We start from the raw sequence: 144,179 nt of genomic DNA, 5'->3' as shown, positions 1-144,179 counted from the left end.
GTTTCAATTACTTACTTCCCCAGAGGCGTGTGTTTCTGCACTCGGAGTTCTGATTGGTTAATTAAGTAAAATGATATCCTCATTTCTAAGTTAAGTGAGGCAACTATAGACATCCACCAAGTCCTCCTAAAACGCAGGTTTTCGTGGCATCTTTACAGTTCTCTAAACTTCAGTTACTATCAGGCCACATATCTCCCCACTGCTGAGAATTTATTTTCCACATGTGAGTGGCTTTCAGTGTTTGAGACTGACTCGGGGATTCCAGTCATTCTCAGAGCATAGGAATTAAGATCAAAAGACAAGCTAATGATAAATTATAGGATGTGGTCAAAGAAAAAAGTTAATTCACAGAGTCTGCCCTTCGGAGATTAGACTATCCACAGACTGTGTAGTTAGAGCCTGCACAAACATGGTTTCAATCAGTGATGGAAATAGGTGGGTGGGGGAATGTGCAGGAATTATTCCTAGGACTTTCCAGCACTACCAGGGGGAACCCACTTGAGAAAATCCAAGTGATTGAACAGTAATCCAGTAAATGGTTTTCATTCCCAGCAGTGGTTTTGGGAAACCAGCTGGAGCCAATATCTTCGTTCAAGGCCCGTGGTCTGCCCCACTGAACATTTCCACCCGTGGTGGCTCAGTGTGATGCCCGAGTCCCTGCTGAGACCATCCCAGCCTGTTTAACACTGGTTCTGTCACTGCCATGTAGGGACACTGGATTAGTAATCGTCACAATATCTTAGTGACTGGGGCTGGGTCTGGGGATGGTCTGTACTTTTGTATGTGATGTGACTTTCTGGTGGTGGGAAGAACAGAGAAGTGAACAGCCATCTTTGGCGATTACTAGATCCTGGCTGGAGGATTTCCAGGCGTGGTCTGATGTGTAGGGAAATCTCTGTCCTGGACAGGGTAGGAGGAACTCCCACTCTACTGGTGGCTGACAGAATGGCGGCCTCTCATCATTGCCACCCTCCTGGTGATCAGCCACATTATTGGAAGAGGAGTCAATGAACTCTGGTTGGATTTTATTTCAAGAGTGTTTCCCCAGCACATGCTGGCTAGACTCACAGGGTGGGTCACGGTCTGCGGCTGCAGCGCCATCTTTTGTGCTGTACTTCACTGGGTGAAGGAATGGACCTCCCGTCTCACCTTTCCTACCTGGATCTGAATCTGTGTCGAAAGCAACAGCAACAAAGCCTTGCTGGTACCACCCAGGCAGCCACCTTCTCTCATGAACACTCAGTGGTTTTTCTGGGCCCCTCTAACTAGACCCAGGAGGACTGCAATCTGCTTTCCATCCTCTGCAGGGTGTAGCCCTTTAATCCTTGCTCTCTGGAACCTTCCACTCTCCTACCACACTCTCAACCTTGTTTTTAAGGAAAGAAGTCAGGAGAAAGAGGTGGGATGGCTCACATCCTCCCAGGGCCTTATGGAGCGTGAGTCCCATTCACTGTCCATGTCAGTGGTGCCTAAACTGTGCGGGGGAAGCTGAGCTATGGCCTTACCTTGCTCAGTGAAGCAACAGCCTGTTCTCTGTGTTAACAGCCTGTGTGTCTTGTTTCCTGGATCGCGGGAATGGAAAAGTGCATCCCCGTCATGGACTTGATTGCGTTTGTCCAGCCATGAGAAACATTCCCATCTGCTCCCAGAATCCCTTATTAGTGCAAAATCCCCAAATGGACTGCTCCTTCCTCTCTTCAAAAACATTATTTTTTTATTTACTTAATTAAATTTTATTGAGGTAACATAGGTTCATAACATTATATAAATTTCAATTGTACATCATTGTATTTCTACTTCTGTGTAGACTACACCGTGTTCACTGCTGAAAGCCTAATTGCCATCGGTCACCGAACACATGTGTCCTTTTACCCCATTCAGCCGCCCATTCCCCCTTGCCCTCTGGTAACCACCAGTCTGCTCTCTGTGTCTATGTGTGTGTCTGTTGTTTTTGATTTTTGAGAGCAGAAAATGTAGAGGGCGGGGTGTGGTGCTCTGACAAAGGGGAACAAACACAGTCTGATTTCTGCTTGCGATGTGCGGAGTGCAACTGAAAGGGACCTGTAATCACTTGGGAATCAAGTCTGCTCTGTCTCTTGGCTCCCTGGACCTTTTCATCATCTGGACACTAGATAAAATACACATGTTCTGAGCTAGAAACAGAGCGCCAGACCATTTTCCTCTTGGCTGCCCCTCAAATGCCTGAATGCCAGACAAACTCATTTCAGCATTTTGGTTCAGCCATAATTCACGGAAGTGTCCCAATCTGGATTGAATGACTTTCTTCCCTGCTATGTCTCTGAAGTCAGCCCCTTGTTCTCTGTGTGGTTTGGCTGCTGCGTCTGTGACCGTCTCTGAGCTGTTCTTCCTTTCAGTCGCACGTGCTACACTATCTCAGTGGACAGCAGCCATGACACCCTTCCTCTGAGACCCAGCAGGAGCCTTTTCTCCCACCCCAGATCTCTCTCTCTCCAGCCCTTAGAAGACTCCTCCTGAGCAGACCTCCTTTCAGCTGCCATGGCTTCTGCACTGAAATGACCTTTTCACAAATCCTTGCCTCAAAATTAAACAGAGAGAATCTCTTGTTTTCTTGAGCATCTTTGCATAGAATGTGAGTAAGATGAGGATGAGGATTTGTTTTTAACCATCTCAGACAAGGAGAGGACCCCGAAAGTTTGTAATTACCTTGCAACGAAGCCCCGATTTGAAGGACAGAGATTGGAAGGGTCTTGGTATCTAAAATACAAGGACCCTGAAAAAGGAGGTACCTTAGATGCTTTGACCATGACAGCTTTTCCCATGGGGTTGGTCCAGGATTATACCAAGGTTTGGTCACATTTCTAATAGTCTGAGTACTATAACAGCTCACTAAGTTTTGGCTGATAATTTGGATACCCCACTGATTTAAATACTTGCATAAATTTTTAAGGACTTGCCCAGAGTCTCAAAACTTAAATTATTGCAATGATCTGCAGGAGAAGCTGGTTCACACAGAAGGGCTGATATTTTGTTAGGTGCCAACCCTTCCATGTGATAATATGAGATGAGAGCTAAAATGTAAGGAACTCTCAAAGAAGCTCAGATTGGCTTCATTTATACTGAAGAGTAATTAACTGTTTCCAGAGCATTTCTTGGCAGCTAGTTTTGTTAGGAGAGAAGGTAGAAAGAAAGGCCAAGGGACTCTGAACATGAACTTGAAGTAGTTTGCTTCAGCATTTTGCTTACTGTAGCTGGTGTGCTATTGGTAGAATCTAGCCTTGCGTCCAGGTTAGTAGAGAATAAATCTGGATGAGAAATTAGAATGAATCTTCCCCAACAGAGGTGGAGATTTGCATTTACAAAAGGATTCGGACCTGAATCTTAACAAAATGACAATTAAGCAGGAGGGGAAATTCCTACTGATGGGAGAGGCGTATGTGTGTAGATGGGACTCCCTCGCCAGAGGATCCAGCCTTTGATTAAAGCCTGTTGATGTGGAACTGCCTCATTCAGTCGTCTTCTTTAGCGCTGTCTCCTGTACGATAGCTGTGCTAACACGTGACCTAGGGACATCGTGCTCTCAGGAGGAGAGAACCCTGCTAATCGGAGCTTCTCAGCAACATCCTCTCCAGGAAGCCTCCTCTGCTCACTACAGCTGAAAGCCATGTTTCCTCTCTGACCTGTGGGAGGATTCCCACCATCCATTTGGTCTTTAATATTTCTTGTTTTATAAAATGAGGACACACCCTCTGTGAGACTGTAAACTCCTTGAAGCAAGTTTCATGTTATCATTTATTGCATTTTCCATGGCAACTGTTTATAGAACTTGTACATGGGAGCGGCACACTAAAGTTTTTGAAGATAATGGATTAGAAGCATACATGCAAACAGAAAGTACAGAAGTGTCAAAGCATCTATGTGTAGATTGTCCAAGTAGCTGTAGGAGGCCTAGAACATTTTAGACATTTATTTAGCATTCAACCCACTCCTTAATTTTGTCCCGTGCATGAAGATTGAGTGTGTTTTAAATGTGAAAGAGATTTTAGATGCCGTCTTCTCTATGCTCCGCTTTCTACCAACAAGGAGAGACTCCAAGAGGCAAAGTGACTGGTTTGAAGCAGATAAACTTTGTCTACATAAAAAATACAAAGAAATAATTTTAATTTATACAAAGAAATGTATCTCCCATTTTTCTGCAAATGCATGATACTGTCAATTTGTTTTTCATTTTTCTGGGTTTTATTACAAGAAGAATAAAGGTAAATAGTTCTCCACCAGAAAAACCATGATGACGATTGTAACGGACAGCTTCAGGATCAGGGAGACAACTGGGAGAGGCAGGGACTGCGGAGAAATGGAGAGCAGCCGCCTACTGTCTCCAGTCAAACACTTGGGAAAGGTAGAGTCAGTAACAGATCCTCCAAGTCTTCAAGAGAAACAAAAACCCCAGTTTTTATTTGAAATTTCCCAATATGTAAATTTAGTTCAAATTTTAAAAGTACTGTGTACTTCAAATAAAATATGAATCTGTCCCACGTGAGGTCAAAGTGGGGGACAGACATATGAAGGGCTGCTGGAGAGGAGTCAAGGATCAAACCACAGAGGACCTTTGAGACCATGGAATATAATCTAATGGCAGCAGACACTTTCAGAGTTTCTAAAGGTGGGACAGGGCCAGCCTGGGGCCGTAGTGGGTAAGTTCACATGCTCTGCTTCAGCGTTCCAGGATTCAGGGGTTCAGATCCCAAGTGTGGACTTAGACTGCTCATCAAGCCACCCTGCAGCATTGTCCCACAAACAAAACAGAGGAAGCCTGGAACAATTGCTAACTCAGGGCCAATCTTCCTCAACAAAAACATAAATAAATAAAAACAAAAAAGTAAAAAATAAAACTGGAACAGAAAAGCTCATATTTGTGTTTTGACATGATTCTTTTGTTCCCACAGGGCTCTGACAACTTTTAAATGGCGTAGCTCAGGGTTATCAGCAAGCCTGCACTTTGCAGGGGAAGTGTCAACTCCAAGGGCTCTCGAAGGTAGAAGGAAGCCATATCCTGGAGCTCAGGCGCTATTTATAAACCTGGCCTGTGCATTGGCATGTAATCAACAAACTCTGGTTTTGAGGGTCATTTCTGTGGGTGTTACCACAGTCTCTCTTTTCTTACTATGTTTGCAATCACCTACAAGGGCACCACAGATGAGTCAGCATGTGGGCTCCTAAACCTTTGGTTTTAAACACGTACAATACATATCATAATGTCATTGTCAATATTGTCATAGTTTTGCTTCTCTTTTTCCCTTGCAAAGTAATCCCAAGAGAAAATGTGATTAATTAAGTTGTATCCAAGAATTTTTCTCAGAAAAATACAAAATGTTTGCGAAGTGCAAGAGTCAGATAGGTAATATGAGTAGATGGTTGAGCTGGGGGGCTGCACCCCCGGAGTTCCTAATTCAGTAGGTCCTGGGGGGAGAGAGCTGGGAATTTGTAGTTTTGACAAGTTCCTGGGTGATGCTCATGCTGCTGGTCCAGAGAACACACGTTGAGAACCACTGATCCATCTTCTGCGTACTGACAGTCTGGATTACTGTGGAATTCCCTAAATGATTCCTGAGTGATGCAGGTGGTGCCAAATTGGTGTCCCATAAACCTTCCTTAGAGTAGTAGTCGCTCTATTAGTTGAGAGATTAATTGAGACTTAGCACCCACGTTCCCCCGAGGGCATATGCTGGCATCCCACCTGGGATTGCTGAGGCCTGCAGACAAAGGCAGGGCTTCCTTCTCTCTCTCCCTCCTCTCTCCACTCAGGCCTGACATCACACGGAAGCCTAGGTGTGGGCTTTGAGCAGCTCGGTCCTGGGGTGCCCCTGGCCTCTCCTAACCTTACTGTTTCCATAGCTAGAGCCAGCCCGAACCTGGGGAGAGGCATCTCAGTCCCAGGTCTGGAGGAAGTGGGGTGGGGAAGGCGTCCTGGAGAGTGTGCTGCTTGCAGTCTTCCATCTCCTTCCCTCCTGAAAGTCTGTCATTTGCATCTGCTGGAGACAGAATGGGGTTAAAGCCAACAACATAAGACAGAAGGGCACCACATTCATGGAATCTCAGGCCCTCAGGTTCTGGTCACCACACCCAGTACCACTGGAGGGAACCATCCTGTTGGCCCCTGCAGAGCGTGGAGTCCCTGCCCTGACAGACATGCCCATCTGGCTGTCCTTCAAGACAGATCCCTGCACCGCTGCGGATAAGGAGGGAACTGTGCGTCCAGCCCGGACTTTTAGCTGATGGAGCTAATGCCAACTGGGAAAGTCCTGGCACCACCCTTGCTCTGGCTCCTGAGCTAGAAGATTTTTCAAGGGATAACTGGGATGTGGCTAATTAAAAAACACAAACAAAACAAAGACCTCCCTTTAAGAAAAACTGCATAAGAGCTTTCTGAAGTTTTTAAACAAGGAAGCTACCCAGTGCTCTGCTGAAAGGGAATGAGGCATGTTTATTTGTGTTTGTTAATTTCCTGGTAAATTCAGTTGAAAGGGGATTGAAAGTATGTCATCCTTTTGTCCTTAGAGAAAGAGATGGCAGACTGGTTTGGGGGGAGATTATTTCTCTCTCTCGAGGCGATCTGGAACTCTCAATGATGAGGACATTTAAAACCATCCAGAAACTTGGGGTGGGCGGGGACGAAGCAGCTGGTGTGATACAGCTCTGTTTCTGTCAGGAAGGGGCCGCCCTCCTTACTTGAGCGCCTTATTTTAAGAAAGTACAAGCACGTGATTGAGCTTGAAACCACCTCCCTCCACCTCTACCCTGAGGAAATCACAGGGGACATACCGTGTTTTCCTAAGAACATGATTCTTTCTAAAGATCGAAAGATAGGGAAAAGAGTCATGCTTAAGTGGAGGAAGTGAATTACTTCATCGCTTGCCCTCCCATCCTCCTCAAGAATAATTGCTAAGGAACTTGAAGAAAAGTACCATTTCAAGTGGCATGGATTTCCACCAACACCAACAAATCTTCCCCAGTGGAGGAGAACAGATGTCTTGCTCTGGCTCCTTGGGATGATGAAAGGTTTCTTTAAAGACAGTTCAAGCCATCTGGGCCCCTAGTCATCTAATTTGTGGATTTTGGAGACACTCAGACAAGCTAATCTCTACAGGGGAAGCACTTCTCTCCCCATTCACCCATGCTCTTGGCCTTTTCGTAAGCAGTGAACCATTCCAGGTCCAGTGGGGCTCATGACAAGGAAGAAGGTGCCAGAATCCAGTGCTAAAGAGCTGGGCAGGGGTGATGTTCTCAGCATTCTCACAGAATATTCCAGAAGACCCAGGATGTGTGTATGTGTGTGTGTGTGTGTTTGTGTGTGTGATGTGAACTAGAACAGAAGAGATGGCAAGGCAGGGTTAGCTGGTCCTCTGTGCTGATGGGTGGTTTGGTCCCCCTAAAGCCATCACAAGGGCACTCGATGTAATTTCTTGGTACTTTAATATTGTAACAGAATGAAATCTGGCAAAAAGTCTTTTTTGCCTGAATTCCTTGAAACAGATCACATAAAATATTTGAGGATGTGTCATAACAGAAGTAACTTTTTTTTTTGAGGAAGATCAGCCCTGAGCTAACTACTGCTAATCTTCCTCTTTTGGCGGAGGAAGACTGGCCCCAAGCTAGCATCCATGCCCATCTTCCTGTATTTTATATGTGGGACGCCTACCACAGCATGACTTTTGCCAAGCAGTGCCATGTCCACACCCGGGATCTGGGCCGGCAAACCCCGGGCCACCAAGAAGGGGAACGCGGGAACTTAACCGCTGTGCCACCCAGCCGGCCCCAGAACAGAGGTAACTTTTAAATGCTTTTAATTAGTTCACTGACTCGAACTCCTTCAGGACCCTGTTGGGGAATTAGCTTGGGCAGTGAGGACCATGGCGTTGCGGAGCACCACATGTTAAATGGCCGGGGCAAAGGGGCACTTGCTTCCTCCAGTTCAGTCCTCCTTAAGGAGCTAAACCCAAGGGTTTATGAAAATGCAAAAGGGAAATTAGAAGAGGAAGAGAGGGCTTTTAAATTTTGATTTCCTGTAAAACAACTTCAGAGTTGTTATTTTTTTACTTTTATTATGGAAGAATTTAAATATATAGAAAATAAACATTTATACAAGACATGGCAGTAGCCCCCTTCATATTCATCACTGAGCATCAACAATTATCAATATGTGGCCAATCTTATTTCATCTATATCCCCACAGATTTACTTCCTTCCCATATTGTTTTGAGGCAAACCTATAAGTTAAATGTTAACATTCTTCTCCCAGTAAATACTCCTTTAGGGATAATCTTTATTCTAGCAGGACAAGAAATATCCAAAAGCTTAAGAATAGGAAGAAACTTGGAAAGATCACTTTCCTGGTTATTGTCTGTCTCCCCTTACCCCTTACCCCGCCCCAGATCCATTTCCACCATTCTCTGTCCTGCTGGGTCCTGGCAGTGTGCCCACTTGGGGCCGCATCCCCAAGCTCACTTCCCTCCCTTGTAAGTGATGTTTCCCATTGGCCTGTAGTTAGTTTCAGACAAGGGGAAACACCTGCAGGAGGTCTGAGACTGGGAGGAGAGAGAGACTGGGGTGTTTATTCCTCCAGGAGCCACCACTCTTCTCCCTCCTTCCATGGTTCTGGACGGGCTGTGTCCCCATAGGTCCAGTTTCTGTCAGGTGTCCCCTCTTCCACGATTGAGGCTTGTGCTTCAGGCCTGGGGTGTTAAAGCTGCCCCACTGCTGCCTGTCCCTGAGCGCTTCACCATCCCTTGACTCTGACCTCCTGAGTCACTGTAAGAAGTCATGCACCCTGCACCTAACTCAGACTTGCCATAAAGCAGGTACTTAAGACTGTCTTGAATGGACCTGATCCCACCCAAGAAAATACTTAAGGAAAATAGTTTGCTGCCCTTTCATGAACAAATACGTCAACATTCCCATCTTTTCAAGTAGTTTCTTTCTCCCCATCTTCTCAACCCTGTTCCAGGAAAATGCAGATGAGAAAGAAAAGAAGTCACGTAATTCATTGCCACAATATGATGCCCTTTCTGGGACATATTTCTAAATAATGGACATCAAGGAAGAGAAATGGGGGGGGGGAGGGGAAATGGAGCACTCAGGCAGATGAGAAGAAATTGTCTATAAGCCATGCAAAGAATTCCCTTTCAGCTCACAGCACACGGAAGGCCACTGCAGTCTGATGTGGCCAGGTGGTCCCAGGAGGCCTTTCGTGTCTTCTCTCTACATGGTAGGCAGGATGGAAAGACTCACTGGAGCTGCCCTAAGAGGGTCACCTGAACTGAGCTGTCTAAACCTATAATGTTTGCCTGAGGCCAAATTCTGGCTGTGTGTATATGTGTGTGCATGTCTGGCCTCTGGGATGTGTGGTATTTATTTCCTCTTCCTCTCCCATCCTGGGCCAATTTGCCTTCTCTGGGTTAATTGCACGTCTTTGTCATTATTCTGGAAATTAGGCCATCCTGGCTGTCTCAGACAGAGCCCCCTCAGCTCTGAGTTGTCCCGGGATTGTTTTCCTCAGGGGCACGGAGGCAAACATCTTCAGAGGCATCTTGCTTCCTTAGACTTTCCAGTTGCGCTCTCTTATAGGATTGACAAATTCAGGTCTTTCCTGCTGTCTTAGAAACTGTGCCACTGTCACCTTGAAAAAGCAAATGGTACAACATGTACCGTGCGTGGCTCACAAGACCACCAGATCACCTTTGGGTCCCTGTCCCTTGTTCCTGGTGCTGGTGGCTGCCTGATGGTATGTGTACCTGAGAGGACCCCATCTGATGTCCCCTATGTAGCAGTGAACTCAGCAACCATAGCTCAACCAGCATCCTCTCTGCATGGGGTCGTTCTCACAAGGTCACTGGCCCCAGGATGGAGAGTGAAACTATAGTGGGGAGCTGGGGAGACAGGATCAAGGCCCCTGCTGTTGTCTGTGGCTGTGATAGTACCCAGCCCATGGGACTGCAGCTGAAGCGGGCGCTTAGATCAGGCTCCTCTGGGGAGGATTAAATTCGGTTCTCGTTTCTGGAGAAGTTGCACGTGTGAGCCCGGCATTGTCACTTTGACTAATGAGTGTTAAAAGAGAGATCAGAACCCTGGCTGATTTCCTGTGAAAAGCCCTTCAGGAAAAAGATTACACAGCACCCAGAGCTGACTGTACCGTCGTTTAGTCGCACCCAAGTCCCCAGGGCCTGCGAGCTCGCGCCAAGCTTCACTAATGCCTGTCGATGCCTTTGTTCGTGGAATCACCGTGATGGCGGTGATCCTCGCTCCTCCTTCCAGCTCTGAGCATTAAGCAAGTCTTGGCTTTGCTCCTGCCACTTACTTACTCTCCTCTGGCTCTTGGTCTCAGACTTGTCCAGTCTGTTCTTCCCTATTTACTTATGGTTTGGTTTGGGGGTCAGGATACTGGCTACAAAGGTTTAAAATCTGGAAAATAATTTGGGAAAGTAACACACCAAAGGTTACCTCTTGGTTGGTTGAATGAAACTCTTGTCCCCCTAATGCAGTAGGCAATGGTAGCATCACTAATGGTGGGTGACCAAGTGTTTCGTGTCCCTGATGTGGCATAACAGGAACTGTGCCACATCTCCTCTGACGGATTTAGCCAGGAAAGGATTGAAGCTAATCTTTCGGATCTGATTTCCAGTGTGCAGGGAGTGTGGGGATGTGAGAACAAGGTTAAAGACACATAATCTGAGGAAGGAACAAGGCAAATAAATCCAGAGGATGGACCACAACTAGCCTGCTCTCTGCAAGGACTCAATGATGTGCATAAGAGAAGAGATCTGGATTAAAACTTAACGAACATAACAACTCGATATAACGCATGGTCCTGGATTGGATGCTGGTTTAGATATACTAGCAACAACACACATTTTGGGGACAATGGTGGGATTTTAAAAGTATTAGATTAGGAGAAAATTTATTGACATGGACAGATGACTGATTATATCAGTATATATTCATATAACATATATATATGCGCAGAGGGAAAGTGTGGAAAGATATACACATAGATGTTAACTGTGGTAAACTTGGGGGATAAGAATATGATGTTTTAATTTTCCTTTTATTCCTTGCTGACATTTTGTAATTTTTTCCAGCTTTATTGAGATCTAATTAACACATAACATTGTGTAAGTTTAATGTGTACATTATGATTTGATACACATACAGATTGTAAAATGATCTAATTTTTTAGTGTTGAAAAGATATTGCTTTTGTAATCACAAAGGGTTGTTAATGAAAAAATAAAACAACAAGAAATACCTTTCCAGGCAGCAATAATGAAAAGGGACAGGGGGCCAGGTCAGCCCAGCTGCTCCTGAGCTGACACACAAGGCGGGCGAGCACCTCCCCTCCCTCCCAGCCTGGGACTCATCAGGAAGACCCCAGTGGGGACCATGAGTCTACAGCCACGCAGCCACATTTGTTTCATTCTTTTTTTCTTTTCATGGTGGTAACAATGATTTATAATATTATATAAATTTCAAGTGGACATCATTATATTTTGATTTCTGTGTGGATTACATGTTCACCACCCAAAGACTAATTATAATGCATCACCACACACCTGTTTCACACACTCTTTTGCCGTTCTCCCTGCCCCCTTTCCCTCTGGTAACCACCAATCCAATCTGTTTCTTTGTGTTTGTTTGTTGTTGTTTTTAATCTTCTACGTATGAGTGAGATCATGTGGTATTTGACTTTCTCCCTCTGACTTATTTAACTTAGCATAATTCCCTCAAGGTCCATCCATATTGTCATGAATGGCCAGATTTCATCATTTCTTATGGCTGAATAATATTCCATTGTGTCTATATACCACATCTTCTTTATCCATTTGTCCCTTGATAGGCACCTAGGTTGCTTCCAAGTCTTTGCTATTGTTGATAGTCCTGCAATGAACATAGGGGTGCATGTATCTTTATGCGTTTGTGTTTTCAAGTTCTTTGGGAAAATACCCAGCAGTGGGATAGCTGGATCATATGGTAGATCTATTCTTAATTTTCTGAGGATACTCCATACTGTTTTCCATAGTGGCTGCATCACTTTGCACTCCCATCAGCAGTGTATGAGGGTTCCCTTCTCTCTACACCCTCTCCAACACTTGATGTTTTCTGTCCTGTTCATTATGGCCATTCTGACAGGAGTGAGGTGATACCTCATTGTAGTTTTGATTTGCATTTCCCTTTTAGTTAATGATGTTGAACATCTTTTCATGCACCTGTTGGCCATTTGTATATCTTCTATGGAGAAATATCTATTCAAATTTTTTACCCATTTTTGAATTGGGTTGTTAGTTTTTTGTCGTTGGGCTGTATGAGTTCTTTTTATATTTTGGATATTAACCCCTTATCAGATATATGGTTTGCAAATATCTTCTCCTGATTGTTAGGTTGTCTTTTAGTTTTATTGATGATGGTTTCCTTTGCTGTGCAGAAGCTTTTTAGTTTGATGAAGTCCCAGTTGTTTATTTTTTCTATTGTTTCCCTTGCCCAGTCAGACATGTTTCTTGAAAATATGTCACTAAGATTGATGTCGAAGAGCCTATTGCCTATGTTTTCTTCTACAAGTTTCATGGTATCAGGTCTTACATTCAAGTTTTTAACCCGTTTTGAGTTAATTTTTGCGTATAGTATAAGATAATGGTCTATTTTCATTCTTTTGCTTGTGGCTGTCCAGTTTTCCCAGCACTGTTTACTGAAGAGACTTTCCTCTCTCCATTGTATGTTCTTGGCTCCCTTGTTGAAAAATAACCATCCAAAGATGTGTGGTTTTATTTCTGGGTTCTCAATTCTGTTTCATTGATCTGTGTGTCTGTTTTTGTGCCAGTGCCATGCTGTTTTGGTTACAATAGCTTTGTAGTATATTTTGAAATCAGGGAGTGTGACGCCTCCAGCTTTCTTCTTTTTTCTCGGGATTCCTTTGGCTATTTTGGGTCTTTTGTTGTTCCATATAAATTTTAGGATTCTTTGTTCTATTTCTGTGAAAAATGTCATTGGAACTTTGTTAGGGATTGCATTGAATCTATAAATTGCTTTAGGACGTATGGACATTTTAACTGTGTTAATTCTTCCAATCCAAGAGCACGGAATATCTTTCCATTTCTTTGTGTCTTCTTCAATTTCTTTCAACAATGTTTTGTAGTTTCCGGTGTACAGATCTTTCACCTCTTTGGTTAAGTTTATTCCTAGGTATTTTATTCTTTTTGTTGCAATTGTAAATGGGAATGTATTCTTAATTTCTCTTTCTGCTACTTCATTGTTAGAGTATAGAAATGCAACTGACTTTTGTATTTTGCTTCTGTATCCTGTAACTTTACCATATTCATTTATTGTTTCCAAAAGTTTTTTAGTGGATTCTTTAGGGTTTTCTATATACAAAATCATGTCCTCTGCAAGTAATGACAGTTTCACTACTTCCTTTACAATTTGCATCCCATTTATTTCTGTTTCTTGCCTGACTGCTCTGGCTAGGACTTCCAATGCTATGTTAAATAAGAGTGGTGAAAGTGGGCATCCTTATCTGGTTCCTGTCCTTAGAGGGATAGCTTTCAGTTTTTCTCCATTGAGAATGATATTAGCTGTGATTTTGTCATACATAGCCTTTGTTATGTTGAGGTACTTTCCTTCTATACTCATTTTATTCAGGGTTTGTGTCATAAATGGATGTTGGATCTTGTCAAATGCTTTCTCTGCATCTATTGAAATGATCATGTGAGTTTTATTCTTCATTATGTTAATGTGGTGTATCACGTTGATTGGTTTGCAGATGTTGAACCATCCCTGCACCCCTGGAATAAATCCTACTTGATCATGTTGTGTGATCTTTTTAATGTATTGTTGTATTCGATATGCTAGTATTTTTTTTTTTATTAATGTTATGATAGATTACAACCTTGTGAGATTTCAGTTGTACATTTTTGTTAGTCATGTTGTGGGTACACCACTTCCCCCTCCGTACCCTCTCCCCACCACCCCTTTTCCCTGGTAACCACCGATCAGATCTCCTTCTCAATATACTAATTTCCACCTATGAGTGGAGTCATATAGAGTTCGTCTTTCTCTGACTGACTTATTTCGCTTAACATAATGCCCTCGAGGTCCATCCACGTTGTTGTGAATGGGCCAATTTCGTCTTTTTTTATGGCTGAGTAGTATTCCATTGTGTATATATACCACATCTTCTTTATCCAATCATCAGTTTCTGGGCATGTAGGCTGGTTCCACGTCTTGGCTGTTGTAAATAATGCTGCGATGAACATAGGGGTGCAACGGACTCTTGAGATATCTGATATCAGGTTCTTAGGATAGATACCCAGTAATGGGATGGCTGGGTCATAGGGTATTTCTATTTTTAACTTTTTGAGAAATCTCCATACTGTTTTCCATAGTGGCTGTACCAGTTTGCATTCCCACCAACAGTGTATGAGGGTTCCTCTTTCTCCACAACCTCTCCAACATTTGTCGTTCTTGGTTTTGGATGTTTTTGCCAATCTAACGGGGGTAAGGTGATATCTTAGTGTAGTTTTGATTTGCGTTTCCCTGATGATTAGCGATGATGAACATCTTTTCATGTGTCTATTGGCCATATTCATATCTTCTTTTGAGAAATGTCTGTTCATGTCCTCTGCCCATTTTTTGATCGGGTTGTTTGTTTTTTTGTTGTTAAGCAGTGTGAGTTCTTTGTATATTATGGAGATTAACCCTTTGTCGGATAAGTGGCTTGTAAATATTTTTTCCCAATTAGTGAGCTGTTTTTTTGTTTCAATCCTGTTTTCCCTTGCCTTGAAGAAGCTCTTTAGTCTGATGAAGTCCCATTTGTTTATTCTTTCTATTGTTTCCCTCAACTGAGGAGTTACAGTGTCCGAAAAGATTCTTTTGAAACTGATGTCAAAGAGTGTACTGCCTATATTCTCTTCCAAAAGACTTATTGTCTCAGGCCTAATCTTTAGGTCTTTGATCCATTTTGAGTTTATTTTGGTGTGTGGTGAAAAAGAATGGTCAATTTTCAATCTTTTGCATGTGGCTGTCCAGTTTTCCCAGCACCATTTGTTGAAGAGACTTTCTTTTCTCCATTGTAGGCCCTCTGCTCCTTTGTCGAAGATTAGCTGTCCATAGATGTGTGGTTTTATCTCTGGGCTTTCAATTCTGTTCCATTGATCTGTTGACCTGGTTTTGTACCAGTACCATGCTGTTTTGATCACTGTAGCTTTGTAGTATGTTTTGAAATCAGGGATTGTGATTCCGCCGGCTTTGTTTTTCTTGCTCAGGATTGCTTTAGCAATTCACAGTCTTTTGTTCCCCCATATGAATTTTAGGATTGTTTGTTCAATTTCTGTGAAGAATGTTCTTGGGATTCTGATTGGGATAGCATTGAATCTGTATATTGCTTTAGGTAGTATGGACATTTTAACTACGTTTATTCTTCCAATCCATGTGCAAGGAATGTTTTTCCATCTCTTTATGTCATCGCCTATTTCTTTCAAGAAAGTCTTGTAGTTTTCATTGTATAGATCCTTCACTTCCTTGGTTAAGTTTATCCCAAGGTATTTTATTCTTTTCGTTGCGATTGTGAATGGGATGGAGTTCTTGAGTTCTTTTTCTGTTAGTTTATTGTTAGTGTATAGAAATGCTACTGATTTATGCACGTTAATTTTATACCCTGCTACTTTGCTGTAGTTGTTGATTATTTCTAATAGTTTTTCTGTGGATTCTTTGGGGTTTTCTATGTATAAGATCATGTCGTCTGCAAACAACGAGAGTTTTACTTCTTCGTTACCTATTTGGATTCCTTTTATTTCTTTTTCCTGCCGAATTGCTCTGGCCAGCACCTCCAGTACTATGTTGAATAGGAGTGGTGAAAGTGGGCACCCTTGTCTTGTTCCTGTCCTCAGAGGGATGGCTTTCAGCTGTTGTCCATTGAGTATGATGTTGGCTGTGGGTCTATCATATATGGCCTTTATTATGTTGAGGTACTTTCCTTCTATACCCATTTTACTGAGGGTTTTTTATCGTAAATGGGTGTTGGATCTTGTCGAATGCTTTCTCTGCATCTATTGAGATGATCATGTGGTTTTTGTTTTTCATTTTGTTGATGTAGTGTATCACGTTGATTGACTTGCGGATGTTGAACCATCCCTGTGTCCCTGCTATAAATCCCACTTGATCATGGTGTATAATCTTTTTGATGTATTGCTGTAATTGGTTTGCCAAAATTTTTGTTGAGGATTTTTGCATCTATGTTCATCAGTGATATCGGCCTGTAGTTCTCCTTCTTTGTGTTGTCCTTGTCAGGTTTGGGGATCAGAGTGATGTTGGCTTCATAGAATGTGTTAGGGAGTTCTCCATCTTTCTCAATTTTCTGGAACAGTTTGAGGAGAATAGGTATTAAGTCTTCTTTGAATGTTTGGTAGAATTCTCCAGAGAAGCCGTCTGGTCCTGGACTCTTGTTTTTGGGGAGGTTTTTGATTACCGTTTCTATTTCCTTACTTGTGATTGGTCTATTCAGATTCTCCATTTCTTCCTGATTCAGTTTGGGGAGATTGTAGGAGTCTAGGAATTTGTCCATTTCTTCCAGGTTGTTCAATTTGTTGGCATATAGTTTTTCATAGTATTCTCTTATGATCTCTTGTATTTCATTGGTATCTGTTGTGATTTCTCCTCTGTCATTCCTGATTTTATTAATTTGCGATTTCTCTCTTCTTTTCTTGGTGAGTCTGGCTAGGGGTTTGTCAATTTTGCTAATTCTTTCGAAGAACCAACTCTTTGTTTCATTGATCCTTTCTATCGTCTTTTTTGTTTCAATATCATTTATTTCTGCTCTTATTTTTATTATTTCCCTCCTTCTACTGACTCTGGGCTTTGTTCTTCTTTTTCTAGTTCTGTTAGGTGTCGTTTGAGGTTGCTTACATGAGCTTTTTCTTGTTTAGTGAGGTGAGCCTGTATTGCGATGAATTTCCCTCTTAGGACTGCTTTTGCTGCATCCCAAATGATTTGGTATGTCGTGTTCTCATTTTCATTTGTCTCCAGATAATATCTGATTTCTTCTTTAATTTCTTCAATGATCCATTGTTTGTTGAGAAGCGTGTTGTTTAGTCTCCACATTTTTGCACCTTTCTCTGCTTTTTTCTTGTAGTTGATTTCTAGTTTAATAGCGTTATGATCAGAAAAGATGCTTGATATAATTTCAACTCTCTTGTATTTATTGATGTTTGCTTTGGTTCCCAAAATATGGTCAATCCTTGAGAATGTTCCATGTGCACTTGAGAAGAATGTGTAACCTGCTGTTTTTGGATGAAGTGTTCTATATATATCTATTAAGTCCATCTGGTCTAATTTTTCATTTAATTCTATTATTTCCTTGTTGATTTTCTGTCTGGATGTTCTGTCCATTGGTGTTAATGGTGTGTTGAGGTCCCCTACTATTATTGTATTGTTGTTGATGTCTTCTTTTAGTTCTATTAAGAGTTGCTTTACAAATTTTGGTGCTCCTGTGTTGGGTGCGTATATATTTATAAGTGTTATGTCTTCTTGGTGGAGAGTCCCTTTTATCATTATATACTGTCCCTCTTTATCTTTCTTTATCTGTTTTGCTTTGAAATCTACCTTGTCTGATATTAGTATAGCGACACCTGCTTTCTTTTGTTCATTATTAGCTTGGAGTATTGTTCTCCATCCCTTCACTCTGAGTCTGTGTTTGTCTTTGGGGCTGAGGTGTGTTTCCTGGAGGCAGCATATTGTTGGATCTTGTTCTTTGATCCATCCTGCCACTCTGTGTCTTTTGATTGGGGAGTTCAATCCATTTACATTTAGAGTGATTATTGAGATGTGGGGGCCTACCACTACCATTTTGTGTCTTGTTTTCCGGTTTTCTTCAGTTTCCTTTGTTTCTCGTCCCATGGTTTAATCTGTTCTGATGTAGAGCTGCTACTCTCTGTTGTTGTCCTTCTACTTATCTCCTCTGCTCTTGGTTTTGTAGCCCCTTTCCTTTTTTGGATTTTTCAGGAATGAGGGTTTTCCTGAGGATTTCCTGAAGAGGAGGTTTTGTGGCAATGAACTCCCTTAATTTTTGTTTATCTGGGAAAGTTTTTATTTCTCCATCGTATTTGAAGAATATTTTCGCTGGGTAGAGAATTCTCGGCTGTAGATTTTTGTCCTTCAGATTTTTGAATATATCATTCCACTCTCTTCTAGCCTGTAAAGTTTCTGCTGAGAAATCTGCTGATAGCCTGATGGGGGTTCCTTTGTAGGTTAGTTTCTTTTGCCTGGCTGTCCTTAATATTTTCTCCTTGTCGTTGACTTTTGCTAGCTTCACTACTATATGCCGTGGAGTTGGTCTTCTTGCATTGATAAAGTTTGGAGATCTATTGGCTTCTGTCACCTGAAGATCCATCTCCCTCACCAGATTTGGGAAGTTCTGAGCCATTATTTCTTTGAATAGGTTTTCTGCCCCTTTCTCCTTCTCTTCTCCCTCTGGTATACCTATAATCCTTACGTTGCATCTCCTAATTGTGTCTGATAATTCTCGGAGAGTTTCTTCATTTCTTTTAAGTCTTGCTTCTCTCTCCTCCTCTGCCTGCAACAATTCTATATTGCCATCTTCCAAATTGCTAATTCTTTCCTCCATATTATCGGCCCTACTGTTCAGAGCATCTAGATTTTTCTTAATCTCCTCTATTGTGTTCTTCATTTCCAATATTTCTGTTTGGTTCTTCTTTATCGTATCAAACTCTTTTGTGACATAGCTCCCGAACTCGTTGAGTTGACGGTCAGAATTCTCTCTTAACTCATTGAGAATCTTAATGATGGCTGTTTTGAAGTCATCATCATTTAGGTTATATATATATATCTCATTTTCTTTGGGATTGTTTTCTGTGTATTTGTTACTTTCTTTCTGTTCTGGAGATTTAATGTATTTTTTCATATTGCTTGATGTTGTTGATTTGTGCCTCCACATGGAGATAGAGTTTAGTTGCTCCTTTCACTTGTTTCAGCTGCTGCGGTGGGGGGAGCAGCTGTTTATACTTCACCAACCAGGAACCCTGTCCGTAGTTGCTAACTGGGCCTGGGCCCCTCTTCGTAGCCACAGTGGCCCTTTGGATTCCCTCCTCTGCCGTGGGGGCCGTCACAGGGGGGCTTCAGGCTGCAGGTGCCTACTGTTGCAGCCCACCTAGATGTGCTCTCTCCTTGGGGTCTGCAACGGTGTTATGGGCTTTTCCAGCGGCCAGGGGTGGGATCACTTATATTTGTTGCTCCGTTGCTGTCGGCACCCACCGAATCTCACTTGTCCTCTATGGGTCGCAGGAGAGCTATTGGCATCTTCTACAGTCTGTGGTTAGTACACCTAGCTATGCTGCTTTTGCCCTGGGGTCTTCCAGCCTTGTGGCTGGCGGCTGGGTGCCTTCTACTGGTGCTGTGCAGAGGCTTTCCCTAAGGCTGCTGTGAGCCTGTAGGGTTTCCCCCTAGGCTACGAAGCTGGGTCTCTGGAACTCTTTCCAGCCCCAGTCCTCTCCGAGATCTCCGGCAATCCCTAGTCTCACGGGGCGGGCAACGGCAGCTGGGGGTCACCCCGCCCTCTGGGCTTCTCTCCGGGCCTCTCCCGGGAGCCCTGAATGCTGGGAGTGGCCCCTCTGCTAATGGCAGACAGAGAGTTTTGTCTGCTGCCTGGCAGAACTCCGGCGCTTCCCCTCTGGGTCGCAGAACCGGCCTTTGAAAGTTCCCCCCGCCCCGGTCCTCTCCGAGATCTCTGGCAATCTCTAGCCCCACGGGGCGGGCAACGGCAGCTGGGGGTCGCCCCACCCTCTGGGCTTCTCTCCGGGCCTCTCCCGGGAGCCCTGAATGCTGGGCGTGGCCCCTCTGCTAATGGCAGACAGAGAGTTTTGTCTGCTGCCTGGCGGAACTCTGGCGCTTCCCCTCCGGGTCGCAGAACCGGCCTTTGAAAGTTCCCCCAGCCCTGGTCCTCTCCGAGATCTCCGGCAATCCCTAGTCCCACGGGGCGGGCAACGGCAGCTGGGAGACCTCCGTACCCTCCGTGACTCTCTCTGGGACCCTCCGGGCGCCCCGAGCACCAGGCTGGGTCTCCCCGCCAATGGCGGGGAGAGACTCTCCCCGCGGGCTCAGGTGTGCAACTCCAAAGTTTCCCTCTGCGTTTAGGAGTAATTGCGGGGGGTTTAGGTAGGGTTCTGGTCACCTGTTTCCACCATCGCTCCTCTGTTGTGTTCTCGCTCCTGCCCTAGATGTGTGTGGATCCTCTGGGGGCGTCCGTTGGAAGAAAGCCGCTTGCGGGTACTAGGCTGCCTGTTGGGGTCGGAGAGTTTTCACCTATTTCCACATCCTCCCGGAGGAAAGTCTGTCCGGTTCCGATGTATAGTCGCGTGGGTGTCTCAGACGTCCTGAGATGCTGTCTGGATATCCTTTGTCAAGCGATAAGTGTCCAAATAATTGTAGACTCGAAGGGCGAGAGACAAAGAGGACTACTCACGGCGCCATCTTGGATCTTCTTCTCGATATGCTAGTATTTTGTTGAGGATTTTTGCATCAATGTTCATCACTGATATTAGCCTGTAGTTTTCTTTTTTTGTATTGTCCTTGTCTGGTTTTGGTATCAGGGTAATGTTGGCTTCATAGAATGAACTAGGAAGCTCTCCCTCCTCTTCAATTTTTTGGAAGAGTTTGAGAAGGATAGGTATTAAGTCTTGTTTGAATGTTTGGTAGAATTCTCTACAGAAGCAATCTGGTCTTTGACTTTTATTTCTTGGAAGGTTTTTAATTACTGTTTCAATCTCCTTACTAGTGATTAGTCTATTAAAATTATCTCTTTCTTCTTGATTATGTTTTTGAAGGTTGTATGATTCTAAGAATTTATACATTTCTTCTAGATTTTTCAATTTGTTGGTGTATAGCTTTTTGTAATATTCTCTTATAATTTGCATTTCTGAGGTGTCTGTTGTAATTTCTCTTCTTTCATTTCTGATTTTATTTATTTTAGCCTTCTCTCTTTTTTTTCTTGGTGAGTCTAGCTAAAGGTTTGTCAATTTTGTTTATCTTTTCAAAGAATCAGCTCTTGGTTTCATTGAATTTTTCTGCTGTTTTCTCAGTCTGTATTTCATTTATTTCTGCTCTGATTTTTATTATTTCCTTTCTTCTACTCATTTTGAGTTTTGTTTATTATTCTTTTTCTTGTTCCTTTAGGTGAACTTTTTGATTGTTTCTTTGAGATTTTTCTTGTTTGTTGACGTAGGCCTGTATTGCTCTAAACTTCCCTCTTGGAACCGCTTTTGCTGTATGCCATACATTTTGGCATGTCATTTTTCATTTTCATTTGTCTCCAGGTATTTTTTGATTTCTCCTTTGACTTCTTCATTGAATCAATAATTATCCAGTAGCATTTTGTTTAATCTCCATATATTTGTGGCTTTTCTAATTTTCTTCCCGTAGTTGATTTATAGTTTCATACTGTTGTGGTCAGAAAAGACACTTGGTATTATTTCAATCTTCTTAAATGTATTGAGACTTATTTTGTGGCCTAATATTTGATCAATCCTGGAGAATGCTCCATCCACATTTGAAAAGAATGTGTATTCTGTGGGTTTTGGATAGAATGTTCTGTATATATCTACTTGGTCCATCTGGTTTAATGTGTCATTTAAGCCTCATCTTTTCTTATTGATCTTTTGTTAGGACAATCTATCCATTGGTGTAAGTGGAATGTTAAAGTCCCCTACTATTATTGTGTTACTGTCTATTTTTCCTTTTATGTCTGTTAGTAATTACTTTATATATTTAGGTGCTCCAATGTTGGGTGCATAGATATTTACAAGTGTTGTATCCTCTAGTTGGATTATTCTTTTTATCATTTTGTAGTGTGATTCTTTGTCTCTTGTTACAGTTTTTGTTTTAAAGTCTGTTTTGTCTGATATAAGAATTGCTACTTCAGCTTTCTTTTCTTTTTTTCTTTTGAGGAAGATTAGCCCTGATCTAACTTCTGCCAATCCTCCGCTTTTTGCTGAGGAAGAACAGCCCTGAGCTAACATCTGTGATCATCTTCCTCTACTTTGTATGTGGGATGCCTACCACAGCATGGCATGCCAAGCTGTGCAATGTCCGCACCCAGGATCTGAACCAGCGAACCCCAGTCCACTGAGTTGGAACATGCACACTTAACCGCTGTGTCACTGGGCCAACCCCTTCAGCTTTCTTTTCATTGTCATTTGCATGGAGTATTTTTTTTATAGCCCTTCACTTTCAGTTTGTCACTGTCTTTAGGTCTTAAGTGTATCTCTTGTAGGCAGCATATATATGGGTCTTGTTTTTTTATCCAGTTGGTCTCCCTATGCCTTTGGATTGGAGCATTTAGTCCATTGATATTTAAAGTACCTATTGATAAGTATGGGCTTATTGCCATTTTGTTACTTTTTTCCCTAGGTGTGTTAGTAGTTCTTCTCTGTTCCTTTCTTGTCTTGCTCTCTTCCCCTGTGGTTTGATGGTTTTCTTTAGTATTACGTTTCGAAATCCTTTCTCTTAATTTTTTGTATATTAATTCTAGATTTTTGGTTTTTGATTACCATGAGGTTCATGTATAACAACCTATGTATATAGCAATCTATATTAAGTTGATGATCTGTTTAGTTTCACTTCTTGCTAAAAGCTCTTTTCTTTCATTCCCCTCATCCCACATTTTACGTTTTTGATATGATACCTAACGCCTTTTGTGTGTGTGTGCGTATCCATTACTCTCTTATCTTGGAAATAGATAATTTTAGTAATTTTGTCTTTTGACCTTCCTGTTATCTTCATAGGGGGTTGATCCACTACCTTTAATATGTTTTTGGCTTTATCAGTGATTTTATTGCTTTTGGGGGGGGATGATGTTCCTATTCCTATTTGTGCTCTTCTCTTTCCCACTTAAATAAGTTCCTTTAGCATTTCTTATAAAACTGGTTTCTTCGTGATAAATGCCTTTAATATTTGCTTGTTTAGGAAACTCTTTATCTCTCCTTCCACTCTGAATGACAACCTTGCCAGGTAGAGCTTTCTTTGCTGTAGGTCTTTTCCTTTCAGCACTTTAAATATATCATGCCGCTTTGTTCTCACCTGTAAGGTTTCTTCTGAGAAGTCGGCTGATAGCTTTACGGGGTTTCCTTTGTATGTTACTTGTTGCCTTTCTCTTACAGCTTTTAGCATTTTCTCTTCATCTTTAATTCTTGACATTTTACTGATAATGTGTTTTGGTGTGGGCCTCTTCCGATTTATCTTGTTTGATGATCTCTGTGCTTCCTGTAACTGGATATCTGTTTCCTTCCTTAGGTTAGGAAAGTTTTCAACTATTATTTCTTCAAATAGATTCTCTGCCCCTTTTTCCCTGTCTTCTCCTTCTTGGACACCTATAATACAAATGTCAGTGTGGTTGATGTCCTAGAGGTACTTTAGAGTGTCCTTGTTCTTTTTCTTTTCTCTGTTCAGCTTGGGTGATTTCCTCTAGTCATTTGTCAAGCTTGCTTATCCATTCTTCTCTATCATCTACTCTGCTACTGAGTCCCAATAGTGAATTTTTTATTTCCAATATTGTATTCTTCATTTCTGATTTGGTTCTTATTTGTTGAAGTCCTCACTGAGTTCATTATTCTTCTCCCAAGAGCAGTGAGCATCCTTAAGACTTTTTGTTTGAACTCTTTGTCAAGTAGGTTGCTCATCTCCATTTCATTTAGTTCTTTCTCTGGGATTTTGTCCTGTTTCCTCACTTGGAACATATCCTATTGCCTGCTCATTTTGCCTCTTTCTCTGTGCTTATATCTATGTATTAGGTAGGTCAGCTACATCTTCTGATCTTGAAGAGGTGGCCTATGTAAGAGATGCTTATGAGGCCCAGCAGCATGCATCCTTCTTATCACCAGTTCCAAATGTCCCAGGGCTGTGCTGTGTGTGGGCTACTTGTGTCCTTCTACTTTGACAGGGTTGCTCTTGCTACAGGTTCCCAGGGAGGCTAGGCTGTCCCCCTGGCTGGCTGGTGCAATGCTCAGCTCTGTGCGGCTGCTATGGACCCTTCAGTCACTTTCTCTGGCGTGGGAAGCCCCAGCACAGTTGGTTTCAAGATCTAACAGTACATTCCTGCTGCAGTGTTTTTGTTAAGTTATAGGCTCCCAGTGTGGCTGGTTGCTATGCTCAGGGGCTTACAATTGCTGTGGGCCTCCAGCCTGTAAGGCTGTTTTAAGCTGTCTCAGGATTATAGTTGTGTTGGACCCTGGTATGAGAGTACTCAATTATTTCAGGCTTTGGGAGATGGGGCTGATCCCTTATGTGGCTATTTGAGAAGAACAAGTCTGCTACAGCTGACGAGCCCCACAGCCCACAGGGCCACACACACCATCAACACACTCCTGTCCCATGTGTATGCCCTGCCCCCTTCAAGCAGACCTAGTGGCCCCATTCCAGAGTCCCCATACACTCCATCACTCCCCACACACTCCACCTGTTCCTCGTGCATACCCTGCCCCCCAGAGGTTCCAGGCACCACATCTATATGGGCCTACAATTTGCCTGAGGGCTTGCTGTTGTGTGAGGCCAGTCCCTAAGGCAGGCTGTCTGCCTGCTGATGTGGATCAAATCAGTGCTCTATTGAGTGGGACAGACCACCAGATAACAGGCCAGGAGCTGATCACCAATGGTGTCTGCTAACATCTATGTCAGCGTGCCTGTACTAGGTCACAATAATGACTGGAACCAATGTCTTAGTCCCTGGAGAGGTCTCACCTCTCACGGAGAGGCAACCAGAGGCTATCAGGTGAGTCTCTTTTCAAGAAAGGACTGTACGCCTTTCTTTATGGTGATTTTAGCTTGCTTTCTGAAACAGGTGGATTTTTGTGTGGGCCCTTGCAGAGCTGATTTTTTTCCAATTATGTCCAATGGCTTTTCTGGGTTTATTCCCCATTGTTGCTAATACCCAGCAATCCAGATATTATGAGACTCATTGCTGTTGTGCTGAGTCCAAAGGAAGCATATAGTAGTAACACTACTCCATTCTGGTCCCCTACTACTCCAGAGAAGGCAGTGTATCTTGGAATTGCTCCCAGCTGGCCGTGAAGCACTGCAGCTCATGAAGGTGGCTTTTTTTAATCTCCAGAATGAAATTTCCACCTCTTCTACCTCAATCAGGACTGTCCCTTGCCATGAGGGTTCTTTTGCTCCAGGTTTTAGTTCTTTCTCAGGGGTAATTGTTCCAAGAGTAGTTGTAGATTGGTTGTGTGCATGGGAGGAGGTGAGGTCAGAGTCTGCCTACATTGTCATCTTCATCTTCACACCAACACCCACGTGTTTCATGTTGAGGTGCAAGTGAAAGATTTAAAATTGGTCACAATATAATTGAACTTGCGGAGTGACTTCCTACTGATGATGACTTTTGAGGGGAGGGAACTGTTGGGATGGAGGCACAGGGCATGCTTCTGGGACGAGCAGATGTGGAAACAGTAGAACTGTCATGGAAGAAACTGACGTTTACCTCTTGTGAGGTCGTTCAGCATCATGTGCTGGGGCATTCTCTGACAACTCAGTACTGACCTTCAGGATCGTCCGACTCAGCATGGTGATAGCACTTAACACCGTGAACTCCTTTTCACCACCGTGCTAAAATAGTAAGATGTCAAATGTGTTAGCTTGAACCATATGATTTTTGTAGGTCGAATATGGTCAAATGGCAGCAATTAGACTCAACCTAATAAGTGGTCTTTCCCTTAGAGGGGTTAGACATGAGTTGGGAGACAGAACAGTAACTCATCAATAGATGTAAAATGATTAAGACCTGCAATTAAGAAGCCTTTATTTTGAAGTCAATAATGCACAAGTTAGGAATTCCTTAAGATTTTTCGTGACTGACTACATGGCAGTGAATCTGTTCCTCTAGATGAACCACGTGGTCCAATTTATAAGCTATAGGGGAAATCGACCTACTGACTATATGCAACTCAGTTTCATCCCAGAATATTATTATCTGCCTTAACCACCCACCTTATTGCTGAGGGTTGATGCTGGAGGCTTTCCAGAAAAAATTCTACCATCAAGTGACCAAGATCTACACTCATGGTCGATATTTGGCAGAACATGCTGAAGCTCTGAAGGCTAGTCCTGGAGAAGAGTGAACGGTGGAGCTGCTGCAGCATCTCGGACGAACAGGCAACTTCCCGAAGTGGCTGCTTTGCAGCACACGGGGCTCACTGGGATATGTGAGCTCTGGTTGTGTCTCCTTTAAAATCAGTCACCTTACGTGACAGTCACACCTTGTGAAATGGCCCTCAGGGTCTCCAAAGTCCCGGGAGAGGTATGTTGTTCTTGTGCCTGAGTCTTATTCAGTCTCTTATCCAAGCTGAGCAGCTGTGACCTGCCAGGTTCTTTTCCAGGTTTTGTAGAGACTTCTCCTGGATCATCTGTTATGGTTTTTATTTTTTATTTCTGGGCTTTACTTTTAGTAATCACAGTCCTTTTCAGGCAGTTTTTGTCCTAACTACTACTGAATCTCTCATGCAGAGCCAGCAGAGCTGCTGGAGTCACACGGCACGGTACTGGACTGGTATTTCTCTCCTAGTTAGTGGGTTTACTATTCAATAGGGTAGGGGAAAATCATGACTTTCTGGACAGTGAATAAAACATCAAAATTAGTCCAAATTATCCTGAAAGTCAGATAGCAAAAGTTCGGGTCTCAGTTCTGAACTGATTCTCCGTGTTACCCTGGGCAAGTTCATTAACTCCTGGCAATACTAATTTCTTCTTCGGGAAAATGAGGGCATGAAAGTAGCTGATCTCCCATTACCATTGACCCTAAAACAATATATGTCCATGGAAAACCCTTTATATCATTAGGCAATTATTTAGATTACTCTATAATCCTTAAACATTCACTGTTGTAGAGAGTGAAAGAGAGAAGATAGCTCAGAAACACTTAGGTTGGTAGGAAAATCGAGGTTTTAAAATGTTGATCATAATTGAGTTATATAGAAATAATTTAGATTTCACCTTTTTTAAAGATATTTTTATTTTTATAAGAAAAAATTGTAATAAGAGGGTTCAGGGGATTCTGGAGTGTTGCTCCCCAAAGTTTCTCAATTCCTTTATACATTTGAAATTGGGATTCATGCAAACAGAAGTAGTCATTTGTGTTGGAATAAGTTTGTGATCACCTTGCAGTTGCTTTTTGTGTGTGAAGATTGAGGAGGTGCCCATTTCCCTGTCTTGAATAAAAGACAGAGAGCTTTAGGCAGAGAAATGGCATCTGCAGAACTTTGGGCACTAACTGAGGTTTAGGGTTGATGTTGGTTGGAATGTTTCAGTTGGTCTTGGGCATCAGACGTCATCAGCACCCCAGCCTGATTTGCTCCAGCATGAGGTTTGGGCTTGAGCATCCTTGCTGGGGACCTCCTGCACCTTTGTGGCCAGTTTGGGCTTCAGCATTGTGCATTGTCTCTAGGTGCACAGGCCACCCTAGGCTGAGTCTTGGCGGAGACGCAATATGTGGCAGGCATTTCCAGGCTTCAGGAGTCCAAGCACAGTTCTGTGGGTTCTGTTCATTATTTATAGAGTCTTCTATTGATCATCAAATGTTTCTGTTGCACCCCAGCCGCAAAGGAGAGTCAGTAATCCTCTCATTCTTTCAGAGCGCTCTCCTGCAGAGGGGCTGGCAGAAATGGGAAAGGTTAAGTGCTGGGAATGTCCGATCTTGGTTCTGCTCCTAAATCAATTCTTGCCTCAGGTAAGGCCCAGGTTCTTCCTGGGTCTGCAGATTAAACTGTTCGTCCTTGGGAAGATCGACTCACCCCTCTGTCCTCAACTGACTGCTACAGCATTTTACCTGGGTTACCACATGTCTGTCACCGCTTATCACTGCATCCGGATGTGGTAGGTACTATTTTTATCCTCATTTTATAGATTTCCTGAAGTTCAGAGACATTAAGTAATTAATCCAAGGTCACTCAGGTGATACATGGTAGAACTGAGACCCAAACTAAGTAACTTGACTTCCCCGGTAACCCCTCTGCCCTGTGTCTGTGAAATGAAGTAAAAACACCTCCTCTACTGCACACAAAGCAGATGCAAGATCAAAGGAGAAGATAATGCAACTGGAAGAATTGATAATGAAAAAGATCCTACTCAGATGTTGGTTGACATTCTTTTTTTTTTTTTTTTATTAATGTTATGATAGATTACAACCTTGTGAGATTTCAGTTGTACATTTTTGTTAGTCATGTTGTGGGTACACCACTTCCCCCTCTGTGCCCTCCCCCCACCCCCCCTTTTCCCTGGTAACCACCGATCAGATCTCCATATCAATATACTAAATTCCACCTATGAGTGGAGTGGTTGACATTCTTTTAAATTACCATTGTGGCTATCATTATGCATGCTGTTGAGATTATTGCCAGTGGCAGGCCAAAATTTTCTATTTCCTAAATGGAAGAGAAGAGCAACTTCTTGGAGAGACATATCCAGATTGATTTAAGGGTTATTTTCAGTTGTTAATTAATGATGCTCTCTAATCTTCTCATTTTCCCATTTTCTGCACAGTTTCAAATGCAGCTGATCCTAATTAGAGATCCTATTTGTGCATATATATGGAATTTGTGAATTCCATATATAAATGAAAAGGTGGCTTTGGACCACTGGGGGACAACAACTAGATCAGGGTGATAAAGTTTTGAGACTTTGGTGTGTAGTTAGTTAAATTTAATTTAAATTAAAGGGAGAAGAAAAGGTGTTCAGTGATTCTCTCTGAGGGATAAAGAGGACTTCATTTTGTGTCCAGTGTCGTGAGATTTGAGTCACTTGGAATGACTGGGTCTCCCGAAGGCATATCCTCATCTGTATCTCACAATGTAAGTGCAGTATTTTAATCATGAAAATAAGGAATGCCTGGGATAAAACCCAGCCAAACAAAAAACAACGTATCCTTCTTTTGTCAAAGCCAATATTGGGTTTTACAGAAGTATACTTTAATAAAACCTAGCTGTAACATATAAGGGACCATGTGGGATGCAAATATGTAATCCTCTGGCCTAGGTTTTGCATACTCACCACCCATTTCCATGCATGGAGCTCACAAATTGTTCCTTCAACAAGGTAAATCCAGAAAGAGACACGGGTTTGACTGGCAGGTCTTTGGAGGCCTGCTGAAACGCCGTAGAATCAATGGCACAGACATGGGGATCTATCTGTAAGCATCTCACTAGGGATTCTGAAAAAGTATCCTGTGGCTTCAGGGGTGCTGGCCTTGCTGCCCCAGCACAGGAATGCTGTGCTGGAAACCACTGTGATTTCCTCTGTGACGTATAAATCCCTGACATTCACCACTTGGTGTTCACAGTTGGGACACATGACCCATAGGTTCAATATTTACATTTTTGTTCCCTGTGTTTTATAGGTAAATGATGGCCATACATAGTTGAATTTTATTCGCTGTCTACCTGTATTGTATATTCGGAGATAAGTAAGGACTAGAATTGGAAAAATCACACATTGAATTCCTCCCCCAGTATGTACACATACACACAACACACACACACAGCTTTAATAGGTTTGAAATAACTTACAAAATTTAAATTCAGATAACTTCAAGGATGTATTGAAGGAGAAAACAAGTCACAAAAAGAAAGGTTGAATGGGCTGGTGAAAGGGAGAATGGGTGAATTCAGCTAATTTCTCGTGGATGGTGTTGGTGCTGGTGGTAGACAACTTGGATATGGTTCAGTGTATAACAATTTGGCTTTTTAAACTACCTTCTTATTCTTGAACCTTTTGCCTCTCTAAGTCCTGCCTAGCTAGTGTGTCTGAGGATGGGAAAGGAAGCAGTCAATCTAGTGGACCACAGCCATGGATCACTTAACGACGGGGATATGTTCTGAGAAATGTGTCGTTAGGTGATTTTGTTGTCATGAGAATGTCATAGAGTGTACTTACACAAACCTAGATGGTACAGCTTACTACACACCTCAGCCATATGGTACTAATATTATGGAGCTAACACTGTACATATGGTCCATCGTTGACTGAAATGTTGTGCAGTGCATGACTGTAATTGTATGCACTGTATTTTCATATGACTGCCAGTGTGGTAATTTGTTTACACCAGCGTCACCACAAACACGTGAGTAATGTGTTGCACCATGATGTTATGACAGCTATGATGTCACTAGGTGATAGGAAGTTTTCAGCTGCATTAAAATCTTATGGGATCACCATTGTATATGAGGTTTGTTGTCGACCTAAACGTGGTTATGCAGCTCACGACTGTACGTTACACTGGTAGGCAGGGCAATTTCAGATTATGGACACTCCCATTTTCCTGGCCTATATTGAAGAACATCATGAAATACATTGTACTGTAAGAATTTGTTGCATTTGTTTTAAATTACATTACATCATGGATGTCCTCTTTATGAAGACTCAGGATAAATTAATTTGTTCTTAGCATCAGGAACAGTTGTGTTTCTCCTGGGCAATTAAGAAAATAAACTTTATGACAATGAGAATTGTGTCCTTAAATTTTTACTGTAGCATTAACCACTAGAATGCTTGAAGCAAAATTTGCGACTTATTCATAGCAAATGTATGACTTTGTGGTATATATTTTTGTGTTAAATTTATTTCTGACTCTGTATGTTTCCATCTTTTGTTTTCTCATTTATGTTAGTAGTAGGGATTAGATTTGGCTATGAGGAGTGGAAAACCCAAAATACCAGTGGCTTAAATAAGATAGAGGCTTCATTTTCTCTCAGGTAAAATTCTAGGTAGGTGGTCCCAGCTTGGGATGGCAGCTCCATGGCCATCAGGAACCCAGACTTCTAATGTGCTGTTCTGCCATCCTCAACACACAGCTTTCAACTCATGGTACAAGATGGCTGCTTGAGCTCTCCCCATCATGTCTGTATCCAGTCAGCAGGAAGGAGAATGGGAGAAAAGAGGGACACACTCAAGCCTCCCTTTGAAAATTACTTCTTAGAAGTTGCACACACAACTTCCATTTACATCCCATTGACCAGGCCTTAGTCACATGTCTATACCTAGCTATAAGCATGGCTCAGAAATGTGGGTAGCTATGTATTTTAGCTAAAAATGAGGAGTCTTAATACTGTAGAGGAAGAGGAGATGGGCCATTGAAAAACAAGTAGCAGGCTGTGGTACATCTATTTGTAATTTTGCTTATTTCATGAATCTTTGTGAACTATTTTAAATTCTGTCCATACTGGGGGAGGGGCTATTATAAGTAAATGAAGGAATAAATAAGTTTATATTCTTCGAAGGAGGATGGCTCTTGTTATTGTTTCTGTCTAACACGAGTCCAAATCTCAGAACGGGCTCTGAGGCCACGGAGGCCTTAACCGTTCCCACCTTGGGATGCTCAGAGGTGGTCCTGCTGAGCTCGAGCTCTGCATCTCTGAAGCCTGAGGAGCAACATACACTCACCGGGGTGGAGGCTGTGTGGGCGGATCCACTTTCCTTGATTTGAAGTGAATTTTCTATCAATGCAACATCTTAACACTGCTTCTCTCTGCCAATCAGTTGGGGATTACATAAATTTTTGATAAAAAGGGGAAAATCATTATTATTCAATGAAGGCAATTTGCTTGGTAGACAAATCTCTCTCAAAGAATGCAGCTCTTGAGGTGCCACAGGATGGAAGGATGTGACTAAAAGACCCAGAATAGTGAGAAGGCTGGGAGGTACTGGCTAAAACGGTTTGTCAGGAGACTTTATAGTTCTATAGCTCCACTAGAGCTGTACTTTCAAACTTCAGTTTGCCCAGGACCTTAGGGAGGTGGTTAAAACTGCAGTGACCTGGGCTCCACCCCCCAGATTTTGCTTCCCTAGCTCAGGGAACAGCATTTTGACAGATACTGGACTAGAGGATGCTGATTGCCCAAAGATAAACATTTCAAAATGGAGTTAAACTTTCTTTCGAAAAAGAACATGAACAAGTCATTTCAAAAAACCTACAGAGTTTGCTTTAAATACTTAATTTTCCAGGTTTCGGAGTGTCCAACACTCTCTTTTGTGGAGCAGGACCTCTGACCAATAGCGCACAGCTGCCTTCCTGCCTAAATGTTAACGATTTGAGGAGGCCTTTTAGCTCTCTGGCAGCTCAGAGCACCTGACCCACCAGGCACCAGGGGCCTGGAAAAACCACCCTTAGGTCCCCGCTCACCATGACAACCAGCTCACACTGTCCCCATCTGTCAGTGTGCAGGCTGGCCCCTCTACAGGGTCACCTGTGTCATAGCGACAGGAGAAGCTGTGGTTGTCTTCCATGTTCCAAGTGCCTGGAAACAGGGTTCAGTCCCAGGCCCCGACTTCTCTCTCTGCGTTTTTCTGGGTGGGAAGCTGTTTGGACCCTGGGAGTTGGGGCCTGAGAGAAAGAGGATGAGCGGGGGCTCCTGGGACATGAGTGATGTTGGTGGCACATGTGTGTCAGTTGGAGCTGTCAGCTGGACCAGCAGGAAATAAGAAGCACGGATCTGAGGGGAGGGGAGTGAATCCCAGTCACAAAGACAGCTTGATATTTAGGCCTGGAGGGGAGTTACAAGTTCTTCACTCTACAGAAATATCAAGACAGGAAAATCCATCCTCCTTCATCTTTGAGGGTTTATGGGGGTTATGGTAAAATGAGGATTAGAAGGAGAGAGAGCTGGTAGCCTTCAATTTTTCCCAAAATTTTACTATGAAAAATTTTTCAAATATACCTGAAAGAAACACACTGCTTAGATTCTACTGTCAACATTTTATTTTATCTACTTTATCACATGCTGTCCATCTGTGTGTCCCTCTGTCCCTCCACCAATACGTCTCATTTTTTTGGATAGCTTTGGTTTTAATATTCTTATTGTTATTTCCCTCTTTCTTTCCTTCCAATTCTGGTGTTTATTACCCTCCTTTTATTTGTCCTCAGCCAATCATAGCCATCATCTTTAATGATTACAACAAAGAATGTAGTGATGATAACAATGAGAGTAGCTAACGTTTAGAACACACATTATCTCACAGGCACAGTGCTGGCCACTGTTGTGATGGTACCATCTCGTTACTTGTCAAAAGGAGAAGGAGGCATGATTATCCCTCTTCTGATGAGAAGGAAACAGAGGCTCAGAGACAAGCGGCTAAACTGGAGTTCAAGTCTGGTCTCATCTGACATTTCGCCTCCGCAGGCCAGTTTCAGGGGAATGACAGCCCAGAAATTCCCTTTCAAACTGGCTTAGTGAAAAATTCACTAAGATTGTCTCAAACCCATTATGAAAATCATTGAGAACATCACTTTCTGCATGTGGAGAAGTCTTTACTTCAGAGGGTAATGGAGAGGCTATTCCTTGAAGTGTCATTATCTTTAACCCTCTGGGTACCTGCATTTCTTTGCACAAGAGTGAAGTAGGCAGTATTCTCCTTCTCTTCATCATAATTGGTGAAATTTATGGGCCAAACATTCCACATTCATCCTCTTTGTTTTGTAACCCCTTTCCTTCTTTTGATTTTTCAGGTATGAGGGTCTTCTTGAGCATTTCTTTTAGGGGAGGTCTGATGGCAATGAACTCCCCTAACTTTTGTTTATCTAGGAAAGTTTTTATTTCTACATCATATTTGAAGGTTATTTTTGCTGGATAGAATATTCTTGGCTGCAAGTTTTTGTCCTTGAGAGTTTTGAATATATCATTTCACCTCTTCTAGCCTGTAAGGTATCTGCTGAGAAATATGCTGACATCCTCATGGGGTTCCTTTGTAGGTTACTTTCTTCTGCCTTGCTGCCTTTAGTATTTTCTCTTTGTCATTGACTTTTGCAAGCTTCACTACTATATGCCTTGGGGTTGGTCTTTTTACATTGATAAAGTTTGGAGATCTATTAGCTTCTATCACATGGAGTTTCATCTCTCTCCCCAGGCTTGGGAAGTTCTCAGCCATTATTTCTTTGAACAGGCTTTCTGCCCCCTTCTGCTTCTCTTCTCCCTCTGGGGTACCTATAATCCTTATGTTGCATTTCCTAATTGAGTCAGATATTTTTTGGAGAATTTCTTCACTTCTTTTTAGTCTTAGTTCTCTCTCCTCCTCTATCTGCAGCATTTCTACATTCCTATCCACCAAATTCCTAGTTCTATCTTCTATATTATTGAGCCTACTGTTCAGAGAGTCCAGATTTTTCTTAATCTCCTCTATTGTGTTCTTCATCTCCTACATTTCTGATTGGTTCTTCTTTGTAGTATCAAGCTCTTTTGTGACATAGCTCCTGAACTCTTTTGAGTTGTCTGTCTGTATTCTCTTTTAACTCATTGAGTTTTTTAATGATGGCTATCTTGAATTGATTGTCATTTAGGTTATAGATTTCAGTGTCTTTGGGAATTTTTTCTGGGTACTTGTCACTTTCCTTCTGTTCTGGAGATTTAATATATTTTGAATACTGCTTGATGGTGTGGATTTGTGCCTCTGCACAGACATAGAGTTTAGTTACTGATTCCACTTGCTTCTACTGGAGTGTGGGTGGAGCAGCTGTATTATCTGCACTGACCAGGATCCCTGTCAGCTGTTGCTGACTGGACCTGGGACCCTCCTCGTGGTCACAGTGGCCCTGTGGGGTCTCTCATCAGCTGTGGGGACAATTGCAAGGAGGCCTCAGGTTGCTGGTGCCTACTGTCACAGACCACCTAGACGCTCTCCATCCTTAGGGTCTGCAGTGGTGTTATGGGCTTTCACAGTGGCCAGGAGCCTGTTCACCTAGACTCACAGTTCTGCCACTGTCAGGGCCCACAAGATCTCACTTGTCCACTATGGGCCACAGCAGAGCTATGTGTATCCACTGCAGTCTGTGGTTAGCTCACCCAGCTGTGCTCCTTCTGCCCCAGGGCCTTCCAGCCTTGTGATTGCCAGGCAGGGCCTCTCAGCTAAGGCTGAGTAGAGGCTTTCCCTGCGGCTACTGTGGGACTGTGGATTTTCCCCCTGGACCATGGAGCAGGCTCACTGGTGCTCCAACCTGCCACCGCCTAGTCACTGGCTCTCCCTTGCCCCCTCTGGGCCCCAGCAGGATTTTGTGTGTTAGAGGCGGCTGGGGGGTTGCTGCACCGGGTAGAGCTCCACCTGCCCCGGGGCATCCCCGCATTCTGAATGCTGGGTGGGGCCTCTCCTCTAAGCCTGAGTAGAGGCATTCCCTGTGGCTGCTGTGTGACCATGGATTTTCCCCCTGGACCACCGTGCAGGCTTGCTGGGACTCCAACCTACCACTACCCCACTCCCACGGTCCCTCTGGGTCTTGCTTGTCCCCTCTGGGGCACAGCAGGACTTTGTGTGTCAGAGGCAGCTGGCAGGTTGTTGCAACTCTTGGGTTCCACTGCCCCAGGGTCTCCCAGCATTCTGAATGCTGGGTGGGGACTCTCCACTAAGGCCAAGTAGAGGCTTTCCCTGTGGATGCTGTGAGACTGTGGATTTTCCCACTGGGCTAAGGAGCAATTATGGGGGGCTTAAGTAGGGCTGTAGTCACCTGTTTCCACCGTTGCTAAACTGATGCATGCACATGCCCACCCTTGGTGCCGTGGTGATGCTATGAGCGTGTGAGCTGGTAGAAAGTCACTTGCAGGTACTAGGCTGTCCAGGGGTGGGAGAGTTTTCACCTATCTCCACCTCCTCCCAGAGGGCAGCCCATCCACCTTCCAATGTATAGCAGCATGGGTCTCTCAGGCATCCTGAGATGCTGTGTGGATATGATTTGTTGACCGATGAATGTCCAATTAGTTGTAGTTCGAAGGGGGAGAGACAAACAAAACTGCTCACTCCGCCATGTTGCTGACATCACTGCCCTTCAGTAGCTTTTAAGAAAACTTTCTTGAGGGTCCAGCTGCAGCCTCTGGGACCACATTGTGCTTGTCTGAGGATTTTGGACTGTATTGTTATGAAAACAAGTCAGACTGTGACAGGAGGACTTTCCTGAATCCCCCAAAACATACTGTTTCATTCTGTTTAGTTCTATTTGGTTTAAGTAGATGCAGAAACCCTCACTTTATGGATACTGTGTTTTCCACAGCTAGACATAGATGAATGGATGATCAAAGAGAGCAAATTACTTTCAATTGTTTGAGATGTCCCTCTCAGAAAGGGCAGGTTGAATTTTGATGGGTGAACTCTGATGAAAATTAGGATCTCTGCTACTAGACACAAGTGCTTTTAAGAACTGGACAACCTTTCCTGTAAATGGGATTAAATTTATTGTAGCTCCTAAGCAACAAAGTTCCCAGCGGACAGATGCTTCTATACCTTGCAAGTCTGTTATGATCAGAGCTCACCTTGCATGCGCATCATGCTTTCCTATGCTGCTTTCAAATTAAAAAGAGATTTTTTATATTTCTTGTATTTTTTAAATTCATATTCCTGCTCTATAGCGCCATGGGGTCAAATGCTAATGTAACTCTTAATTTATTGGAGACTTAGAAAAGCCAAGTGATTTTCTCAGAACATAGCATGAGGAAGGGCCCTTTTGCAGCATCTGGGAGCAAGCCTATCAATGTGCTAGTCAACCAAGAGCGGTGTCATGGTGCTCCAGCTTCCCTGGTGTTCCCTTTGAGGTTCCAGTGTCACTGATCTTCAGGTTTGTGGCCTGAAGCCAATGAATGATCTTGAAAATCCCTGTGAAGAACAATATGTAAGTGAAGAGACTTGGCTAGATGATGAGGGAGAGAAAGGGGGATAAGTAGCAGCCCCCATGAGGGCACCATGCCTTCTTCACGTTCCAGTTTACATTTCCAAAGGTCAAAATATTCTGAAACACCCAAACAATGGCAGCAAATAGAAGCTTCTTTCAAAGGCAAACATTCTGCAAAAACTAACACTCTCTAAAAGTCCTTCAAGAGTAGAATGGATTCATAAATGGTGATTTCTTCATACAATGGGATAATACTCAGCAATATAAACAGAACGACCTACTGGATAAAACTTAAACACTTTGTACTGAGTGAGAAGATAGTGAGACAAAAGAGCACGTGTGACTCCATTTCTATAAAGTTTTCTCCGAACCATTTATCTGAACTGATCTCTGGGGGAAAGAAAGTCAATCAGGCTTACGTGGGAGGATGGGGGTGAGATAGCCTGGGAAGGGCGCAGGGGACTTCCTAAAATGATGGGAATGTGCTGCATCTTGGTTGGGGTGATGGTGACATAGGTGTATACATTTGTCAAAACTGATCAAGCTGTATACTTAAAATCTGTGCATTTACTGTGTATAAATTTTACCTCAATGAAGAGTACACATTACAGCCTTTCTCTGTGAGGCGTTCTAAGTGCTCTGCATGATTTAACTTATTTAATTCTCACAGAAATATAGGAGAGGAGATATGTTTATTTGCATTTTACAAATGGGGAGACTGAGGCACAGAGAGGTTACCTAAATATCTAAGGTGATGGAGCTGGTGTTTAGGGCGAGAATTTGAACATTAACAGTTCAGCTCCAGAGCTGGACTCTTAGCTGCTGAGTTATACTTCCACACATGCCAGAAGTAGCCACCAGCTTGTGGTTTCCTGTTTCCTGTTAAGAGCTTTCCCAAATGTTATGAGACAATTGCCCATATAAGCATAAAATTCTGGTTATTTAAAATACACCTATTTATGTCGGATGTGGGATGCTTTTAAAGATTCTATTTAGCTTTGATATAGACAACACTACTAAACTGCAGGCTGGCTTCATAGACGATCAGGAAGGCCAGTCTCCTGAACTGTGTTTGCTGATCACTGTATAACACAGTTAATGTTATAGACAAGCAAAATCACATGGCTGAGGTTGCCAAGAAATGGAAGGAGGAAGTGATTGAGACATTGGGCTGGACAAAAGACTCATCCACTCCAGCTTGATAGTTGTAGCTTACTGTGTTGTTTATAAGATGTACAGAAAAATTAGTAGTGACACCAAAGTGTTAACAGTGGCCAACTACGGGGAATGAGATTGACGAGCAAGGAAGTTTCCAAATTCTCAATTATTTGCTTGCATATTATTTGCAATTTTTATTATGTGTATGCATTTTAGATGAGAGTTTTAAAAAGTTTTTAACAGTGCACTAAGTAACTGTTCCTGCTTGTGTGAAGGTTGGCCAGATTGCAATATTCACTCATTCATTCACGGAGTAATCATTTACTGAATGTCCACCAGATGCCAGATCCTAGGTACTGGAGACAGATAGCAGTTAGTAGTCTAGTGGTGAGACAGACATATGGACAATTACGGAAGGAGGCAGGCACTCTGCAGTTGAAGGGATTCCGATTAGACCCAGGGACTCTGCCCCAGCTCTGCTGTTAGCCATGGGTTTGGTGGCTCTACATGACTGGGTGTTGAGAGGAGCTGAAGCATTTCTGAATGACCTAGGTTTCTGCCATCCTTTTATTTCATGAGTATTCCAGAAGCATGCCCAGAGCACGGAAGATGTAAGGCTGATTCTCCATGTTGACATAGCTTGTAAGTCATCAGTTTTTTTCCTTATCCTAGTTTCTCATTGTGAAGCAGTTGGTTATCACCTAAAATCAGTCACTGTCTTCGCATTTTGCAAAAGGCATAATGTGTAAGAGGGCTTTGTGCAGACTCTGTTTACTTTCTAGAGTCTCTTGAAATGAAATTGCCAAGTAGCCCACCAACAACCAGGATTGAAAGCAGTCCCCCTACATCCAGGGGGCAGTCACACTGCATTTGTAATGTAAATGAAAGGATAATTATTATCATAAGCTCCTGCTGTCTTTAGAGCCGGAAGAAGAATGGGTAAATGTGTACTTTTCTTCCTGCTCTAGCATAAAACAAGGTTTGTTTTTTTTTTAACTTTTATTTTTTTAATTAAGTAACAGTGGCAAAAAGTAGCTTCTCTCAGGACCATATGGGTCATTAGCTCCTCTTGGTGCCCCGTACCAGGTGTTTCTTCCTTAAGTCCTGCGCTCCTGCCTGTTTGAACGTGCGTGGTTGCCTCCCTTCCCCTGCTCTGGTGCACTCGGGTAGTTTACCCCTTCCCGGCACACTGTCCTGCAGCACCTTCCTCATGAGCGTGCCTGATTCTGAATTACTCCGTATTTGTATGTCGCCCTCACTGCACGTGTTAAGCTCTTCACAGTGGCCTACCAGCCTAGTTAGACTACAGAAATAGAGGAGCAATTAGTTGGAGGCATTTGCAAAATGAATGCATGTTAGTGATGTGTGTAGTTACAGAGACCTTCTCACAGAGATCTAACTGTGTGGATGTGCTGATTTGACCAATAGAAAAAAAATCAAAGAAAATTCTCCACATCCCATGACTCAAGTCTATTCTTGGCTGAGACTTAGAGTCCCTACAGGGTCAGAGAATTTGTGTATAACTATGGTTTCTGGATTTGGGAGAGAAACGCCACTTCTGCCTCCTTCTCCTTTTGCAAACCAGTGGAGAACAACAAGGAGAACAGAGGCAGTAAAGAAACTTCCTTCTTCATTGAAATTTGGAAAACATTGCATCTAGACCCATAATACTATGTTTGAAAAAGGGTTTTCAGATTAGTGGAAACTGTACCAGTGTGAATATAGACACAGAGAGAAGGCTGGGGGCTTCAAATGTCATGGGCAGACTAGACACATTACAGAATTCTTCAAAATAGATGTCACAACCTTGCCTTTAAACAAGGTCGGGGTGCATAGATGGACAGCAACCTGCTGTCAGCCCTGACGACCTCAGACAACAACCAAGCAAACACACAGGAAACACACACACACTCCATCTTTGCCATCCTAGGAGATGATGGCACATGGGTGGAGGATGAACTTGGGGGAGGAAACAGCCCTCCACCTTCTATGTCTGCTAGAGAAGAGTGAAGACATCACCACCACCAAAAACCTCTATCAGGTGGTTTCACTGGGAAGAGGGAAACTTCTAGCCAGCCCAGAGCCACTCACAACATTCACAGGGGATTGAGAAGGTTCTGGAGGCCACAAGCCCAACGTGTTCACCAGCTCACTCACTTGGTCCTTACCCTTACTATCTTTTCATATATGGCTCAGGAATAGTAACACCATCCTCGGCTCAAGGATGGACAAAACTAAAAAAAGAAATCAGCATGGGACTTAGGTGATCATTTTGCATTAAAAATATCAGACATACACACAGAGGTACGTGAATAAAACACATCAGAAAGGTTATACCAGGAAGCAGATGAAAATTAAGACAACATATTTTTCTAAGAAGCAATCTGACAACATGTATTAATATGAAATATCTACACAGACATCAATTCACCTAGGAAATCATGCTGTAGAATTTCACCGCCCAATATGGTAGCCACTAATACTTGAAATATGGATCTATTTCATATATGGAACTAAGGACCCCAAATTTTAACCTAAAAGTGATACTCATTTTAGTTGGAAATGGAAGTTTCCAGTGGAAAACTTTTAAGTATGTTTGGAACAACTGGGATATGTAAATTTATTTTTCGACTGTAAATTTTATGAAATCTAAATAAAAATCAAGTATTGCCAATGAAAAGTTAGTCTCAACACATGCTTTGTATAAAATATGTTAGGTTTTATAGACTTAATAAATAGAATGTAAAATATCTTATTGAAATGATATCTTGGATATATTGAGTTAAATATACTGTTAAAATTAACTCTACCAGTTTCTTTGTACTTTTTAATGAGGCTACTAGAAAATTTTAAATTGCATGCGACTTGCAACATATTTTGATCAGACAGCACTGCTAAATAAAATCAAAGCAGCAGTATGTACAGTAAATGGACAAACTGTTCAAAGTAGCCAAAAAACAAAAACAAACTGGAAACAAAGTGGATCCTTGTGCACAAAGGACCGGCTCACACATATACATACACCACATGGGCTGTTATGAAGACTTTGAAAAGAAGAAAGTTTTGCCAGCAGACTTGACTATCCACACAGTATTATTATAGAAGAAAAGTAAACTGCACAGAAATGTGAGTAATCCCAGGACAGATGGTGCCCTCCAACTGAACGATGGTTCGAATTGTGATTTTTTGGCTTTATGATGGTGTGAAACTGATAGGCATTCAGTAGAAACCGTACTTTGAATCTTAATCTTTTCCCAGGCAAGTGATACTCTATGTGGTACGACACTCTCTTGTGATGCTGGGCAGCTGCAGCTCCCAGTCAGCCCTGCGATCACGAGGATAAACCACCGATACACATACAACCGTTCTGTGTGCATAAACCACTCTGTCTCACTTTCAGTACAGTATTCAACAAATTACACGAGATATTCAATACTTTATTATAAAATAGGCCTTGTGCTAGGTGATTTTTCCTAACTGTAGGCTAACGTAATTGTTCTGAGCATGTTTAAGGTAGGCTAGGCTGTTATAATGTTCTGTAGGTTAGGAGCATTAAATGCATTTTTGACATGATATTTGAAACTTACAAGGGGTTTATCAGGATGTAACACCATTGTGAATTGGGGTAGATCTGTATTGTAAAACTACCATCCCAATCCACAATAGATCGACATGTGTGTAAAATACCACCTGAACACCAAAAAGTAAAGAAAAAAAGTGCAATGACTTTAAAAAACATCAAGTTATTTAACCTGGGTTACCTGTGTGGTGGGCCAGAGGCAGGAGAGAGGAAGAGGGAAGCAAGTAGAAGGACAATAAAATGTCTATCTCCCTCCATCCCCAGCTTGTATATTGTCTCATTTATGTAGAATTGCACACGCGCACACACACACACACACACACACTCTCTAGGAGGAAGGGAAGGATAGAGCTAGAACTATATATAACGACTTATAGGAATTCCAAAGTGTAATGCCAAGTGAAAAAAAGTTGAAGGTGGTACATAAAGAGGCTCATTCTATTTGTGTAGAAACAACAAATTCCTCATATTCTTACATAAGTTTGGAGAAAGATGCACCTGCTAATTAATAATAATAATCTAGGGGTGTGTGGTACTAGAAAGAACTGAGGTGAACAGGGTAGGGAGAAAGGTGTGTGTGTAAAACATTGTTACTTTTTATTAAAAAGGGACATTACTTTTTGATGAAAAAGAAGAAAATAGTAAAAAAAAAAAGGGGGGGGCAGTAATTAAGTTTTCCTTGGGAAAAAAAAAGAAACAAAGAGCTCAGAGCAGAGCTACAAACATCCAAGGAACAGTAATGGCAACAGACAGAATTTGAAAATTAATTGGCCAGAGAGGCCCACTAGAAACAGCAAAGAGATTTTCTCAGAAAGAGAGTTTTAGGAATAAAACAGAGTAGAAAAAAGCAAAGAGTTAAAATGAGAAAAAAAGAGTTAGAAAAATAACAATGATAAAAGACAAAGGAGATCCAATATGTGAATAACTGGCATCCCTGACACACTCTGCCACAGGCTTTAATGAAGGCTGACGCCAGAGCACTGAGAACAGAGGGAAAGACAGGTAAATATATTTTCCTAAAACAAAGTCTAAATACTGAAAGAACACATTGAGTTCCAAGAAAACTTTGATACAAATGATCAATAAGTAGAAATATCCTAGTACAATGTACTTCCGAGATTTAGCTAAATCTTTGGGCCTTAGCTTCCTCCTTCACTACCACCACCACCATCACAAAACAGAAATCAACTATTTACACATGGATTTAAAAAAATTACTGTTGTGCATGAACAAAAGTGAAAAATATAAATAAATTACTTAAGAGTTTCCAAAACCTTTCTCACATGCATTCTTTTGTGTGAATCACCTTTTAACCCAGTCATTACTGTATGTGTTTTCTCACAAAATATGCTCTTTATGCTTTTAAGGGCATTGATGATGAGCATTAAAGGGCATCCCACCATTGTTTCTGGAACTTTCTTCCAAAACACACTAAGTCTCATAACCCGTTAAGGTTCTTCTTTGATACCCATTAAGCAAGTTGATGCTGATGCTCTTCTGGAGGTAGCAATGGAAAGTTTTCTTCTTCAAGTGGTCCTTACATGGCTTCTTGACTAATGAGTAGCACCATTTTCCAGTCTTGTCACCAGGAACGTAACCAAATTCCCGCATGAATAGGCTTACAGTTATGCTGTATACCAGGTTGACTTCTCAAAGGCAGACATGGATATTATGTACGCATGTGGAATGTCATATTATTTCTTCAAAATATTCTCTATCCCTCCCCACGACAGTATAAATCATCTGTGGACGTTGACTCACGCTTGTCACATGACTATCCTTGGGTAATGTAATGTAGTGGAAGTGAAGGGTGTCACTTCCTAGCAGAAGTTTTAAGAACCATAAGGTGGTCCTCATTTTTCTTTTCCCTCTCCCATAAGACCAACATGCCCCACATAGGGGCTGCTCCTTTAGCCTGGGTCTTGGAAATGAAGACAACATGGAATATGGCCAAAATTAGGCTTCAATAAACACATACTATGAATAAAAAATAAACTTGTAAACCACCAAGATTTTTGAATCATTTGTTACTGCAGCATAGTTCAGCTTAAGGTGACTGGTATAACCTAAGCAAACGGCATTTAAAACCTAGCTTTGGAATGGTCTAGGCGCTCTCCTGAAGGACTCCTGATTTCTGTGGGACTTCCTCAGGGCAGGTGATGAGTGGGTGATATGTGACTGGTCCTCCTCCACCTGAGATTAACGTTAAGGCTATTTCAGCTCAGCCAGGGTGAAAGCAGAGACCTCACCTGAGATGTTCTTAAAGTGGGTCACTCTGGATTACTCAGAGACTCACACTGAGTATGGCAGAGTCACAGCCCAGTTGTTGTCAGCTGTCATTTGTACCTGCATTCTGGTTAAATGTCCTGAAATTCTAAGGTCAGAAGACACTTGCGGGACTGGAGACAACACCTCACTTTGGGACACTATAGTAGTTCTCAAGCGGGGACAGGGCTGAGGAGGGGAGGAAGATGCTCTAGATCTGAAGGGTGCACTCCTGTGTTTCTTCTTTCCAGTTAAAGCTGACTCCATGATGGAAGTACCAATCTGTGGACAATAGCATTTATTTTTCTCCCAGAAGCAGAAAGTTCAGCATCTGTACTTAGAGTTCTGTTGGAGAAGTGGCTGAGCTCAGAGTTCGTCAGGGATCCAAGTGCAGTTCAGTGTTGATGGCTTCAACAATTCACAGCAGTTCTTCAAAGAAGACAGGCTGTGGTTCCCTCCTGGGATGACCTCCCCGGGACCCACGGCAACAGTGCTGGTAGAAAGTAGAATGAAACAGTTAGCTGAGCCTTAGAAGATGGAAACAGTAGATGAGCAGAAGATGACATATTAAAAATAGCATAGGACAGGGAGCTGACTTCCCCCCTCACATTCTGGCTAGCGTGGGTTAAGGACAGAGGCCCTAGTGAAATAGTTTTGACTCTCAAACCCTCTTGGCCTCAAGGACTCTCCCTATATACTCCAGAATAAACAAATAAAGCTAGAACTAATCCTTATAAAACCCTTGCATGTTAAGAAGGGCAGATGGGCTAGGGGTATTGATTTTGCAAATAGAAACTGTACAGGGAGGGGGTGGCCAGCATGCGGCACTGGCAGCCCCTCATCCACCATGACCCATCACCATCACTGTGTTGTCAGGACAGCCTGAATTGCTTGATCCCCTTGAAAGGGAGGCAGCACCTAGTAACTAGTACTAGAGTACTACAGTACTAGTTAAGGGAATGGGCTCTGTGAGCAAAAAGACCCAGATTTTCTTGGGTCTTTCGGTCTTGACTGTGCTTGAGCTCATTTTGCTTGGGTCAGTGACATAGCCTCCCCAAGCCCTGATCTTATATAATGCTTAAAAAAGCAACAGTACCTAACTTACACTGTATCTGCAAGGTGTGAGCGAGCTAATTCACACCAAGTGCCCAACACACAGTGGGGTCCTGTGAAATGCTTGAGTGATACTAGATGGCTATGGGTCCTAGTCTCAGCTGAGAAACGTCAAAATGAAAGGTGGTTAGATTGCCACAGAGGTTCTCATATTTAAATAAAGTAAGAGTTATGAAGTTTAAAAATAAGTAGAAGGGGTCTTTAGGTCTAATTTTTAAATTAATGATGGATACAAAGAAGTTATGATCAAGAATATAATACCTGCTCAGTAGGCTCTGGCAACACGACACCACATCAGTTGTGTTTTGAGATAAGCCAGAGGCAAAGGTGTTCTCGAAAATGTGATGGCAGGTGATGTCTACAGGAGTGCTGGAGAGGATGCCTAGAAGTGGAACAGAGTGCCATGGATTTTATTAATTCACGAGGTCACTGAAGTCTCTTTCTGTTCTTAGCCACGCCACCATGCTCCACACATTTCACTTCATGACATGCTTAACACGGCTCTGCCTCTCAGCTCTCTGCACGGCATATGCTGCATGTGCAGGTTAGAGGCACCGCCCCCCTGAGAGCTGTGGGCACAGGGACACAGGACACAAAGAACAGAAGAAGTACCTGCGATGCAGGCGGTCATGAAGCAGGCGATGGTCCCTGCAATCAGAGCTCTCACTGCCCCTGCGGCGATGTCACGCTTCCTGGAAGGAGCCATGGATGCTGGAAACATGGAAGCAGATATGAGGTTAATGTTGAGGCTTATTGATTAGAATTCCAAATTCCCCACCTCTGAGAACTATTCTGGGACTAGATTCTCAGAGCAGCTGACTTTTCTTTTTTTAAACTTAGCTCAGAAATTCATGATTCAAGAGGTTAGTGATGAGTTTCATGTCCAGAGAAGTCCTCTGGTGTGGGAGGAAAAGAAGATTGTCCACACTGAAAGGCCCAGAGGCTTCCATTCTCCACAGAAGAAACAAGTCCTAAGTTTCATCCAAAGGGTGCACACAGCATATTGAGGGCACAGCAAGGCAAATGCAACACAAGGGAGGATCCCAAACATCTGCAACTCATCTGCCATCCACATCTGTGCCTATGGCAGGCATCACTCACTAATCACAGCGTTTTCCCTCTTAACTTCCATTGGACTTCAGAATCCTTCTCCACGTGGCTGTTATAAGTCTACTGGAATTGGCATGTGAAGTGAAAGCTATGTGTCATCCCTGGCTGGAGAAGCACCTGTGCATTTGGGCAAATTCTTCCCGATGTTAGCTTGGGTCTACACAGGGAACTACATTGCAGAGCAGGGATAACAAATAGACCCCAAAGGATTTACTGTTCTTGCAGGACTTTCTTTTCCTGACATGAATATTGGTACAGAGGAACATGGAGATCTGAAGCATGTTCACATCACATTTGTTGTTGAAGAATATTCTTTTTACTTACTGAGAGTGCTGATTGCTAATCCTAGGGAACTGACACTGCCAAAGCCACAGAGAGCGTAAGTGGCAATTGTCTCAGAACGAATCTGTAAATAAACATAAACACACAGATGAATACATGGTATGACCAGCTTAGTAAATCTGACATCCTAACCTGTTTTTCTATTCTGATGACAGAATCAATAGGGAAAAATAAGTGCTAAGTGCATGGTGTCAAAGACCTGTTGCTTCCTAGACCCTTTTTTCTGTTTTCCCTTGAATTTAGATGGAGAGGGAGGGGCTGTGTGGATTCAGAGACTCTATAAAGGACTTGGAATTGGTAATCTTGGCCTTTACAAATGCTACTTTCTGCTCAATGACAATTTTTAATCTTCAATGTGACCTGGACACCTGCTACAATGTGCCAGGCACAGGACCAGCTGCTGAAGACACAAAATTGGCCCCAGAAAATATTCATATTTATTTCACAAAGGACTTATTCAAAATGCAAGAAGAACTGTTGTAACTCAATAATAAGAAAAGTGCCTAATAAACAAATAAAAAGATTTCACAAAGGACACGCAAATAGCCATTAAGCACGTGAGTAGATATCTGTTCAATAATATTAGTCACCAGGGAAATGCAGGTTAAAACAATGAGATCCCACTACACATCCAATAAAATGGCTGAAAACATGGACAATACTAAGTGTTGGTGAGGATGTGGAGCAACTGGAACTCTCATACATTGTTGGTGAGAATGTAACCTGACAGCCTGTTTGCAAAATACATACATACTTGACAGTTTCTTATCAAGTCAACATCCACTGCATGCATGACCCAGCAGTCCCACTCCTAATGAATTTTCCCAGGAGAAATAAAGACCTATGCCCACAAGAAGACTGTACATGAATATTTATTCCCAACAGTCCCAAGCTGGAAACAACCCAAATGTTCTTCAACAGACAAATGGATAAACAAATTGTGGATAACCATAAAATAGAATACTACTCTGCAATAAAAAGGAAAAGAACTAATACATGCAACAACATGAATGCTAAGTGAGTCCATTCATAGGAAATTCTAGAAGAAGCAAAGGTAATCTATCGTGAAAGAAAGATCAGTGGCCGCCTGGGACTGGGTTGGGGTAGGGGTAGGGGCTGTTGACAACAACTGGCCCTGAGGAAGATTTTCTAGGTGAGATGGAAATGTTCTACATCTTGATTGTGGTCGTGGTTACACAGGTGACACATTCGTCAAAACTCACATGTACATCAAAAATGGGCTGTTTTCTATGTAAATTATACTTCAGTAAAAATGATGTAATGTAAAAGGAATGCTATCAGTAGAAAGGATTCTACAGCTATCACAGGAGTCCCTTCCATCTGGCTGTGCTTGCCTTTCTTTGCTCCTCAGCTCTGAGCAGCCCATAGGAACATGAGGTACCCCTTGGAAGTAGGAAAACAGACTGTCCTCTCACAGGGCCTCGAGAGGATGGAAGGTGAATTCGTCCAAATGTGAGCACGGCCCTCCGTCTCTATTCTGAAGGCAAGAGGTGCTGCTCAGGCCAGATGGTTCTTTCTCAGGGTGAAGGACTGACTCCAGAGGCTTGGAAGAGCCAGGGCACTTCACTATTCACCGGAGGCACAGCCAATCTGGCAAAGGCACCCTCACAACTGAGGCAATAAGTATTTTCCCCCAAATCCTGAAAAATCTATGATTTGGCTCAAAAGATAAACCAGGCCAATGCTACATGCAAAACTGGTGGTGTCTTTTTTTTCTTTCATTAACTGGATTTTTTAAAGCTGTCATTCAAGACTCAAGTGGTCATAGTAAGTTTTTGTTGGTAAGGGCCCTCGTATTTTCATGGTTTCTGAGAACTCCTTTGTTGATGTTTTCAATCAGCATGCATATAGCAGGCAGGGAAAAAAAAAATCTTTCAAGCATCTGAGCAGTCCACTGTTTCTGGAAAAGCTCATCCTCGTCCCCTGCTCTGTCTAGTGCTTTTCATTTAGTTCAATTGGCTTCAAAAACAGGCAACTTTTTAGGGGACCATCGGGAGGGAGAGGGCATGAAGTGCTTGAGAGTCCTCTTTCTCCTTTCTGGGGATCTGCGGAGGGGGGCACACAGATGGGGCCACGTAGGGTTTTATAAGAAGAGGAAAAGGAGGCTGGGATGATTCCACTTTGTCTTTGCCCATAAACGTGCAAGACTACGTGATGGAAAGAACTGCACTAGGAGATTAATAGTACATCCTACAGCTCTCCTGCACATGAGCAAAGATGCCATATGTACAGGGACAGTCATTGTAGCACTACTTCCAATAGAAAAAAATTAATGAGTGTTCATCAACATGAGACTGGCTAAAATAAATTATGGCGTGCTTGTACATAGAATACGATGTCTCAGGCACTGATACGGAAAGGCATTTGAGCTATGTTGTTAAGAGTAAACAGCAAGGCTAAGAATAGTGAGCATAATATGGCACAGGGAGAAGAGCTAAGTGCCAGAGAAATAGGGAGGATGACTCACTTTTCTCTCTATACGTTTTTGTACATTTTGATTTCTGTGCCATGAAATATATTACATATAAACAAATGAGCAAACATGCAACGTATTATCTTAACTCTAAGAGAGAAAGAGAAAATTGGAGTAATAAAGTGTGACATATACAATCTGACCCTTACATCAGATGGAGTCAGCATTGAGCATAATTTAATGGATAACACGGGGTTTTTGCCTCATGGATCCAGATCTTAGACTTCAGTCATGTGGTACCTTTTCCAGGAGACTACGGGGACACCCCCACCAAATCTTGGTTGATAAACAGAAATTGCAGGGACTCATCTCCATTTTGTTGATTAGAAATAAAAATGTGGACAAACAAAATGCTTTTCTATTGTAAGCCATCAATGACAGAAGCCATTGAGCTCATATTCCTAAATGTCCTCTGTGCACCTGCCCCTGGTCGGGCTCACCCCCAACCCAAATCAGCTCTTGGCCTGTCTCTCTCCTCTTACTAACCTGCTCACAAATCTGCTCAGCATTGCCAGACCTGTGAGCCTGCTTTGCTTGTTAACAAAACTACTTTCTCCTGGCAACCAGCAGTTGGGAATGAAAAACATTTCACTTAATTGAACCTACAGTTTACTTTTGGCAGGGAAGCAATCTGCTTTGTGGTGGCATCCAGACAATGAGGACATTCGGCCAAACCCCGTTGTGTGGTCAGCTGAAGAATGAACACTTGAGAAAAAGGAGACCTACAGAGCCACTGTGCACATCAGATGCATGGGGCAAATGCCCTGATTAGAACATACAAATCAGCACTGTCCTTGGGTATGCTGTTATTTTGTGTAACACGTGGGAGTAAATGTGCATGTTTGGTTTTTGGGAGGCTGGAGAGAGGGGGCTGTTCATAGGTGGGCCGTCTCAGGTAGAAGCGTGGGCAGCATGCTTTCCCTCCCCTTTCCTTTTAAAGCCCAATATGTGCCTAGGACATTAATTCCAAATGGATTGTCTCCAGGAATAATGGTGGCGGTCAGAAATGTTCACCATTTCCCTGGGAGTTTCCCTGTGTGCCAATTCTGTTCTTTAGGAAAATAGAAGTTGGAGACTCAGCTGCAAATATGGCCCTAGGAAGAGCCTCACCTGAGCTCCCTTATCCCATCCAAGGCCAAGGGGACATGAGCATCTCCTTGCAGGCTATTGACCTGAAGTCCTGACATAGTTCTAGGGTGCTTGTCTCAAAGGTTCAGCCCACAGATCCTGCGCTGTTTCTCTTCCCTCATCTTTGTGGAGAGCAGCGATTGTGTCTCACTACTTTGTTAGGATGTTCGGGCATTAGGTTGCCTTTAGGCAGTTTCTCAGAGTCCATCGAATTCCTTAAGCTGAAAGGGAGAGAGCTTCCTGATCATTAGACTCTGAGCCCCACGAGGGCAGAGACCTCATCACTTGTTCAATGCTGTGGCCTCAGTTCCTAGTGCATTGCACACAGAAGGCACTAGATAATTGTTGATGGATTGATTCCAGTCCCAGTTCACATGACTTTGGCTTTGGATCCGGGGTGCTCAACAGTAAATGATTGCAGTGGTAAAGATTAGCTGTGCTTCTACACACACACACACACACACACACACAATGATTAATTCAATATAATTGAAAATTATGAGGTTCTATGTTTATTATGAGCTCCAGGTTTTGGGGTCTGTTTTGTTCTTTGATTTATCCTAAGCGCCTGGCCTCACACAGAGGCACCAGTAACTATTTGATGAGTATGTGTATGTGATAAAGAAGGGCACTGAAAAATCAAAATATTTACTCACCGACATATATTGCTGCACACCATCCACAAATTTGGGTCCAGCCTCTTTCCTTAAATCCACCAATTTTGAGAGGCGCTCATAGGCCACAAATTCAGTGAAGAATGTCTTATAACCTATGAGTTTGGCAACCATAAAACTGTCTTGCCAGTCTACGCCCATCATGAAGGAAAACGGCATGAAGATGTAGGAACATATTAGCTACAAAAACCAAAAATAGATACTTTATTAAAGTAGTGATTTGCTCCCATTCTTCTGCCTCACCCTCCTGACGAGATTGTTCCCACCCCCTCTGTGTGTCCTGCAGGCATTGAAATCCCTTCACATGCCCTTGTCCATCTTCGTTCATTAGGAGTCAAGGTTGGAATTAGTCATATGATTTAACCTGGATTTTCGGGATGGAGAGAATGACTGTACATTGGGGGAAGCAGGGTGACAGGAGACAGAGAAAGAGCTGTAGGAAGATAGGGGACACATGTTAGGTTTGTGCTGGTGTAAGAGTGCACTAGAGGCAGTTAGGGAAGGTGATTCACAAATCTATTTTATGAATTTTAAAATTTACTTTTGGTGAGGAAGATTGGCCCTGAACTCACATCTGTTGCCAATCTTCCTCTTTTTTTTTGCTTGAGGAAGGTTGTCACTGAACTAACGTCTGTACCAGTCTTCCTCTATTTTGTATGTGGGATGCTGCCACAGCATGGCTTCTTGAGTGGTGTGTAGGTCCATGCCTGGGATTTGAACCCACAAATCTTGGGCCACTAAAGCAGAGCATGTTAACTTAAACAGTATGCTCCCAGGAACACCCAAACCTAATTTGTTTTTAAACAAAGATGAACAGAAACAAGATGGAGAAAAAATGTGATAGAATATACCTCAAAACTCAGTTGTGGATAGTCAAACATGTTTCCAAACCAGGACAGAGCTGCATTGACAAAAGACAACAGGGCCAGGAAGGCAATCATATTCACAGCGATGTTTGCCACCAGGGAGATGGATGACGATGTTCCATATGATGCAGCTTCTAGGAGATTCCTCGAATCACTTTATCAAAAAATAGCAATGGCAGAATTACCAAGGAGCTGTCAGCAGATGGACATCACAGGTGCAGATATGGGGTAATCAGAGCTCATTCGGATGGAGAGACAAACTCTCAGGCCCACGCTTTGGTCAAAGCCCTCACCTGGATTCCATGAAATCATGACGGGATGTATAATTACTGAGTGTAGGTGATAGGCTTCTGGGTATATAACTGTTTTACTACTCTTTTAATTTGGGGGCACTTATAGTTAAAAAGTTGGGGAAAGATAAAATATTATAGGTTTTTAAAATTATATTTAATTAAAAGTAGCTACCAGAGAATATTTATAAAATATTCATGGTATAAGCTCTAATAATTCAAGGAAGGCCTGAACATCCATCACCTAAGAAATGGAAGGTCACCCTCACCTTTGGGCCCCCTCCCCCTCAGTGCCCTTCCTTAATCTCATCCTCTTTAATCTGAGGTAACTGGCTCCCTAGAAGTTGCTTCTCATTCCCTTTCTTTTCAATTTCCCTACATGTCTGCATCCATACATAATATGTCATGTAGGTTCACATATTTGCTAACTTTATAAGCGGAATCATACATATTCCACATATATATATATATATTCTTTGACAACTTGCTTTTTCATTCATGGTTATGACTTTACCCACATATAAACAAGAGGTGAATCTCAGAAACATGTTTGTTGATGGCTTCTGTTATTTAAGGAAACACTTTTGAACATCCTAAATCCCTTAGTCTTTTCCACCCTTCTTCTTTCTTCTGCACAGGGCAAAAGAAAATGAACTAAAGAGGGATTAAGTATACCTATATCACACCTTATTTCTCTATCATATAAGACACTTCCAGAAATAGTCATCCAATGGTTTTGCAACAGTCTTAAATCAAGGCTAAATGAACACCACCCTATATTTAAAATAAAATATCTCAGTGAAGTCCAGGAAATGTAATGACATTCAGGTATTTAGAAAGGTTTTCAGCCAAAGCAATCTTTTGAAAGAAGAATAAAGCTGGGGGCATCACATTCCCCAATTTCAAACAATACTACAAATCTATAGTAATCAAAACAGTATGGAACTGGCACAAAAACAGACACAGAGATCAATGGAACAGAATAGAGAGCACAGACATAAAGCCCTGCTTACATGGTCAATTAATCTATGACAAAGTAGACAAGAATATACAATGGGGAAAATACAATCTCTTCAACAAATGGTGTTGAGCAAACTAGACAACTACACACAAAAGACTGAAATGAGGCCACTTTCTTACATCATACACAAAAATAAATTCAGAATGAATTAAAGACTTGAATGTAAGACCTGAAGCCATAAAACTCCTCAAAGAAAACTTGGGCAGTCAGCTCTTAGACATTGGTCTTAGCAATATTTTTATGTATCATCCGTCTCCTCAGGCAAAGGTAATAATAACAAAAATAAACAAATGGAACTACATAAAACTAAAAAGCTTTTGCACAATGAAGGAAGCCATCAACAAAACCAAAAGGCAACATAGTGAATGTGAGAAGATATATGCAAATGATATATCCAATTCAGGGTTAACATCCAAAACACATAAAGAACTCCTACAGTTCAATAGGATACAAACAAAAAATCCAATTAAAAACTTGGCAGAGAACCTGAATAGACATTTTTCCAAAGCAGACATACAGAGGGTCAACAGATAGGGAAAAAGATGCTCAACGTCACTAATCATCAGGGAAATGCAAATCAAAACTATAATGAGTTATCACCTCACACCTGTCAGAATGGCTATTATCAAAAAGACAAGACATAACTGTGGGCGAGGATGTGAACACTTGTACCCTGTTGTTGGGAATATAAATTGGTGCAGTCACTATGGAAAACAGTATTGAGATTCCACAAAAAATTAAAAATAGAAGAACTATCCAATTCAACAATTCTAGTTCTAGGTGTTTATTCAAAGAAAGTGAAAACAGTAATTCAAAAAGATATATGCAACCCTATGTTCCTTATAGTATTAGTTACAATAGCCATGATATGGAAGCAACCTAAGTGCCCATTGATAGATGAATGGATAAAAATGATGTGTAATATTATTCTGCCTTAAGAAATGAAATCTTGCCATTTGCAACAACATGGATGGACCTAGAGGGTGTTATGCAAAGTGAAATGTCAGACAGAGAAAAACAAATACTGTATGATTTCATTTGTATGTAGCATCTAAAAAACAAATGAGTAAACAGCAAAACAGAAATAAACTCATAGATATATAGAACAAAGTGATAGTCACTAGAGGGGAGGGGGTGGGCAAAACAGGTGAAGGGTATTAAGAGGTATAGTCTTCTAGTTATAAAATGAATGTCATGGGGATGCAATGTACAGCATAAGGAATACAGTCAGTAATATGGTAATAACTGTATGGTGACAGACGGTTACTAGACTCGCTATAGTCATCATTTAATAATGTATATAAAGGTCCATCACCATGTTGTACACCGGAAAATAGCACTGTATATCAGCTATATTTCAATAAAAAATGGTTTTCAAGGGTTGAAACAAGATTTTTTGGGGTGAAGTCTAATAGTCAGTGGGAATTAAATTCACTGTAATACCATAATTCACTGTGCTCTTTGTCAATTCTTTGCTGTTCTTTGAAGTTGGACCTGTTCCCCACCCCCCTCAGCTTGTATAGTCATTAATGAGGTGAATGTGTCTCACTTACCCCATTTCCATTTTCATGGCATCCTTCAGGGTTGTTTTAGGTGTTTCTGTCTCAGGCCAAAAGAGTTTAGCCACAGCCAATGACGCAGGCGCTGACATAACTGAAGCAGTTAATAAGTGGGCAGGTGAAATCTGTGATTTTAGGAGAAAGAAGGCCAACTTAGGTTTAGCTTTTCTGTTGTGTTCAGGAAGAATGGCCCAAAAGCCTCACTAGGGAAGAGAAGGGCAGGAACTGCGTCTATGCCAGAAAACACTGTTTCTTTGGAGGCTTGGAGGAGCTCAGGGAGCCAAGCTGGCATCACCATGAGACTCAGAGGGAGGAGGTAGGAATCTGTGAATTGACCACATCCTTGGGGAGAAGCACAAAACCAAAGTCAGATCATGTCAGAAGAGGATCCTTTGCTGTAGGAGCTTTCACAGATCCCTCCACCTCTCTGTGGTCCTTTGGAATGTTCAAACAGTCCATAGAGCCCGTATTTCATCACATCATTGATTTAGACGGGGATGTCTGGGGCTGCAGGCATGGATACAACCCTCTCCGTCTTCCTTGTGCTCTGCTGAAAGTTTGTGCCTTTATGTAACACTCATTTACGCAGAGTCCCTGTGATCTGTGAGCATCTCTGCTCTCCTCACTGCAGGTCCTCCTCACCCCACACCCTTATTGGTTCTGGATCCTCTTTCCTATCTTTTCAGAATTCCAGAATCAGCACCCCCTCCCCACGCCCATTCCACCCAGCCCATTTCTGCAGGTGGTGTTCCCACAGTGGTGGCAGAGTGGATCATCTGGGGATCCAGTGACAGTGCTGTTCCTGAGGTCTCCTTCACCCTTTTCCTTCTTCCCTCTTCCTGATCATCAACGTCCGAGGCCCAGGTGAAGTCCTGGAGTCAAACTCGCCTATCCTGTAAGAATGCCCAGTCGCCTGGGTCACCCGGCTGCTACTGATCTCATTTCTCCCATGGGGGTTACATCTATGTGTGGCTTGTTGTCTCTGTGCTTGGGGCACATGCACCAGTTACCATAGGCTCTCCATCCCTATGCTATTGACCACCAGCTCTCAACGGTCTGTACATTGGAATCTGAGGAGCTTTAAAAAAATGCTGACGCCTGGGTCTCACCCCAAGTGATTCTGGGTTAATTACTCTGGGGGATGGGCCTGGGTATTTGGGCTTTTAAAGGCTCCCAGGTGATTCTAATGTGCAGTAAGATTTGAGAACCACTGCTGTAGATCAGGGTCAGAAAACATTTACTGTAAAAGAGCAGAGAGTAAATATTTTTGGGTTTTTGGCTTACATTTACTCAACTTTGTAGCATGAAAACTGCCATAGAGAAACAAATAGGAGTAGCCGGTTTTCAGTGTAACTTCAGTTATAAGAAAAGAGGAATTATCTGGAATTGGCCCATGAGCCATACTTTGCTGATCTCTGGTTTAGATTACCTTTACTAGAGTAATAGGTTGTTTCTTTGCAGATATATATTTTCAGCCAAAGTAGCCTCACAATGTGATTGTATTCTGCTGTGGTCGGATAGGATTCACATTTAGGTGGCAGGGATATAAAAGTGAAGCCCCAAAGCTCCTTTGGGCACTCCATTCAAATGCCAAAGGAACGGTGACCAACCATATAGCAAAAAGGACACTCTTTTGGCCTCCTTATCCAGCAGCAATGGTAAAGAAAAAAAATGACAATAGCAAAGAAAGAAGAGGTTGTATTTCCCATAAATTGGTACCAAAACATTCTCACCCCAAAAGAAATGTATGGGCCTAAGACATTTCCAGCGATGGTAGCGAACCCAGCAGTCATGATTGCATGGAGTTCAGACCTGGTGGCATGTTGTATATACGGTTGGACCAGCAGTGGAGACTCCGTCTGGAAACACAGAGTGACCAGATTAAGCATTCCCTTTTAAGTCTTAGGAGGGTATGCCAATCTATTCAAAATTCCACCCTCTAAAGCAGTATTTCTAAGAGAAGACCTGAGACCAGCTCCATCAGCATCACCTGGGAACTCCTTAGACATGCAAATTCTCAGACTTACTGAATCAGAAACTCTGGGGGTGGGGCCAGCAATCCTGTTTTAACAGCCTTCCAGGTGGTTCTGGTGCATGCTGGAGTTTGAAAGCCTACACCCTAGCTGTCCCTGTCATTTGAACTCTAGGTGAGTGTGTGTGCAGAATCATGCATAAAGTTTGCAGAGTGTGCAAGGCCGATTCACACAAGGCCCCCACTTAGCCTGGGACTGGACTCTGTTGGCTGGGGACACTTTTCTAAGGTTGGAACACCATTGGCCAGGTAACTCTGCCCAGTGGCCTGGCCTTGAGAACTGGGGATTCCCAAGCCTCTGTGATGTCCTGTCTTCCAGCTTCATCTCCACAGACCTTAAACCTCTTTGCTGACACCACAGGGAAATAGAGACATGAGCAGAAAAAGCAAACAAGGACAGGTGTCCAGAGGCCTTTTCCTAACTGAGACTCACTCTTCCCCTTTGAGTGTAAAGGAATCAGGTAGAGTGCTGTTCTAAAGGCTTGAGTCCCCTCAAGTAGGGCAGGCGGCCTGCAGCCTGGGGCTCTTCATAAATAATAGCTGAACTTTAGCATATTAGGTATCAAATTGAGCATGTGTGCAATTTTACAATTTTCCCCTATTATTTCTAATTGTTCTACAAGAGTGAATGTGTTGAGCGTCAATTTTTGGACTGAATAGAAATTCAGTACTTGAGCCCTCTTATCCCACAGGTAGGAGGAATCAACTCAAGATTCTGCCCTAATTAGCCTGGAGAGATCTTACGACGGTAATTACAACAATTTGAACTCCTACAGAAGGAAGCATGGTCCCTGCTCTGAAGCCCGTGCTCCAGGTTAGCAAGCTGGGCTGGCCGATAAGAAGGCTCAGCTGTCTGGAGCCAGTCGTAAGCCTGGGATCTGGGGCCATGTGTTTTTCGGGGCGACTATTTTTGCTTCAAATCCAATTTCCTTGGGCAGCCATGCTAGCGAGCCGTCACACTTGGTTTCCTTGGTACGTGACTCCATTCTGCATGAAGCTCCATGTGCGGAGTGATGAGGATGATTATGACTATTTCTCACTCATCTGCCCCTTAGGAATGCGGCTGTTTTGAGAGACACCCCTTTTGCATCACATTTCTTTGCTTAAATGGACTTCAGGCAAAAGAGCATCTAACCATGGGATGGATCAGGGAGTGAAAATGCTTTTGCTCGTCAGCATTGTTCTTCAGGCTCAGCAAAGACAGACTGTTGGCCAGTTCAGACAAGTTGAGAATGAACTCAGGTATCTATCTATACAGCTGCACGGTCATCGGTGGGAGCCTTTCCTGGTCTCTTTCATCGCCCCAGCCTTACACTACAGCAGGTGAGGCTGCCTGCTACGGGTTTGCAGGCTCGAGATAGTGGTGAGCTCCATGTGAGTGAATGAGCTGCTCGCCTCTGAAGGGTGGGCCAGAGGCCTCAACAAGTCTATAAGCTCAGAAAGGATTGGTTGAGCATCTATGCATAAGTCCGATACTTTGACAAAATGACTCAATCTTTCGTCCTCTCCATCAAATTTCCAGAACCCCAATGCCGCGTTCTTGCACTGAGACTCTTGGAAGGGATCTCTCTTTCTCTATTTTTCTCTGGAATCTGGACTTTGTCAATCCTGAGGGCTCCTTATTTTGCCATACTGTCCTCTACACTAAAAGAAATAAAACCATCATACATTTTTATTCTACTTTGAGGAAAGAGAGTCCATTTCAGAGCTGTTTTGTTTTGTTTTTTTTTCTTGATATTACAACTTACATATCCGACGAATATATTGCCAGCAGCAACTACAGATTCAACAGGAGATGATCCCATAGTAACCAGCATGAGCCATCCAATCTAGACGGGGACAAGGGACAAAGTCAGTGAAGAGCTATTTATATACACAAAACATCACAGTAGGGACAAAATCTTTGCAGGAAAACGCTGAGGCTTCAATAACTGTGGGCACGCCAGCAATGTGCTAACTGTGAGGACATCTTACCTAGTCCTTAGAGCAGGCCAATCACACCCTCCTATGGGAGGGCTAAGTCTGAGTCATTGTACGTACTCTCAACATCATGCAAATGAATTTATATTGAAACGTTGTGGATGAGTTATAGTTTATAATAATTGCCAACAGTCACAGCAGGCTTATTGCATTCCAGGCAGTTTTGAGACCTTGATCTGAGTAATGCTTTAATCCGCACAGTAACTTTCTTTGAGGGAGGTCCTATAATTATACCCATTTGATAGAAGAGGAAACCAAGGCACAGAAGTTTAGTTGTTTTGTCAAAAAACACCCAGCTAATAAGTAGTGGGGTGTAGTTGGCATTTGGCCTTTTCTACTTAACACTCACTCGAACATGGTTTATGGTCCCACTTTTGCAGTGGCCCCTCCAACCGGAGACTGTGGTGCCCACCTCAGGATGGGGACTTCCTGTGACATTCCCTCTCCTTAGACATGAGCACAGTAATTCTGAATGTTTAAACAGACAATTGGAAAATTATGGGCCCTGGTGCTCTTGCTGAAACTGTGAATTCCACCAGTCTTCTGTTCTTTCTCTCTCTCTCTCCATTTTCTTTATTGACAGGGATCAAAAGATGTTCCCAAACCCTGTGTGCACTGTATTGCTCTCACGCGCATTCAAATTAGCTTAAAAATTTAATAGGTTTCTGATCTAATATATGACTGTAGGACTGATGGTTGCTGCAGCAGAAGAAATGATTTTGGCTTTTTAGACATTTAAAAAGAACTTAGTTTGCTTATAAAACTCCCTCAGGGGAGAAAAGCAGCTTCCCCTTGTTGCTCTGATTCTCTAGCAGCATCCAGACCAGAGTGCCCCCTTTTGGAACCTCCTGTGGAAAAGAGTGACTCTGCATAAGGCACAGGGTGCTCCCAAGGTTAAGGACAATGCTGTTTTCCCCGGCAGGTGTGGGACCTGTGGGAGTCAATTCTGTGGCTAAAGAAGCAATTGCTAAGGTTTCATAAAGATGTAAGTGGGTTGCAAGTCAAAGCCCTGTCAGAAGTCCCTGAGATAGACTTCCTTCTAGGGACACATGTAGGATTTTTGGGTATGAATCCAGTAACTTGGGGGAGGATGGTGAGTCTTGGTACGAAGATAAGGCACTTTGGAAAACCCTGAATAAAAGGTATTTAGGACTTTGTCCCTGAAATAATCAGCTCTACAGCTGTCACCCATCCCTCTGGTCCCGTACCTTTCTAATGATCCACTGCATCAGTCCAAGGTAGTATAGCATGGACGTGACGGCACTGAAGAAAACCAGCATTGGCAGGAACTGGAGGGGGAGATGAAAGCAATCATGGGCTACCGTTGGCCTCAGGAGTATTAGTAGGTTTCAGATCAGTCTCCTTCTTTCTACCTCCTTTTCCCCTCTGAAACTTCATAAAAGTACTAGAAACTCCTCTGGAACTAAACAACACTTTATCAGGCAGCTGTTGCATCTACAGTCTCTTACTCTAATTTGCTCTGGATAAGCTTGAGTATATTTCATCAGAAATGACATTTTTTCCCCCTCTGCTATAATCATCTTTTCTTCCTTTAGTGTCTCAGAGAAGGAGTGAAGGTTTGGAGGAATTTGTAGTAATTAGGCTTATTAAACTGAAGGCCACTGGCAGATGTTCTTGTTCTGATATTAAACAGCCATTAGCTTCACCACTTATCCTTTCCTAGATACTATTTTCCTGATGCTCTTTGGGTGCCTTCAATGCAGGCTATGTGTCTACAGGGAGCCGTGTCTCCCCTGCAGAAACCACACAGAGCTGTGGTCTCAGTCCCTCCCCACCCCTACCTCTCCACACCCCTTCCCCTCTGCTCCCCAGCTAAATGGCCAGGGACAAGCTGCCACCAGAGACTCAGAATGACGGAGGACAATTTGTACAGGATCCAATTTAGGAAACTCTATTAGCACTATATGTGAAAAGACTTTCTGCGCCATCATTCAGAGCTCATGCACTTACGTGCTTTTCTTGGCTTTAATAGGCAGGCGGAGCCTTCCTGAAAGTATCAGGGAGTCAAAGGGGCTCATCTCTCGAATGTGCCCACAGGGATTCTGTGCTGGCAGAGAGGATGGAGGCTACTGCCCTGGGGGGAGTGGGAGGGGGGTCTGAAGACACTGGTGGAATCTGGGCAGCAAGTCACGCCTTCTTTGTGACTTTAGTTTTTTCCAATTCAGGATTCAGATCACAATATGAGCATATTTCCAGGTCAATATGTAAACACTTGACCTTTCAGAGATGGCTTAGTTATCTCAGCACCAAGGCATCAAAACAGCAGTTTAAGAAAATATCCAGCCTATCAGTTGGCCTAACTGAAACTGGGGTAATTTGGAGGTAAATTGGGAGTACCTAGGTGGGAAGACAGTTTAGAAGTGTAGGAACAATAATACACCTCAAAAAGGAAAGCTGAAGAACAAGCCAAATGCATCTTTCTGACTCATCGACCGGCATCTGTAGGGACTTCCCAGAGGACAGTGACTTCCTGGGGTTTGTGGGATCCTCAGGGGGGCAATTGATGAGGCCCAGGCACGGGGCAAGTTTGGCTTTCCTCTGCAAAATAACATCCCTCTTTGGCTGGGAGAAGGTCCAGCCCCCAGGCCTCCCTAGGCAAAGGCTGTGCTGAAGGAAAATGGGAATGGTTTAGCACGAGGATGGTTCTGGAAGAACAGAGGCTGATGTGGGTGACCAGCTGTCCTGGCTGGCCTGAGATTGAGGGTTTCCTGAGTGCAGACCTGTCACCGATCCTGGACCTGGAAGCCATTATTGGCCATATGCCTGTTCATGGCCAGGTATCTAACGTTCTTTTCCCTGAAATCTCAGATACTGTTGCCCCATATGACTTTTCATAAGTATCTCATACAGCACTAAAGCCCTCCAAAGGTATTTGAATATTTCAAACTCCTCCACATGTTTCCCTTAATCCTATAGTAACAAAGCAATATGTTTGCAATCCACCGACTTCAGATAAAATTGCAATGAGAACGGACAGTGGTGTGCTGTGCACCTATCACATGCCTAGCAGCTATACGCCTGGTTTCTGGTTGTTGGGTTCCATCCGAACATCCATGAAGACTGAGAAGTTACTGAAAAGGACGTGACTCCATAGAAAAGGGTTTGGCTTTACCTTAAATGCCAAGTAGTGGTCTGTGTAGTTCTCGCCAAAGACAAAGGAAGCACCAGCGTCAGTGTGCTCCAAGAAGGTCTGACATAAAGGAAGGGCAAGAGGAGACCATTATAACCCCTGAAGCGGTGGTTAATGTCCCCAGGACCCATCAGGCTCTACAGAGAGTGAGGACCCAGCAAACTTGTTGGATAGCCTTGGAGATTTAATTTTCTCAGCTTTTCTCCCTCCAGTGGGTGGCCTGGAAGTGTATTTTTGAACTAGAACTGTGCACAGATTTCCCGGCATTTCTAACATTTAATGTGACTCCAGGTTGCTAAAGAATAAGCTGGGTGTGGTGATTTGCACCAGAAGCAATAGGTGGCACATGGGTGTCACTGCTGACCACTGGATGCAAAGAGAGCTTGTGTCTCTGTTTGTGGAACCTCCTTAGAAGTGTGCCACCCTTGGGCAGGATGAAGGGGGCAACTGGGATGGGGGAGTGATGCAGTGGATGGTATGGGTGAGGGGCAACAATAATATTAATAAACTGGACAGATTAACATTTTTCACATAAAATTGTTTGTCTAACTCATGCCATGATATTAAAATTTGAGTCAACTCAAGCAGACATACAAACCTATTTCCAACATATATTGAGGATTATATTCAAATGTTGAAAGCACTATAAAAGTAAGATGTTCTTTTGAACCCAACTTACGTGAACTTGTTTGCCCAACCACTGAGAAGCCCTAAGTCCAGGGCCAGTCCTTAGTATTAAGAGCCCAAGAAGAAACTGTAACCCAATTCCCCAAAAGACAGGCCTCCAGTGTACCTATGGAGAAAGATGGAGAGAGACGTATCTTGTTAGAGGATGAATGCTGACCTGAGCATAAACGCCCAGAGCCTCACTGTTTCCTTGGAAGCTTCTCACACGTGGCCTTTGACCCCCCTTATCTGGGAGGCCCAAGCAGTCTTGATCAGAGAGTCCCTTGATAGATTCATATGCAGAAATCTCAGGGTTGTATTCCCTCTTTCTAAACCTGAGTTTGAAGCCATCACTCTCAGGGGAGTATGGAACCATTATGTAAAATGACTCAGACCCAAAGAGTAGTCTTAGCAGGGCCATAAGCAGGAAGGATCTAGCCTTGATGGTCATGCTGTAAATATTTGATACATATAATTATTTGCCCTTCTGGAAGATGGAGAGGCAAAATATGACTTCTCTGTGCATCCTAGGTTTGTTGATCTGACAAAATGTAAGTGAATCAAGTGAAAGAAATTCCACCCTGTCGAGGGGTTCTCATTTCACTGTAAAAGCAACCAATTATCTATAACACATACCCAGGAAGAGCAGAGTCATGGACAATCAGCTTCTTTCATTTTTGGTGCAGAGAGGAGCCTGCTGCAAAGAACTATGGGATTGGAGGCATAGAACACAGCGGAGATCTTCACAGGGCAAAGAATTTGGATCACATTAGGTGACTTTGGTCTCTGACTAATCCTTGTTTCGAGGGGTGAAGCTTTCAGCCAGTAAGTCTTCCAGGATTTGTCATTATGATTCATATGTGAACAATCAATGTCTCAGAATTTTGCCCATGTATTGGGTTACTGACTGACAGAACAAGGATGAGAAGGGAATTTAATGTGAACAAAACTGTTTAAGGACAAAGTTTTGGAGTAAAACAGCCAAAATTGCAAAAGGAAATTTGATAAACTGAAGGATCCAATGGTAGAATATTAGATTATTTGCTGGTGGGGGAAATCTGGACGAAAATGGGTGAGTTTTCTTTGAATGTGTATTTGACGGGGAGAGGAGGGTACAGGAGCAGAAATTGGACTTGGCGGACAGAACATCTCACTGAACGTGTGACTGGAAAATTACTGAGAATGAACAATAAGAAAGTGACAATTCTATGAAAGTTCAGGAAGAAGGGCCCCCTAGCCACTCAAAATATCACAGCAAGGTAAGAAAAATACTGAATAACAATTAAATTCTCTCACACTCATTATTTAGAGCAATTTACACATGAGAAAAAAGGGGGAAAAAACCCAAAAATATCAATTTGATACTTACTTTGGTTGGGTGCTTGGAAAATAGAAATAGCAGGATAACGTACACTATGAGTCCACCGAAGGACACCAGCTGCCATTTCCCCAATTTGGCGGTGTCAAAGATCAGCCAGAAAACAACTCCCAGGATCAGAGAGCTCCAAATCACCCTGAGAGAACCAGAAAGGGGGTATCATTTGTTGTATTTGTGGCAACATTTGTCACATTCAAGTACTAGCTTGAAAATCATAATCAGGTTTCAACTAACAAGCAAAAAATATTACGAGTAACAGACTCTGGCACCAGGAGGTTATGCTTCTAGAAATTGCAAGAGACCCTCTTTTGTTGCGGCTATAAAGGCAAATAGCCAAAACATTAAGCAATGTGTCCCCCTCATTCCACAACCCTTGGGCCCTTCAAGGACATCTAAAGGGGTCAGAGAGAAGAACGGATGTTTGGAAAGAAGTCTGATGATTTCTTTGAGAAATCTATGGAGAGTCCTCATCTCCAGTTTGGAAGATGGGTGAGGCGTTACTTTCTTCCCTTTAAGGGAGAGCTTGAAATGCATTCTCTGCAGTTGGGGGACCTCACCTGAGCCCCAGAGAGTCAAGTGGGTCTTTAGATTGGATTCAACTCCCTGAGGAATCAGGTGGGCATGACAAGGCTGATTCACAGCTTGGATGGCAGAACCAGAAAGGGTGCTGTGTTGGGATGGCACAACCCTGGTTTATTAGGCCAAGGATGTGTGAAGTTTCCTGGTAGATCCCAGTTGGGCAATGCTGGGGAGAATGGGTCCTGGGTCCTACCCAGCAGGGCCACCTGGAAGGAGAGGAGGTCCCACAGACAGAAACTGCTAGAAAGCCCTGAGTGGTCACCTGCAGGCCACAGGCTCCTGTAGGAGAGGGTTGACTTTAGTAATTCACAGACCTTTCCTCCCAAGGAAGCCAGCTTTGTGCCTAGAGCAGAGGGTTACCTCCCCAAGTGAGAACCATCCCATCCTTTGGAGAAGATCTTATAATTTAGCGGCACTTGAAATTAAGGCAGTTTGTAGGGACATTTGAACATAGCTCCAATGAGTAATTACCTTATTGAGGCCTTGATTCCTGTTTGCAAAATGAAGGCATTTTAGCAGATTATTCCCTAGGTTGTCTCTAGCTTCAATATCCCACAAATGAGGAAGCAATTTCAGAACACAGTTTTGGAAGAGAGTTCAAAAAGTCAAAGATCCCTCTCAACGGCAGTAAGAGAACCAACTGCATTTACCACTTCAGCCAGAACCAATGGCTGTCCAGAAACCTTCTGCCAGGAGACAGGAGCTCTTCAATTCGATGATCGTATTTGGCCATAAAGTGATCCCAGACCACAAAGAAGATGGCAGCCACAGTGATCACGAAGAGAGGAAGGGCTCGGTGAAAGTTGAGCCCACACGCAGCGATCACCATAGCCAGGTAACCTGCCAGGAAGCAGACACAGGTGGGGACCATCAGCACCAGCTGGAGACCAGCCACAGCACCAATCGGCTCCGCCAAGGGGAGGTTCAGTCAAGGGAGCATTGATGGCGGGAGAGCTCATGATAGGGCTATGGGCTCCTCTGACTATAAGTAGTGGATTTTGGGGGCTTCTGTTGTTTTTCCAAGCAAGTCCCTCACAGTGTCACCATGAACGCTAGGAGGACAGCATGCTAGGTCTTTTTCTCTCATAGAAACTTCTGAGTTCTCGAATCCTGACACTTCATCACCGGGCCTCTCACTCAGCACTAACCACTTTTTTCTGGCATTCAGACTCGGCAGGCGAGCTTCCGTCAGAGAAAGGCCAGGATTTGAAGCAACCACTGACTAGAGGTATTGATTCTCCTGGTTTGCAGCTCAGGTTTGGCCTAAGCTTGAGTAGGAAAACAGGCCCACCAACAATCTCTAAGTGTCCCGGTATCTCTACAGGAAAGGGAACGGGGTGGGGCAACTACCAAGGGGGCTGCTTTTGAAGAGGAGGTTGTAGGATAAGAACAACAAGGTTTCCTGTTAAAGGTCAGCAATAATGGTCCGAGGTTAAATCTGGCTGCCACATGCTTTATAGGTGGCAAGTACAGCTGTATTTGCATGTTTGTATCTGTCTTCTACAAATAAAGTCTCATGGGGACACAGCCACACTGTCTGTGTGCTTTTGTCCCATAAGGTAGAGTTATGTGGGTTTCACCATATTGCGTGCAAAGCCTGAGACACCATCTGGCCTGGGACACAGATAGTTTATGGCTGATCCCTGTTCGTGCAGTGTGAGCACCAGCAGTCCCACTGACCTCAGGGAGCAGCGGTCTTGGGTTAACATCTCTGGACTTGGGTGGGAGGGTCCCACCTTATAGACATGAGTGCTCTTTAAAATGGGCTGCAGATCCCTTTGCTTGGGAGGGAGAAAAACTGGGGACCTGTTCATCTGTGAGGACAGTACAGTCCTGCCTTCAGGCAAGAGGAGTGGGCTCCCTGGGCCCAGGCTCCCCCTCGTGTTGTGTTTGCGTAGAGCATTAATTGCTTATATTTCCCCTACTCTTAGGTTTCTGCCTTGTCATTATCACCATGTTTTCCACTTACCTGGATGTGATGAACCAGCCCTCAAATCCACACCACAGTCACAAAGGCCACAGCAGTAGAGAACCTAAAAAGTTAGCTGCTGGTACAAAAGCTGGATAGGGAACCCCTCTGAACAGGTGTCCCATGCTGAGACGCCCCCCCACCCCACCCCACCGCCCCCGAGGGGCTTCCTGATTGATTCTCTCCCTCTCTAGATGATTCCATGAAGTCCAGGGCAGTGGGAAGACTTATTTTTCTTTCCACAGAAAGCTCTTATTTTGGGAATCCTTGAAAAGAGACACTCGATCCCATCCCCTTTGCTACTTACCAGCTAATAAGGTGCCCCAGAGGATGTACCGAAGGGTGGTTTTGTGTTTTTGACAAAAATCCCGAACTGTACCATAATTCCTTTCCAGATACCTGAAAGAAGACAAAAGCAAAAAGGCAGGCAGAAGTCAACACCAAAATCATGAAATAAACTGGCAGCTAAGGCTGGATGGGGCGTTGTACATCAAGCAAGCAAACGACCAAAGTCATGAAGTGCGTGTCCTACAATATAGAAATGGGAAACTCATTTCAGTTTAGACTAAAATCAGCCATGTATTGGATCCGTCTTTGCTGAATGGATGTGATTTGGTGAATTGCATGTGCCAGCCCTTGAGGGGTTACAGAGATGAGAAAACGTGCTCTGTGAAATGGAGCAGGGAGATGGAGAACTAACCAAAAGCTGAAAGCAAATTATAGGACAAGGGTGTTTCTCACTGGACTATGAGGGCCTCCATTAGCTTTTAAGACACTGTTATTAAATGTTGATTTAAAAAAAAAAGTAAAAATCCAATGAACTATCATCTCTTCTGTTTCCACAAAGTTCGAGTAAGCTGGTGGTTCCCTGTCCTCGCTCACCATACTTTTTAGCGGGAGGCTGACAGACTTCACTAGGTACTTGAAACATAAAGTAGAATTTCATGGCTATGAGAACTATTAACTAGTAGGTTGTAACATAGCTTTCCCAGAAAGTTCTAGAATTGTTAGCATGTCTTTGTTTCTGTGCAGAGTTTTGTTATGGGGTGGTGGGTATGTTACTGGACAAAACATGTGTCCCCTTCTTGGCAAGTTAATCAACCTACACCAGAAGTAGTTGTCACACAAAGCAGAAATTTTGTTTGTGGCATGCAGGAAAGAAAATGGAGACCATAGGGAATAACTCACAAAAGTTATGATTCCCTGAGTATGGGGAGGTGGGTACTTTTATTTGGCGTAGGGGATGAATATTCAAAGGGGAAGTTTTATCATCACATGTAGAGGTGGGCAGAAGCTTACACATGCGTGGTTTGAAATCTTGCTTTTACATGCATCGCATGATCTCAAAATGGCTGCTTTGCCCCTCCCAGAGGAGAATTTACAATATAAATGAGAGCAGGTTACTTTAGTACAACTCTTCGCCTCTTGGCATAGGTGGAATTCCTGTGCTTGCGGTCTCCGCCGGTCTGGTCCAGTTCAAAGTGGTTGGGTCCAGGGTGGTTGTCATTTAGAGCTTCTTCCTCGTGCATAGCTGAAACCACATATGCTCAAGACCCCAAAGTTCTTGGAGAGAAGAATGTCTGTAACTTTCAAGATGACAAAAGAATCAGGTCAAACACAAAAGATTAGAGTTTAGGCAGGACAAGAAAAGCGGGTTCGAGTCCGTGGCTGGTGACAGAATCCCTCCTCTACTTTTACCCTGCTCCTCACTCTTGAGGGCATGGGTCAAAGGTCCGTATTCTGTAATTACTTCCTCCTGAGCATGGGCGTTGTCATAGGGGCTGGTAGAGGAGTAGAATTTTTCCCGCTGGTCTAAGGTAATTCTGTGGGTCACCAGCATGGCTCTAAGTTGTTCATATCCCTGACTAACAGAGAGGTGGCAGTCACAGCTCTCAGGCATGGAGGCTGTCTTTTTGCCACGGTCTCTAGCTGCTTTGAGAAACAGGCTATCACTCTCTTTAAGGGTCCCAATGTTTGTGCTAATCCTCCCAGAGTTATCCCTTGTCTTTCATGAAGGTACAAGTCAGATGGTTTGCTCAGGTCTGGAAAGACCAGTGCAGGTGCTTCTATTAGTAAGTTTCTAAGCTTATTGAAAGCTTGGTCACATAGCTCATCCCATTCAGAGGGGTCCGTTTCTGGCCCCTGTAATTTGTCATAGAGAGGCTTAGCAATCAACCCCAAATTAGGGATCCATGTGTGGCAGAACCCAGCCATCTCACGAATTCTTATAGGTGACTACATGTTCTTGGTAGAGAAGTTGATATATTACCATTTGCCTCTCTGAGGAAGGTGGTACTGCCCCTTCAAAATAATAAACCCCAAATACTTTACAGTCTCTTGAGATACCAGAGTTTTTCCCTTAGACACTTGATATCCCTTACTGGCTAAGAAGTTCAAAATGATCACCGTGTTCTCATCAGAGATTTTCTTAGAAGGACTAGCTGCTAGGATGCCATCCACATACTGTAAGACAGTGCTTTGTTTTAATTTTAATTCCCTTAAATCTTGGCCCAGGATTTCCTCAAAAATTGTAAAGGAATTTTTAAATCCTTGGGCTAAGACAGCCCAGCAGTATTGTTGATTCTGGTGGGAGTCTGGGTCCTCCCATTCAAAGGCAAAAATCTCTTTGGACTCAGGGTCCAATGGGACATAAAATAAAGCATCTTTTAAATCTAGCGCTGTATGAAACATGCTGTCCCAGGGAGATTAGCCAGCAGGTATAAGGATTAGGTCCTACAGGATGTGGGTCTTGGACTGTTTTGTTGACAGCCCTAAGGTCTTGAACAAATCTGTACTTCCCTTTTCCTGGCTTTTTAATGGGTAAAATGTGAGTGTTACATGGGTAGCTACATGGCCCGATTATTCCTTGTTTTAGAAGTTTCTCAATTATAGGAATTATATGGCTTCTGACGTTAGGGGGCATTGTTATGTGAGAGGCCAGTGGTCTATCTACTTTTAGTCCACCCCTACAGGTATGGCACCAGCTGCCTGTCCCATTTGTCCTTGTGTCCATACCTCTGAGTTGACTCAGCTTAGAATGTTTGGGGAATTTCTTCCTTTTCAGGTACTGGTGCGTTTTCTAACGAGGCCATGAGCTCGACCTCCCGATTTTTGGGAACTTGGATTTCTATTTTGACTTGTTCCGAGTTTATTGAGGCCCCTAGTTTTGATAATGTGTCCCTCCGAGGAGAGGAACAGGGCATTCTGGCAGATATAGAAAAGCACGTCCTAATGTTTTGGATCCTATTTCACAGGTCAAGGGCTCCAGAAACCTTCTGGTCTCTCCTCTACTGATACTCCTTTTATATCACACTTTCTTTTTTGAAAGGGTTCCTTTGTTGGGTGTTTAACACCAGGAGTGTGGCCCCAGTATAGAGCGAAAATTCAACATGCTCTCCTCCCACTGCTAAGGTTACCCAGGGCCCTTCTGGGAAGCTGAGGACTGGTTGCCTGGAGCCAACTGGGGAGCCCCATGGCCCCATCACATATCATCTGTAGTCATGGGAAGTTGCCATGGCTTGGTCTTGTCTGATCCCTTCCCTCTCTTGGGTTGGTTCGGACAATCCCCATGTCCCTCCTGTCTGCACTTGCCACTGATTAGGCCCCAACTTCATTGCTGGCCTTCTGGTCCCATGGTAGGGGCTAGGGTCACTCACCAGTAGCATCTTCTTCTTCTCCTTCAGGTGACCTCCAGCAGACTGGAGGGTCAACCAAAGCAGAGTAGCTTGCCTCTGCATCTCTTGGTCATCTTTCATTTCTTCTATCATATTTCTGGTGTTGGGCACCCTGAGGGCCACCTCCACTAACTGCACAGAACTGGTATCAGGCCCTATTGTCAGTTTTTGGAGTTTCCTACAGATAAATCTGGAGCACTTTGAGAAGTGAACAGGTATCAAGAACTACTTATATCAGTGACATTTACCCACATAATATAACCTATAAAGGTTTATTATTATTTATTTGATAATTTTGCAAGTAATTTAATACACGCAATAAGCCTAACTAGTCTAAAATCTCCCACTTTATAGAAAGAACAAATTCTTTGAGAAGTCTCAGAGTCCCACTGAAACCCCCAAAAAGACTTTACTTAGGATTTGAACCTTGGGGAAATTAGCCAAAAAAACATCAAGAGGTTTTAAAACACTTGGTCACATTGGAAATAATGTTTAGTTATCCATTTAATCAGGGTGATAACAGAAATTGTCACAGACAGAGTGGAACAGTCTAAAAAGAAGACTCTAAAATAGGGAATTCAGCCTCCTTAAGCGTAGGAAATTATTTTAACGAAACATAGATTTTCTGTCTTGTGAGTAGACTCACTCAAAGATAAACAAAAAAAAAAACCTTTCATAATCTCTTTGTCAAGAGTAGACCAAAACTTTCAGAAGATTATCCTTTTAAGAGAGAGAAAGCCAAATGTTTAATTGTTTTAACTTACTTTTGATATAGAAACTCGTTTATTTAATCAAATTTATTTTAATCTTAGTCGTCTTAACTATGTATAAAACTCTTTTATCCTAGTTTTTACTTTCACAAACTTTCTGTCACTTGCTTCTTAGATTTAGAATTTGTTTTATGTCTCCCTTCGTTTTTTTTCCAGTACTGTAGAACAAATTTATCTTTTTTAACAAAACAAATAAAAATATCTCTAGTCTTTATGTCTTCTTTACTGAAAACATACATTTTACTTTCCTTGAATACAAAGAAGTTTCCTTAGTAACTTTTAGTAGCTTTTTCTTTTTTTGGCCAAGGAAGATTTGCCCTGAGCTAACATCTGTGCCAATGTTTCTCTATATTCTCATATGAGGGACACCTCCACAGTGTGGCTGGTGAGCAAAATAGGTCTGCCCCTGGGATCTGAACCCATGAACCTGCACCAGCAAAGTGGAGTTTGTGGAACTCTAACAACTCAGCCACAAAGCTGGGCCCAAATTTAATCATATGTATTAATAGAACTTTTAGCAATTATGGACTTTGACTGTGTTTGCAAAAACTAAGAAGTAAGTAATTATATACTATCTTTTACATTAGTATTCTGTAGGTCGGCATATTTATAAATACTTTTTATAAGATTTAGGAACATGATACTTCATAGTATAATCTTTTATAACATAAGACGTGTTTACTAATAGACCTGAAGATCTTTTAGTTGTTTTGTAATAAGAAGGCAAAAGTAGATTAACCTTTATCTGACATTTTATCTCTTTTAGAAATTATCTTGCTATTTAATGAATTTTTTATCATTTAATTTAATCGAGTAAAACTTCAAAGTTTTAACTTACAAAAAAGATTTTGGAACTATTCTAAATACATATGTTATAAAATATAATTATTATTAAAATTCTATCCATAAACTCTTACCTCACTTACATTTAAGCCATTTGTTTTTAACAATCATGTCCAGATTACTCACAAAGTCTCTATGTGACACCAGAGCAGTTCGCCATCATTTTAAGTTGTTGTATGTACGTATATTAAATCACCATTATTGTTAAAAGTTCTCCCCAAAGCTTTTACCATTTTACATCTATTTATTTTACCTGTTTCCAATGAATATTTAGATTGCCTATAAAAACCTTATGAATTAGACAAAATTAGCTATTATTTTAAGTTATTAGTTTTGTTGACAAATTCTGTAAGAGAGACAACATGAGTTTCTTTGACTCATAAAGGATGTATGTTTATATGACATCCTATGTTGATAACTTGTGGACATGTCTCTTTTAATGAAACCAATAGACTTAAACAAGTTTTTATTTACCAAAGATCATTTTAGATCATGTTAACTGGAAAGACATCTGGGCTAGTTTTTATCACATTTAGAAATAATTTACGTAAGTGCTTATTTTAAGTCAATTAAATACACCTCCTTTAGAAATGACACAATCCAGACACACAGACAGAGACATTTGGACAATCAGAAACAGAACTTTAAAAATTTCAGCCATGTCTCAGGAACAAAATATAAAAAATGCTGGATCCAAATTGTGACCTCTTCAGATGGCTAAAGATTTGTCTTAAAGATTTTTTTCTTTTTGCTCTAAGGATCCTTTTTTACAGCTGGTTTTAAGGTCATTTTCTCTTTTAGCAGCTTCTGTGTATTAATCAAAGAATGCATGCCATTGTAAGAGGTTTGGAATCCTCGCTTTTAATTTCTGGAATTTTCTGGAACAAAATTTTCCCAAAATAGCCATTACAATTTTAAAATATTTTAAAAGTTTACCTATTTTCACTGCTTAGTTTCAGATATGGAATTTTGCGGAAGTTGAAGTTGGGGGGCCCAGCAAGAGAGGAGGGAGGAGCAGCAGATTGGGTCTTCTTTCCCCAGCACATTTGTTTATTTACTTTTGCTTAAAGAGGCAGCATGGGATTTTTTTTCTTGTTTAGAAGCCTCAAAAATCAAAATAGGCACGGCCAGCCTGGTGGCATAGTGGTTAAGGTCACATGCTCCCCTTTAGTGGCCAGGGGTTTGAGAGTGTAGATCCCCTGTGTGGACCTACACACTGCTTATTAAGCCATGCTGTGGTGGCATCCTGCATATGAAATAGAGGAAGACTGGCACAGATATTAGCTCAGGGACAATCTCCCTCACCAAAAAAAAACAATTTAAATAGACTTCCCATTGGTTGTTTAATTTTTCATGGCCCGCTTTGTTTCTAATTACATATGCAAATACACCAGCTTCAGTCAAATGAGCTTGCCCCATTTTGGCCAATATAAGGTGAGGTCTCTCTTACCATGGTTAATTAGCATTGCCTGATGGGTGGATTTATATGTGCTCACAATCCCCACAGTCTAATTTAAAATATAATTAGGCAAAAGAAATGTAATCATTTTAAATAAAGCTCATCATTTTTAGCAGGTCCTGTTGGAAAAGGTTAGTGCAAAGCAAAAAACAACAAAAAAACCCTGACAGATCCAATATCCAGTAAAAGAAAAACCGGACCAAGTGCTAGGAGGGCAAGTACCTTGGCCCCTGTCATGCACGAGTTCCGTGACTCACCACAGACGTCTTCTCAAGTTCCAAGCCTTGTTTCCTCCACCAGCAAAAGCCAAGCTGCCCTCTCGAGGAGGACGGTTAAGGAGACTAAGGACCCCAGGAAGGTCCAACCTGGGAGAGGAGAGGCCGACAGAACCTCTCCAGCAGGAAGTGAGGGGGAAAGAAGAACAGGGGCATCGAGCTTCCCCAAGGACGGCTGGTAAGGAAACTGAGACAGAGAGATCCCAGAGGCCTGGAAGCCTGTCTGTTGAGGAAACAGAGGGTTATGAGGATCCTCTGCTGGGTGTGGCCAGCTACTTTGTTCCACACAGCTCAAAGGTTAACATTCAGACTGTAAGGACCTAACTCCGCCTTGTTCCAGTTACAAGATAAGACTCAGTGAGTCTAGAGACCAACTCCTTCTGTCACTCACAAAATACAAAACACCAAAGGGCCCTCAAAGGGGCTTCAAGTCCCAGCAGTGACAAACTCAAATGGGCTTCAAGCCCTCACTGCCCAGTGACTAGTTAGCAGGGATGGCTCCTGTTGGCCAGAGCTGAGCATCGGTTCTTCCGGGGTGGCCAAGTTGCACAATCCTTCCAACCACTTTGGGACTCCACTTTCCTGAGCCAGGCCACCTCCAGACAAGGACCTGAACCCAGAAGCCAGGCTCCAACACACAAACCTTGGGACTCGAACCCAAGGCTGAGGCTGCTTTTAACCCAAGGTTGAGGCAGCTGACTTTGTGAGACAACTTAAAGAAATAATGCTTATAGTTGTGCTGTGGGGTTGGTGCCACTGACCTCCATCAAGAGATTCTCGGAGCAAAATGCTCAGAGTGGCTGCTGGGTCTCCTGATGGGGAAGCAATGGCAGGCTGGCAGCACCAACACAAAGAGGAGAGTCCCTCCCACTGAGGCTCAACCTCCAGGATCGTGAACATGTTCTCCATCTGTTGGAAAACGGATGTTTGCAAGAACAGGGGGACAGAGGTCCCATCTGGGTCGCCAATTTGTACAGGTAGTGTGGGAGCAATGTTTGCGTCTGATCATTTCTTCCGGGAAGAAAGGTGTCCACCAGTAAGTGAGTATGGAGAGGCCACAGGGCTGTACCCACAACGATTGTCCTCTATTTCTCTTGGGATGCTCCTCGTCCCCTCCACACCTGCTCTGAGACCTGGCTTCCCTGCAGGTGCCTCTTTGCTCAATGACACATCTAACAGAAGCCTCTCCTTCTCCTGCTAGAGGCTGGATGGAAGGAGTTTACTTGCACATTTAACCATTGCCACTTCCAGGCCACTGGACAGCATTTATAAAACAAGCACTTCTCATCCCATATAGAAGATTCTCAATCTGCAGGACCTCACAGGACCCTGGCCCTAGCTCAGACCACCCCTGCCCTTGGTTAAGGCCTCCGGTCCCCTCCTTCCCACAGTCATGCCCACATGTCCAGGTCTTAGCTCCCTTCAGGTTTCAGGGCACAGCTCAGTTCTTGCTTTCTATGACGCCTTCTTGCATCTGCTCAGGCGGAGGCATCTTCTGCACTTTCTTCCTACTGTCTTCTCTGATTGCGTTTTGTTATGGAGACTTTACTGACTACAACTTCCTGGAAAATGGATGTGTGTGAACCCTACAGCACCAGCACGTGGAACACTGAGGATGCTTGACAGGCATTTGTCGAATTACTGGATAAATGCAATGGGAGTATACATTGCTTTTCTGGAACAGTATTTTACAGCTGTCGGTTAGGACCCCTTAGTGGGTTATGAAGTTACTCAGGGCATGATAACCCTCATTAAAAGGGAGAAGAGGACATCTCAGAGGGTATCACACAGAGTGATGGAAGGTATACTTCATGAAACTTTTGTCATTATCGTGTGTGAATCTGTACTGAGAATTAGAAACACTATTCTAGAAGATATTGAAGGAATATTAGTGTAATAAAGACTAAGTTTTTCATGGTCTAATTGAGGAAAGGCTGGTGATGCATTATCCTCAGTCGTGGACATAGTGTTAACAAGTAGCAGTGGTGAGGGCAACATTTAATAGGGCGCTTTAGGGTGGATGTATGGGATTTCTTAATTGCAGGGAGTGTGTGTAGTCCAATACAGCAAGCTGACACTGCATAAAATAAAGTAGGCAGAAATAGACACTTGGCCATTTGGTTTTCTAGGCTGAACACCTCCCAATCCCGTGGGGGTTGTTTCCATCCCATTGACATTGGTGAAACCTGAGTGCCTCTGGACACCCAAGAGAATCTCTCAGGCCCCAGCGTTAGAGACTCAGAAAGTCAAGTGAAGGATGAAACTAAGCTCAGGTTTCTGAGGTGGTAAGTATTCTTGATGGTGTATATGTGATAGGAGAGTTCAATCCTAATTCTGACCAACTGCAGAGATATCTTCTGATACATGAAAACAAAGTTCCTCAGACTTAGGAATTAAATCAAATTTAAATAGGAATTTAGAATATTGGCAAATACTTTGGTGTTATGGTAGAGTACCAGACAATCTTGCACTAGGAATCAGAAGCTGAATTGTAAGTTAGCTTTGTTCCACTCTAGCTGAGGAAACTTGGGCAAGTCGCTTCTCTGAGCTTCATTTTCTGGTCCAAAAAATAAAGACAATAATTTTGCCTCTCCCACTTAATGAGTGATAAGGACCTGGAATACCTTCAGGGTACTACAAGGGAAGAGCAAGTTTGTCGGGATTTAAAATGGACTGGGCTTCGAGAAATTACTTGCTTGTTGATTGACACTGATAAGATGAATTAACTACTTTGTATGGACTGGGGCAACTAGTTGTTACTTTATATCTTGTACCCTTTGACCAAGTTCACCCATTCCCCAACCTCCCACCCCACCCTCAATCCTGGCAACCACCAATCTATTCTGAATCTATGAGTTAGTTTTTTTTTTAGATTCCACAAATAAGTGAGATCATGCAGTATTTGTCTTACTCTGTCTGACTTATTTCCCCTAGCATAATGCCTTTAACCCTCCTCCAGGTTGTCACAAATGACAGGATTTCATTTTATTCATAGCTGGATAATATTCCATTGCATTGAATATACACATTTTCTTTATCCATTCATCCATCAATGGACACTTAGGTTATTTCCATGAGGTGGCTCTTGTAAATAATGCTTCAGTTAGCATGGGGGCTCAGATATCCACAGATATATTCCCAGATGTGACACTGCTGGATTAATGGTATTTCTGTTTTTAATTTTTTGAGGAACCTCCATAATGTTTTCCATAGTGGCTGCAGCAGTTTACCTTCCAGCCAACAGAGCACAAGTGTTCCCTTTTCTCCACATCCACGCCAGCACGTATTATCTCTTGCTTTTTGATAATAGCCATTCAGAGAGGTATGAGGTGAGGTCTTATTGTGGTTTTGACTTGCATTTCCCTGGTGATTAGTGAGGACTGATGTTGGCAACAGACTTGTTGCTTAGCTCTCTGCTGCCTTCTCTCTTGGGTTAAGTGGACTTCTCAGGTTTAAAAGGCCTTCAGGGAAGGACTCCCTCATGTCAGGTGTCATGCAGACCACTTTTGTGACAATCCCCTGACTAGCATTGCTCTGCCAAGGCTAACTGTGTTTGTATCATATCCCCCAGGATGAATACATCAGTCAGTCAGTCTACAGGATAACAAGAGAAGATTTTTCTCTCTAAACTAGGAAGAAAACTGCCACCCAGCACGGCAGGATGGACAATCACTTCTCTCTATGTCCATCTCTACTCATCTCTATCACTATCATCGAGATCTAGGTCTACCTCCCTCTGAATCTAGTTTTCTCTGCAGCAAGGCTCAAAGGCTTATTAACTTGAGCGCCATCACAGAAACCAGGCAATACTTCCTGGTGTCACTCCAGGTGTGGAACAGAGAGAAAAGAGAGTGGAAAATAAAGCAAAAGCCTCAGAAATGGGGTAGAATGGCAACAAGTGAGGAAATTGGGAGAGCAGAGAAAGGAAGCAGAAGGAATGGCCATTTACTGAGCCACTGTGTGTGCACTTTACACACATCCTCTCATTTAGTCTTCACACCAGTCCCATAAGGGATGAATCATTTTCTCTCACTGTAGAGACATGGAAAGCAGGACTCTGAGAGTTACTGTATCTGTGGTTACCCTACCTATAAGCAGCACAGCTGGGGTCTGAAGGCAGGTCTGACTAGCAAGCCAACTCTGCCAGCCTGACTCTCAGGGAGAGAAGGGAGGAAATGAAAGGCAAGGGAGGAAGGAGGTATTAGAAGAGAATGGTAAGATGCCAACAAAGATAACTGACTGAGTGTCAGGGTCATTCGTATCACACATTCTGAGCTACATCTTTTCTAATTTTCCCTTGTGTGAGTCATACTGATTCGGAGCAATTAATAAAATTTAGTTAAGATCTCAATGTGTATTGATTAAGTGATGTCACTGAGGCTGTTATGTGTGTCTTTGGAAGCTTCCCGTGGAGTTGCTGACTTCCTGGAAAAGTCTACCCATCGAATGCTCTTGAAGAGAAAGAGAGAGGGGAAACAGCTCTAATATTTCCCAGGTTGATAATCACTAACCTGGGATGGCCTGCTTATCACCTGAAGAATAAGAAAGTTCAAGGGTAGCTCCATTATGTTGATGTTTAAGGATGATTTGGGACAAATTAAGATGAGATAAATTTCAGTTGTATTCCACAGTACCTACTCTGAAGAACCCAGAGACCAAAACATTGACCAATTATAAAATCTAGTTCCAAAGGACACAAAAAAGAAGATATGTTTCTTCACAAAAGACACAATGAATTCTCAGTCATCATTTTGGAGGGAAGAGAAGTGGTCATCTGAGAATCTTGGGAAATAAGTGTTCATTTTTGATGTGAAAATTCTTCCATCCATGCATACACACAAGCACACAAACACTCACTCACACATTTTTATTTATTTATTTAAAGAATTTTTTTTTCCTTTTTCTCCCCAAAGCCCTCTGCACCCCTGGTACATAGTTATATATTTATTTATTTATTAAAGATTGGCACCTGAGCTAACAACTGTTGCAAACCTTCTTTTTCATTTCCTGCTTTTTCTCTTGAAATCCCCCAGTATATAGTTGTACATAATTTTTTAGTTGTGGGTCCTTCTAGTTGTGGCATGTGGGACGCTGCCTCAACATGGCCTGATGAGCAGTGCCATGTCCATGCGCAGGATCTGAACCAGTGAAATCCTGGGCCACTGAAGTGGAGAATGTGAACTTAACCACTCGGGCACGGGGCCGGCCCCCACTCGCACATTTTTAATCTATGAAAGATGTAAGATTTGTTAGAGAACATATCCCCCTAGTATTTCAAGCTATCTTGTCAATAGAAGTTTGCAAAGAAAGTCTTGATAATCAACTGTAAATGAAGAAGTAAGAGAAAAAAATAAATGAATGAAGTGCACACAGTAGGCAATGAGTGGGTGCCAACATTTAGCTAATGTAAAATTATAGAGATTCTATTTTGAGCAGGAAGGGAGCCCAGATTACCCATGAGACCTTATCCAACACTGTAATACCATGAACCACTTCAAAGGAGACTGATTTGTTGTGTCTTTCCCTACACAGGCATTTTGGGAAAACACCAGCCTTGTCATTCTTCTTGTAAAACCAGCAATGGACCTACAACCCTGTGAAATACATGTCCAAAAAGTTTGTTGGGAGCATGACAGGAGGTGGCCGAGGCCAAACCAATGCATTGTGTCATGTATATGAGCACCTTCACTTAAGGTGTTTGTAAGAATTGATCTAGTCCCATCACGTGTTCCTATCACAGTGGCCACACTCTGGAGAAACACAGAGACCCAAATACTGACCTATAATAAAAATGGGCTTTCAAGAGACCAAAACAAAAAAGAAAAGAAATATTTCTTATCTAAAAGTATGATGAAATTACCAATTGACTTGGCCACAGAATAAGTTAGGGTCTCTGGGTACCTGACATTTCTAGAGGTTCCATTGTTCTTTTAAAGTGCATTAGCTGAAACAAGAGAACTTAAGGTAGAGAATTTAAGTGTGGATAAACAGTCTACCTGTTACTTCCTTCTTCATTTCTGGTACTAAATTTAGGGGAGAAAAAACCCATGAGCAACAACTTAACAGCTCAACAAATTAATTGCTTTATTGTCTATAAAACAAAACATCAGAAATAGCAACTTTCTTGAATTAGAGGGATATTTTATTAACATGTTACATTAACATAAGAACTAAGAATGTTATACTCTTTCTACAATAAGATGTTAAGGCTGTTATATATGAACCTTGTGGTAGCCACTGACCAAAACTCTAATAAATACACAAAATAAAGAGGAAGGAATCCAAACATAATGCTGAAGAAACTTATTAAATCACAATGGAAAAGGGCAAGAGAAGAAAGGAACAGCAAAGAACTACAAAAACTTCCAGAAATCTATTAAAAAAAAAGTCAATAGGAACATATCTTATTACTTAAAATGTAAATAGATGAAAAAGTCCATTGAAAAGACATAGGGTTGCTGAATGGATAAAAAAAAATGCTGCCTATAAGAGACACATTTCAGATCTAAAGACATTCAGAGATTGAAAGTGAATGGATGGAAAAGACATTCCATGCATAAGTAAACAAAAAGAAAGCTAAGGTAGCAATACTTACTTTAGTCAAAATAGACTAAAACAAAAACTGTAACAAGAGACAAAGAAAGGTATTACACAATGATAAAGAAAAAAATCCAACTAGAGGAAAAAAAACTGGCAAATATCTATGTGCCCAACATAGAAGCACCTACATACATAAAGCAAATATTAACAGACACATAGAGAGAAATCGACAGTAACACAAACATAGTAGAGGACATTAAAACTCCATTTACATCAAGGGATCATCCAGACAAAATCAACAAGGAAACATTGCCCTTAAATGACACATTAGACCAAGAGATTTCATAGATATATATAGAACATTCCACCCAAAAACCTCAGAATACACATTCTTTTTGAATGCACATGGAACATCCTCCAGGACAGATAACATGTTAGGCTGCAAAACAAGTCTCAGTAAATTTAAGAAGGCTGAAATCATATCCACCATCCTTTCCAACCACAATGGCATGAAACTAGAACTCAATTACAAGAAGCAAATTGGAGAAAACACAAAACATGTGGAGACTAAACCACATGCTACTGAAGAACCAATAAGTCAAGGAGGAAGTCAAAAAATACTTTGAGACAGACGAAAACAGAAACACTATCGCCCAAAATCTATGAGATAAAACAACATCACTTCTAAGAGGGAAGTTTATAGTGATACAGGCCTATCTCAAGAAGCAAGAAAAATCTCAAATACCCAATCTAACTTTATACCTGAAGGAAGTAGAAAAAGAACAAAGACCAAAGTTAGCAGAAGGAAGGAAATAATAAAGAGCAAAGAGGAAATAAAAGAAATAGAAACTAAAAAAAAAAATCAGAGAAGATCAATGAAACTAAAATTTGATTCTTTGAAAAGATAAACAATATAGGTAAACTATTAGCCAGACTCATCCAGAAAAAAGAGAGGGCTCAAATTAACAAAATCAGAAATGAAAGAGGAGAAATCACAACCAATACGACAGAAATACAGAGGACCATAAGAGATTACTACAAACAATTATACGCCAACAAATTGAACAACCTAGAAGAAATGGATAAATTCCTAGAAAAATTCAATTTTCCACAACTGAATCATGAAAAAATAGAAAATTTGAAGAGACTTATTATGAGTAATGAAATTGAAACAGCAATCAAAAAACTCCCAACAAACAACTGGCCAGGACCAGATGGCTTCACAGGTGAATTCTACCAAATATTTAAAAAAGAGTTAATACCCATCTTTCTCAAATTGTTCTAAAAAATTGAAAAGGGTCACTCCCAAACTCATTCTATGAGGCCAGCATGACCCTGATACCAAAACTAGACAAAGACATTCCAAAATAAGAAAACTACAGCCCAATATCCCTGATGAACACAGATCCAAAAATCTTCAATAAAATATTAGCAAATCAAATTCAACAATACAATAAAAGGATCATACACCATGATCAAGTGAGATTAATTCCAGGGATGCAAGGATGGTTCAATATATACAAATCAATCAACATGATACACATTAACAAAACAAAGGATAAGAATCATATGATCATCTCCATAGATACAGAAAAGTCATTTGATAAAATTATATATCAATTTCTGATAAAAATCCTCAACAAATTGAGTATAGAGGGAACATACTTCAACATGATAAATGCCATATATGACACATCCACAGCTAACATCATACTCAGTGGTGAAAACCTGAAAGCATTTCCTCTAAGAACAGGAAAAAGACAAGGAGGCTCATTCTTGTCACTCTTCTTCAACATAGTGTTGGAAGTCCTAGCTACAGTAATCAGGAAAGAATAAGAAATAAAACGCATCCAAATTGCAAAGGAAGGAGTAAAACAGTCATTGTTTGCAGATGACACCATACTAAATATAGAAAATCCTAAAGACTCCACCAAAAGATTATTAGATCTAGCTAATAACTGAATTCAGTTATTTGAAGGGTACAAAATAAATATACAGAAATTGCTTGCATTTCTTTGCACTAACAATGAACCATCAGAAAGAAAAATTAAGAAAACAATCCTGTTTATAATTACACCAAAAAGAATAAGATTCCTAGGAATAAATTTAACTAAGGAGGTGGAAGACCTGTACATTGGAAACTATAACACATTGAGGAAAGAAAGTGAAGCGGACACAGATAAATAGAAAGATATACTGTGCTCATGGAGTGCAAGAATTAATATTGTTAAAATGGCCATACTACCCAAAGCAATCTACAGATTCAATGCAATGCCAATCAGAATCCCAATGACATTCTTCACAGAAATAGAGCAAGGAATACTAAAATTCATAGGGGGCAATCAAAGACCCCGAATTGCTAAGGCAATCCTGAGAAAAAAGAACAAAGCTGGAGGTATCACAATCCCTGACTTCAAAATGTACTACAAACCCAGAGAGATCAAAACAGCATGGTACTGGTACAAAAACAGGCACACAGATCAATGGAACAGAACTGAAAGTCAAATTCATTTTAAGAGATTGGTTGGACAAAGTAGCAATGTCTTTGTTCTTCAAGTGATCTCCATCGTGGTCCCAAAGCTAAGGATGCCATTGTGTGAGGAAGCTTGGTCTTAGCTTTCATCTGGTTACTATTCAGTTCCCCCTCTTCGACCTAAACTGCTTCTTCCTCAATTTTCCTTTCTTAAAATGACATTAGAAATATGACTTTTATTCACCCCTGTCCTATTTCTTCCTGACGCATCCAATACATTTTTGTTTACTGAATAAACACAAGAAATTAATGACTGAAATAGCGGTTAAATGGATGTGAATGAGTTGATTAAAACATCAAGTACAGATGCCGTAGAGGAGGAGCCCCGTACTGGCTCTAGGATTCACAGAGGACTCTAGGAGATTGAGTTATTCCTTGCAATTCTTCACCCCTCCCTGCAGCCCTGCCCTCTGCCTGTAACTTTGCAGCACCTCCCAGGAGAGGTGGAATGGCCTTCCCTGACCCTTGGCTGTGGGCTGGGCTGTTTGATTTGCTTTAGCCAATGGGATGTTAGCAGGAGAGAAGCAGATTAAAATGTGTTGGCCATGTTGAACTTGCCCTCTTGTGCTTCTGTCACAGCTAAGAGAAGAACATGCCCCAGTGGTCCTCTGTGCCGAGAGGATACAGGGACGTGAAGATCAGACCCAGTGTGCAGCTTGCAGTCAGGCCTCCTTCCCCAGAGCGCATGCCTGAGTTCTTCCTGTACAAGGACGTGTGCCTCTCTGAGTGCAGGCTCAGCCTAGTTCTGCCTACCCACAGATACATGAGTGAGAATGAGTTTGGGGTGTTTTCTTGCACAGCACTCTTATGGCAACAGCTGAGAAATACAAGGAGAATGATAGAAAACATTTGGACTAGGTACCTATGATATCCGAAGTCCATCTTCTCTAAACTGGTTTATGACTGTCCTGCTTCAAACAAGCTCTTCTCTTCAGTTTTCCCTCCAAAGAAACATCGTCTGTATGTCCCTCATCTTTCAATTACATTTGAGAGGGCTGGGCTTTTTCATATTTACTGTGTTCACACAGCAGGGAGTGTTATCTATAGTGTGACAGGTCAATACACATACAGTCCCCACATTCCACCTGGAAGAAAGTCAGTCACACAAATACAAACTCCACTGACAGGTGCTCCAGATGTGGTTGATGCTGTGTGTAAACATTACATGTGTGTTTGAAAGAAGCCATCAGACGCTGGCTCAGAGCATCAAGAAGCAAAAGAGGTTCCCATTTTATAGGGCATTAAACCTCTTGAGGCTTTTAACAATAATTTTTCTAATTTGTTAAATTTTTCATTATAAAAGTATTACATTGAATAAAAAGCATTTTCTACTTTAACCAAAAAAAAAAGTAAAATGAAAAACAAGAGACAAAATAGGGAAATCAGAAGGTGACTAAACTAGATAGGCATTAACACGAGTTGTTTCCAAACAAACCGAATTTCCCAGGATGACACCTGTCCCTTTCTTGATTTCTGCAGACGTGATCTCTTACCACACTTCCTCAGGAGATCCAGTGGTTCGTCTGGGTCGACAGCAGCAGCAGTTCGTGCTCACAGCCCTGACTCCTTTGCCCCCAGGTGGGAATCATCTCCTGGGCTGGAGGCTTCCCCAGTTGCTGTCTCCTCCCCACAGGGGCTTCTATGCAGAAGACGGCACCTGTGAATGCTGCAGCTCTCCTTGCAGAACATGTGGAGGAAATGCCACCAACAGCCACTCTTGTGAAGGGGGCCTCATCCTGGACCAGGGAGGGGGACAGGAAACCTGCTTCAACAGTCACGTGGCTGTGGAGGGGGTGTGCAAGTGTTGCTCAAAGATGTGTCAGGACTGCACCCACGAGAAAACATGCAGAGGTAGCTGGGAGCATCCCAGGGGAAAGCGTGGCTCTGCAGAGCCTCCCCAGCTGGGGGCTGACTCTCAGAGGGTGGGGTGTCCGAGCAGAACTGGGGGAACCAGTCTCCCTACCTTCACAGAAATGTGTCCATCATTGTGTACATCACTGAGGAAGCTGAGGAGGAGAGAAAGCCTTTCCATTGTGGACTCTGCAGGTTAAGACAGACAAGAGCCCCTTTTTGCACGATTTCTTCCACACATGTGTACTGAGCACTTAGGGGTGCCAAGCGCTATCCCAGGTGCTGGGGGAAACTAAGACTCTGAGAATAGTGCTCTGGCTAGGAACTTTCTCTCTGGAATTATCTCCCAAGAAAGGATGGCTAATTTCCTACCAAGGATAAGACTGACTCATAACTGGTGCTGTCCTATCCAAGGGATTCTCTTGGTCTAACCAAAGTGTTTTCTGGAATTCTCCCCGAAATAAGAGAATGAACACAAAGAAAATATACCTACAATGCATTTATCATGCTAATCAACTATGCATATTTCATTGGTCTACCCTACCAGTGAATGAAAAATTAACTAATCCAAAAATTCCTAAACTGCTTTCCCTACTAAAAAGAGCCTAAGGGGCTCGGTACAACTTTAAAAATCTGTTACTGCTTCTTGGGATTTCAGAAGAATCCCTCCAGCATCTCAGCCCTCACTCATCTGCCACAGCACCACAAGTTGTGCATCTCCAAGGGGAAGATCATTTCAGGATGTAAACCCAGCACCATGCAATCGGGCCACCATATGTGGTCTCCTCTCCCAAAGCAGGCCTGTGCCACACGGAGGAGGAGCCCCAGCAGGGTGGGGAAGGGGCAGATGCAGGTACACTCATGTCTGATGAGCCAAAGTGGGGAGGAGAGGCCAGCCCTCTGCAGAAGGAATGAATTCCTTTCTCCTGTCCCTCTGGGGGTCGCTTGCTGCTCTCCCCTTCCCCAGAGTGCGTGCCTGGGTCCTTCCTGTGCAGGGATATGTGCCATCAGTCCTGTCCCCACCACTCCTATAAAGATGCATGCCAGGGTGTCCTCTGCCTTGAAGACTGGAGGGCAGTGGCCCCTCAGCGGATGACTGCGACATCTGTGCTGAGGCGTCCTCAGTTCTCCACGACGAGCGGTGTTTGGATGAGTGTGCAGCAGGAACTTACTATGAAAAAGAGACTAAGGACCGCACGGGGAAGACTTCTGGGCACAGGGCTGAGCGCTGCATCCCACGGATCCTAACAGGATTATGGGATTCTGCTGAGACAGAGCAGGTTCCTGGGTTCGCACAGTTCCCGCTCCCGAGCTGTCGTCCCAGCCTTTCCCTCCTGCTCACGGAAGCATATTGTGACTCTGCCCTGATTCATTATTTATTTTTAAAAGGCATCATTCTTTAGCTTTGATCATGTAACTGTTATTACAATGGCTAATGCTGACCCTCCTCACAAAAGTGGCTGATCCAAAAGGATCCTCAGGTGAAGATTTACAACGGAGATGAGGAGCCTTCAAAAGCCCACCCCAAATGGAAGATTTTTCCCAAAATTTTAAGCCATAATAGGTTCCAGCAGCCTAAGGAAAGCCAAGCCACAGAGGATTTTCTTGGTGTCCCTTGTCCCCTTTCACCGTAGCCTCCCTAAAGCTTCCTCCATCCTCCTCACCTTCAGCTCTGCTGCCCCGGGTCCCTGTTCCATCCCACTTGGCACCTCAGTCCCTACACGGTCAAGAGGGGTCTGCTCTTCTGATGCCTCCTCATGTTTGAACTGGGTGTGAGTTCTTGCCTCTCACTAGGTATCAGGGAACAGAAAAATTAAACAAATTGCCCATTACCAGAGGAATTCTCCAGCAAGTGAGAGAAGCATCCTGGGGAAGGGAATTTTCTCCACTCCCAACCCCACCCCAGTTTTAATGATGTAGAACATTGTAAGTTCAAGGTGTACAACATGATGATCTGATACACATGGATATTGTGAAATGATGACGACAGTAAGGCCAGTGAACACACCCATCACCTCACATGGTTACCCTTTGTTTTGGTGAGATCATTGAAGATCTACTCTCTTAGCACCGTGCACGTGTACAATCCTGTCCTGTTAACTACAGTCACAGCATCCACTCCAGCTCAGCACTCAGTGGTAATCTAACCCCTTGTGGCCTCCAACCAAACACGAGATAGACACCCAGAGGCAGGCCCTTAACCTGAGCGAGAGCTTGAGGGTGACTCCCGGGGCAGGAGAGACCTTGGGCCACCCACGTGCTAGGACATCTCAGGGACATGTGTTGGGAGGACAGGAGGACACAGGTTCCCTGGAAGGCTATCTGTTCTAGCCTGTGGGCTGGATCTACCTTTCTCTGTGTTTCATGTGAAGCTTCTAGTGTCACTGTCCCAGCTGACAAGCTGTGAAGAACACGGGCTTGGAGACAGGCGGCTGTGCAGTGCAGCAAAGGGCGGAGGGAGCCCGGGCGGCAGGCTGTGGAGCTGGGCTCCGTTTCCACAAGAAGTTCAGAGACTCATCAAGGCCTGCAGGACCATCTTGCCTGCACCATGCTGGGAACTCAGGACTGACTTCGGGCCCTTCTCTGGGGCTCAGTCACAGACGTAACTTGCCATCGAGAGAGCTTTACAGGTCTCAGAGGATGGTTCCTTAATTTACTTGATTTGATTTTCCCATTGAGAAAGGCCCTGGATCTCACCCCTGGCTGCCCATTAGAGTCACCTGCAGAGCTTTAAAACCACAGATGCCGGGGCTCTCCTCAGACCCACCCAATGCTGGAAAGTGACTTGAGTCTGTCCTTGCAATGCTGTTGCCCCTTCCACCAGTCCACAGGGAGGCTGAGGGAAGAAACAGGGTGACCACCTGACTTTCCAGAGAGGAAAAGTAACAAAGGACCTGACCTGAAAATTAAGGTTTGGCTGGTGTGGAGAAGCTCCTGGAACCAAGCCATCTCCAAGCAGGACTTCCTCTAAGAAACACAAGGACTGGGAATCCATTCTCATCACCCCAAATTATCCCCTACGAGACAGCAGAGACACCTCTAAGCGTCCCACAGCTCTCCCGGGGAACGAGGGCAGAAATAGCGAGAGCTCTTCTTAAGGTCCTGGGTTCAACTCGTGACTCTGCCCTTTTCAGCCAAGTGACTGAGCTCCTCCAGCCTTTCCTGAGAAGGAATTTCCTGGATAGATAAGATGAGATGATGACAATCACAACGATAACACCAGGGGTCTATTCATTCAGTGAGTGCTTCTTGGGGGCCTCCTATGTGCCACATGCTCCTCCAGGCCTGGTAACAGCAGGGAACAATACACACAGAACCCTGTCCTGATGGAGCTTGCATTCTACTGGGCAAGGCCAACTCTACAGAAGATAAGTCAGAAGGAAAAATAAGGCAGGGAAGGGGGAGAGGATGTTGGGCAGGATGCAGCTGAAATTCGAGAAGGAGGCTGGAAGATGTCTCTGAGAAGGGAGGGAACAAACCAGGCTATACCTGGGAGAAGAGAATTCTAGGCAGAGGGAGCAGTGACTACTAAAACCCTGAGGGGGCGTGAATGGTTCTCACTCATTTGTCTGACAAATACTCACTGACTGTCTGTCACACGCCAGGCCCTCCCATAGGTGCTGTGCATTCAACAGGTAATTATAACATATCTGGACAATGGCTACATTAATGATAAGTGCAAGGCATTCTGGGAGGTCAGTGGAGGACGGCAGAACAGGAGTCACGGTGTGAAAAGGCCACCAACCAGTGTGTGGCCATGCTGCCACAAGGCCTCTTAGTGTTCCTTTGCTGCATCTTGGGTAGTTGCAATGAGTCTTAAAATTTCTGAGGGGCTGTTGCAGGAAGGGCCTCTAGATATTACGGAGAATACAAAACACACATTTTTTCTCTTTTTGTCACAAGAATGCTCCACTCAGAGCCCAAGGGCTGTCCTCAACTCATGGCCCCATACCCTTGGCACAGAGCCCTGGAAATCTCTGGAAGAAACGAGGAAGGCTCATGCCACACTTTCCAGTGAACTGATTCCCTAGAGGGGCGCATGGCCTCTCCTACTCTGTCGGCAGCCCCATCCCACCCACAGATTGCCACAAGTCCTGCAGGACCTGCCCGTGTCTGGGACCTGCATGCCCTGCCAGGACGGCTTGAGGCTGAACCACCACATGGACTGCGTGCCCACCAGGAACGCACCCCCAACGAGTGCTGGGGTGAGGGGCTCTGGGATGCAAGCCCTGTCCCGCCAAGTGCTCTGCTGCATGGGGCCCTCGGAGGACCAGTGTCACATGCACCTGTGGGGCAGCCTTCTTCCCAGTGAGTTGCTTTTCCTCATAGAAGGGCTTTGTCCTTCTCTCCATCTGAGAAATGACCTTGCACGATGCTTGGTGCCCAGTAGATATTGGTGTCTTTCCTTTTAATTGTTTACTGTGTGTTTGGAAAACTTAAAAAGCCACAGAAAAAATGGAAGAGTGAGAACAGTGCGAAGAACAGGCACACGTGCCCTTTACCCCGTCCCCACCATTCACCTCTGACCCCCCTCTGCTTTCTCATGTGCTTGCTCTTGGTCCCCTGCTCTCAATGTATCTGCAGACAGAATCTACGGTACAGTTTTTTCAGAACCATTTGCAGACATGTTACATACATCATCGCCCTTTTCCCAAGAACACTTTAGAATGTATTTTCTAAGAACAACATACTTTCTCACATAACCACAGCCCAGTTGTCAAGTCCAATGAATTTACAATTGATACAATATTTCAATATCCCATCTGTATTATAATTTTGTCAATTCCCCTTTAGGACAGGGTCCAGCCGTGGGGCAGGTATTGCATTTAGTTACCATGTGGCTTTAGCCTCCTTTAATTTGAAACACATCCACAGACTGTCTTCATCATTTATAGTATTAACACTGTAGAGGAAGACAGTCCCTACCCCTCCATGGGGGGTCTGTGTGAAGTTTCCCCACGATTAGATGGAGATAATGCATTCTCAGCCAGAATTCCTCACGGGTGATGTTGTGTCATTCTGGAGACACCACATGTGCAGCTGCCTCTCATCAGTGATGTTAATTGTGGTCATCTGTTGAGGGCGCTGTCCCATTTCTCCACTGCACAGTTATAATTCCCTTGTGATTAATAAGCAGTCTGTGGGGGCTGGCCCCGTGGCCGAGTGGTTAAGTTCGCGCGCTCCGCTGCAGGCGGCCCAGTGTTTCATCAGTTCGAATCCTGGGCGCGGACATGGCACTGCTCATCAGACCACGCTGAGGCAGCGTCCCACATGCCACAACTAGAAGAACCCACAACGAAGAATACACAACTATGTACTGGGGGGCTTTGGGGAGAAAAAGGAAAAAATAAAATCTTTAAAAAAAAAAAAAAATAAGCAGTCTGTGGAGAGACGCTTTCTGGAAATGCAGGTGGTCAGCTCCTCATCAAAGTTTCCCCTTGATTTAGTATCTGTTGTTTAATGAATCTTCTTGAACAGAGTATGGCCCATTCTGAGGTTGGCCGCCTCCAGCAGATCCCACATAGTGGTTCCCGCTAACGTGGGGCAGTGCCCTCAGGTCTCCAGGGATGCCATGATTAGTCTCAGCACATGAAGGGGAGAAGGAAAATGAAACAAAATTCAACTCAACTGAAAGAAGGAGCAGTGGAGGGTATAGGAGAGAGAGAAGGAAGGACGAACATGCTGAAGACCAGGAAAGTGCCAGCATTGATCTCCCCAGCCCAGCAGAGTAGACCTGAGAAGCAAGACCCTCAGGGTAGAAATGTGTGGCCATTTTTCCTCTTCTTGTTGAGGAGTCATTTGCTAGGACACCATTTCCCTGCAAGGCACAGGGATAGCTATCCTCCTCACCATTCCTGGTCCCCTCCAACAGAAAACAATCGAAGATCCCAGTCTTCTTTGTCCATCCATCTCAGCTCCTCTTATACAAATCTCAGTGACCATCCTCCCCAGAAGCTGCTGCTTCATGAGAACATTCCAGATCTCCCATATCATCCCAACCCCAGACCTTCTTTCCTAATTGCCCGAATCTAGAGTGCCTCCAGTGAACTTCTCAGGAGCCTTCAGACAGACAGGAAGACGTCATCACTACAAGGTGGTCTTCCCTTAAACTAGGGATGTGAGTTAGACTAGAATGAGACTTCGGTGCTGGTGCATAACACAGAGCCGTAGTCCCCCAAGGGCTGGGCACAGGATGTCTCAGGCCTGATCTTCTCACGTTCTCCCACCCTGCCCTTCACCACCACCCCACCAGGGTTGGTTTTTATAAACTGGGTAATTCCTCTGGAGGTTGTGGTAGACTGAACAATGTGGCCCCTACAAATGTCCACATCCTAATCCCCAGATCCTGTGAATGTCACTTACACGGCAAAAAGGGTTTTGCAGGTGTGATTAAATTAATGGTCTTTATATGGGAGAATTATCCTACATTTTGAGAAGGGTCCTCCCAAGAGGGAGGTAGGAGGATCAGAGTTAGTAGTTGATGCCTATGTGATGACAGAGCAGAGGAACAAAGAGAGAAGATGCTGTGCTCTGGCTTTGAAGATGCAGGAAGCAGCCACAAGCCAAGGAATGCAGGTGATCTCCAGATGCTGGAAAAGGCAAAGAAATAGATTGTCTCCCAGAACCTCCAAAAGGGACACAGCCCTGTAGAGCTGTTTTAGACTTCTGACCTCCACAACTGTAAGATAAGAAATTTGTATTGTTTTCATCCACTAGGTTTGTGGTAATTTGTTACAAGAGCAATAGGAAACTAATCCAGAGGTTTTTCATCTTGAGGAGATTAGGGCTCCCCCCTGGTTAACCAGATACATCAGCTGGACAATGAACTGTTGCTAATATACATCTTTAACACAAGAACCACCAAACAAGCATTCACTGGAGCCCTGGCCTTTGCTGGGTGCTGGAACTCAGAGTGCACGACATGGCCCTGTCCTCAGGAGCTCAGAGAGTCTCCCAGCAGAGTTTGAGTCCACAGCACTTTCTGCAGCAGCCCTAATATCACTTAGCTTTCCCATCAGCGCCTGTGCTTAATGCTCACTAGAGTTATGGACACAGCCTGGCTGCTGGTCTAGACTTGACCAGTGGCTCACACTAGAAATGCAGGAGAGGCTGGCTGCCAGTCCACGAGGTTGAGCAGAAGCTGGGGAAGAAGTTGCCTCTAAGGACTGAGTCCTAAACTGCAGAGCCAGCAAATCTCAGTTTGTTACTTTCTAATCAACCTGCCCTCACCTTCCACCCCTAAATGTTCCTAAGGAAGAAGGAAGAATCAGAGACTCCACTGGGGTGGGTGGAGAAAGGACTGGGGTGGTGCGAGGCTGAACAACTCGACTCCAGCTCACCTTGCTTTGTAGAGCAGAGAATTTAAGGTTTGATCTACTTTTTAAACACCCAGGTAAAACAGACTCACTGTCCATAGCACTTTCTGTCATGATGGAAACTTTCTATATCTGTGCTTACACAAATCAGGAACTGAAGTTTTAATTTCCTTTCATTTTAATTTCAACAGCCACACAGTGTGGGCAGCACAGCAGAATCGAGGTCAAAATCTTATCTTGGAGGGAACACATTCAAGGCTCGAAATAGAAAGTTGAAGTTGTGGGGACAGGTCATCACGTTGGCCCTGAACTTTGTTTTTTTCAGTGGAGCCTTGACACTTGCTGCCCCAGCACTGCCTTATGTGGACTCCCACTCCTGGGATGCCCCGTACATCCTCGGGCTCATATTGACGGACTGTGGTTTCTGTCCTGCCCACCAAGGCCAGTCCACTCTGACCTCTGTTTCCTCTCAACTCCTAAAGGCTTTGTGGTCGATTCTATTTCCTGGACATTCATCTCAGCTCCCAAGGATATCCATCAGCCCACAGGGACATTGTCTCACTCCTCCTGCATCCTGTCTCCCCCGGTACACACTGTACCAGGTACACAGTGTGTACCAAGGGGTACACAGTGGGGAGTATATAGAGGAGGGTTGGGAAACCTGTCATACTTGATACCAAGACAGACACTTTTCTTCCCTTGGCAGATGTGACATGCATGCAGGACTGCCCCAAGGGCTACTATGTCGTGAGGACAGCTAGAGGTGCCCCTGCCACAGCTCTTGTAGGACACGTGAAGGAGACACAGCACGCAGCGCCTCTCCTGCCCACTGGGCTGGTTCCAGCTGGGAAAGGAGCGCCTCCTCCACCTACCCATCTCCCTGTGACAGTAACCTGGCCATTATCCTCTGCTCCTCCTCTCTCAATCCCCACAGTCAGTTTGTCCTCAAGTCCTGTCAAATCTACCCCCTAGATATCTCCTAATCCCATTTCCTCCTTGGCTTTCTAGTATCACTGCCTTAGCTTACACTCTTATCTTCCCTTGCCTGAATTATTTGCCAGTTCTTTAACTGGTCTTCTTGCCTCCAGTGTTAGCCACTCTATAACAAACCAGCCCTCCATTATGCTCTCAGGTTCATCTTTCTACATCACAAACTTCATAATGTTGCTTCTCTGCTCAATGCTGACTCTCCATTGATTTTAGGATAGAATCTTAAGTTAGTAGTTTTGCATATGAGGCTCTTCATCATGGGAGTCTCTTCATATTCTCATGATCTCCTCTGCCAGCCTCTAATCCAGGCATAACTGTTATGTACGCCTGAGCCAACCTTGCCGTTTCTCCTTCTGGAATACTTTCCCCAGTCTGCTCTTCCGGGCTACCTCTTTCTGACCATTGGAGTCAGCAATTCCTCTAGAAAGCCTTCCCTAACCCTCCATTCTGTGTTCCCGTAGTGCTCTGCATTCATTCATCTATTTATTCAACAAATATTTATCCAGCATACGGCCCAGACATTGTCGATACAACTGTGAATGAGACAGTCAAGTTCCCTTTAGCCCAGAGGGCATATTTGTAACTGGCTACTTATTCTTTGTCTCTCTCTAGATCGAGGTTCTCAAAGGCAGAAATTAATGTCTTACCTTCATATCTCCAGCACTTAGCACCATCACGGAAGAGGGTGACAGAGGTATGGATCCCTTCAGGCGAGCCTCTGGCTGACACTGGTGATGCCTGACGAGGAGGCTGTGCCTGTGGAGGTCCTTGGGAGAAGGCAGCGAGCTTGGGCCACATGGGCAGTGGCTTGGAACACAGCTGAAGCCCTCTGCCAGACCAATGCCCCAGCTATGGCAGCAGGTACCACAGTACACCACATGTCTCATGCAGTGGAGTTCTGCTTTCTGTACAGCCTCTACGTCAAGACCATGGTGAAAATGACCATCAGCCTGGCCCTCACACAGCTGCAGCAGCCCGGGAGTCCATCTCCACCTGGGAGGTGATGGAAAGGCTGAAGGGAATGGTACACAATCACTAGTTCTCCATCCTCCGGATTTCTAAGAGCACCCCGGACTTCAAGGGCGAGGGGGAGAACAACGTCTGGTCAAGTCTTTCCTGGCCTGCCTTGGCGGCCAAGATCATCCAGCTCAGGGGCTTCTTTGACACACTCCAGGTACGGGCCACTGAGTTCAAATCGACTTCGCCATGTACCACAACTGGGACGCCTTCTTCCACAGGTGGATATGAATGAATGCTTCCAGGAGAGGCTGGACATGATTCGCCTGGAGGGGCTGCCCTGCAAATAGTTACCCTGAAGGAGGCAGGCTCACAGAAGCCCAGCAAGGAGGTTCTAGTCAAGGCGTTTGAGAAGTTTAGGGAGATAGGGAAAGTGGACATCCCCTTGCTGGACCCCTATGGGGAGGAGATGACCTGCCTGAACTTCCACACCTTCAGTTTCAGGGGACACTTGAACTTCAAGGCATATGTCCAGTACCGTGGTTACGTGGGCTTCATCCAAGCCCTGAGCGTCTTGGGTGGCTAGAGCTCACATTACAGGCGAGGACGGCGAGGCTGTGACCTGCAACACCAACATTTCTTTTTTTTGTTTTTTTTTTTTAACGATTGGCACCTGAGCTAACAACTGTTGCAAATCTTTTTTTTTTTTTGGCTTTTTCTCCCCAAATCCCCCCAGTACATAGTTGTATACTTTAGTTGTGGGTCCTTCTAGTTGTGGCATGTGGGACACCACCTAGACATGGCCTGATGAGCTGTGCTTTGTCCGTGCCCAGGATCCGAACCGTCGAAACCCTGGGCCGCCGAAGTGGAGAGCAGGAACTTAACCACTCGGAGATGGGGCCAGCCCCCAAGGTTTCTTTTCACTCAACCAAGCACCTGAATAATGCCTCAATTAAGAAATAGCAGCAAAGAGGAGAACAAAATGGCAGAGAAGGAGGCAAAGAGCAGAGAATTGGAGAAAGGAAAAGAGAGGAGAAGCTATGCAAGAGGGAAAAACAGCAGCGGGACCATGAACTCTGTCGGAATCAGGTAAAGCTTGAGAAGCTACAAGCTGCAGAGCAGAGAAAGCTACAAGAAAAAAAACAAAACTAGAAGAGCGGAAGCTGCTGCTGGCTCAGAGGAACCTGTGGTCCATCAGGCTGACTGCGGAGCTGCTGGCAGAGCCAAGGACAGGCCAGGCAGGGCTGGTGGTGACCTTCAGCAGGGAGCCGCCTCTTCCTGCTCTGGGCTGCTATCTGTGCATGTCTCTGGAACACAGCCAGTGGCAGGGCCTGCCTTCCTCAGCTGTTTGCCACGGTAACTGAAAGAAGTCAGTCTTAATACTGAGAGAAAAAACACACCAGGAAAAGAAAAACCTGGAGAGTGCACAGTAACAGTTTTTTATTGTTTTAGAGTGACTCTCAGTAACACAAACGTGATATTACTCTTAGCTAGAACGTGCTTAGACTAGTGGACAATCTAAACTAAGCTGCGCGTGGGAACGTGCTAGTCATACCAGTCCTAGAGTTTCTTTGATCTATCTCCCAGCACGGGGTATCAGCATAACCCAACAGAAATATGACACAAGCCATACATACAATTTTAATTTTTAGCAGTTGCATTGAAAAAAATAAGCAGGTCAACTTAATTTTAATAATATATTTACTTAATGACTATATACAAAACATCTTTTGGACATGTACCCAACATAGAAATTAGAGATATTATACATTCTTTTATGGTATTAAGTCTTTGAAATCCGATGTATCTTACATTCATAGCACAACTCAAGTTGGACCAGTCCCAATTCAAGTGCTCAACAGCCACAGGGGGTTAGTGGCTTGTGTACTGGACAGCACATTCTAAAGTAGAACAATGGCTTCAGGTGGTATTTTAGCAGGAGACCATTTTCCTCAGATGCCATCTTAGGCTGAATCTTGTTATGCAAATGAATCAGGGAAGGGTTGCTCAGATTGGAGCACACCCCGGCTCTTAGAGCCCCATTGATGCCCACCTTTGTCCCTCCCACCACTTACAGGCAGTCCTTGCAATTCCAGCATACACTGGTTCCCACTCTTCACCCATCTGCTATTGACTCTCATCTTTGAAAGAATTAGCCTTCCAAAGAGACTGCATTTAAGCAATCATTAATTGTCTCTTTTTCATTTCAGAGGGAAACATAGCTGCTGCTCAAAACTTCTAATCAGGATAAGATAACAAAGGAGAGAATACATTGACTAGTGGGTGGGGTGGGAGAGTGGTCAAAAGTTGGCATTGTCATTGGCCATGCCATCGTACATATCGACTTTCTACTAGGGTTTTTGAAAAACTGAAGGTATCTCTGATACCACCATTATTAGATGTCTGGGCCCTTTATGCCAACTAGGATCGCCAGATAAAACACTGTATTTTAATTTGCTAAACAGGAAAACCCTAGTCCCAACCCCCTGGTGTAGTGCAGTGGGCTTTGGGGGGGGGGGGAGCCAGGGGCAGTTGGTTTCTAATCAAGATCAGGTAAGTTCATGTCTCTTAACGTCAGTCAATGAAAACAGGACAACACTAGCTTTTTAAGATTGTTGTGGGGATTGCAGAAATTAGGAGTGATGTTGTAAGCAGTTTGAAAAATTATAAATTTCTTTAATTGGGTTTGAGATTTCCTAGGTGAATTAAGGATCATGGTTTTGAGCATTCCCAGTCTCAAAAGTTCACCAATACACCCAGACAGTGGAATATTATTCACTGCTACAGAGATATGAGCTATTGAGCCATGGAAAGACACGGAGGAAACTGGAATGCATATTACTAAGTGAAAGAAGCCAATCTGAAAAGGCTACATACCGTATGATTCCAACTATAGGAAATTCTAGAAAAGGCAAATCTATGGAGACAATAAAAAGGTCAGTGGTCACTAGTGGAGGGGCATGGGGCACAGATGAATAAGCACAGCACAGAGGATTTTTAGGGCAGTGAAACCATTCTGGATGATACTATAACGATGGATATATGTCATTATACATTTGCCCCAACCCACTGAATGTACACCACCAAGAGTGAGCCCTAAGGTAAACTGTGGACTTTAGTGATTGTGATGTGTCAGTGTAGGTCCATCCCTGCTAAGAAATGTACCATTCTGGGAGTGATGTTGATAATGAGGGGCTGTGCATGTGCGGATGCAGAAGGCATGTGAGAAACCTCTGTACCTCCCTCTCAATTTTGCTGTAAACCTAAAACTGCTCTAAAAAAGTCTTTAAAAAAAAGCGTTCACCAACGTTCTCCCTGAGACTGTATTCCAGGGATCGCTGGGCATATTCGGGTGAATCTAGAAGCCATCCTGAGCGTTTGTGCCTCCCCCTACTGTGTTTGACTGGAACCCTGCTAGAAGCTCTCTATTCTGGACACTCATTTCTTCTGCCCTCCTTTCTTCACCCGCCACACCATCCTTTGCTGCTCAGAGAATGCTTGTGCTGTCTTCTGGATTTGCATTTACAGATTTCAAAATCCGGGGAGAGGTTTTCTCTTGGGTTATAAACTGGGTGAAAAAAAGGATGAATTCCTTCCTTCTTAAAATATTGGCTGTCATATGAAGAAGAAATGAGGATACACGAAATATATAGGGAAGATTTAGCTATTTAAATAGGGAATTTACAAGTTAGAACGTATTTCATTCCCATTTGACTCCCCAGTAATATCAGGGTGTCAGTGAGGGGTTTTGGGGAGGCCAGCATGCTAAGGCTGAATATGTCTCTTTGTTGCAATGTTTCCTGGGCCTTCACACACCTAACATTTTATTTATCCTCGTCACAAAATTGTTTTAAATAAAAATCCAGGCTGTGGACGTGAAGCCTCCTCACACCAGATGAGACCCAGGGGTTGCTCTGCTGCCCCACCTGGCTGAGACCACCCCGCTGCTCTCATGCCAACCCTCCGTCTGGAGGGTCCCAATCAGGACCCAGTGCCTTTATCGGCTGGCTTTTACATGGCGCAGGAGAGGTGGTATCCAGTCCAGCAGGCCACGCGCTCCCCTCAGGGGATCCTCCCCTTGGTGAGCTAGAGCTCGTAATCCCATGATGTCTGGAAACTTGAGAAACATAAGGATCCCTCCTCCAGGGTGCAAACTTACTCTCCTCTGTTCACCACCTGGGCAGGTCGTCAGGGCTATGAAGCCAGCACCATCCAGTCACCTCTCACTTCCTTGCCCAAAGGAGACTGAGGTGAAGGCCCAAGAAGAGCCCAGAGAAGGAAAGGAAAAGGAGGAGCATCACATAGAGAACAAAGGACAAGACGGTGGGCACAGGGGCCCACACAGCAGTGGGGATGTAACATTGACACCTAGTCCCCTGGAGACCAACAGAGTCCTCACTTCCCGCAAGTGCAGTCCTGGGCCTCCGGACCTCCATCCCAAGCACCCAGAAGACAGCGTGAGTGAGAACACCCAGATGTCTCCAATCAGCTCCTCCTGGGAAAGCCATGTCATCACCATCTCACACAGCCCTGCTGGAGATGTCCTGCCTCCTTGGAAGCCTGATCCATATGCAATGGTGCTCTCTGACCCAACCTCATGCTGCTCCCTGCTGCCCAAGAGGTCAACAAAGGAAGTGCCAGGTGAAGACCCTCTGCCCAGCTCCCCAGGCTCACTGATGTCAGGGAAGATGTGGGATGAAAGCCTGCAGACAGCCCATCAAGGAGCTCTTCTCCCCAGGGATCTCCCAGCAGTAGGTCCTGCAAACAGAGAATCATCATGCCACTTGTGCTCCCCCTGCCACTGCCACTGCCACTGCTGTGGGGCCCAGGTGAGCCACTCCCACCTCCTCAGCTTCCTTGCACAGCTATTGCCAAAAACCCGGGCACCTTGTAAGAGAACAGTGAGTGTCAGCAGAACAAGATCTTGGAGTATAAAACAGGGGGCATGGCAGACCACAGGGCCACTTGGCCTGCCCCTTCCTTCTCCCCACCTTCACCCCTCCGAGTTGCCTCGGAGACTGCAGACTCCCTGCCCCTCGACACTCACCCTTCACAGGTCGCTGCTCCTCCCACTGACTCAGTTGACCTGTCTGCCAGACCCAGGATCCTGTCTGTCCCTCCAGCTCCCTAGACCCCAAATACTGATCAGGAAACAAGATGCACAGTCCTGAACTCTCCTCCTCCTGCTGTTCCTGCCCATTCTCTTCCCCCTTTTAGACCAAGTTCCATTTTGGGAATTCCATTTAGTGAGAATGGAGGCCCTTTTCATTCAGTCAGAGCGACAGCAGCTACTATTTCTGGCCTCCTCACACCTCCAAGCATGGCCACCTTCTCCTTCAAGCTGCCCTCTTGCCAAAAAGAATCCCCAACAGCCACGTGTTAGCTTCCCCCCTCCTTTTCTCTTACCTACTGCTCTTCCACTCCCTTCCTCCAGGACTCCTGTTTTCACAGGCCAGCCCATCCTTTCTGTGGCAGTCCCTTCCACCGTGACAACCACAGTATCTGCAGGTCTGACCTCCCAGCCTACTTTAGAGCCTGGCATCACTGACATGGACACGGCTCTCCCTTCCCAGGCTGGCATTCTCTGGTCTCCTGCGGGCTCCAGTGTGAGATCGCTCCCATTTCCCCAGGTTCATTGCAGTGTGGAGCAGAGGGACCTGCAAAGGGACCAGTCTCCACAGCCCACCTTCACTGATGCTCCTCTTCCCCACCCCAATTTTTATCTATCCCTTGGCCCCCAAATTGCCCCTCAGTCCACATGTGGGGCCCCTGATGGGCAGCAGCAGAGAGCCCTTCTCCCCAGTGCTCCTGTTTTCACTGGCCAAGCCCTTGTGGTCCTGTGTCCCCCACACTCCCCCAGGAGGCATCACCTCTGCAAACCTCAAGCATGCCTCTGACACAGATGTTCTGGATCCCACGCCTCCTTCCCAGGCTGTCACCTTCCAGTGTCCCCCTGTCTCCAGGGACAACCACTGCCCATTTTACATGGTGCTTCCTGGTTCTGAGAACACACCACCCAGTGACAGCACTGCCTCGGCCCACATCTCCACCTGTTTACCTGCACAGTCAGTCAGCAGACAGACCGCAATTTCCAATCTTCTCTTTGACCCGGGAATCACCCCTCTGCCCACATTTGGGGCCTGTGGTGGGCAGCAGCCTGACGACTCTTTCCTGTTGGGAAAACTGGCAGCCCTAGCACAGGCCGTAGGCCCCACCCCTCCCGCAGCCCAGCCTCCCAGAGGCAGCATAATGCAACCAGGTTTTACAGTTTTGACATCTCCAGCTTCCGCATTTGGCACCACTGTCAGCACCCACCTGACTCTGAGTGACACCTGAGGTGTTCTCCCCAGTGGCATATCTACTACTACTGGCTTTGGAGTTGCCACCAGGATGCCCAGCATATGGGACAGTAGCTCACTGTTGGCCAATATGGCTCCAGGCCCACTTGTGTTCCTGGGACCTGCAGCCCCCGTGGAACGTGGGAGCTTTGGGGTCAGTGTGTCCACCCCAGGCCTCACCCAGTCACAGGTATCCAGTGCTCTCAACTTTGGGGCAGGACTGAGGGGCACCAGCACCACCTCTGGTCTCCCTTTTGGTCAGATAACTGGGGTCCATCTGGCCACAGCACAGCTGCTGCAGTAGGAGGGCAAGCACCACCCCTGTGTTTGCACCCACTTCTAGTTCCACCTCATTCCGAGCACCGGGGGCCACCCACCCAGAGTCCAGGTGGCACAGAGGGAGGGGATACACCATTCCCATGACTGGAGGACCTGGTATTCCCACTTTCCATCAGTGTACCTGGGGCCCACCTGGCCAAAAGAGAGCAGGTGCAGTCAAAGGGAACAACTCCTTGCCTGTGATGGGAGGCTCCTGTGTCACCAACTGCCATCAGAACACTTAGAGCCCACCTATCCAGAGTGATGGTAGACAGCACAACACCTGCTGAGACTGGATACACTCTGGTTCCCTGTTCATATAGAGCCCGGGGACCGCCCTGGCAAAGCCCAGGTGGTGCCATGTGGACAGCACCATATGATTTTAGACAGAAAACTCTACGCTCAGTCCAAACACCAGAAGGCCCCTCTGACTGTGGAGGAGCCAGCCCTGTGTCTGGAGGCTCCTGGTCAGAGCAACTGTGCCTGTGCTCAGGGCACGGCCAGTGGTACCATTGCCTCTGGGGCACCCTCATCACCTGCCAGGGCCTCATAGGAGCCACCCACAGTTCCTTTCTTCTAACACAAACCTCAACAAATATGGAGGAGATCTTGCTATGCAGACTGTGTGTAACCAGGAACAGGTTTTGCTCCATGGGAAATGGGCTCAGATCCTTCAAGGGAAGCTTAACCTGCTCTCTTCCTACAGCAGCCAGAGGACCACAACTCAGGGGACACATGTGTGGTTGTGTGTATACGTGCAGTATGGGGTATGTATGTGTGTGTTGTGTGTGTTTCTGTATGTGCAGGGTGTGTGTGTCATGTGTGTGCTGGAGGGTGAGGGGCACAGAGCCCACTTCAGAACTGCCCCAGACTTGGGAAGCTCCAGTGTGGAGAACAGAAGCAGCTGCATGTAGCACCAACTGTGCCGTCCCCGGCTGGACTGTTAACGTGGCCGACCCAGGCTCTGGGCCGGTTCTCTCCAGTCTGGGCACTGGCAGGATGCCCACTGCTGCTTACAGGGGCTTCCTCTCCCCCTCCCCATTTGACTCTGTGGGTCCTTATTATGTACATATACATATATATACATAACCTTGTTCTTGTTAATCTCCCTCTGCTCGTGTTCTTTACTCAGCTGTAGGGGAAGAATGGACATAGATGAGTGGTGGTGTGCTGAGCCACACTTACTACGCAAAATGTTCTGTGTCCCAGTGACTGGGTTGCAGAAGCAGCCACACTTCATGACTGCACGTGCTGACCCTGGACTCTCGGTTTGAGCGTGAGGTGACACTCCAGGAGGAAGGAAGGTCCAGAGGAGGGAGAGACGGGGACTCAGCCTGGCCTCTTCCCTCCACGCTGCTCTCTTCTCTCCCAACTCTGACTCACTGGAGGCCACATAATCCCTGGTGTGTGACAGGAAACCACACTTTATGGTTTTAGTTTTTAACATGTTTCAATGTCTTTTTTGTGCATCTTTTTATTTACTTTACACTTAGGCCAGTTGTCCTCACACATTCCCATTTCACCCAGAGAGGATGGATTTGCATCCGGGTTCTCGCATCTGGAGGAAGCAAGAGCTCATGCCTGCCCTTTACCTACTGAAAATGTAAATTTACTTAGTAACTTATCATGCTGCTTAAAATTATCAGAATAGATCTTTAGTAATGGGCCTGGCTCTAATCTAAACCACTAAAATACCAAATCACAAGAATTATAGATGCACCCAGCTCTGGCTGACCCTACAGTTCTGCTGGGTCTCCCTTAGACTTAATAAACGCAAATTCCTGACCTTGTGGAGCCCACATTCTGGTTGGAGGGGAGAAAAGAAACAACAAGCATATGTACATGATCTGGTGGGTGAGCCAGGAAGAGATGCTCTGGAGAATAAAGCGGCAGATGGAGGACTCAGATTGTGGGCAGAGAGTTAAACAGTGGACAGGACGAGCCTCACTGGGAAGGCGGGACTTGAATAGTCTAGAGCGAGCAGACTGAGTCAGATGTCTGAGGGAAAAGCATCCCAGAGCGTGGGAATAATCATGGCAAAGGCCCAGAGGAAGGACGCCCAGTGTCCTCAGGGGGAGCCGGTAACTCAGGTGGCTGGAAAAGTCAGTAAGTGGGAGGGAGGACAGAGAAGGTGTGGGTTGAACTCTCTGCACCACCATTTGTTGGTTGTTTGATCACAAACATCACACTCAACCTTCAAGTGTCTCAGTGAACTCGGTGCTTAATCTGTGGCCTGTTTACTTGGCGAGAGTTTTGGAAGGATCAAATAAAGTAACGCAGGGAAGTGACTTATAAGCCATGTTCTTATTGTTCTATACGTAACGATAGGGGGATAGACAGACAGATAAATTATATATAAATAGATGGAGTGAGTTATTGATTGAATTTTGTGCCCCCCAAATTCATATGTTGAAGCCCTACCCCCCAGCCCCAATGGTGTTAGAGGTGGGGCCTTTGGGGTGATTAGGTTGAGAAGAGGCATGAGGCGGAGCTGCCACGATGGGATCAGAGCTGTTAAAAGAGGAAGAGATGGCAAAGCTTTCTCTGTCCACATGTGTTGGCACAGCAGGGGGTGGCTGTCTGCAAGGCAGAAAAAGGGACCTCACCAGGAACAGAATCCGCCTTGATCTTGGACTTCCAGCCTCCAGAACTGTGAGAAACAAATGTGTGTTGTTTAAGGCCCTCAGTCTATGACATTTTGTTAGAGCAGCCTGAGCAGAGTAGTACAGGTAGGTAGGCAGATGATAAATAGGTACAGAGATGATGGACAGAGGTAGAGCAATAGTGCTTTGATCCCCATTTTAAAGGGAGCATAGAAGCGCTGACTTTTATGAAGTAAACACATGGAAAAGTATGACAACTGAGCCTAAGAATGCACAGCACTGAGCCTAGCACCACACTGATGCGAGCAGCCCTGTAAAGCAAATAGCTCCCCCGAGAGAGGCCACTGGACCCCTCCAGGCCCCTGCCGCCCATCACTCACTCTAAGCTGTCAATCACTGTCCAGAGAGCCATGCCCCTGCTCCCTGGCTCACAGCATCACTGCCCTTTGCAATGGAGCCGCCTCTCAGAGGCAGGGCTGAAACCCAGTTTGCTCCTACAGTCCCACGCCCTGTCTCTGCCATGCCTGCAGTGTCATTGAGAGAAATTTTGAAAATTCATACTTCTTGACATTTTTTTAAATGCTTTCAAGCTAAAAAGAATAATCCTGATAAGACAAATGTTTAACAGATGTGTCACAGATGTAAGATGATTTTTGAATTTCACGTTTTGATGCACTTACACAGCTGAAACGATTTCTAAATAAACAGAAACATTCTGTTATTTTTATGAAAATACATGAACACAATAGCAACTCGAATAATACTGAAATTCAACCCTTCTCACCCTATTCCCCTCTCCAGAGACAGTGTCTCGCCACTTCGATGTTACCCCCATAACCTTAAACATGGTGCTGATCCTGCTGCCTCATGACAGATCCACTTAGACAGTTTCATCACCTAACATGAGGGGGAGGACAAACTCCCTCTCCCTCTGCTTTTCCTCCCTCTTCCTTCCCAGTCCATCATATTCATCTCATCAATTTGCTGCTTCTCTCTTGTGACATCATGTAAATTTGCTCCCTTTAGTGACAAGGGAAGTGGCAGCACAGGGGCTGAAAGCACTGCTTCTGAGATGGACCCCTGGCTTGGATCCTTGTTCTTCAGTTTCTTAGCTCTGCATCCCTGAGTAATTCACAAAACCTTCCTGGGCCTCTGTTTCCTCACCTGTAAACCCAGGAAATGGATAATACCTCTCCCATGGGGTTGCTCTGACGATAGAAATAATAATGCATTTAGTGTCCCACACACAGAAGCTCCCAAGAAATAGCTATTATTATTAATTTCTTGTTTTATCAACTTTCACCCTAATCGCAAGATTTCCTCTATGCCTGATACTGTTTGTGTCCCCACAGTTCCTCTGCTTTTCCTTTCTCCCCGCATGACTCACGTTCTGTCAATAATATATTTGCTTTTGTTTGTCTGTGCTGCTAACATTTACACTTTGTCATGCAATTGAAGCACTGACCCGTGTTTATCCACAGGTTGGTTCTAACAGTTGAAAAAACAATAAATTGTATATATGTGCTTATATATAAGTGAAATGAATGGCAGCAATGACATAAGAGATAGTAGGGAGAAATTAGGAGTGTTCTGTTATTATGAAGTACTTGCACCACCCGTGAAGCAGTATAGTGTTTCCTGAAAATGGACTTGGATTTACTGTAAATGTATATTGCAAACACTAGGAAAATCAGTAAAAAAGGGGAAAAAAAGAAGTACACCTGATGTGCTACAAAGCATGAAAAAATGGAACCATAGAAAATGCTCAATCAAAACCTAAAAAGGCAGAAAAATATTGAAAGACCAAAAAAGGAACAAAGGACAAGGGCACCAAATAGAAAATGGTAACAAATATAACAGATAGTAATCAAACTCTATCAATAATCGCTTTGAATGTCAATGATCTAAATGCACCAATTAAAACCCAGACATTGTCACAGTAGATTTTAAAGAAGACCCACAAGCAACCCACTTTACTTAAAAAAACTAAATATATAGTCTTAAAATATATAGCTTAAAAGTAAGTGAATGGAGAAAGATAAAGCATGCTAACACTAACCAAAAGAAAGCAGGAATAATTGCATTAATTCCAAACAGAGCAGACTTCAGACCAAGGAAAGCTATCAGGGATAAAGAGAAGCATTACACAATGATAAAGGGGGCAATCCTCCAAGAAGACCTAACCACCCATTTTGTGTATGCGCCTAACAACAGACCGTCAAAATACGTGAGGCAAAAACTGAGAGAACTGTAAAAAGAAACACACGAATCCACGATTACAGTTGGAGACTAAACACTCCTCTATCAGACATGGACAGATCCAGCAGGTGGAAAGTCAATTAGAACACAGCTGAACTCAGCAACCCCATCAATCAACCGGAGGTAATGGACACCGACAGACGACTCCACGCAACAACAGCAGACACACATCTTCTCAAGCTCACGGGCACGATTCACCAAGGCAGACCACATTCTGGGCCATAAAATGCACCTTAACAAATTTAAAAGAATGGCAATCATACGTCTACTATTAGACCACAAAAGAATTAAACTAGAAATCAGTAACAAAAAGATATTTGGAAAACCCCAAAATACATGGAGATATAACACACTTCCAAGTAACACGTTGTCAAAAAAGACATCTCAAGACAAATTTTAAAATATTGGGAACCGCAAGAAATGAAATGAAAATGTAATTTATCAAAATTTGTGGGATGCAGCGACAGCAGCGTTTAGAGGAAATTTATAGCATTGAATGCACATACCAGAAAAGAAGATCTGAAATCAATAATCTAAACTTCCACCTTAGGAAACAAGAATAAGCAAATTAAATGCAAAGTAAGCAGAAAAAATTATAAAAATCAGAGCAGAAATCGATGTAATTAAAACAGGAAGTCAATACAGGAAATCAACAAAACCAAAAACTGAGTCTTTGAAAAGATCAATAAAATCGATGAGCCCATAGCCAAGCTAACTAAGAAATGAGAGGCCAGCACTACAGACAGATCCCATGAAAATTAAAAGGATAACAAAGGAACGCTATCAACGCTATCAACTCTACGCAGACAAATTTGATAACCTAGATGAAACAGACCCATACCTGGAACGACACCATCTGTCAAAACTCACAGAAAGAAACAGAATATCTGAATAAACCTATAACCATTAAAGAAACTGAATCAATAACAACCTTCCAAAACAGAGCACCAGCGCAGAGGGATTCACGGCGGCCTCCACCACGCATCGCAGAGACTCTCAGCTCCCCGCCCCCCGCCCCCAAGCCCGCGCAGGGTCGGCCCCGGGCGGACGAGCTCCCGCAGCCCGACCGCAGGTCCCTGCCGCGCAGAGCGTGCCGGGCGGGGGCGAGGGGTCCCCTCTGCGCAGCCCCGACCGGCCAAGCCCCGGCTGAGCCCCCGCCCCACGATGCGACCCGGCCGGTGGGGGCTCCGCGCCCCGCGCTCGCTGTGGGGAACCCCGCACCGCTCGGCCGCAGGGCCCCGCACGGGCCTCAGGCGCCGTCCGCTGGGGCGCGGGGGTGGCCGTCGGGCGGTGCCCGGACCCATCAGGGGGCCACGCGCGGAGCTCGGCGGCCCCGCGCACAGACGGCCGGAGGCGCCGACCACACGCCGCGAGGAGGCCTCACGCCGCCGCCGACCGAGGCTGCTGGCGATCACAGGCTGAGTCTCTGTCCCGGGACCTGCGGCGACGGTGGAAGTGAGTGCGGGCGTGGGCGGGAGCACGGCGACAGCCACGCCTCCTGGGAGAGGTGACAGCTCCCAGGCGCCTCCAGCCCCAGCGCTCGGCCTCCGCCAAGGGCTTCTCCGGCTCCGTAGCCCCGCCCCCCACTGTGGCCCCGCCCCCGATGTACCCCTCCCCGCCGCGGTCCCGCCCCCAGCTGTGGCCTCGCCCCACCGTAGCCCCGCCCCCAGCTGTAGCATTGTCCCCCAGTTCTAACCCCGCCCCTCAGCTGTGGCCCCAGAGCAGCAGGTTGGTCACTGCCGGGTTTTCTTCTGCGCTAGACACATTCTCTTTTTGTGTGTTTTGTATAGGTACTTTTTGTGGTTACTGGGTTGCATTTAACATCCTAAGGTTGTAAAAGTCTAATTTGAATTAACACCAGCTTTAACTTTAAGTATACAAACATTTACAAATTACTTTTTTATGCATTGTGTGCCCAGTAACATAGATTAATAATTTTTATGCATTTATCCTTTAAATCATGTAGGAAATAAAAAATGGAGTTATAAACCAAAATTACAATAATGTTAATTTTTATAACTGCCCATGTATTTACCTTTACTGGCGATAAAAGTGAAGTGTTTAAGATACTGTTTCACAAAATTGAGTTTGCCACAGTTAACGCAGTTCATTAACCCTTTAATTACTTGGTCACCTTGTTAAGATAGAACTGCTTACCACGTGCATGGTGCTTTCTGATGAAATTGCGAGGTGTTTTTTTTTTTTGTCTTTTAAATCACTTTGAGGTTATGTTCTTCTGCTCTTTTCACAGGACACACACAGCTTAAGTGCTTAATCTGCTATACACAGCTGAATCTTTAGACTAGCTCAAGTGTGAGGCAAAAACAGAGTTACGGTTGATCTAAATTTCATCTTCTTTGAAGGGTTCATAGAAGAAAAGTGTGTCACAGCTGGAAAACCACAGGGCTAAGTGCTGGTGGTATAAGCAATAGGAGAGGCCTGGAACTGCTTAACTTTGTGCTCAAAGGTTCTCTTATTTTTGAGTATTGAGGACATGAAAATTATTTACTGAAGTAGATAAGGAAAGAAGTGATGGAAGAACACGAATTATTTTTCTGTGGAACGAGGGAGGACGTGAAGGGGAGGATGTCCCATGAGGAGTTTCTCCTTGTGAGCTACTCAGATGACAGAACTGTTACTACAGAGCCAATCAGGGAACGCCTTGGAAGGCCTTCCACAGTCAGGAGAAGCTCAGCTTTCCATTGTAGGAGGGTCATACTTTTCATAGTTTTTCTTTTTCCTTTTCTTTGCCAATGACAAATATCTATGATGTGCTTGTTCTTTTCCTCTTTTTTAAACAAGGGAATGGCTGTCTTATCGACTTAAAGAAGTTCTTAATATATCCTAGATCCAATTTCTTTGTTGGATCTCTGTATAGCAAATATCTGCTCCCACTGTGTTGCTTTTTTAAAAAAATTCACTTAATGGTATGGTGTTTTGAATAACAGAGTTTCTTAATTTTAATATAATCCACCTTATCATTTTTCTTTTGTGGTTAGTTAGTGCTTTTTATATTCCATTTAAGAAATTTTTGCCTACTTCAAAGTCATGAAGCTATTCATCGAGAATTTATTCTAAAAGCTAAACTGCTTTACTTTTCACGTCAAATTGATTTTCGAGTATGGTATAAGGTAGGGCTCAAAATGAACTTTTCCCCACATGCCTGTTTACTTCCTGACAGCACTGCAGCGTCAACTTAGTCATAAATCAAGTCACTTTGTATGCATGAGAGTCTAAAGTACACTCATACATACTTGGTCTCCTAGTCTATTGTGGGGTCATTTCCACATTGTCTTAATTTCCATACCTTTATGATAGTGCTTGATATCTGATTATAAATCTTCCAGTTTTGTTTCCAAGATTTTCTTGGATGACTTTGGCCTTTTGCATTTCCACACAAATTTTAGAATCACTTGTCAGTTTCCATCATAAAAAGAAACTTGCAAGGATTTTGGTTGGGATAGCCTTGAATCTGTAGATCAATTTAGGGAGAGTAGACATCTGTACCATTTCTCTCAATAATGTTTTGTAAAGGTCAGTGTCGAGCTCTTACATATCTTACTTTCCTTTTTGTTGAAAATTTTACAGAAAAGAAACAATGCAAGTCAAATTATTGGTGTGTAGTGCAAAGCCATGGGCACCTTATGTCTTCTGCTCAGACCTCTCAATTACAGCTGAGACAGCTGAGCCCCAGAGAGGCCAGGTGTGCCGTTCACCAAGTGTGGACCCAGGCTTGATTCTTAGCTCAGTGCTCTTACTACAGACCTGCCCTGCTTCTCTTAAAAACTTTGAATTTAGCATAGTATGTCATTTCCACTCTTCTATAAGCAATTTTAGATTTATTAATCTAACAAAACCGAAGCTCTAAAAAGAGCTATGTTATAAAGAAAAGTCCTGTTTCGACAATCCGTATTTTCTTCTTTTAAATTGTTTAAATCAGGGTTATTTTTTTAATGGACTTTGTAAAATGTATAAGTCCCTTAAGCTGCATGCAAAGTTTTACATGGGGAGACCTGGAGAGATCCCATTTTAATCACCTCAAAGGATTATGTCCCTCACCCTAACAAAACAAGAAGGTTATGAAAGACTAGGTTATTTCATTTTTTTAAGAGAGACAATAAAATTTATCTTAATCTGAAAGTCTTGTGTAGTATCTCCTTCCTTTCTTTGGTCTGAATCATTTGAAGTGTCCATGGTGAACTTGCCATGTTAGGTAAAAAAAGGATAAACACTTAATTACTGAGTTCAGATTTCTGTGTTTGATTTCTTTTAAATAGGCCAGTCTTATTAGGTATAAGTTGCTCTTACTATCTCTTTATTGGTTTTATTACTCTGAAGGATTTAGCTGTACTCTTAGCTGATTTGGAATAGACGCTTCAGTTTTGAAGATCACGTCACCACTCGCAGGTTAGTTTAGATTGTCCACTAGTCCAAGCACTTTCTAGCTGAGAGTAATTTCCTGTTAATGTTACTGAGTCACTCTAAAACAGTAAAAAATTGTTACTGAGCACTCTTTCCAAGTTTTAAGGGTTTTTTTCAGTGTATTCTTTTTCATGGGTATTAAGACATTTCTTTTGGTTATGGTTGTAACCAGCCGAGGGGGCGGGCAGAGACACTGGCCCTGATTTTGAGAGAAACGCACAGATCGTAGCCCAGAGCAGGAGGAGGCAGGTCCAGTGCTGAAGATCAAGCCCAGCCCGCCATGCCTGCAGGTGCCTTGGGTCCACCCAGCAGCTCTCAAATGAGCCTGATGCACCGCACCTTCCTCTGAGGCAGCAGCAGCGTCCCCTGTTCCAGTTGTATGTTCATTTTTGGGGTATTTTTGGTGAAGAGGATCGTCCCTGAGCTAACATCTGTACCAATTTTCCTCTATTTTGTATGTAGGATGCTGTCACAGCATGGCTGATGAGCAGTGTGTAAGTCCATACCCAGGATCTGAATCTACAAACCCGCGAACCTGTGCACCCCTGGGTGCCCCTTCTAATTTTCGTAAAAGTGATGCTAGCTCATGGAAAAATATTCAAACACTAAGGAAAAATATGAAATGAAAAAGCAGGTCTTCCTCCATCTCTTTCCAGCTTTGCCCTGTCTCACTCCCACTACCCAGAGGTAACCACCCTTGCCTGATCCTTGTGGGAAATTAGGCACCTGATATCAGTGTATATAAATACCCCTTGTAAAATATATAAATTAGATTATCTTATAAATAATACTTTGCACACTGCTCATGTCAGTAACAAAATACTTTGGAAAGCTTTGCAGAACAGCACTCATTGCTCTAGGTCATCCTTTTTTTATTTTTGACCACCTTAACCTTTTATTTAATTGAGGTAACACTAGTTTTATAATGTTATAAATCAATGTTACCTCATTTTATTTGATGACAGCTCTTTTCCAAAAGAGTCAAAAATGGGACTTATTGTTAACCGCTGTCCTTCATACCGTGTCAGGTTACTTTCTTTCTTAAATTCAAAAACTGGAGTGAGGGCTGTAGTGTGCCATTGATTTACACACTAACCCTGAAAAGGTGAGAAGACACTTACAGATCTACAAACAAGAAACTACTTGCATTTGCACAGGAAAGAAATCTCGGCCTTAACTCTTCATTGTGCATGGTGGATTTTGAGATTGCAAATATGACGCAGTTTGACTACTTCTACCAAATGCACAGATAAAAGTATGCTGGTTTCACTTTTCACTGTGGCAAAAAATGTCTTCTTTGGATCTAACACGTGGGTGTATGACAACGGAAAGAAACACCCATAAATGTGTATCCATGTTGTCTGGACTTCCCTTTGTGCCTTTAGAAGATGTAAGGAAACTTTTGAGCACACTGTGGAGAACGCAGAAGAAAACTTTAGATGGCCTAATGGGTTAGGTGGAGAGATTGTCTGTGGCAGGCGTGGCAGAGGCAGAAGAACAGAAGCTCCGAGATTTCCACCAGAAACTTGGAATATTTATCCATCAGTACTGAATGGTGATCAGACCAACTTCCCAACACCAACAGCATCAAATTTGTATAACAGAAGTTAACAGATGTAGGGATATACAGCCAATAATCAGGGCAATCCATACTTGGGAGCAATTGCTCGTTGACTTGAGTAAACCTGCCAAACTTCATGATGAGGATGAATAAGAATAAATGTGAGATCAAATTTATTATGAATTACAATAAAAATAGAAAAATTTTAACAAAGTTAAATTTTTGTATTATTTAACAAATAATGGACCAAATGTCTTTATGGATGTTTTGGACAGAACTAAATTTCAGGGACCTTTTTGGTGTAGACCAAGCAGCTCAATGGATGTTTTGGAGAGACCACTCTTGGACAGAGTGTGTGAACTTAACCACTACGCCACTGGGCTGGTCCCCAGTTGTATTTTTTTCTTTGAGCTTTTTCTGCTTCTCTTCATGTAGCTTCTTGAGATTTTTCTGATTCCAATGGAATTCATGATCCCTCTGTTTTCGTTCCCTCTTGTGAAACTTCTTTTTCTTTCTCTCTCCAGTTCTTCTAGCTCTTTCTGTTTCCTTTCCTCCGCTCTCTCCCTATTCTCTGCCTCTTTCTCTTGGTGCTTTTGTTCTTCTCTTTGCTGCCCTTTCTTCACTAAGCTATCACTCAGATGTGTGATCGAATCAAAAGAAACCTTGATGTTGCAGGCCACGGCCTTGCCACCCTCACCTTTATACGTGAGCTACATCTTGCCCAAGGCACACACAGCATGGACAAAGCCCACGTACCCACGGTACTGGACATATGCTTTGAAGTTCAAGTGTCCCCCAAAACTGAAGATGTGCAAGTTCTGGCAGGTCACCTCCTCCTCGTAGGGGTCCAGCATGGGGATGTCCACTTTGCACATCTCCCTAAACGTCTCAAACACCTTGACTAGAACCTCTTCATTGGGCTTCTCTGAGCCTGACTCCTTCAGGGGAACCATTTGAGGGCGGCCCATCCAGGTGAATCATGTCCAGCTTCTCTCCTGGCAACAGTCATTCATATCATTTGCCTGACGAAGAGGTAGTCCCAGTCATAGCAAGTGGGGAAATAGATTTTGACCTTGGTTATGGGTACCTTGAGTACATCGGAGAAGCTGCTGAGCTGGATGGTCTTGCCACCAAGGCAGGCCAAGAAAGACTTGACCAGACTCTTGTTCTCCGCCTCACCTTTGAGGTAGATGTTGTCCATGGTGCTCTCAGAAGCTGGGAGGATGGAGAGCTGGTGATGGTGCACCGTGAACTTCAGCCTTTCCATCACCTCCCAGGTGTAGATGGACTCTTGGGCTGCTGCAGCTGTGGGAGGGCCAGGCTGAGAGTCATCTTTGTGATGGGCTTGAAGTGGAGCCTGTACAGACGGGAGCCCCACTGCTTCAGAGGCATCATGGACCACGGTACCTGCTGCCGTAGCCTGGGCATTGGGCTGGTGTGGAGCTCTGCCTGTGTCCCAGGCTGCTGCCACTCTGGCTTAGCTTGTAGACACCTGTGATGACCCAGCAGATGTGGCCTCCCCACTGGCATCACCCATGTCAGCTGGTGCAGGTTCCCCTGAAGGGACCAACACCACTGCCACCTGCCCCTGTGACAGAGCTAAGTGCTGGAGATACAAAGGTTAGTAGACACATTAATTTCTGCCTTTGAGAACTTCAGTCCAGCGAGAGACAAAGAACAAGTAACCAGTTTCAAATAGGCCCTCTGGGCTGCAGAGACCTAGACTGTCTTATTCATAGTTGTATCTACGATACCTGGGCCATACCGCTGGATAAATACTTGATGAATAAATAAATAGAGGAATGAATGCAGAGTACTAAGGGAACACAGAATGGAGGCTTAGGGAAGGCTTTCTAGAGGAAATGCTGACTCCAATGGTCAGAAAAATGGTCAGGCAAAGCAGGCTGGAGAAAGTATTCCAGAAGGAGAAAGGGCAAGGTTGGCTCAGGTTTACATAACAATTATGCCTGGATTAGAGGCTGGCAGAGTAGGTGATGAGAGATGAGGCTGAATATGAACAGAGTCCCAGGATGAAGAGCCTCATATGCAAAACTACTAAGTTAAGATTCTATCCTAAAATCACTGGAGAGTCATCTTTAAACAGAGAAGCATCATTATGGCATTTGTCATGTAGAAAGATGAATCTGAGAGCATAATGGAGGACTAGTTGGTTATAGAGTGACTAACACTGGAGGCAAGAAGACCAGTTAGAGAGCTGGCAAATAATTCAGGCAAGGAAAGATAAGAGTGTAAACTAAGGCAGTGATACTAGAAAGCCAAGAAGGAGATGGAATTAGGAGATATCTAGGGGGTAGATTTGACAGGACTTGAGGACAAATTGACTGTGGGGGTCAAGAGAGGAGGTGCAGAGGGTAATGGCCAGGTTACTGTCTCAGGCAGATGGGTAGCTGGTGGAGTCATTCATCAAAATAGGGAGCATAGGAAAAAGTGGTCTAGGGATGGGGTGAAGTGGGCTGGAAAATAATGAATTGCATTTCAAGTTTTAGGTGTCCACTGGGCATCCAGTTAGAGATATTAACAGGCAATCCGATGTACAGAACTAGAGCTCAGGAGAACCATTCGGGAAAGAGAAGGAGATCTGAAGCCATCAAGACTGATTATCACCATCAAGGTGATCATGGAAGCCACCTTCAATCTGGAGACAGCTATATTCATATGTACTTGGGGAGCACTTGGGAAGAAGGCATTTTAAAATATCATCAAGATAGTGCTCAGGCAGTTCAGCTCAGTAGCTAGACACAAAGGTGGCTGATGGTCTTCTCCCAGAGTGGGGAAGGAACTGATTTTTCATCTTGTCATCCCCACTCCCTGACATTTCAATGTGGTCAACTTACTACTCCAAGGTGAATCATTATGAAAGGGAAAGGAAGCAAGATTAAAAGTGGGCTCTAAGAGGATGGGCTTTGCTTGTTTCATCCAAAAGTCTTAAGGGCCACAAAAAAGAAAAAACCCAACTCTAAAATATACTACCCCACTCCCCAGGCACTTGGATTGCAATGAGGCTGGGCAATAGTTTAGGACATAATGCTCTTCTAAATACCTGATTATCCATTAGCAACACATATACATCAAAAATCATATGTAAGTTCAGGTTCTGACGCAACATTTTCACTGTGAACATACTGAAATGGTAGAATAAATATAAATAGAGGCAACCAAAAAAAGAGATAAGTGGCCTCAAAAATAAGATGAAATCTCTTTGGACCAGGAAGGAACTATAAATGCAAAATAGAGGTCAGATTCAAGCCACCCACCTCCTTTGCTCTGGGCCTACATGAGGGCTATGGTGGCTGTGAGTTCAACTTTTCTACCATAACAAGAACTGAAAGTGTTTCATATGAGACCTGGGCCAAAATCCAGGCTTAGATTTTAAAACAGGAGGCAGAGTGGGGCTCTCTGCCCATATTGATATCACTTCTGCATTAGGAACACTCTGAGCTGTGGATTGGATTGCTGATGGGGTCTGTATTGTCATCAGTTTCACCTCCAGGAACACTGGAACACAAAGCGTCCCATTCGAAATGAGCTTAAGACCAGAATTCTAAAGTGTGTGGACAAAATGAATGCTAAGAACGATTGCAAACACAATTAAGAACTAGAACATGAATTTACTTCAGATAATATTAATTTTATAGAAAGTTTGACATTTTTAAAAAATTAGCATGCTTAAAATGCTCAAGAAATAAGTAAAGACGTAATATCCCTAAAAAATAATAAATTATGATACACAAAAAGGAAGATATGAAACAAAAATAGATGGAAATGAAAAGGAAACAATTAGAAATCTTAAAAATAAGTCATCAAATAACTAAAATAATAGGTGAACTGACTTTAGGTTAACACAGTCAGAGAACAAATTAGGGAAACAGAGTAAAGTACTGAAGAATTAATGTAGTATAAACCACAGAGAGTCAAAGAGATAAAAATATGAAAGAGCACGTTGGAGACATAGAGAGCAAGAGTAAGATCAGAGATAAGAAACTCTGAAATACATTTAATAAGGAATTTCAGAAAAGGAGATTGGAGGGAAGGAGAGGAAGCAACATTTGAAGATCGAATAGCTGAAAATTTTCCAAATTGCAACAAGACGTTAGGATGCATTCGTTTTCTATCCCTTCCTTCATTCAGCAAACAATGAGCACTCACTGTGTTTTACGCTCTAGACTAGGAACAGGGGTACAGATGAATGTGGTACAATCCTTGCCCTGAGGGCCCACAATTAGTAGGAGAGATACACATGTTTAATTAAAATGTAATGTAAAAAGAGCTACGATGAAACGGTGCATTACAGAATCAAGAAGCAAGAGCATTTCTGAGAGGACTAAGAAAAGCTTCATAGAGGAGGTGACATTGAAGCTAGTCTTCAAGTTGAGAGTTCCCTAGAGCATTGCTCTCCAGGAAAAGAAAGGGCATGGGCAACTGTCGTGGAGGCATGAAAGAGCACGACGTGTTTGGTGGCTGCTGAGTGTTTCCAGGTGGGTCTAGGTTCTGGAGTACATGGAAGGAGAGTAGACATGTAAGCTAAAAGGGCTGCCTGGGGAAAGAATGGAATCACTTTTTAAAATAGAAAACATGAATTGAAAGTTTATTGAAGAACAGTAAGTAAATGCATAGATTGGAGAGAGATACCATGTTCATAAATGTGATGACTCAGGGTCATAAAAATGGATTTTCCCCCAAAATAAATTTAATGCAATGCCAATCAATAGTCAAAAGATTGTTTTTTAATGAAATGTGACTGATTATAAAATTTATGTAGAAGACAGGCTAGGGAAAAGATCATTTTGAAAAGGATAATAGGTATGTCTCCTACCAGGTATCAACATTAATCTAATAAGTTTTAACAAGTAAAACACTGTAGAAGATATTTCTTTCTTGAATATTGAGAAGGGGTCACTGTAATCACCTTTCTATGGCAAGCTATGGAGGAAAATGATCAGGTTTGAAGTTTAGAAAGATCACACTGGCGTTATCCTGCAGGATGACTTGAGTAGGGCAGAGGGCAAGGCCAGACATGAGGTGATGTGCTGGTAACTTCAAAAAGTCTGCCAAGGAACCAGCCCAGTGGCGCAGCAGTTAAGTTCATGTCCCACTTCTGCGGCCTGGGCTTCACCACTTCGGATTCCGGTCACAGACCTACTCACCACTGACGAAGCCATGCTGTGGCAGGCGTCCCACATGAAAAATAGAGGAAGGTGGGCACAGATGTGAGCTCACAGCCGATCTTCCTCAGCAAAAAGAGGAGGATTGGTGGTGGATGTTAGCTCAGGGCTCGTCTTCGTCAAAAAAAGTCTGCTAAGAGATGCTGAGAGTGGCAAACGTGCATATTGAGGATGCGGAAAGAGATCTGAGTAGAGAAATGTTGAGGAGAGAGAATCAATTGACCTCGAGTTTACCTTCATTGGAGGTAGGTGGGTTGGGCAGGATGCAAGGGAAAGAGAAGAATCTAGGAGAACTTCAAGGTACCAAACCTGAGTAACTGATTGGACAGTGGGTCCACGAACAGAAAGAGTGACTGTCAGAGGAAACTCAGATTGTGTTTACTGTGGGGTGTGTTGATCTGAAGGGTCTCTGGGACAAGAAGTAGGTATTGGGAAAATGAGAATGGGGCTTGGGAGAGTCTGAGGCAGATGTCTTAAGTAGTTGTTGAAGTAGTAAAAATAACATTCTCTAGGCAGATTCCAAGTTCAACAGGCAGAGAAGGAAGACAGAGTAGGCGGAAGACACTTCCTGGAGGAGGACGCTGTATTTGGGCCTTGAAGGATGGGAGTGTCTGAAGAGACAGCAGTGTGTGCAGGAGAAGCCGAGGTTAGAGGGGAGATGCAGGAGCTGAGGGAGAACAGAGGATGCTGGAGGGGACTGGATATGAGGTTGGCAAGTGAGAGGAAACTCCAGAGATGGTGACAAGGAGAGAGGGGCTGAGCAGGAAGGAAACTTTTCATTTTTCCATTCACACACACAAAATGAGACAAGCCCTGACCTTTGCCTTGATTGCATGGGATGGCATCTTCACAGGTCTGTGTGCTTTGATTTGCGTAGTAACGCTCTGGGCAGGGGCGATGACGCTCTCCCTTGGAGTGGAGCAGAAAGAAAAATGGGTCACAAGACAGGCAGCCTGTGGGCTGTGGGCCTGGCAGGACTTGGAGCTCTTGTTGCACCTCTCACACCATCTGGTGGAGCCTTCTGTGTAGTTCTGAAATCAAGGAGGGATTTACTTTGCCCCTAAGTTGAATGTAGTGGAAAGAACATAGTCAGAAAGGGTTTATTTACAGGGTGGGTGACTTTAGACTCTTCACTCATTAGATTCATTACTAATTATACTAATAAATCTAACGATTCTCAGTTTTCTTATTTGTGAATTGGGCATGACAATCCCTCCTCTGCTATCCGTGAAGATTAAGTTGACAACACACCTGAAAGGATCTAGTTCTTGCCCCAAGTAGTAGCACCACAATAATTGTCACTGCCTCTGCCTTCTGTAGACCCATGTGCTTCTCCACTGTTACACAAGCTTTAAGTTGTGTTGAATGAGATCAGAAAATAGAAGACATTTTAAATGTACCTCTGACTGGTTCTTCTAATTTCTGAATTTAAAAAAACATCTCAAGGGGCTGGCCTGGTTGCATAGTGGTTAAGTTCACGCACTCTGCTTCGGCAGCCCAGGGTTTGCACGTTCGGATCCTGGGCAAGGACCTACACACTGTGCATCAAGCCATGCTGTGGTGGCATCCCACCTACAAAAATAGAGGAAGATGGGCACAGATGTTAGCTCAGGGACAATCTTCCTCACCAAAACAAACAAACAAATAAACCAAACATCTTGAAATAGGAAGTGATGTGAGTGATCTTGGTGATTATGTAATAGTAGGTGTAACCTCTTTTGAAAAGATTTTTTGATGCTAAATATAGTAATAATTGCCATTCATTCGGTTTCTGTTATCTACCTGATAGTCCACTAGGAACTTCAAAAACATTATTTCAACTTGAACCTAAAAATGAGACACTAGAGCACAGAGATTAGGAACTTGTCCTCTAGAACAAGACAGCATGGGGTACAGCCCAGTCATACCGCTGATGAGTGGTGTGACTTTGGGCAATCACACAACATCTCTGTGTCTCAGGTCTGCAATATGGGGCTCATGTTCATAGCTAAAATTAAACAAGTTATTCCTGAGAAAGTTGTTAGAACAGTGCCTAAAACATTATAAATAATTAATATGTGTTATTGACAATTATGAACTGTATGAATAATCCTCATAACAAGCCTTATGATTTAGATATTATTATCACTATTTTATATATGTAAAAACTGAGGCTTAGAGAAGTTAGAAAACATACTAGTTCAAACAGCTAGTGAAGTGGGGTGATGTGATTTGACCTTATCTGTGAAATACCACTATAACAAAGCAGTGAATTAGTTGAAGGTCAACACAACTTTTTAAGTAAGGTAGGAAAGCAAAGAGGAGTCATTGTCAAAGATGGACTTCTAGAGCTCATCTGACCCTTCTCGGTGTGTCTGGACATCAGTGCCCTGAAACAACCCCAGAAACTGAAGGCTCAGCCTTGGCTTCTCTGGTACAAAACTATTGGCCCTATAGTGTTTTTTAAAGCTTATTTCAGTTCCACTAGGTTGTTGAAGACGAGAGCCAGGGCTAGGTGATGCTGGGCCTGCCTCTACCTGGCCACCTGGCAGTGGTCTGACTGAGGACATGCATCCCTCAGTGGCCCAGCTTGCAGCAAGTGAAGCCTATCTCACCTTCTGCAGTCAGGAGAGGAGCAGTTACTGCTCTAGTCAGTCAGGAAGACTCGGAGGTACTTGAGAGACAGGGAGATGAAAGGAGAACAAGAGGAAGCACCCGCCGTGACCTGATTGTTGATAAACACCACATAAGACTCAAAGGAGAAAGCGACATGGAGAAGTGAAAACCACACTTGTCCACAGAGGGAATACACAGGATTGATGTCAGAAGATCTGATTTTTAGTCTTGGCCCCACCACATATTAGTAGCTGTACATGGTAGCTTTGGGCAAGTCACTTAAGCTCTCTGAGCCTCAATTTCCTCATCTGTAAAGTGTAAAGAATCATGTGAATCTCATAAGATTGTTATAGAATTAAATCATAGTGTAAAGATACCTTGTGAGAGGAAATACTTTGTCAACTCTAAAGCAGCATAAAGTTTCTTTACTGATGTTTTTATAGATTGTTATCAAGGTGAAAAGCATCAATAGGAATTGTGGGGAAGGAAGCTTATCAATATCGAACAGGTTTAAAAACTATCAAAAAATAATGCTAAAAGAAAGACATGGAGAGTTCAGTGGATCAGATTAAAAGAAGAGGAGTCCAATGCCACTGCTGACTTCGACGACTCCTGTGCATGAGGTGACTGAAATCTCTTGGGCCTCATGGCCTTGAAGGGGACCTCGTGCATCAGTACAAATAGTACCTGGGAGCTTAAAGAACCTGCTCTGAGGTTAAACACCAAAATAACCATGTGCACTGGGACAGGGTGCAGAGGATTATATACCTGCCTTTCTAAGGCAAAGAGATTTAATGTATGAAGTTTATGCAATGTGTGTGGAACATTGATTCTACAAAAGGAACTAGTTCCGTTAAATGTCTCCACTTATACCTCATTAATACCCCATTTATTTTCCATTAGAGATTCTTGGCAACCTGTACCTCTCCTCCCAGTGCATAACTTCAGGCACCATGAAACGATATTCTTCTTAATTCCATAGTCTGCAATATATTTAGATCACAGGATTATACCCTCTTTTGTGCATAAAAGTATTTAGTGAATTGATTTTAGGAAGATGGAAACTCTTTATGTGGGATCCAGATCTTTTCAGGCCCTTATTGGATGAAGATGAAGGGCTATGCTAGGTAGCCCCATCCCCTCTCTTGTCTGGCAGGGCCCTTTCTTCATTGATCGCTATGGCTGGTGTTTTTTGAGGGCTGCTAATGAGTGTGGCTCAGTGCTGAATGTTGTAGTAACACCTATGAAAGATAAGAGGTGTTTTTCTTCCAGGAGCTTATCATTTTCTTGGGAAGAGATAAATAAGAAGAATAAGCTCTTGAAGGTCAAGGTCTTTGTATTACTCATCTTATACATACAAGGTGCTCTCCAACAAACGTGAGTTGGATGAATGATTGAATGAGGTAAATCAGAACACGAGGCAGTGTGTAGCTCTGCAGTGAGTGATACAAGCAGTAATGATACAGATCTGAAGAGAAGAGAAGAGATGTGCTGATTTGGGCAAAAATATTGGGGGAAAGTCCAAGGTTATGGCCCTTCAATCTTGGTCTGGAAACTCTCAGCGCCTTAGGCTACTGACTGGGAAGGAGGTCAGCAAGAGGCCTGTAGTCAATCTTTCTCTTTACTGGGGATGCCTGAGGCAAAAAAAGGATGACCCAGTCAAATCCTCTTCCAAATATGCTGATAACCAGACCTTCTGATAAGCACACTAACAGTTTTTCCAGCAGAAAAATAATAGTGAGTTCTTATCTGTGAAATGTGCTTAGTAGGATGCATCTGTGTCTAGGTTTCTCATGGAAAGTAAACGTGGAATTTGTGGATTTTAGGGGGCATGGCAGGTTGGAGAACTAGTGGGGCATGAATGGAGATATTTAACTGAAATTGTTCACTTTGTAAAATCAATGCTCCACATACATTGCTTAGACCTCACATATTAAATCTGATCAGAACAAATCCTAGTGCAGAAGAGAAAGAACGTACATCCACAGTCTTGGACTTCTCTGAGGGAAGAAAGCTTCACATCTGCCTTGAGATTATTTGTAGTCCTTGAATTGTTAGTGAGGTTTGGCACGTGAGTCTGACTTGACAATTTGCCCTTTGTGTTATCTCACCAGGTTGCTCTGCCCCTCCTTTCCTCCAGCCATTACTGTGAACTGGCTGAAATCCTTTAGAGACCATTAGACCAGGGTTGGACACTCATCTTTGTTCCTTACTTGCTATGAGACTTCATTCTGGTTATATAAGCATTCTGAGCCTTAGCCTCCTCATATGCAAAATGGGTTTGCTAATAGTGATATCCAGAGTGGTTATGGGATTAAATGAGGGAAAATTGTGTTGAGCACCCTACTCTTCCCTGCACTGGAGCAGGCGCTCCTTTCCAAGCTGGAACCAGCCCAATGGGTAGGAGAGGGAGTACATGCTGTGTCTCCTTCACGTGTCCTACAAGAGCTGTGGCAGGGGCACCGGTAGCTGTCCTCACGGCGTAGTAGCCCTCAGGACAGTCCTGCATGCAGGTCATGTCTGCAAGGGAGGAAAAGTGTCTGTCTTGGTGTCAAGTATGACAGGTTTCCCAACCCTCCTCTATATGCTCCCCACTGTGTACCGGGGGAGGGAGGATGCAGGAGGAGTGAGACAATGTCCCTGTGAGCTGATGGATATCCTTGGGAGCTGAGATGAATGTCCAGGAAATAGAATCGACCACAAAGCTTTCAGGAGTTGAGAGAAAACAGAAGTCAGAGTGGACTGGCCTTGGTGGGCAGAACAGAAACCACAGTCCGTCAACATGAGCCCGAGGATGTACGGGGTGTCCCAGGAGCGGGAGTCCACTTAAGGCAGTGCTGGGGCAGCAAGTGTCAAGGCTCCACTGAAAAAAACAAACTTCAGGGCCAACGTGATGACCTGTCCCCACAACTTCAACTTTCTATTTCGAGCCTTGAATGTGTTCCCTCCAAGATAAGATTTTGACCTCAGTTCTGCTGTGCTGCCCTCACTGTGTGGCTCTTGAAATTAAAACAAATTCAAATTAAAACTTCAGTTCCTCACTTGTGTGAGCACAGATATAGAACGTTTCCATCATGACAGAAAGTGCTATGGACAGTGAGTCTCTGTTTTTCCCAGGTATTTAAAAACTAGACTAAAACCCTAAATTCTCCTCAATAAGAAATTTTAAAAAGAAAACCTTAAATTCTCTGCTCTGCAAAGCAAGGTGAGCTGGAATCGAGTTGTTCAACCCCGAACCACCCCACTCCTTTATCCACACACCCCAGTGGAGTCGCTGATTCTTCCTTCTTCCTTAGGAAAATTTAGGGTTGGAAGGTGAGGGCAGGTTGATTAGAAAGTAACAAACTGAGATTTGCTGGCTCTGCAGTTTAGGTCTCAGTCTTTAGAGGCAACTTCTTCCCCAGCTTCTGCTCAACCTCGTGGACTGGAAGCCAGGCTCTCCTGCATTTCTAGTGTGAGCCGCTGGTCAACTCTAGACCAGCAGCCAGGCTGTGTCCATGACTCTAATGAGCACTAAGCACAGGCACTGATGGAAAAGCTAAGTGATATTAGAGCTGCTGCAGAAAGTGCTGTGGACTCAAACTCTGCTGGGAGACTCTCTCAGCTCCTGAGGGCAGGGCCATGTCGTGCACTCTGAGTTCCAGCACCCAGCAAAGGCCAGGGCTCCAGTGAATGCTTGTTCGGTGCCTCTTGTATTAAAGACGAATGTTGGCAACGGTTCATTGTCCAGCTGATGTGTCTGGTTAACCAGCGGCGAGCCCCAATCTTCTCAAGATGAAACACCCCTTGAATAGTTTCCAGTTGCTGTTGTAATCAATTACCACAAACCTAGTGGCTTAAAACAATACAAATTTCTTATCCTACGATTGTGGAGGTCAGAAGACTAAAACGGCTCTATTGGGCTGTGTTCCTTCTGGTGGTTCTGGGAGACAATCTGTTTCTTTGCCTTTTTCAGCATCTGGAGATCACCTGCATTCCTTGGCTTGTGCTTGCCTCATCCATCTTCAAAGCCAGAGCACACCATCTTCTCTCTTTGTTCCTCTGCTCTGTCATCACGTAGGCATCAACTACTAACTCTGATCCTCCTGCCTCCCTCTTGTGAGGACCCGTCTGATAATACAGGATAATCCTCCCATATCAAGACCATTAATTTCATCACACCTGCAAAACCCTTTTTGCCATGTAAGGTGACATTCACAGGGTCTGGGCATTAGGATGTGGACATTTGTAGGGGCTGCATTGTTCAGTCTACCACAGCCTCCAGAGGAATTACCCAGTTTATAACTAGCCGACCCTGGTGGGGTGGTGGTGAAGGGCAGGGTGGGAGAACGTGAGAAGATCAGGCCTGAGACATCCTGTGCCCAGCCCTTGGGGGACTACGGCTCTGTGTTATGCACCAGCACTGAAGTCTCCTTCTAGTCTACCTCACATCCCTAGTTTAAGGGAGGACCACCTTTGTAGTGATGACGTCTTCCTATCTGTCTGAAGGCACCTGAGTGGGTCACTGGTGACACTCTAGATTAGGATAATTAGAAAAGAAGGTCTGTGGGTCAGATGATACAGGAAATTGGGAATGTTCTCATGAAGCAGCAGCTTCTGGGGAGGAAGGTCACTGAGATTTGTGTAAGAGGAGCTAAGATGGATGGACAGAGAAGACCAGGATCTTCGAGCGTTTTCTACTGGGAGGGGACCAGGAATGGTGTGGAGGATAGCTATCCCTGTGTCTTCGCAGGCAAATGGTGTCCTAGCTGATTACCCCTCAATAAGAAGAGGAAAAATGGCCACACATTTCTACCCTGAGGGTCTTACTTCTTAGGTCTTCTCTGTTGGGCTGGGGAGATGAAAGCTGGCGCTTTCCAGGTCTTCAGCATGTTTGCCCTTCCTTCTCTCGCTCCTACACCCTCCACCACACCTTCTTTCAGTTGAGTTGAGTTTTGTTTTGTTTTCTTTCTCCCCTACCTGTGCTGAGACTAATCATGGCATCCCTGGAGACCTGAGGGCACTGCCTCACATTAGCAGGAACCTCCACATGGGATCTGCTGGAGGTGGCCAACCTGAGACTGGGCCATACTCTGTTCAAGAAGATTTATTAATCAACGGCTGCTAAACCAAGGGAAACTTTGATGAGGAGCTGACTACCTGCATTTCCAGAAAGTGTCTCTCCACAGACTTCTTATTAATCACAGGGGAAAATGTAACCATGCAGTGGAGAAATGGGACAGCGCCCTCAACAGATGACCACAATTAACATGGCTGACGAGAGGCAAGTGAACATCGTGTCTCCAGAAGGACAGAACATCACCCGTGAGGAATTCTGTCTGAGAATGCATGATCTCCATCTACTCGTGGGGACAATTCACACAGACCCCCATGGACGGGTACAGAGTGTCTTCCTCTACAACGTTAATATTATAAAAGACAATGAAATTCAGTGGAAATATTGCAGATTAAATGAAGCTAAAGAGATACAGCACCTAAATGCAATACCTACCTTTGGACTGGACCCTGGCCTAAACGGGAATTGACAAAATTATAATACAGATGGGATATTGAAGTATTGTAGCAATGGCAAATTCACTGAAGTTGACAACCATGCTGTGGTTATGTGAGAAAGCATTCTGTTCTTAGGAAATACATTCTAAAGTATTAGTGGGATGATGTTTGTAACATATCTGAAAGTTCTTTGAAAAGAAATATATTGTGTATTATGTCTGTATATAGATTGAGAGTGAGAGACCGAGAGCAAGCACAGGATAAAGCAGAGGGGTGAGAGGTGAACAGTGGGGATGGGGTAAAGGGCACATGTACTTGTTCTTTGAATGTTCTCACTTTTTTTGGGGGGGGAGAGGAATTGTCCCTGAGCTAACATCTGTGCCCATCTCCCTCTATTTTGTATGTGGAACACGGCCACAGTGTGGCATCATGTACGGTGTGTAGGTCCAGGCCAGGGCTCCAAACCCATGAACAGTGGGCCACCAAAAGAGAGTACACAAACTTAATCACTACACCACCAGCGGCGCCTGTACTCTTCTCAATCTTGTGTCTTTTCTGTAGATTTGAAAGTTTTCCAAACACAAAGAAAAGAAAAACACCAATACCTGCTGGGCACCAAGCATGAAGCAAGGTCGTTTCTCAGATGGAGGGAAGGACAAAGCCCTCCTCTGAGGAAAAACGACTCACTGGGAAGAAGGCTGCCCCTCCGAAGGGTGTATCACTGGTCCTCTGAGGGTCCCGTGCAGCAGAGCACTTGGCGGGACAGGGCTTGTATCCCAGAGACCCTCACCCCAGCACTCAGAGGGGGCCCGTTCCTGGTGGGCACCCAGTCCCCATGGTGGTTCAGCCTCAAGCCATCCTGGCAGGCCGTGCAGGTCCCAGACACGAGCAGGTCCGGCAGGTTTTGTGGCAATCTGTGGGTGGGATGAGGCAGCCGACAGAGTGGGAGAGGTCACGCGCCCCTCTAGGGAATCAGTTTCCTGGAAAGTATGTCACGTGCCTTCCACGTTTCTTCCAGAGATTTCCAAAGGCTCTGTGCCAAGGGTGTGGGGCCATGAGTTGAGGACAGCCCTTGGGCTCTGGGTGGAGCATTCTTGTGACAAAATGAGAACAAAAAAATGTGTTTCATATTCTCTGTAATATATAGAGGCCCTTCCTGCAACAGCCCCTCAGAAATATTAAAAGACTCACTGTAACTACCCGAGCAGCAAGCAGCAAGAGCACACTAAGCGGCCCTGTGGCAGCATGGCCACACTCTGGTTGGTGGCCTTCTCACACTGTGCCTCCTGTTCTGCCGTCCTCCACTGACCTCCCAGAATGCCTTGCGCTTATCACTAATGTAACCATTGTCGAAATGTTATAATTACCTGTTGACAAAAAGCCCTCTTTTGCATTCGTTTGTGAATGCACTGCACCTATGGGAGGGCCTGGCATGTGACGGGCACTCAGTGAGTGTTTGTCAGACAAATGAGTGAGAATCGTTCACGCCCCCATCAGGGTTTTAGCAGTTGCTGCTCCCTGTGCCTAGAATTCTCTTCTCTGGGGTATAGCCTGGTTTGTTCCCTCCCTTCTCAGTGACATCTTCCAGCCTCCTTCTCAAATTTCAGCTGTATCTTGGCCAACATCCTGTCCCCCTGCCCTGCCTTATTTTTCCTTCTGACTTATCTTCTGTAGAGTCTGCCTTTCATGGTAGAATGCAAGCTCCACGAGGACAGGGTTCTGTGTATTGTCCCCTGATGTTCCTGTGCCTGGAGGAGCACGTGGCACATAGGAGGCCCCCAGGAAGCACTCATTGGATGAATAGACCCCTGGTGTTATTATTGTGATTGTCATCATCTCATTTTTTCTGGATCAGGAAATTTCTGCCTGCGGTACTAGGTCACCTGCCCGGAATGGAGCAGGGTCACGGGTTGAACCCAGGACCTTAAGAAGAGCTCTCGCTATTTCTGCCCTGGTGCCTCGGGAGAGCTGTGGGGCACTTAGAGGTGTCTCTGCTGTCTCGTAGGGGATAATTTGGGGTGATGAGAATGGATTCCCAGTCCTTGTGTTTCTTAGAGGGGGTCCTGCTTGGAGATGGCTTGGTTCCAAGTGCTTCTCCACACTCCCCCAAATGTTAATTTTCTGGTCAGGTCCTTCGTTTCTTCTCTCTAGAAAGTCAAGTGGTCACCATGTTTCTTCCCTCAGCCTCCCCATGGACTGGTGGCAGTGGCAACAGCATTGCAGGGACAGACTCAAGTCACTTTCTAGCGTTGGGTGGGTCTGAGGGGAGCCCCAGCATCTGTGGTTTTAAAGCTCGGCAGGTGACTCTAATGGGTAACCAGGGATGAGACCCAGGGCCTTTCTCAATGGGAAAATCAAATTAAGGAAATTAGGGAAACGTCCTCTGAGACCTGTAAAGCTCTCTCGATGGCAAGTTACGTCTGTGACTGAGCCCCAGAGAAGGGCCCGGAATTGGTCCGAGTTCCCAGCCTGGTGCAAGCATGACGGCCCTGCAGACCTTGACAGTCTCTGAACTTCTTGTGGAAACGGAGCCCAGCTCCACAGCCTGCCGCCCGGGCTCCCTCCACTCTTCTGCTACACGGCACAGCCACCCATCTCCAAGCCCATGTTCTTCACAGCTAGTCAGCTGGGACAGTGACACTAAAGAAGCTTCACATGAAACACAGAAAAAGGTAGATCCCGCCCACAGGCTAGAGCAGAAAGCTTCCAGGGAACCTACGTCCTCCTGTCCTACCAACACATGTCCCTGAGACCTCCTAGCACGTGGGTGGCCCAAGGTCTCTCCTGCCCTGGGAGTCACCCTCAAGCTCTTGATGAGGTTAGGTGCCTGCCTCTGTATGTCTATCTCGTGTTTGGTTGGAGGCCACAAGGGGTTAGATTACCACTGAGTGCCGAGCTGGAGTGGATGCTGTGACTGTAGTTAACAGGACAGGATTGTACACATGCACGGTGCTAAGAGAGTAGATCTTCAATGATCTCACCAAAACAAAGGGTAACCATGTGAGGTGATGGGTGTGTTCACTGGCCTAACTGATCATCATTTCACAACATCTATGTGTATATAATCATCATGTTGTACACCTTGAACTTACAATGTTTTATATCATTAAAACTGGGGTGGGTGTGGGGGGTGGAGAAAGTTCCCTTCCACAGGATGCTTCTCTTGCTTGCTTGAGGATTCCTCTGGTAATGGGCAATTTGTCTAACTTTTCTGTTCCCTGATACCTAGTGAGAGGCAAGAACTCACGCCCAGTTCAAACATGAGGAGGCACCAGAAGAGCAGACCCCTCTTGACTGTGCAGGGACTGAGGTGCCAAGTGGGGTGGAACAGGGACCCAGGGCAGCAGAGCTGAAGGTGAGGAGGACAGAGGGAGCTTTAGGGAGGCAACAGTGAAGGGAGACAAGGGGCCCTGAGAAATCCTCTGTGGCTCAGCTTTCCTTAGGCTGCTGGATGGTATAATCGCTTAAAATTTTGGGAAAAATCTTCTATTTTGGGGGGCTTTTGAAGGCTCCTTATCTCTGTTGTAAATCTTCACACAAGGATCCTTTTGGATCAGCCACTTTTGTGAGGAGGGTCAGCATTAGCCATTGTAATAACAGGTACATGATCAAAGCTAAAGAATGACACCTTTTAAAAATAAATAATGAATCAGGGCAGCGTCACAATATGCTTCTGTAAGCAGGAGGGAAAGGTTGGGACAACAGCTCAGGGGTGGGAGCTGTGCAAACCCCGGAACCTGCTTTCTCTCAGTTGAATACCCTAATCCCCGTAGGCTCCCTGGGATGCAGCGCTCAGCTGTGCACCCAGAAGTCTTTCCTTTGCAGTCCTTAGTCTCTTTTGCATAGTGAGATCCTGGGGCACACTAGTCCAAACACCCTGCATCGTAGAGAACTGAGGACGCCTCAGCACAGAGGTCACAGTCATCTGCTGAGGGGCCACTGCCCTCCAGTCTTCATGGCAGGGGACACATGGGCGTGCATCTTCATAGGAGCGTTGGGGACAGGACTGATGGCACATATCTCTGCACAGGAAGGACCCAGGCATGCATTCTGGGGAAAGGGAGAGCAGCAAGTGACCCCCAGAGGGACAGGAGAAAGGAATTCATTCCTTCTGCAGAGGGCTGGCCTATCCGCACCACTTTGGCTCATCGGACCCGAGTGTACCTGCATCTACCCCATCCCCACCCTGCTGGGGCTCATCCTCCGTGTGGCACAGGCCCTGCTTTGGGAGAGGAGATGACATATGGTGGCCTGACTGGATGGTGCTGGGTTTACATCCTGAAATGATCTTCCCCTTGGAGATGCACAACTTGTGGTGCTGTGGCAGATGAGTGATGGCTGAGATGCTGGAGGGATTCTTCTGAAATCCCAGGAAGCAGTAACAGATTTTTAAAGTTGTACCGAGCCCCTTAGGCTCTTTTTAGTAGGGAAAGCAGTTTAGGAATTTTTGGATTAGTTAATTTTTCATTCACTGGTAGGGTAGACCAATGAAATATACATAGTTGATTAGCATGATAAATGCATTGTAGGTATATTTTCTTTGTGTTCATTCTCTTACTTCGGGGAGAATTCCAGAAAAGACTTTGGTTAGACCAAGAGAATCCCTTGGATAAGACAGCACCAGTTATGAGTCAGTCTTATCCTTGGTAGGAAATTAGCCATCCTTTCTTGGGAGATAATTCCAGAGAGAAAGTTCCTAGCCAGAGTACTGTTCTCAGAGTCTTAGTTTCCCCCAGCACTTGGGATAGTGCTTGGCACCCCTAAGTGCTCAGCACACATGTGTGGAAGAAATAGTGCGAAAAGGGGCTCTTGTCTGTCTTAATCTTCAGAGTGCACAATGGAAGGCTTTCTCTCCTCCTCAGTTTCCTCAGTGATGTGCACAGTGATGGACACATTTCTGTGAAGGTAGGGAGACGGGTTCCCCCAGTTCTGCTCAGACACCCCACCCTCAGAGAGTCAGCCCCCAGCTGGGGAGGCTCCGCAGAGCCACGCTCTCCCCTGGGATGCTCCCAGCTACCTCTGCATGTTTTCTCGTGGGTGTAGTCCTGACACATCTCTGGGCAACACTTGCACACCCACTCCATGGCCACATGCCTCCTGGAGCAGATTTCCTGTCCCCCTCCCTGGTCCAGGATGAGGCCTCTTTCACAAGAGTGGTCGTTGGTGGCATTTCCTCCACATGTTCTGCAAGGAGAGCTGCAGCGTCCACAGGTGCCGTCTTCTGCATAGAAGCCCCTGTGGGGAGCAGAGAGCAACTGGGGAAGCCCCCACCCTGGGAGAAGATTCCCACCTGGGGACAAAAGAGTCAGGGCTGTGAACATGAACTGCTGCTGCTGTCGACCCAGACGAACCAGAGGATCTCCTGAGGAAGTGTGGTCAGAGATCACGTCTGCAGAAATGACACGAAAGGGACAGGGGTCATCCTGGGGAATTCGGTTTGTTTGGAAACAACTCGTGTTAATTCCTATCTAGTTTAGTCACCTTCTGATTTCCCTGTTTTATCTCCTGATTTTCATTCTTAATTTTTCTTATTTTGTTTAAAGTAGAAAGTACTTTTTATTCCATTTAATACATTTTTAATGAAAAAACTATTTTTAATTTAAGAAATTAGGAAAATTATTATTAAAAGCCTCAAGAGGTTTAATGCCCTGCGAAATGGAACCACTTCTGCTTCTGGATGCTCTGACCCAGCCTCCGATGTCTTCTTTCAAGCATGCATGTAACGTTTGCATACAGCATCAACCACAGCTGGAGCACCTGTCAGTGGAGTTTGTGTGATTGACTTTCTTCCAGGTGGAATCTGGTGACTGTATGTGTGTTGTACCTGAGTGGTTAACCTGTCACACTATAGATCATACTATAGATAACACTCACTGGTGTGTGAACACAGTAAATACGAAAAACCTCAGCTCTCTCCAATGTAATTGGGAGATGAGGACAGTATAGACAATGTTTCTCTGGAGGGAAAAACTGAAGAGAAGAGCTTGCAGAAGCAGGACAGTCATCAACCAGTTTAGAGAAAATGGACTTCTGATGTCATAGGTAGTTAGTCCAATTGTTTTATACATTTATCTTTCTATTAATCAGCTATTGCCATAATAGTGCTATGTAACAAAACACCCCAAACTTATTGTCACTCGTGTGTCTGTGGTTGGCAGAGCTAGGCTGAGCCTGCACTCAGAGAGGCACCTGTCCTTGTACAGGAAGAACTCAGGCATGTGCTCTGGGGGAAGGAGGCCTGGCTGCAATCTGCACACTGGGTCTGATCTTCACGTCCCTATATCCCCTCAGCACAGGGGACTACTGGGGTATGTTCTTCTCTTAGCTGTGACAGAAGCACAAGAGGGCAAGTTCAACATGGCCAACACATTTTAATCTGCTTCTCTCCTGCTAACATCCCATTGGCTAAAGCAAATCAAACAGTCCAGCCTACAGCCAAGGGTCAGGGAAGGCCATTCTGCCTCTCCTGGGAGGTGCTGCAAAGTTACAGGCAGAGGGCAGGGGTGCAGGGAGGTTGAATGATTGCAGCAAATAACTCAATCTCCTAGAGTCCTCTACGAACCCTAAAGCCAGTAAGGGACTTCTCCTCTACAGCATCTTTACTTCATGTATTAAATAATTAACTCATTCACATCCATTTAATCATTCTTTCAGTCATTAATTTCTTCTATTTGTTCAGTAAACAAATTGTATTGAGTGGATCAGGAAGAAATAGGACAAGATTGAATAAAAGTCACATTTCTAATGTGGTTTTAAGACAGAAAAATTGAGAAGGGAGCAGTTTAGGTTGAAGAGCGGGAAGTAAATAGTAACCAGATGAAAGCTAAGACCAAGCTTCCTCACACATTGGCATCCTAAGCTTTGGGCCCGCGATGGAGAACACTCGAAGAACAAAGACACTGCTGCTTTGTCCAAGCAAATCAATCTCTTAAAAATGAATTTGACAAGACAGTTGATAGAAATGTATGACTTCCTCACCAAGAGTTTGATTGAATTCGAGAAATTTGAAATTAAGGAAATTTAGTGCATTCTCAAACACATCACATCTTCTACCTGAATGAGAATTTGGTGGACTCATTGTTACTAAGTTTGTAGTGAGAAATTTGGCCTCGAATGAAGAGAGGTCTGGCCTTTCCCCTTGTTAACTTCTAAACTCTTAGAACTCCTGAAGTGGTAGGAAGGTTCGTGTTATCCATTGCAGGCCCTCCTACCACACAGGACAGTCCCTGCTAACAAAATGACTCAGGGTGGGGCTGGCCACACCCTGCAGCTTTAGGATGAGGACTGGTAACATCAGGAGGACCAACTCTGTGTTTAGAGGTTGGGGTTGCCGGGCCAGGTGATGTCAGTTGACCTCTGGGGAATTTCCTATGCTAGGCCTGGCCAAGGTCGCTATAGAATAGTTTCTGGACACTGAAGATGAGTAATTCCATTACAGAATTTAAAAAGATGCAGCACGAAGAATACTTTTTCAGACTCTTCTCATCAGGGAGTCAGTGGATGTAAGATGAGATGCTGCAATGAAAGGAATGGATTCAAGCAAAATAGACTGAAAAAGTATTGAAGACTACTGCTAACTCAGAAATACGTGAATCTCAGAAACTTGTCGGGAGGCAGCTGGGAGGCAACGTGAGAAGGTATTTTTTTTCAGAGAGCCACTTTGCTAAAAGCAGCCTTCTCCACACAGATCTGCCCAGCAATTTGTCCTCCTGCCTTCTCCCTGCAATTACAAAACTCTTCTGTTAATGCTTTATTTCACCGTTACTTCTGTTTCAGAAGACAAGCATTTCCTTTGAGAAGAAATGGCCACTTTCATTAAATAGTTAAATTGAAAGTACTTTATGTTGAAATCTTTCTGCCCAAATCAATATATGTGATGCAAAGCTGTGTGGGTCTGGAGCTCCACCTGTATCTTACAGACACCAAGACAGTGGCAGCCAGCGCTTAAAGGAAGACTGACTTTTCTTCTACTGGAGCCTCAAATTCATTCACATTTGGGGAATTTGAGCACAGGTTGAGTGTGAATTGCATTCTTTCCCTTTGAAGTCCCTGACTCTCCACCACCCTCAACACTACTTTTCCCTTTAGTTGAGGATTTTATTTAAGGAGAGGGCTTCAGCGATTTTGGCCAGTTACACGGTTTTCTGGGTTTCTCCCATGTATATGTGTTATTAAACTTTTGTTTATTTTTCTCCTGTTAATTAGTCTTACGTCAACTTAATTCTTAGGCCAGTTAGAAGAACCTAGAAGGGTAGAGGAAAACTTCTTCCTCCCCTAAAGAATTTACATAGATTTAGATAGTGAAGCCTACTTGGTACCTGACTATATCACGTTATATGTCAATCATATCTCAGTAAAACAAGAAGAAAAGAAATCTAACCTCATAATAATAAAAATACCCATGTTTCATCTTAGAATATCGGATTCAATATTTTCCTCACCATAAAACTGTCACTTTTTGGTCATGTGTTTCCTTTCTGTCCCCTTTCTGATAGTCTTTCTTTGGAATAACAAATAGCTGGAGCCAGGAACTAGATGAGGTCAGAGTCAATCTGGAATTTGAGTTCTTCCTTGTGGGCTGGAAAAGAACTTAATCTTCGGCTATATTAAATTTCTGAAGAAGACTTAGAAAACTCACTATTTCCAACAACTAATTGTTACATTATGTAGAGATCCTGAGCCATGCATCCATGCCCTGAATTTGGGCAACTCTCAAATTCAATTCAGCAAACATTTATACATTTATTGTGCCTTGATTATGTCCTCAGCATGCTGCTAGTTCCTGTGGAGGCAGAGCAGAAAAGTCATAGAGTTTCTTCTCAAGTGGTTTAGTGTCTAGGCAGAAAGATGAGTAGGTACCAAATATTACACAAATCAGCTGTAAAAAGTATTATTATTGGCCTACAAACAAGGGGAAATAAGAACAGAGAATTAATTCTACTAGAGATCAACAAAGGCTTCAGAAATAAGGTGATAATTGAGTTCAGCCAAGACAATCCAAAAATACTGAAGGTATTTTAGAATTTAATTTTAGAATTTACAATTAGAAATGAACAGCATTTGGAATGTTCTAGTCACCTCTCCTATGAGCCAACTGAACTTTGTGCCTCTTTCTACCTTGGTCTCATCTTTAGCCTGGTCAGCTAAGGGAAGGGTGGGCACAATGCAGATCCTCAGTGAGGATTGGTGTCAGTGTCCCCACCTCCATGCCAGGATCCTCGCTGATCCTGAATGAGTCCACACACATTCATACATCCCATTAAACCTGAGAACCAAAATTTCAGGTTTAAGATATTACAGACACACACACATATTTCCATGATGCACAAAGATGGACATACAACTCCCAATAGCAAAGGTGCAAAAGGAGACCAGAAAAATTAGCTGAGTTGAGAAACCTAATGGGCAAATATGATCTGAAATGTGCAAAAAGGGAAATCAAGAGAGTGAAAACATTGATCCTCGCTCCCTGCAAGACCAACCACCTTTTATCACTTCACAAGAGACACTGGCATTTGCTTTTTCTTTTAAATTTTAAATTTAAATCTTTTAAATTTTAGTGCTTTTATTACTTCTCTTTAGGTCTATTTTTGCTCCCAGAAAATTAGCATTTTATCCTTAAGTCTCTGACTCTCAATGTTACCCTCTTAAGTACAACTTCGTTATTTTATTTTCCAGTTATATCTGCCCCAATTCATAGTGGAAGGCATGAGGCAGTGGTATTCAATTCCTAAAAACACTATTTTGTTGTTACAGATATTGTAGAAAATACTTCTTTTCCGTTTAAGGCAGAGAGACACAGTGACAACCCTCAGATAAATTATGATTCATGTATCATACTTAAGAATTAAGGAAATCCATGAGGTAAGGTCAATAAAAAGTCTGCTTAATCCTGGCACAATCTAACCCCTTTCAACTTCGTGAGTGCTTCATGAAGCATTGGCTTCACTGCAGCTGGTTAGAAATGAAAATTCTGGGGCCCTGCCCTGGACTCCTGAATCAGAATCTGCATTTTGACAAGTCCCCCATGTTATTTGTGTGCACTTTAAAGTTTTAGAAGCATGAGTTAACCAATCACAGGGCTTCAAGGAAACTCAATGAAGAGAAATCATTGCATCCATCTTTAATTTAGGTTAGCTTTCCTCCCAAAAATCCATAGAGCCAAGTACTAATTATTTTCAATGTCTTACCTAAATTTACATTAAGATACATTCTTGGAACCTGGTGGCCTCTCTATTGTTTATTTTACATCCAATCCAGTGGTGCTGTGTGTCCCCACCACCCCTGCCACAGCCACAGGAGAGCCACATGTGCAAGGTGGGGAGAAAGGAGGAGGCAATGATTTGAGTTAGAGAATTACGTGGAAGACTGACAAGAGCTTTTCCTTGTACGATGGGATTTCAAACTCTGCTGTCACCACATTGCTTTATTCTCAAAGGATTGTCTTAGGACAAAGCAATAGAGTCACTTTGAAAAGAAGATCCCCAAGCTCCTGACAAGCTTTTGTGTTTCACATCCGGAGTGAGTTATAATCATTAGGTGTTTCTTTGCTTGAGTTCTTTTCTATCCCACCATTGATCTTCTTCAAATTTGTCACCTCAAGAAGGAGTGGCTGAGTCCCAGGCACCCTGAAACATGCTTGCTGTAGGTCTCCCCTGCCAACTAGCCAACAGCCAAAGAAGATGCCACTGTCCCTTCCTAAACTTGAGTTTCACAAAAACAAGTGAATTATCCATTGCCTCAAATGGGAGCATCTCTCACTGTGACCCTGTTTGCATGGGAGTGAGCCCACTTAATGGATGTTGATGATGACACTGATGGTGACAGCAATGACAAGATTCCCTGCTGAAGCCATGACAGCATGGTGATATGTGGAAAAGGACAAGCTATTTCTACTCTAACTGATAGAGGATGATGGCATACCCAACCTGCATCCCAAACATCCTTCTTCACTAGGCACGTGCTCTTCAGAGTCTGGGCCTTGGACTCCACCTACACAGCGAGAGGAGTGAAAAACACAATCCACTTTAACTAAGCCAAGACACATTAATTGCTATGAAAATATGTGGGTGTGTCACTTATTTTCAAGCAATTCACAGAGCAATTATGAAACCCAAATCATCCGTGAAGACATATGTGTCACGCACATTTTTACCTCCTTCTATTAATTTAACAGATTGGGTCAGCTTGATTGGGTACAAATAGAACAAAGTTGAACTATAAGCCATGCAACTAGTTTTGAAGTCAACCTGGTAGATTTTATTCATTAAATAAGTCAGTTTTGCTTCTGGGAATATAGACTTGAGTACAAATGTTGAGGTTCTGTCTCTTTCCGTCAGTCTTCCTAAACACTTTTTTTAAAAAAAGTTCTAGATCCTATGCTACATTGGTAAACACTAAGAAGAAAAAGGAATGACTGTCTTAATTATTCTAGAAACCTCTTGGAGCTCTCTTCAGCATCAGACCAGGCATAATTCTTACAAGGAGCAGAAAAGGTCTGCTGCATTCTTACGTGGAAGAGAACAAAAACTGTAGGTTTTTCAATCTCCCTCTTCCCATATATGCCAAAGAATTGGAGAATAACAATAACACATATGATTCACAGAACATTTTAATATTTCCAAGTAGTACAGGTGGGCTGATTCTCATTGGCTTCTCACAGCAACCATCTTGGTGCTATGCTCTCCCTTTCACAAATGAAGAAATCCAGGCATGGAGAAATTAAGTTAATTTTGCCCAGGATCTCATAACTAGTAATTGGGAAGGAGTAAATTGTCGACCAGGGCTTTTGATTTTAATCTAATTCCCTCCCACTACACCCTGCCCACAAACCCTGTACTCAAGATCACTTCCTATGTGACTAGCTGCATTCCTGTGTCCCTGGATTGTGTCTGGGGAAACCAGAGAAAAATTGTGTAGGGGAAGAGAGGGGTAGCTGTCACTGTCCGCACTTGACATATAGAATCACACAAAGTCATCCCAGATGCTGACATTAAAGTAACGAAGAGAATTCTAATCCCCGGGGCATCAGGAGTACAGCTCCTCATGCCAGCTCCTAGTACAAGGCAGTGGCCCCAGAGCAGCCTTACTTCGTCCACACTCTAACTTCTGGCAGGTGTGGTTGGTGAGCACTATGAGGTGGCCACCTATGCATTGCCTGCAGATATGTGACAAGGCTCACAGTTGTCTGGGCAGGGCAGGCAGGAGTGCCCCTCATAGGGTGCTGGCCCACTGGACAGCTCTCCAACTCTCTCCCTGGTACAGGTAGTGCTCCCAGCCATACTGTTCTGAACAGATGGAGGCCAACCAAAAGATGGAAAATGTACCTAATTAACCATGAAGCTAGTTTAATTCAGCTTATTTGATTTAAAAAAGATATAACTGAGTGCTTTGGCTCCTAGGGGACCAGGAGCATAAGAATGGATTTAATGAAAAGTACATATCTATATACTTGCAGTTGAATAGGGAATCATTTTCCAATATTTTATATATTGAGAGAACAGTGACTACTCTCTGGGCTGTCACTGCAAAAGCACGAACCACTCCCTGCGGATAACTCAAGTCAGAATGTGCATGACTTTCCCAATGGCTCCTTTCTGTGTCTGTGGAAGCTCGCAGACTTGGGGGCTGCAGAGATCCCATGAGAATAAACAAATGCTCACTGATACACATGTTTTTATGACAGAGAAATCTTTTAGACTGATTCTGAATTCTGTTGTCAAAATCACACGCTTCTATTAACTGTCTAAGGCCTGAATTTTGGTACAGCTGCCGATTCCGATGATGACAGCCTACTGAAGCAGCAGACCAAGCACACCCCTGTGACCCTTTACATGCATTCTGGAAAGTTCCTGAGCTTCTGTCAACATTGGACTCTACAAGAATCAGCAGTAGCCCCAGAGTGAGACTATGGGAATTTGCTCCTGGAGGGAATGGAAAATTCTAATCAATTACAAACTATCACAATTAGTGGAAAACGATTATAATCAGTTACATATATAGATCAGCGAGATGAACATAGATGCACCTAGAGGTCTCCTACCCCGCCCCCTCCTGGGGTTTTTGTTAGTGCTGTGTGTGTTTAGGGTACACGTCTTCTCTGAATCAGGTCTCTCAAGTGTCCCTGCCTCTGAAGAGCAGCTGATCTGTGTTGCCCAAAACAACTGGGGTTCAGTGTTCACTCATCACGTGATCTACCACATGAACATCCAGAACTGCTGATCTTCAAGATGCAAGGCTGCTGAGTCTGTGGGTAAAGATAGCACTAATCCCGTGTTGCAAGTGCAGAAACACAAAGTCAGTACAATATCAAATTGAACTGCATGAAATTGCCCACAGTTGACCGTCTCCTACTCATAAACTCAGCACTCTCCAATGGTATAACGTACCGTTTCTTATTTAATTAAAGCCCTAGTTCAAATAAGATTTAAAGAGCACATCCTTGGACTTTGCACTCTGAAGGAAGCTTCTGTTGGTGATTTCATGCCAGAAGTCTGCTGGTTCCCGTGGGACAGAGAAAATAAAGAGGGCTTCCATAGAGGTGGGGAACAGTGTCTGCTGTCTCCAAGTTTGACTTAGAACATCACCCTCTAAGGCAAGGAGAGTGTTGGGGGGATGCAATCACAACAACGTTTGGTGAATCTACAGCTAAAGGTCAGTGCTGTGGAGCACAAACCCCTGATCTGGTGGAACCTGGAATCTAGGAGCCCATGGAGGATCAACCTTCCAAATTGTGCTCTTCTCAGGCACTTTATGAAATCCTAGACAGCCTATTTCCACCAAGACTCATTCAGAAAAGATCCTGTCCTTCAGAGGGCAAACATCTCAGACGTCAGTGGGAAGATCTGAGGGAGAGCAGGGGGAGTCCTCCCCTCTCCTCCATCCAGCAGTTGCTGTGCCTCCCCCACCCCTCACATGACGTCAACTCAGGCTCCAGAGGCCGGGGGCAGCCTGGCCTAGAGCGAGCTCTAAATACCCATCTGATGAATGATTGAGTGAGTGAGTCAGTGAGTGAATTAATATTCGGCAATAATCATATTTTTCCAACATATCCAACTGGATCAACAATCTTAAAATAAAAATTAATGATGATGGCTTCAGATATCAGAGGAAATGTTCTCCAATCATGTTTTTATTGTTCAGCTGTGTCTTCATTATTTAACCCCTTTGGGTATTGTCATTTGGATTTGAAGGGCAGAGATTGGAAGGGTCTTAGTATCTAAAATACAAGGACCCTGCAAAAGGAGGCCCCTTAGATGCCTTGACCGTGGCCAGCTTTTCCCATGGGTTTGGTCCAGGATTACACCAAGACTTGCTCATATCTCCAATAGCCTGAGTAGTATGACAGCTTACTTAGTTTTAGCTGATAATTTGGGTACCCCATCAGTTTAAATACCATGCATAAGTTTTTGGCTATTTGCCCAGAGTCTCAGAATTTGAATTATTGTAATGATCTGCAGGAGAAGCTGGTTCAGGTAGAAGGGCTGATATTTTTGTTAGGTGCCAACCCTTCCATGTGAGAATATGAGATGAGAGTTAAAATGTAAGGAACTCCCAAAGAGGGTCAGATTGGCTTCATTTATACTGAAGAGTAATCAACTGTTTCCAGAGCATTTCTGGGCAGCTGGTTTTGTTAGGAGAGAAGGTGGACCGATGTGAAGGCATTGGATGTCTGCAGGAGGAAAGGAGGGATTAGGGAGGAAGGGAGGAGCTGAAAGGATTGCTGGAAGGGATGAAAGAAAGAAAGGCCCAGGGACTCTGAACAGAAACTCAATGATGTTTACTTCAGCGTTCTGCTTACTGTAGCTGTGGTGTGATTGGTAGAAATTAGCTCTGGGTCCAGGTTGGTAGAGGATAAATCTGCACGAGAATTTAGAGTGAATCTTCACCAACATAGCTGGGGATCAGCATTTCCGAAAGGATTCGGACCTGAATCTTAACAAAATGACAATTATTCAGAAAGGGAAAGTCCTACTGATGGGAGAGGCGTACGTGTGTGGATGGGACTCCCCAGCCAGAGGATCCAGCCTTCAGTTAAAGCCTGTTGATGTGGAACTCCATCATTCAGTCGTCTTCTTTAGCGCTGCCTGCTGTACGATAGCTGTGCTAACACGTGACCTAGGGACATCGTGATCTTAGGAGGAGAGAACCCTGCTAATCAGAGCTTCTCAGCGACATCCTCTCCAGGAAGCCTCCTCTGCTCACTACGGCTGAAAGCCATGTTTCCTCTCTGACCTGCGGTAGGATTCCCACCATCATTTGGTCTTTAATATTTTCTTGTTTTATAACATGAGGACACACCCCTCTGTCAGACTGTAAACTCCTTGAAGCAAGTTTCATGTTATCATTTATTGCATTTTCCACATCAACTGTTTATAGAACTCGTACATGGGAGCGGTACAATGAATTTTTTGAAGATAATGGATTAGACACATACTTGCAAACAGAAAGTACAGAAGAAGGGTCAAAGCATTTTTGTGTGGATTGTCCAAGTAGCTGTGGGATGCCTAGAGCATTTTAGACATTTGTTTAGCATTCAACCCACTCCTTAATTTTGTCCTATGCATGAAGATTGAGTGTGTTTTAAGTGTGAACACGATTTCACATGCCATCTTGTCTCTGCTCCCCTTTCTACAGACAAGGAGAGACTTAAAGAGCCAAAATGACTGGTTTGACATACATATACTTTGCTTACATGAGAAACACAAAAAAATAATTTTAATTTTTCAAAGAAATGTATTATCTCCCATTTTTCTGCAAATACCTGATACACTCAATTTGTTCTTTGTTTTTCTGGGTTTTATTACAAGAAGAATAAAGACAAATAGTTCTCTTCCACCAGAAAAACCATGATGACGGTGGTAACCGACAGCCTCAAGATCAGGCAGACAAATGGGGGTGGTGGAGACTGTGGAGAAATGGAAAGCAGTTGCCTCTGGTCTCCAGTCAAACATTTGGGGCATGTAGGCCTCATGTTGCCAGATCTTCCAAGTTTTCAGGAGAAACAAAAAACCCAAGTTTTTATATGAAATTTCCCAATTTGTAAATTTGGTTCAAATTTTAGAATTATTGTGCAGTTCAAATAAAATGTGAGTCTGTCCCACATAAAGGCAAAGTGGGGGACATGCGTATGAAGGGATGCTGGAGAGGAGTCAAGGGTCAAACCACAGAGAACATTTGACATCATGGAATATAATCCAATGGCAGCAGAAACTTTTAGAGTTGTTAAAACTGGGACAGAAAAGGTCATATTTGTGTTTTGAGATGATCACTTTGTTCCCACAGGGCTCTGACAACTTCTAAATGGTGTAGCTTAGGCCAGAGGAGACGCTGACACAGCCTCTATTATGATATTTCTCCTAAAGACTGAATGTGTCTGCCTTAATTCCCTAGCTTTTCACTTTCACCTCAACCAATCTTAGCTTTACTGTCCACCTCGTGTCTGCATCATGTTTGCCTGCCCTTTCTTTCTCCTTCTCTGGAAAGACAGCTCTTAGCTTCCCTCTCATCTCCTAAGGGGACGCGAGTCTGTGTCCACAATAATGTGAACGTGTGTCCTGACAACAGGCAGAAATGTCAAGGTTGTACACACTCTCTAATGAACAGCTGTCTAATCTCAACCCCTCGTCCCCAGAGATGAAGCTCTAAGTCAAACCAAATAAGCTTCAGCGGGAGAACAGGTTTGAACAAGGAAGGACGAGCGAGCACCAGACTCCCTCACCTGCTCCACGGGAGGAGCAGTTGGAAGGCTCGTTTCCTCGCATCCTTGGCAGGTGTAGTGGCGTGGATGGCATGGGCTCTTAATTTCAAATTTGCCTGAGGGACAGTTCAAAACGCAGTGGGTATCATCAAAAATCCTAGGGGAAAGTGGACTTTTTGAGTTTGTAAGGGTGACTTTCTGGAATGGCCTTAAGTATAAACACGTGGTGTTCGTGTTTTGCTGCGCAGACTTGGTTTCATTGTTCCAGGATCAAGGTGAGTGCCTGGGACTGACCATCCCAGAACATGTGGACTCTTAGTCACGTGTCCATCCTTGGCCCAAGACTTGGACCCACCAGCAGGCCTGCCAGAACCGGCTGGGGATGCAGTCCTGATTCTGGTTCCAGAGGAACTAACCGGTGCCTGCGGGGACTGAGCCCATACTGTAGGCCGCAGCCACACCCAGCGACAGGCAGATAGAGGCCTGTGGCCTTCCAAGACACTGAGTGCGCTTTTGAATCCAGGGGCCTTGGAGAATATTCTTCCTTTACTTATCAGCAAGCCTGCGCTTTGCAAGGGAAGTATCAACTCCAAGGGCTCTCGAAGGGCAGAAGGAAGCAGCATCGTGCAGCTTAGGCGCAACTTATAAAGCTGGCATGTGCATTGGCACGTAATCAATAAACTCTGGTTTTGTGGGTCATTTCTGCGAGCGTTTCCTGATGTGTAGGGTACCACGGTCTCTCTTTTCTGACCACGTTTACAATCACCTACAAGGGCACCACCAATGAGTTTCAGCATGTGGGCTCCTAAAACCTTTGGTTTTATACACATACAATACATATCCTGATGTCATTGTCAATATTGTCATCGTTTGGCTTCCCTTTTCCCTTGCAAAGTAATCCCAAGAGCAAATGTGATTAAATAAATAGTGTCCAAGAATTTTGCTCAGAAAAATACCAACTGTTTCACAAGTGCAAGAGTCAGATAGGTAATGCAAATAGACAGATGAGCTGGGGGGCTGCATCCCTGGAGTTCCTAATTCAGTAGGTCCTGGGGGAAGAGAGCTGGTAATTTGTAGTTTTGACAGGTTCCTGGGTGATGCTCACACTGCTGGTCCAGAGAACACAAGTTGAGATCCGCTGCTCAATCTTCTGTGCACTGAGAGTCTGGATTACTGTGGCATTCCCTAAATGATTCCCGAGTGATGCGGCTGGTGCCAAATTGGTGTCTTCCTTAGGGTAGTAGTTACTCTATTAGTAGCAGGGTTAACTGAGCACTTAGCACCCACATGACCCCGAGGGCATATGCTGCTGTCCAGGCCAGGAGAGCTGAGGCCTGCAGACAAAGGCAGGGCTTCCTTCTCTCTCTCCCTCCTCTTTCCACTCAGGCCAGACATCACACAGAAGGCTGGGTGTGGGCTTTGAGCAGCTTGGTACTGGGGTGCCCCTGGCCTGTCCTAACCTTACTTTTTCCATAGCTAGAGCCAGCCCGAACCTGGGGAGAGGCATCTCAGTCCCAGGTCTGGAGGAAGTGGGGTGGGGAAGGCGTCCTGGAGAGTGTGCTGCTTGCAGTCTTCCATCTCCTTCCCTCCTGAAAGTCTGTCATTTTCACCTGCTGGAGACAGAATGGGGTTAAAGCCAACAACATAAGACAGAAGAGCACGGCATTCATGGAATCTCAGGCCCTCAGGTTCTGGTCACCACACCCAGCACCACTGGAGGGAACAATCCTTTCGGCCCCTGCAGAGCCTGGAGTCCCTGCCCTGACAGACACGCCCATCTGGCTGTCCTTCAAGACAGATCCCTGCGCTGGGTCGGATAATGAGGACACTGTGTGTCCAGCCCGGACTTTTAGCTGATGGCGCTAAGCCCCACGGGGAAAGTCCTGGCCCCACCCTGGTTCTGCTTCTTGAGCTAGATTTTTCAAGGAATAACTTGGAGATGGCTAATTAAAACAATAAAAATAAAACAAAAATCTCCCTTTAAGTAAAACTGCATAAAAGTTTTCTGAGGTTTTTAAACAAGAGAGCTACCCCGGGTCACTGAAGCAGAAGGTGCAGACTTAACCACTGTGCCACCAGGCCAGCGCCCTGGGGGAGATATTTTGTTCTTCTGCCTGAGTCTTATTTGGTTTCCTGTCACAGTTGAGTGGCTGTGCCCTGCCAGGTTCCTTTTCAGGTTCTAGAGAGACTTCCCCTGGATCATCCATTAGGCCTTTTATTTTTTATTTTGGGGCTTTACTATGGTAGTAATCACAGTGCTTCTCAGACAGCTTTGTCCTAACCACTGCTGACTCTCTCACACGCAGCCCGCTGAGCTGCCGAAGTCACACGGCACGGCACTGGACTGGTATTTCTCTCCTAGTTATTGGTTTTTCAATTCTATAGGGTAAAGGAAAATCATGACTTTCCGGACAGTGAAAAAAAGATTAAAATTAGTCCAAACTATCTTGAAAGTCAGACAACAAAAGTTCGGGTCTCAGTTCTGAACTGATTCTCTGTGTTACCTTGGGCAAGTTCATTAACTCTTGGCAATACTAGTTTCTTCCTTGGGAAAATGAGGGCATGAAAGTAGCTGATCTCCTGTTACCATTGACCCTAGAATAATGTACGTCTATATAGAACCTTGTATATCATTAGGCTATTATTTAAATTATTGTATAATCCTTAAACATTCAGTTTTGTAGAGAGTGAAAGAGAGAAGATAGCTCAGAAAAAAGTAGGTTGCTAGGAATATCCAGGTCTTAAGATGTTGACCATAACTGAGCTATATAGAAATAATTTAGATCTGAAAATTTCTTTTTTACATATTGTTATTTTTACAAGAAAAAATTATAATAAGAGGATTCTGGGGATTCTGGACAGCTGCTCCTGACACCTAAAGTTTCTCAACTGCTTTCTACATTTGAAATTCTGCAAACAAAAGTAGTCATTTGTGTTGGAATAAGTTCTTGATCACCTTGAGGTTCCCTTTGGTGTGTGAAGATTGAGGAGGTGCCCATTTCGCTGTCTTGAATAAGAGACAGAGAGCTTTAGGCAGAAGAATGGCATCTGCAGAACTTTGGGCACTAACTTAGGTTTAGGGTTGATGTTGGTTGGAATGCTTCAGTTTGTGGTCTCAGCGTCAGACATCATCAGCTCCTGGGGCCTGATTTGCTCCAGCCTGAAGTTTGGGCTTGAGCATCCTTGCAGGTGACCGCCTGCCCCCTTGTGGCCAATTGTAGACTTGATCATTGTGCATTGTCCCCTAGGTGCACAGGCCACCCTAGGCTGAGCCTGGGCGGAGAAGCAACATGTGGCAGGCATTTCCAGGCTTCTGGAGTCCAAACAGAATTCTGTGGGTTCTGTTAATTATTTATAGAGTCTTCTATTGATCATCAAATGTTTGCGTTGCATCCCAGCCCCAAAGGAGAGTCAGCAATCCTCTCATTCTTTCAGAGCGCTCTCCTGCTGAGGGGCTGGCAGAAATGGGAAAGGTTAAGTGCTTG

General features: G+C 43.9%; 1 protein-coding gene and 2 pseudogenes across 12 annotated transcripts; 1 reads left to right on the top strand and 2 right to left on the bottom strand.

Annotated features, from left to right (window-relative positions):
* Positions 1-40,631: 40,631 nt before the first annotated feature.
* Positions 40,632-105,748, bottom strand: LOC111772073 (solute carrier family 28 member 3). 12 transcript variants are annotated; one of them, XM_070248952.1, is made up of 18 exons: positions 92,914-93,856; positions 84,073-84,149; positions 67,420-83,845; positions 66,323-66,414; positions 64,697-64,886; positions 63,459-63,603; positions 62,103-62,216; positions 61,406-61,483; positions 59,481-59,561; positions 58,041-58,121; positions 55,994-56,119; positions 54,255-54,385; positions 51,376-51,544; positions 50,507-50,704; positions 46,211-46,292; positions 45,389-45,487; positions 45,038-45,158; positions 41,235-44,156 (listed from the first exon to the last, which is right to left on the bottom strand). In XM_070248952.1, the coding sequence occupies exons 3-18, from the start codon at positions 67,542-67,544 to the stop codon at positions 44,030-44,032; spliced, it is 1,959 nt and encodes a 652-aa protein (XP_070105053.1). In that variant the 5' UTR covers positions 67,545-83,845; positions 84,073-84,149; positions 92,914-93,856; the 3' UTR covers positions 41,235-44,029. The 12 variants fall into 12 exon arrangements, with proteins under 12 accessions (XP_023490778.2, XP_070105053.1, XP_070105054.1 ...); XM_070248953.1 differs by having other exon boundaries at positions 67,420-83,891; positions 92,914-93,252; XM_070248949.1 differs by lacking the exon at positions 92,914-93,856 and adding an exon at positions 85,625-85,761 and having other exon boundaries at positions 67,420-83,891.
* Positions 93,118-93,900, top strand: LOC111772077 (A-kinase anchor protein 17A pseudogene; annotated as a pseudogene).
* Positions 94,907-112,056, bottom strand: LOC111772075 (A-kinase anchor protein 17A-like; annotated as a pseudogene).
* Positions 112,057-144,179: the final 32,123 nt, after the last annotated feature.

Source organism: Equus caballus, chromosome 23 (genome assembly GCF_041296265.1).
Source record: "Equus caballus isolate H_3958 breed thoroughbred chromosome 23, TB-T2T, whole genome shotgun sequence".
In the NCBI taxonomy this organism is placed as follows: Eukaryota; Metazoa; Chordata; class Mammalia; order Perissodactyla; family Equidae; genus Equus; species Equus caballus.
This window is presented reverse-complemented; position numbering and strand designations above follow the sequence as displayed.

Excerpts from the sequence above, each read along its gene's own strand:
- LOC111772073 (XM_070248951.1), bottom strand. The coding sequence starts at position 67,544 with ATGCACGAGGAAGAAGCTCTAAATGACAACCACCCTGGACCCAACCAC. Across the intron at positions 56,120-58,040 it reads GCAATATATTCGTCGGATAT|ACGGAGTCTCCACTGCTGGT; the intron begins GTAAGTTGTAAT and ends CTGTGTTTCCAG. Across the intron at positions 45,488-46,210 it reads ATTAGCAATCAGCACTCTCA|CATCCATGGCTCCTTCCAGG; the intron begins GTAAGTAAAAAG and ends CCATGTTTCCAG.